This window comes from Budorcas taxicolor, chromosome X, assembly GCF_023091745.1.
Source record: "Budorcas taxicolor isolate Tak-1 chromosome X, Takin1.1, whole genome shotgun sequence".
Taxonomy (NCBI): Eukaryota; Metazoa; Chordata; class Mammalia; order Artiodactyla; family Bovidae; genus Budorcas; species Budorcas taxicolor.
The window spans coordinates 96,560,304-96,704,482 of record NC_068935.1 but is presented as its reverse complement, the minus strand read 5'-3'; the positions used below and the strand labels follow the sequence as shown (position 1 = coordinate 96,704,482).

The 144,179-nt window shown below is 41.0% G+C and overlaps 2 protein-coding genes and 1 long non-coding RNA gene across 3 annotated transcripts; 1 reads left to right on the top strand and 2 right to left on the bottom strand.

Annotated features, from left to right (window-relative positions):
* Nucleotides 1-65,870: 65,870 nt before the first annotated feature.
* AMER1 (APC membrane recruitment protein 1) lies at nucleotides 65,871-90,054 on the bottom strand. The gene is made up of 2 exons (XM_052663626.1): nucleotides 89,967-90,054; nucleotides 65,871-69,327 (listed from the first exon to the last, which is right to left on the bottom strand). The coding sequence occupies exon 2, from the start codon at nucleotides 69,225-69,227 to the stop codon at nucleotides 65,871-65,873; it is 3,357 nt and encodes a 1,118-aa protein (XP_052519586.1). The 5' UTR covers nucleotides 69,228-69,327; nucleotides 89,967-90,054.
* Nucleotides 90,055-91,391: 1,337 nt separating this feature from the next.
* Nucleotides 91,392-135,561, top strand: LOC128069772 (uncharacterized). The gene is made up of 3 exons (XR_008201574.1): nucleotides 91,392-91,434; nucleotides 93,860-93,909; nucleotides 135,504-135,561. It is a non-coding gene; the product is annotated as an uncharacterized LOC128069772 (long non-coding RNA).
* ASB12 (ankyrin repeat and SOCS box containing 12) lies at nucleotides 117,174-124,141 on the bottom strand. Its single transcript, XM_052662922.1, has 3 exons — nucleotides 124,019-124,141; nucleotides 117,868-118,716; nucleotides 117,174-117,437 (listed from the first exon to the last, which is right to left on the bottom strand). Exons 2-3 carry the CDS (start codon nucleotides 118,649-118,651, stop codon nucleotides 117,304-117,306), a joined length of 918 nt encoding a protein of 305 aa, XP_052518882.1. The 5' UTR covers nucleotides 118,652-118,716; nucleotides 124,019-124,141; the 3' UTR covers nucleotides 117,174-117,303.
* Nucleotides 135,562-144,179: the final 8,618 nt, after the last annotated feature.

The following is a 144,179-nucleotide window of genomic DNA, read 5'->3' as shown; positions in this document are numbered from 1 at the left end:
TCAACAAAGACCCAGCACAGCCAAAAAAAAAAGATGTAACAAAATGCAGGACACCCTAGACAATATCATAAATAGCAGGCACCCTCACTCTATCACAGGCATATTACTTTTTATGCTCAATCTCTCATCAAATGTTTCTTCAGTTAAGGTATAAACCACTGAGAATAGGTTAAAGTACATTAAAGTCTACTCTGGAAAACACTCCTTCTGTAGAATGCTGTTATGTTAAAAGAAAAAAATTCTCCTTTTCAAACAAGATTGAGCGTGTTCAGGATGGTAAAACTGTAGACAAAGTCTCATCTTCAAACAAGTTTAGAGAATGATGAGTTAAATAAAGGTCAATGCTTTGTCTGTCACAGAACTTCTTGGGGTTTTTAATATACATTGTGAAATTTCAAGGTCAAAGAACCCCTTAGTTTTTGCTTTTTTTTTTTTTTTTTTACTATTAACACCTAGTAACTTTACCCCATCCCAGATATCCAAAACAGGTTGCAGTATAAGAAATACTTATTTATGCTATTACCTTTCCTCCTTGAAGCTATATTTTAATGAGAAGAGTCCTAAGCTAGAAGGATGTTGCTTTAATGGAGGAATTTCAGGCATTGGTCAGTTGGAGTGGATAGAACAGATTTCTGAAATCACACCATGAGTGGTGCCAACACAGGTGCTATACCCCACACTAACTGAGCACTCTCTCTCCCATCTTTACATTAGCTCAATGAATGAATCAGGCTCAGTTTGTGGATGTGAATGTTGATGTGCTCAGCTTCATGAATAAACTGCCCTGGGATCATTGCCTCTCTGATATTACACAAATATATGTGGCTGCAAAATAAAGAGATGATTTTTTTTTTTCTTTTTCCTTCAACTTACATATCCTAGAAGGTTGTTTTGCAAAGTTCCAGGTGGCTCTAGTGGTAAAGACCTAGCCAGCCAATGCAGGAGACGTAAGAGATGCTGGTTCAATCTCCGGGTTGGGAAGATCCCCTGGAGGAGGGCATGGCAACCCACTCCAGTATTCTTGCCTAGAGAATCCCAAGTTCAGAGGAGACTGGCGGGCTACAATCCATAGGGTCACAAAGAGTTGGACATGACTGAAGCAACTTAGCAAGCATGCATGCTCCCTAAGAAGCTGTCCACTTTTTCCTATGATTCTGCTGTGGTTCAGAAGATGGGAAGTAGATAAACCTGCATTCAAATATCACTATGTCACCTATTATCTCAATGATATTGGATAAGCTGCTAAGTTTCTCTGAACTTTAGTTTCAGTTCAGTTCAGTTCAGTCGCTCAGTCGTGTCCTACTCTTTGCGACCCCATGAATCGCAGCACGCCAGGCCTCCCTGTCCATCACCATCTCCTGGAGTTCACTCAGACTCGCGTCCATCAAGTCCGTGAAAAACAGAGCTAATAGAGCTCTTCTAGCAGGTTGTTTGGAGAATGAATTAAGTTTAACGTCTGGCACAATTACTCTTCATCACTCTACTCTGGGGGAAGACATCTCTCAAAGCATTATAGCAGCCTCAGGAAAGCCCTAATTTTGCCCAAATAAGCAGCTCTCTTTGCTCATCATTTTATTTATCAAAAATTAAACTTTCTCTCAGAAGATCAGAATTTGCCAGTGGTTGTGAAGGCAGCTCAAGTCTAGATTCTTCAGCTTTTAACTAATATGCTGAACTGCCTCCCATAGAGGGTTATTCACTTAGGAGCCTCTCTTCTCAGAGTTTTAGCATCTATTTCTACAAAGCAGACTTTATATTCCCTGCCCTGATAGCTTCCCAGTGTTATGTACAATTTACATGGAAAATAGATGTGAAATAATTTTTAAACATTAAAGCACACACACACACACACACACACACACACACACATATAATTTAATAGGAAGATAAAGTCCTGTGGCCAGGAGCGATCCTCTGCCTTTGCCTTCTTTGCCCTCTATCAAGTCTAGTAATTTAAGAAGCCCCCAACTCCTGCCTCCAGCTTGCATTATGTAGAACTAACTTGTATTGTGCAGGTCAAATGAAAAACCTATGGTGAAACTCTGATCACAATATTTATATCATAACTAGAATACTCAGACATAAATCCATCCTTAAAGTTATCTTCTCTGTTGCCTCAATACTCTTACCTATAAAATAGCACTTACCTCATAGCAATGGTATAAAAGTATAATGAGATAACCCACAGGAGTCTAGAAGCATGTGGGCATATAGTAAATGCAAGATAAGTGTAAGCTCATCATTACCATTCATGGAATCCTACATCATAGCTTTCTAGCTCAACTTCTCACATTGTACAAAGAAGGAAACTGAGGCCTAGGGAGGGAAAGGGATTGATCCAATATCACACAGAGAGTGGCAGAATCTAAACAGAATGTATTTGTCTGTATAACTAAATATTGAAATGTGGAAATGCCAAGTAACATAAAGCAAAAGTCCCTGTCACAATTCACAGTTTAACACACACAAGCTTGCTGGCCAGATATGGTTCTATGTAACACACTGGTAGATTTGTGAAATTCTAACTTGACTGCAATTCAATGACACTTTTCCATTCAGTTGTTAATTATTAGTCAAAGAATATACTGCTTCCCAAGCAACCTTTATCCCTGGGGACAAAAGGCCAAAGAAAACATTAATTAGCAAAGCTGATACATTGTTTTGCTTAAAAACAGAAGCAATTTTTAAGTATTTTCTTATTTTTAAATAAATTTATTTATTTTAATTGGAGGTTAATTACTTTACAATATTGTATTGGTTTTGCCATACATCAACATGAATCTGCCACAGGTATACATGTGTTCCCCATCCTGAACCCCCATCCCTCCTCCCTCCTCGTACCATCCCTCTGAGCCGTCCCAGTGTACCAGCCCCAAGCATCCAGTATCATGCATTGAACCTGGGCTGGTGACTCGTTTCATATGTGATATTATACATGTTTCAATGCCATTCTCCCAAATCATCAAACCCTCTCCCTCTCCCACAGAGTCCAAAAGATTGTTCTATATTTCTGTGTCTCTTGCTGTCTTGCATACAGGGTTATCCTTACCATCTTTCTAAATTCCATATATATGCGTTAGTATACTGTATTGGTGTTTTTCTTTCTGGCTTACTTCACTCTGTATAATCGGCTCCAGTTTCATCCACCTCATTAGAACTGATTCAAATATATTCTTTTTAATGACTGAGTAATACTCCATTGTGTATATGTACCACAGCTTTCTTATCCATTCATCTGCTGATGGACATCTAGGTTGCTTCCATGTCCTGGCTATTGTAAACAGTGCTGTGATGAACATTGGGGTACATGTGTCTCTTTCAATTCTGGTTTCTTCAGTGTGTATGCCAAGCAGTGGGATTGCTGGGTCATAATGCAGTTCTATTTCCAGTTTTTCTATGGAATCTCCACACTGTTCCCCATAGTAGCTGTACTAGTTTGCATTCCCACCAACAGTGTAAGAGGGCTCCCTTTTCTCCACACCCTCTCCAGCATTTATTGCTTGTAGACTTTTGGATCGCAGCCATTCTGACTGGCATGAAATGGTATCTCATTGTGGTTTTGATTTGCATTTCTCTGATAATGAGTGATGTTGAGCATCTTTTCATGTGTTTGTTAGCCATCTGTATGTCTTCTTTGGAGAAATGTCTGTTTAGTTCTTTGGCCCATTTTTTGATTGGGTCGTTTATTTTTCTGGAATTGAGCTGCATGAGTTGCTTGTATATTTTTGAGATTAGTTGTTTTTCAGTTGCTTCATTTGCTATTATTTTCTCCCATTCTGAAGGCTGTCTTTTCACCTTGCTTAGAGTTTCCTTTGTTGTGCAGAAGCTTTTAATTTTAATTAGGTACCATTTGTTTATTTTTGCTTTTATTTCCAATATTCTGGGAGGTGGGTCATAGAGGATCCTGCTGTGATTTATGTCGGAGAGTGTTTTGCTTATGTTCTCTTCTAGGAGTTTTATAGTTTCTGGTCTTACATTTAGATCTTTAATCCATTTTGAGTTTATTTTTGTGTATGGTGTTAGAAACTGTTCTAGTTTCATTCTTTTACTAGTGGTTGACCAGTTTTCCCAGTACCACTTGTTAAAGAGATTGTCTTTTCTCCACTGTATATTCTTGCCTCCTTTGTCAAAGATAAGGTGTCCATAGGTGTGTGGATTTATCTCTGGGCTTTCTATTTTGTTCCATTGATCTATATTTCTATCTTTGTGCCAGTATCATACTGTCTTGATGACTGTGGCTTTCTAGTAGAGCCTGAAGTCAGGCAGGTTGATTCCTCCAGTTCCATCTTTCTTTCTCAAGATTGCTTTGGCTATTTGAGCTTTTTTGTATTTCTATACAAATTGTGAAATTATTTGTTCTAGCTCTGTGAAAAATACCGATGGTAGCTTGATCAGAATTGCATTGAATCTATAAATTGCTTTGGGTAGTATACTCATTTTCATTATATTTATTCTTCTGATCCATGAACGTGGTATATTTCTCCATCTACTGGTGTCCTCTTTGATTTCTTTCACTAGTGTTTTATAGTTTTCTATAGCCAAGGAATTTTGAGAATTTAAAACAGACCTGGAGGAATCAGGCACCCTGATTTCCATCTATACTACCAAGCTACAGTCATTGAAACAGTATGAAATTGGCACAAATACAGAAATATAGATCAGTGAAACTAGATAAAGTCCAGAGATAAACCCACCCACCTATGGTCAACAAATCTATGACAAAGTAGGCAAGAATACACAATGGAGAAAAGACAGCCTGTTTAATAAGTGATGCTGGGAAAACAGGGCAGCTACATGTAAAAAAAAAAATCAAATTAGAGCATTCCCTAACACCATTCATGAAAATAAGCTCAAAATGGATTAAAGATCTAAATATATGGCAAACACTATAAAATTCTTATAGGAAAACATACACAAAACATTCTGACATAAATCATAGCAAGATCATTTTTTATCCACTATGTAGAACAATGAAAATAAAAACAAAAATAGAAAAATGGAATCTAATTAAACTTAAAAGCTTTTACACAGCAAGAGAAACTATAACAAGATGAAAATACAATGCTCAGAATAGGAGAAAATATTTGGAAGCAAAGTAACTGACAAAGCATTAATCTGTAAAATATACAGATAGCTCATGCAGCTCAATATAGCAACAGTCAAAAATTAATGGTAGATCTAAATAGAAATTTCTCCCAAGAATACATATAGATGGCCAAAAAGCACATTAAAAGATATTCAACATCACTAATTACTAGAGAAATGCAAATCCAAATTACAATGTGATATCACCTCACACTGGCCAGAATGGCCATTATGAAAAATTTTACAAATGGTAAATGCTAGAGAGGGTGTGGAGAAAAAGGAACACTCCTACACTGTTAGTGGTAATGTCAATTGGTACAGCCACTATGTAGAACATTATGGAAGCTTCTTAAAAAACTAAAAACACAGCTACCACATGACCCAGAAATCCTACTCCTAGGCATACACATGGAGAAAATCATAATTTGAAAATATATGTGCATCCCAATGTTAACTGCATCAGTATTTACAATAGTGGAGAAGGAAAAGTGCAACCCACTCCAAGAGTATTGCCTGGAAAATCCCACAGACAGAGTAGCCTGACAGGTTACAGTCCATAGGGTCACAAAAGAGTCAAATATGAGTTAGCATCTAAATAGCAACAACAACAAAATTTACAATATCTAAGACATGGAAATGAGAGAGTTAATTCTTAGGCAGGTTGATAAGAAGTTCAGGGTCCCAGAGGAGGAGAGACGGGTCTAGGGATCCCAAGGAAGAGAAAGGGGTCTGGAGTTTTCAAGGAGGAGGAAAGGACAAACATCTTTTTTTCTCTACATTCCTTAGTCTTAGTCACATAAAACGTTTTTTTCTTTAAGCCCAGAACTGATGATTACACAATAAACAACTCAGTTTAAACTCTACTAAGGATTATATTCTTCAGTATTTTTGCCTTGAGAACCCCCTGAACAGTATGAAAAAGGAAAATTATAGGATACTGAAAGAGGAACTCCCAAGGTCAGCAGGTGCCCAATATTCTACTGGAGATCAGTGGAGAAATAACTCCAGAAAGAATGAAGGGTAGGAGCCAAAGCAAAAACAATAAGCAGCTGTAGATGTGACTGGTGATAGAAGCAAGGTTGGATGCTATAAGAACAATATTGCATAGGAACCTGGAATGTCAGGTCCATGAATCAAGGCAAATTGAAAATGGTCAAACAGGAGATGGCAAGAGTGAACGTCAACATTCTAGGAATCAGCGAACTAAGATGGACTGGAATGGGTGAATTTAACTCAGATGATCATTATATCTACTACTGTGGGCAGGAAACTCTTAGAAGAAATGGAAGAGCCAACATAGTCAACAAAACAGTCTGAAATGAAGCACTTGGATGCAATCTCAAAAATGACAGAATGATCTCTGTTTGTTTCCAAGGCAAACCATTCATTATCATGGTAATCCAAGCCTATGCCCCAACCAGTAATGCTGAAGAAGCTGAAGTTGAACGGTTCTATGAAGACCTACAAGAGCTTTTAGAACTAACACTTCCAAAAGATGTCCTTTTCACTATAAGGGACTGGAATGCAAAAGTAGGAAGTCAAGAAACACCTGGAGTAACAGGCAAATTTGGCCTTGGAATACAGAATGAATCAGGGCAAAGACTAATAGAGTTCTGCCAAGAGAAGGCACTGGTCATAGCAAACACCCTCTTCCAACAACACAAGAGAAGACTCTACACATGGACATCACCAGATGGTCAACACCGACATCAGATTGATCATATTCTTTAGAGCCAAAGATGGAGAAGCTCTATACTGTCAGTAAAAAAAAGACTGGGAGCTGACTATGGCACAGATCATGAACTGCTTATTGCCAAATTCAGACTTAAATTGAAGAAAGTAGGGGAAACCGTTAGACCATTCAGGTATGACCTAAATCAAATCCCTTATGATTATACAGTGGAAGTGAGAAATAGATTTAAGGGACTAGATCTGATAGACACAATGCCTGATGAACTATGGACGGAGGCTCCTGACATTGTACAGGAGACAGGGATCAAGACCATCCCCATGGAAAAGAAATGCAAAAAAGCAAAATGGCTGTCTGGGGAGGCCTTACAAATAGCTGTGAAAACAAGAGAAGTGAAAAGCAAAGGAGAAAGGAAAGATATAAGCATCGGAATGCAGAGTTCCAAAGAATAGCAAAGACAGATAAGAAAGCCTTCCTCAGTGATCAATGTAAAGAAATAGAGGAAAATAACAGAATGAGAAAGACTAGAGATCTCTTTAAGAAAATTAGAGATACCAAGGGAATATTTCATGCAAAAATGGGCTTGATAAAGGACAGAAATGGTATGGACCTAACAGAAGCAGAAGATATTAAGAAGAGGTGGCAAGAATACAAAGAAGAACTGTACAAAAAAGATCTTCTAGACCATAATAATCACAATGCTGTGATCACTCACCTAGAGCAAGACATCTTGGAATAGAAAGTCAAGTGGGCCTTAGAAAGTATCACTACAAAGAAAGCTAGTGTAGGTGATGGAATTCCAGTTGAGCTATTCCAAATCCTGAAAGATGATGCTGTGAAAGTGCTGCACTCCATATGCCAGCAAATTTGGAAAACTCAGCAGTGGCCACAGGACTGGAAAAGGTCAGTTTTCATTCCAATCCCAAAGAAAGGCAATGCCAAAGAATGCTCAAACTACTGCACAATTGCACTCATCTCACATGCTAGTAAAGTAATGCTCAAAATTCTCCAAGCCAGGCTTCAGCAATACGTGAACCATGAATTTCCAGATGTTAAAGCTGGTTTCAGAAAAGGCAGAGGAACCAGAGATCAAATTGCCAACATCCACTGGATCATGGAAAAAGCAAGAGAGTTCCAGAAAAACATCTATTTCTGCTTTATTGACTATGCCAAAGCTTTTGACTGTGTGGATCACAAAAAAATGTGGAAAATTCTGAAAGAGATGGGAATACCAGACCACTTGACCTGCCTCTTGAGAAACCTATATGCAGGTCAGGAAGCAACAGTTAGAACTGGACATGGAACAACAGACTGGTTCCAAATAGGAAAAGGAGTACATCAAGGCTGTATATTGACACCCTGCTTATTTAACTTCTATGCAGAGTACATCATGAGAAAAGCTGGGCTGGAAGAAGCACAAGCTGGAATCAAGATTGCCAGGAGAAATATCAATAACCTCAGATATGCAGATGACACCACCCTTATGGCAGAAAGTGAAGAGGAACTAAAAAGCCTCTTGATGAAAGTGAAAGAGGTTAATGAAAAAGTTGGCTTAAAGCTCAACATTCAGAAAACTAAGATCATGGTATCTGGTCCCATCACTTCATGGGAAATATATGGGGAAACAGTGGAAACAGTGTCAGACTTTATTTTGGAAGGGGCTCCAAAATCACTGCAGATGGTGATTGCAGCCATGAAATTAAAAGACACTTATTCCTTGGAAGGAAAGTTATGTCCAACCTAGATAGCATATTCAAATGCAGAGACATTACTTTGCCAACAAAGGTCCATCTTATCAAGGCTATGGTTTTTCCAGTAGTCATGTATGGATGTGAGAGTTGGACTGTGAAGAAAGCTGAGTGCCAAAGAATTGATGCTTTTGAACTGTGGTGTAGGAGAAGACTCTTGAGAGTCCCTTGGACTGCAAGGAGATCCAACCACTCCATTCTAAAGGAGATCAGTCCTGGGTACTCTTAGGAAGGACTGATGCTAAAGCTGAAACTCCAATACTTTGGCCACCTCATGCGATGTAGTGATTCATTGGAAAAGACTGTGATGCTGGGAGGAATTGGGGGCAGGAGGTGAAGGGGATGACAGAGGATGAGATGGCAGGATGGCATCACCGAGTCGATGGACACGAGTTTGCATGAACTCTGGGAGTTGGTGATGGCCAGGGAGGCTTGGCATGCTGTGATTCATGGGGTCGCAAAGTGTCGGACACTACTGAGTATGGAGTGACAGAACTGAACTGAACTGAACTGAATTTGCCTTGGTTCATGGACCTAACATTCTAGTTTTCTATGCAATATTGTTCCTTCCAGCATCAGACTTACTTCCATCACCAGTCACATCCATAGCTGGTTTTTTTTTTTTTTTTTTTTGTTTTGTTTTGTTTTGTTTTGTTTTCTGTGGCTCTGTCTCTTCATTCTTTCTGGAGTCATTACTCTGGACCACATTTTGTCAGGACTCCCCACCATGACCTGTCCATCTTGGGTGGCCCTGCATGGCATGGTTCATAGTCTCATTGAATTAGAAAAGGCTGTGGTGCATGTGATCAGATTGGTTAGTTTTCTGTGACTTTCATTTTCAGCCTGTCTGCCCTCTGATGGAGAAAAATAAGAGGCTGATGAGAGAGATTGATTGAAGTGGAAACTGCATCTTGTTCTGATGTGTGGGGCCATGCTCAGTGAATATTTAATCCAATTTTCTGTTGAAGGGCAGGGCTGTGTTCCCTTCCTGTTATGTGACCTCCACCTATGGTGGAGGTAATGAAGATAATGGTGACCTCCTTCAAAAGGTCCCATGCACACACTGCTACACTCAGTACCCTCAACCCCACAGCAGGCCACCGCTGACCCATGCCTCCCCAGGAGACTCCTGCACACTCAGGGGCAAATCTGGGTCAGTATCTTGTGGGGTAACTATTCCTTTCTCCTGGGTCCTGATGTGCACAAGGTTCTGTTTGTGCCCTCCAAGAGTCTTTTTCCCAGACCTGTGTAAGTTCTGGAGGTTCTATGCTGGGGCTAATGGTGACCTCCACTACTGGTAAAGAATCCATCTGCAATGTGGTTTGATCTTGGCTTGATCTTGACCTTGGTTTGATCCCTGGGTTGGGAAGGCCCCCTGGAGAAGGGAAAGGCTACCCACTCCAGTATTCTGGCCTGGAGAATTCTATACAGTCCATGGAGTCTCTCTCCCCCCAGCCCCACTTTTTGGCTTCCCTGACAGCTCAGTTGGTAAAGGGGAAAGGTAGGGGACAGGAAAATCTATGCTGAATCAGTCTTGTTTCCTACCCAAATCTACTTACTGATATATACTTTTTGTACTCAGCTGCCCCAAATATTCTTACAGGGTTTTCCATTTAAATCAACAGAAGAGACAGGGTGGAGCATACTTACTCCATCTTAACTGGAACCCAATCTTCAGAAACCTTTAAAAGGTATAATCTATAGGCTTTGGTGATGAATTAAAGGTAGGGTATGAAGGAGAAAAAAAAGAGTCTCATGTAGACATCCAGGCTTCTGTCATGGGTGACTGGATAGTGTTATCATTAGCCAGGATAAGGAAAGTTATAGGTGAAGTAGATTCAAGAAAGATGCTGCATATTAGCAAAATAGCAAACTCAGAAGTTCCAAGCTCTTGTTTCCCCACAGAAATAATAAAAAACAATAAAATAAAATAAAATAAAAAATAATAAAAATAAATTAAAAATAATAAATAATAATAAAAATAATAAAAATAAAAGCAATTAGAAACTGTCTGAACTGATTTTTTCAGAGCTCAGAGAAACAAAAGATTACAGAAACCAGGTGAATTCTGAATCAAGAAAAAGACACCTTCATAATGGCAAGAAAGTTTTGTGGCTTTTTGACTCAGTTTTACCCACACTCTCCTCCCCAGTGCAGCAGTGGTTTTGATCTTGAAGAATTGCAAGCCTGGTTCCTAGTTGCTTCTCATAAACCAGAGAGAGAAGAGAAGACGTTATTTGCAAAGTATTGTTATGTTTATTCTAACCTGCCTTGGGGAGAACCTGAAGGACTGGTGCAGAATATTTATCTTGGTTTCACATAATTTAGAACTCAGGTGGAAAAAGCAGTGGATACCATATATTAAGTGCTGCAAAGCAGACTAGAGACCTACACACACTAAAGTCAAGAGATTATGAGTGTACATATACAACAGAACATCTAAGGCCCAGTGGAGAAGTTAATGTGAGACTGTAGGTAATTAGCATATTCAAAATGAGTCTTATATAAGGGAAAAGCCATATAATTAAACAAATGGAACCTAATTAAACTTAAAAGCTTTTGCACAGCAAAGGTTTCCATAAACAAGACAAGAAGACATCTCACAGAATGGGAGAAAATATTTGCAAATGAAGCAACTGACAAGGGATTAATCTTCAAAATATACAAACAGCTCATGTAGCTCAATATTCTTAAAAAAGTCAAAAAATTGGGTGTATGATCTAAATAGATATTTCTCTCAAGAATACATCAGTTCAGTTCAGTTCAGTTGCTCAGTCATGTCCGACTCTTTGCGAACCCATGAATCACAGCACGCCAGGCCTCCCTGTCCATCACCAACTCCCGCAGTTCACTCAGACTCACGTCCATCAAGTCAGTGATGCCATTCAACCAGGTCATCCTCTGTCATCCCCTTCTCCTCCTGGCCCCACTCACTCCCAACATCAGAGTCTTTTCCCACGAGTCGACTATTCACATGAGGTGTCCAAAGTACTGGAGTTTCAGCTTTAGCATCATTCCTTCCAAAGAAATCCCCAGGGCTGATTTCCTTTAGAATGGGCTGGTTGGACTTCCTTGCAGTCCAAGGGACTCTCAAGAGTCTTCTCCAACACCACAGTTCAAAAGCATCAATTCTTTGGCACTCAGCTTTCTTTACAGTCCAAATCTCACATCCATACACGACCACAGGAAAAACCATAGCCTTGACTAGACAGACCTTAGTCGGCAAAGTAATGTCTCTGCTTTTGAATATACTATCTAGGTTGGTCATAACTTTTCTTCCAGTGAGTAAGCATCTTTTAATTTCATGGCTGCAATCACCATCTGCAGTGATTTTGGAGCACTCAAAAATAAAGTCTGACACTGTTTCCACTGTTTCCCCATATATTTCCCATGAAGTGATGGGACCGGATGCCATGATCTTAGTTTTCTGAATGTTGAGCTTTAAGCCAACTTTTTCATTAACCTCTTTCACTTTCATCAAGAGGCTTTTTAGTTCCTCTTCACTTCCTGCCATAAGGGTGGTGTCATCTGCATATCTGAGGTTATTGATATTTCTCCCGGCAATCTTGATTCCAGCTTGTGCTTCTTCCAGCCCAGCGTTTCTCATGATGTACTCTGCATAGAAGTTAAATAAGCAGGGTGTCAATATACAGCCTTGATGTACTCCTTTTCCTATTTGGAACCAGTCTGTTGTTCCATGTCCAGTTCTAACTGTTGCTTCCTGACCTGCATATAGGTTTCTCAAGAGGCAGGTCAAGTGGTCTGGTATTCCCATCTCTTTCAGAATTTTCCACATTTTTTTGTGATCCACACAGTCAAAAGCTTTGGCATAGTCAATAAAGCAGAAATAGATGTTTTTCTGGAACTCTCTTGCTTTTTCCATGATCCAGTGGATGTTGGCAATTTGATCTCTGGTTCCTCTGCCTTTTCTGAAACCAGCTTTAACATCTGGAAGTTCACAGTTCACGTATTGCTGAAGCCTGGCTTGGAGAATTTTGAGCATTACTTTACTAGCATGTGAGATGAGTGCAATTGTGCAGTAGTTTGAGCATTCTTTGGCATTGCCTTTCTTTGGGATTGGGCTTCCCTAGTGGTGCAGAGGTTAAAGCATCTGCCTGCAATGTGGGAGACCTGGGTTCAATCCCTGGGTCACGAAGATCCCCTGGAGAAGGAAATGGAAACCTACTCCAGTGTTCTTGCATGGAGAATCTCATGGATGGAGGAGCTTGGTGGGCTACAGTCCACGGGTCGCAAAGAGTCGGACATGACTGAGGGACTTCACTTTCACTTTCTTTGGGAATGGAATGAAAACTGACCTTTTCCAGTCCTATGGCCACTGCTGAGTTTTCCAAATTTGCTGGCATATTGAGTGCAGCACTTTCACAGCATCATTTTTCAGGATTTGAAATAGCTGAACTGGAATTCCATCACCTTCACTAGCTTTGTTTGTAGTGATGCTTTCTAAGGCCCACTTGACTTCACATTCTAAGATGCCTGGCTCTAGGTGAGTTATCACACTATCATGATTATCATGGCCTTGAAGATCTTTTTTGTACAGTTCTTCTGTGTATTCTTGCCACCTCTTCTTAATATCTTCTCCTTCTGTTAGGTCCATACCATTTCTGTCCTTTATTGAGCCCAGCTTTGCATGAAATATTCCCTTTGTATCTCTAATTTTCTTCAAGAGATCTCTAGTCTTTTCCATTCTGTTGTTTTCCTTTATTTCTTTGCATTGATTGCTGAGGAATGCTTTCTTATCTCTCCTTGCTATTCTTTGGAACTCTGCATTCAGATGCTTATATACAGCAAGAATACATACAGCTGGTCCAAAAAAAAAAAAAAAAACATGAAAAGATGTTCAGCATCACTAATCAGAGAAATACAAATCAAAACTACAATGAGGTATCACCTCACACCAGTCAGAATGGCCAAAGCTGGAAAGAGTATGGAGAAAAGGGAACCCTGCTACACAAAACAGTGTTCTAATGCAATTTGTCACATTATGGAGAGAACAGTATGGAGGGTCACTCCTGGGCATATATCAAGAGAAAACAATCATTTGAAAAGGTACATGCTCTTCCATGTTCATTGCAGCACTATTTACAAAACCCAAAACATGGAAGCAATTTAAATGCCCAGCAACAGAGGAATGGATAAAAGGGTGTGGTACATGTATATAAAATGGAATATTACTCACCCACACAAAAGAACAAAATAATGTCATTTACAACAACATAGATGGACCTAGAGATTGTCAAACTGAGTGAAGGAATTAGACATTGTCAAACTGAGTGAAGTAAGTCATACAGAAAAAGACAAATATCATATGTTATCACTTACCTGTGAAATCTTTAGGAAAAAGAAGCACACAAATAAACTTTTCTACAAAACAGAAATAGATTTAGAGGTGCAGAAAACAAACTTGTGGTTACTAGAGGGAAAAGGAGGAGAGATAAATTTGGAGATTGGAATTGACATATACACTCTATTATGTATAAAATAAATCACTAATAAGTTCCTAATGTATAGCAGAGGGAACTCTTCTTAATTCTCCGTAATGATGTATATAGGAAAATAATCTAAAAAAGAGTGGATATATGTGTATGTATAACCGATTCCCTTTGTTGCACAGCAGAAACTAATACAATATTTAAAATCAACCATAGCTCAATAAACATTAATTTCTAAATAAAGCCATGTTCATGTGTTGGCAAGACGCATGCTCAGAAGAGACATGATGAGATATTAAGCTATCACCATCAAAGCTGACTCAAGCCTAACTAAGAGTTATAGCAGTGACACAGCATAGGGACAATCTACAAAGTTTGAAAGGTTTGTGGATTGTTGTTTTTTTTTCCATGATTACTTCTTTTGTTTGTTTGAGCTCATGGCATTTCAGGAAATCTTTGTCAAAACATTAGTGGAACACAAGCTACAGGAACAAAGACTTTATTTATCACACACAAATTATAAGCTAAAAAGTATTTTGAAAAATTTAAAAAGAAGACTACTACAGCTTTTAATGATCAAGTTCAATTCAGTTCAGTCGCTCAGTCATGTCTGATTCTTTGCAAACCCATGAATCGCAGCACGCCAAGCCTCCCTGTCCATCACCATCTCCCAGAGTTCACTCAGACGCACGTTCATCGAGTCAGTGATGCCATCCAGCCATCTCATCATCGGTCGTCCCCTTCTTCTCCTGCCCACAATGCCTCCCAGCATCACAGTCTTTTCCAGTGAGTCAACTCTTCACATGAGGTGGCCAAAGTACTGGAGTTTCAGCTTTAGCATCATTCCTTCCAAAGAAATTCCAGGGCTGATCTCCTTCAGAATGGACTGGTTGGATCTCCTTGCAGTCCAAGGGACTCTCAAGAGTCTTCTCCAACACCACAGTTTAAAAGCATCAATTCTTCAGCGCTCAGCCTTCTTCACAGTCCAACTCTCACATCCATACGTGACTACTGGAAAAACCATAGCCTTGACTAGAAGGACCTTAGTCGGCAAAGTAATGTCTCTGCTTTTGAATATACTATCTAGGTTGGTCATAACTTTTCTTCCAAGGAGTAAGCATCTTTTAATGCAGTCACCATCTGCAGTGATTTTGGAGCACTCAAAAATAAAGTCTGACACTGTTTCCACTGTTTCCCCATATATTTCCCATGAAGTGATGGGACCAGATGCCATGATCTTAGTTTTCTGAATGTTGAGCTTTAAGCCAACTTTTTCACTAACCTCTCACTTTCATCAAGAGGCTTTTTAGTTCCTCTTCACTTTCTGCCATAAGGGTGGTGTCATCTGCATATCTGAGGTTATTGATATCTCTCCCAGCAATCTTGATTCCAGCTTGTGTTTCTTCCAGTCCAGCATTTCTCATGATGTACTCTGCATAGAAGTTAAATAAGCAGGGTGACAATATACAGCCTTGACGTACTCCTTTTCCTATTTGGAATTAGTCTGTTGTTCCATGTCCAGTTCTAACTGTTGCTTCCTGGCCTGCATACAGATTTCTCAAGAGGCAGGTCACGTGGTCTGGTATTCCCATCTCTTTCAGAATTTTCTACAGTTTATTGTAATCCACACAGTCAAAGGCTTTGCCATAGTCAATAAAGCAGAAATAGATGTTTTTCTGGAACTCTCTTGCTTTTTCCATGATCCAGCGGATGTTGGCAATTTGATCTCTGGTTCCTCTGCCTTTTCTAAAACCAGCTTGAACATCTGGAAGTTCACGGTTCATGTATTACTGAAGCCTGGCTTGGACAATTTTGAGCATTACTTTACTAGCGTGTGAGATGAGTGCAATTGTGTGGTAGTTTGAGCATTCTTTGGCATTGCCTTTCTTTGGGATTGGAATGAAAACTGACCTTTTCCAGTCCTGTGGCCACTGCTGAGTTTTCTAAATTTGCTGGCATATTGAGTGCAGCACTTTCACAGCATCATCTTTCAGGATTTGAATTAGCTCTACTGGAATTCCATCACCTCCACTAGCTTTGTTCATAGTGATGCTTTCTAAGGCCCACTTGACTTCACATTCCAGGAATCTGGCTCTATATGAGTGATCACACCATCGTGATTATCCAGGTCATGAAGATCCTTTTTGTACAGTTCTTCTGTGCATTCTTGCCACCTCTTCTTAATATCTTCTGCTTCTGTTAGGTCCATACCATTTCTGTCCTTTATCAAGCCCATTTTTGCATGAAATGTTCCCCTGGTATCTCTAATTTTCTTGGAGAGATCTCTAGTCTTTTCCATTCTGTTATTTTCCTCTATTTCTTTGCATTGATAACTGAAGAAGGCTTTCTTATCTCTTCTTGCTAAAAACCAGCAAACCCTGGGGGAGGTAGAGAATCTGATATTCAGAGTAATCATATTGAAATGGTCAAAATTTTGATAACAACAACAACAATCTAAAAAAAAAATGACAACCCTCAAAGCATACAAAGATATAGAAAAGCATGGCCCATTCAAAAGAACAAAATAAACTAATAGAGATCGTCATTGAGGAAACCGAAACATTGGATATACTAAACAAAGATCTAACATAGATGTTTTAAGTATGTTAAAAAGCTACATGAAAACATAAAGAACTATAGGAAATCAAGAAAATTTTATATAAACAAAACAAGAAAAACCTAGCAAGAAATAGAATTATTTAAAAAAAAAATTAAGATAAGCTTGGACCTGAAAAGTACAATAATGAAATTAAAATTTCACTATAGGAGATTTACAACAGACTTGAGAGGGAAAAAATAAGCAAACTTGAAGACAGATCAAATGACACAGAAAACAGAAAGGGGGAAAAAAGTGCAGCAGAAAGGAAAAAGAATAAAGAAAGGTAAACACAACCTAACAAATTTATAGGACTCAGTTAGTGGACTAATTTGTTTATGATAGAAGTTTCAGAGAAAAAGAAAGAATTGAACAGAAATATTATTTGAGGAAATAATGACTGACAACTTTCTAAATTTGAGGTAATATATGGAAATATAAATCAGTGGAGCTCAGTGGTGCAAGTTGGATACATTGAGGAGACCCATACTAAGATATAGTTTATAATCAAATGTTGAAAGTCAAAGATAAAGAGAGAAACTTGAAACCAACAAGAGATAATTGACCCTTATTTACTAAGTAGCCCCTAGAATATTATTAGCAGATTTCTCAGCAAAATGTTTACAGGCCAGAAGGCAGTGCTGAACAACAGCCACAACAAAAACTTATCAGTTGAGCATTCTATATACAATAAAACTAACTTTCAGAAATAAGGAAGAAATTAAGGTACTTACAGTAAGTGAAAGATGAGGGAATAGACTATCACTAGACCTGACCTACAAGAAATGCTAGTCTTTTGGGTTAAAATTAAAGGATGCTAGATAGTAAATCAAAAATGTATCAAGAAATAAAAATATCCAATAAAGGTAAATGAGTGGTCAAATATGAAAGAAAAAAGTACCATCATACTTTTATTTATAAATACACTTCTACTTTTCTTTAGGATTTTAAAGATAATAGCATGAAAATAATTATAAGCTTGTTATTAGGCATGTAATACATAGCAATGCAATTTGTGATATGAATAACATAAAGGGTGCTTACTTGCTTAGTCACTCAATCACGTCTGATTCTTTGCATCCCCATGGACTGTAGCTCACCAGGCTCCTCTGTCCATGGGATTTTCCAGGCAAGCATACTGAAGTGGGTTTCCATTTCCTCCTCCAGGGGATCTTCCTGACTCAGGGATCAAACCTGGATCTCATGTGTCCTACATTGCAGGAGGACTCTTTACCCACAGAGCCATCAGAGAACCCCAACATATAGAGGGACAGAGCTAAATAGAAATAAAGGTTTTGTATGTGATTGCAGTTAAATGGGTATCAATTCATATTAAAATTTAAAGTAAGAATATAGCCACTATACACAAAAATAATTTAAAATGTGTAATGACAAAAAAATTAACCAAGCACAAAAAAAGACACTAATGGGAGGAAATGAGTAATAAACAGCTATGACATACAGAAATTAAATAGATAATGGAGGAAGTAATTCATTCTTATTTAGTAGTTAATTTAAATATTAAACTCTAATCAAACGACAATTTTTAGAATAGATTAAAAACAATGGAATTTGAGGGGTGGTCAAAAGATGGAGAGGAATAGGATGGGGAGACCACTTTCTCCCCCACAAATTTATCAAAAGAACATTTGAACGCTGAGAAAATTCCACAAAACAACTTCTGAATGCTGGCAGAGGACATCAGGCCCCCAGAAAAGCAGCCATTGTCTTTGAAAGGAGGTAGGAAAAAATATAAAAGATAAAAAGAGAGACAAAAGAGGTAGGGACAGAGCTCTATCCTGGGAAGGGAGTCTTAAAAAAGAGAGGTTTCCAAACACCAGGAAACACTCTCACTGCCAAGTCTGTGGTGAGCCTTGGAAGCACAGAGGGCAACATAACCAGGAGGAAAAATAAATAAATAAAAACCCACAGAGTACTTGCCCAATGGTAACTCCCCCAGTGGAGAAGCAGCGCAGATGCCTGTACCCACCACTAGCAAGCGGGGGCTGGGCAGGGAGGTGCGGGCTGCATGGCTTAGAGTAAGGACCGGGCCTAAATGCCCCGAGGGCAGTGCGAGGAAACTAACTTGGGATAGCAAACCAGACTGTGGGATAACTACCACGTGAAAAGCCATAGCCTAAGAAATTGCCAGGCCCGCTCACAGAGCAAAGGACTGAGCAGAGCTAGCAGGCTGTAGGCCAGCCCATCCCCCTCTGGAGACAGGAAGGCGAGGGCAGCCAGAGCCGGAAGGAGGCAATTGCAGCCCCAGAGAGGCATTATCTACCAAACTGCAAGCAGGCTTTGTTGCAAACCAAGACTTCTTGGGATTCTGGATGGGCAACATCTGCCTGAGAAGGTGCGATGGTTGTACACCTAGAAAACCAAGTTGCAGTGACCACGCTCACCAAACACCTGGTCACCTGAGCTGCTCGGACATGGGAAGGGAACAAAATGCAGGCCCAACCGAGTCTGCACCTCTGAGGACTACCAGAGTACATGAACCTGAGCGGCTTAGACCTGGGAAGTGCATACAACCCAGGGCTGGCCTCAGACAGTTTCCGGCAGAACAACCTAGAGCCTAAGTGGGGTAGACAGGGAAAGCACACACGCCGTGAGTGGGGGCAAACCCAGTGTGGCCGAGACACTGCAAGCACATGCCAGTGTTATTTGTTTACAGCGTCCCTCTCTCCCCACAGCACAACTGAACAAGTGAGCCTAAAAAAGTGTCCACCACTGCCCCCTTGTGCCAGGGCAGAACTTAGACACTAAAGAGACCAGTAAACAGAAGATGCTAAAACAGAGGGACCCTCCTTGGAAGTAACAGGTGCAATAGATTAAAACCCTGTAGTTAGTACTGACTACATAGGAAGGGGCCTATAGATCTTGAGAAATATAAGCCAGATCAAGGAACTATCCGAAAACGAACTGACCCTACACTGCCCACAACACCACCAGAGAAAGTCCTAGATATATTTTTACTATGTTTACTATCATTCTTTAATTTTTAAATATTTTTTAAATTTTAAACTCCTCTATTACTCCTTTAATTTTAATTTTTATAACCTACTGTTAATTGGCAAAAAAAAAAAAAAGAGACCCTATTTTTTAAAGCAAACTTCATATATATATATATATATATATATATATATATATTATAATTTTTGTGACTGTTTTTTTTCTCTTTTTCTTTAATATTGTATTCTTGAAAATCCAACCTCTAGTCTAGATTTATAATCTTTGCTTTTTGGTATTTGTTATCAATTTTATACCTTTAAGAACCCAATCTTCAGTACCCACTTTTACTTCAGAGCAAGATTACTGGCTTGACCACTCTCTCCCACTTTGGACTCTCCTGTTTCTCCACCAGGTCACCTCTATCTCCTCCCTCCCTCCCCTTCGCTTCTTTACCCAACTCTGTGAATCACTTTGTGTGTTCTGGACGGTGGAGAACACTTAGGGAACTGATTACTGGCTAGATCTGTCTCTCTCCTTTTGATTCCCCCCTTTATCCTCCTGGCCACCTCTGTCTCCTTCTTCCCTCTTCTCTTCTCTGTATAACTCTGTGAACATCACTGAGCGGTTCAGACTGTGGAGCGAACATAAGGAAATGATTACTGGCTACCTTGCTCTCTCCTCTTTTGATTCCACCTCATCTCATCCTGGTCACCTCTATCTCCCTTCTCCCTCTTCTCTTCTCTATGTAACTCTGTGAACCTCTCAGGGTGTCCCTCAATGTGGAGAAACTTTTCATCTTTAACCTAGATGTTTTATCAACAATGCTGTATAGATGGAGAAGTCTTGAGGCTACTGTAAAAATAAGATTGAAAACGGCAGAAGCAGGAGGCTTAAGTCCAAATCCTGAGAACACCAAAGAGATCCTGACTCCAGGGAACATTAATCGACAGGACCTCATCAAACACCTCCATACCTACACTGAAACCAAGTACCACCCAAGGGCCAACAAGTTCCAGAGCAAGACATACCACACAAACTCTCCAGCAACACAGGAACATAGTCCTGAGCTTCAATACACAGGCTGCCCAGAGTCATTCCAAACCCATTGACATCTCATAACTCATTACTGGACACTTTATTACACTCTAGAGAGAAGTCAAGCTCCACCCACCAGAACACTGGCACAAGCTTCCCTAACCAGGAAACCTTGATAAGCCACCCATACAACCCCATCCACAGTGAGGAAACTCCACAATAAAGAGAACTCCACAAACTGCCAGAATACGGAAAGGCCACCCCAAACACTGCAATATAAACAAGATGAAGAGACAGAGGAATACCCAGCAGGTAAAGGAACAGGAGAAATGCCCACCAAACCAAACAAAAGAGGAAGAGATAGGGAATCTACCTGATAAAGAATTCCAAATAACGATAGTGAAAATGATCCAAAATCTTGAAATCAAAATGGAATCACAGCTAAATAGCCTGGAGACAAGGATTGAGAAGATTCAAGAAAGGTTTAACAAGGACCTAGAAGAAATAAAAAAGAGTCAATATATAATGAATAATGCAATAAATGAGACCAAAAACACTCTGGAGGGAATAAATAGTAGAATAACGGAGGCAGAAGGTAGGATTAGTGAGGTAGAAGATAGAATGGTACAAATAAAAGAAACAGAGAGGAAAAAAGAAAAATGAATGAAAAGAAATGAGGACAATCTCAGAGACCTCTGGGACAATGTTAAACGCCCCAACATTCGAATCATAGGAGTCCCAGAAGACAAAAAGAAATATCACGAGAAAATATTTGAGGAGATAATAGTTGAAAACTTCCCAAAATGGGGAAGGAAATTATCACCCAAGTCCAAGAAACCCAGAGAGTCCCAAACAGGATAAACCCAAGGTGAAACACCCCAAGACATGTATTAATCAAATTAACAAAGATCAAACACAAAGAACAAATATTAAAAGCAGCAAGGGAAAAACAACAAATAACACACAAGGGAATTCCCATAAGGATAACAGGTGACCTTTCAATGAAACTCTTCAGGCCAGGAGAGAATGGCAGGACATACTTAAAGTGATGAAAGAAAATAACCTACAGCCCAGATTACTGTACCCAGCAAGGATCTCATTCAAATATGAAGGAGAAATCAAAAGCTTTACAGACAAGCAAAAGCTGAGAGAATTCAGCACGACCAAACCAGCTCTCCAACAAATGCTAAAGGATCTTCTCTAGACAGGAAACACAAAAAGGGTGTATAACCTTGAAGCCAAAACAATAAATACTTATCAATAATTACCTTAACTGTAAATGGGTTGAATGCCCCACCCAAAAGACAAAGACTGGCTGAATGGATACAAAAACAAGACCCCTATATATGTTGTAGACAAGAGACCCACCTGAAAACAAGGGACACATACGGACTGAAAGTGAAGGGCTGGAAAAAGGTATTTCATGCAAATAGAGACCTAGAGAAAGCAGGCTAGCAATACTCATCAGATAAAATAGACTTTAAAACAAAGGCTGTGAAAAGAGACAAAGGACACTACATAATGATCAAAGGATCAATCCAAGAAGAAGATATACAGTTATAAATATATATGCATCCAACATAGGAGCACCACAATATGTAAGACAAATGCTAATATGTATGAAAGAGGAAATTAACAATAACACAATAATAGTGGGAGACTTTAATACCCCACTGACACCTATAGACAGATCGACTAAACAGAAAATTAACAAGGAAACACAAACTAAATGATACAATAGACCAGTAAGACCTAATTGATATCTATAGGACATTTCACCACAAAACAATGAATTTCACCTTTTTCTCAAGCACACATGGAACCTTCTCCAGGATAGATCACATCCTGGGCCATAAATCTAGCCTTGGTAAATTCAAACAAATTGAAATCATTCCAAGCATCTTTTCTGACCAAAATGCAGTAAGATTAGATCTCAATTACAGGAGAAAAACTATGAAAAATTCCAACATATGGAGGCTGAAAAACACGCTGCTGAATAATTAACAAATCACAGAAGAAATCAAAAAAGAAATCAAAATATGCATAGAAATGAATGAAAATGAAAACACAACAGCCCAAAACCTGTGGGATACTGTAAAAGCAGTGCTAAGGGGAAGATCCATAGCAATACAGTCATACCTCAAGAAACAAGAAAAAGTCAAATAAATAACCTAACTCTACACCTAAAGCAACTAGCAAAGGAAGAAATGAAAAACCCGAGTGTTAGTAGAAGGAAAGGAATCTTAAAAATTAGGGCAGAAATAAATGCAAAATAAATAAAAGAGACCATAGCAAAAAAAAAAAAAGACAAAGCCAAAAGCTGGTTCTTTGAAAGGATAAATGAAATTGACAAACCATTAGCCAGACTCATCAAGAAACAAAGAGAGAAAAATCAAATCAATAAAGTTAGAAATGAAAATGGAGAGATCACAACAGAAAACACAGAAATACAAAGGATCACAAGAGACTACTATCAGCAATTATATGCCAATAAAAAGGACAACGTGGAAGAAATGGACAAATTCTTAGAAAAGTACAACTTTCCAAAACTGAACCAGGAAGAAATAGAAAAATCTTAACAGACCCATCACAAGCACGGAAATTGAAACTATAATCAGAAATCTTCCAGCAAACAAAAGCCCAGGTCCAGACGGCTTCACAGCTGAATTCTACCAAAAATTTAGAGAAGAGCTAACACCTATCCTACTCAAACTCTTCCAGAAAATTGCAGAGGAAGGTAAATTTCCAAACTCATTCTATGAGGCCACCATCACCCTAATACGAAAACCTGACAAAGATGCCACGAAAAAAGAAAACTACAGGCCAATATCACTGATGAACATAGATGCAAAAATCCTCAACAAAATTCTAGCAATCAGAATCCAACAACACATTAAAAAGATCATACACCATGACCAAATGGGCTTTATCCCAGGGATGCAAGAATTCTTCAATATGCACAAATCAATGTAATATACCACACTACCAAATTGAAAAATAAAAGTCATATGATTATCTCAATAGATGCAGAGAAAGCCTTTGACAATGTTCAACATCCATTTATGATAAAATCTCCCCAGAAAGTAGGAATAGAAGGAACATACCTCAACATAATAAAAGCTATATATGACAAACCCACAGTAAACATTATCCTCAATGGTGAAAAATTGAAAGCATTTCCCCTAAAGTCAGGAACAAGACAAGGGTGCCCACTTTCACCACAACTATTCAACATAGTTTTGGAAGTTTTGGCCACAGCAATCAGAGCAGAAAAAGAAATAGAAGGAATCCAAATTGGAAAAGAAGAAATAAAACTCTCACTGCTTTCAAATGACATGATCTTCTACATAGAAAACCCTAAAGACTGCAACCAGAATATTACTAGCGCTAATCAATGAATATAGTAAAGTTGCAGGATATAAAATCAACACACAGAAATCCCTTGCATTCCACACTAATAATGAGAAAATACAAAAAGAAATTAAGGAAACAATTCCATTCACCTTCGCAATGAAAAGAATAAAATACTTAAGTATATCTACCTAAAGAAACAAAAGACCTGTATATAGAAAACTATAAAACACTGGTGAAAGAAATCAAAGAGGACACTAATAGATGGAGAAATATACCATGTTCGTGGATTGGCAGAATCAATATAGTGAAAATGAGTATACTACCCAAAGCAATCTATAGATTCAATGCAATCCCTATCGAGCTACCAACAATATTTTTCACAGAGTTAGAACAAATAATTTCACAATTTGTATGGCAATACAAAAAACCTCGAATAGCCAAAGCAATCTTGAGAAAGAAGAATGGAACTGGAGGAATCAACCTGCCTGACTTCAGGCTCTACTAGAAAGCCACAGTCATCAAGTCAGTATGGTACTGGCACAAAGACAGAAATATAGATCAATGGAACAAAATAGAAAGCCCAGAGATAAATCCACACACCTATGGACATCTTATCTTTCACAAAGGAGGCAAGAATATACAATAAATTAAAGACAATTTCTTTAGCAAGTGGTACTGGGAAAACTGGTCAACCACTAGTAAAAGAATGAAACTAGAACACTTTCTAACACTGTATACAAAAATAAACTCAAAATAAATTAAAGATCTAAATGTAAGACCAGAAACTATAAAACCCCTAGAGGAGAACATAGGCAAAACATTCTCCAACATAAATCTCAGCAGGGTCCTCTATGACTCACCTCCCAGAATATTGGAAATAAAAGCAAAAATAAACAAATGGGGCCTAATTAAAATTAAAAGCTTCCGCACAACAAAGGAAACTATAAGCAAGATGAAAAGACAGCCTTCAGAATGGGAGAAAATAATAGCAAATGAAGCAACTGACAAACAACTAATCTCAAAAATATACAAGCAACTCCTGCAGCTCAATTCCAGAAAAATAAATGACCCAATCAAAAAGTGGGCCAAAGAACTAAATAGACATTTCTTCCAAAGAAGACACACAGATGGCTAACAAACACATGAAAAGATGCTCAACATCACTCATTATCAGAGAAATGCAAATCAAAACCACAATGAGGTACCATTTCACGCCAGTCAGAATGGCTGCTTTCAAAAAGTCTACAAGCAATAAATGCTGGAGAGGGTGTGGAGAAAAGGGAACCCTCTTACACTGTTGGTGGGAATGCAAACTAGTTCAGCCACTATGGAGAACAGTGTGGAGATTCCTTAAAATACTGGAAATAGAACTGCCATACAACACAGCAATCCCACTGTTGGGCATACATACCAAGGAAACCAGAACTGAAAGAGACACGTGTACCCCAATGTTCATCGCAGCACTGTTTATAATAGCCAGAACATGGAAGCAACCTAGATGTCCATCAGCAGATGAATGGATAAGAAAGCTGTGGTTCATATACACAATGGAGTATTACTCAGGCATTAGAAAGAATACTTTTGAATCAGTTCTAATGAGGTGGATGAAACTGGAGCCGATTATACAGAGTGAAGTAAGCCAGAAAGAAAAACACCAATACAGTATACTAACACATATATATGGAATTTAGAAAAACGGTAACAATAACCCTGTATGCGAGACATCAAAAGAGACACAGATGTATAGAACTGTCTTATGGACTCTGTGGGAGAGGGAGAGGGTGAGATGATTTGGGAGAATGGCATTAAAACATGTATAATATCATATATGAAGAGAATTGCCAGTTCAGGTTCGATGCAGGATACAGGATGCTTGGGGCTGGTGCACTAGGATGATCCAGAGGGATGTTATGGAGAGGGACGTGGGAGGGGGGTTCAGGATGGGGAACACGTGTACACTTTTGGCAGATTCATGTTGATGTATGGCAGAACCAATACAATATTGTAAATTAATTAGCTTCCAATTAAAATAAATAAATTTATATTAAAAATAAAATAAAATATATTTAGAAAAGAAAAAAAACAGAATCCAACTATCTGCATTGTATGGGGTGCTCATTTTAGATTTAAGGCAACACATAGGTTGAAAATGAAAAACTGGAAAAAGATATTCTTAATAAAGACTAATCAAAAGAAACCTGGAGAGACAATGTTAAAAGCAAAAAAAAAAAAAAAAAGATTATTTTATTTTATTTTATTGATGTGTAGTTGATTTACAATGCTGTACAGTAAAGTGATTCAGTTATACATATATAAACATTCTTTTTCATGTTCTGTTTCATTATGGTTTATCACAGGATATTGAATGTAGTTCTCTGTGCTATACAGTGGGACCTTTTTGTTTATCCATTCTGTATATAATAGTTCACATCTACTAATCCCAGGCTCCCAATCCGTTCCTATGTCTGTGAGACATAGAAAACTTTCTGGTTTGAAAATAATTTAATTTGTGTCATATTTTATATTCTACATATAAGTGATATCTATTTGTTTTTTCTGTCTTGCTTACTTCATTTAGTGTGATAATCTTTAGGTCATTCCATGTTGCTGCAAATGGCATTATTGCATTTGTTTTTATGGCTGAGGAGCATTGCATTTTATATATGTACCACGTGTTCTTTATCCATTCATCTGACAATAGAAATTTTGGTTATTTTTTTATGTCTTGGCTATTGTGAATAGCTGCTATGAATATAGGGATATATTTATCTTTTTAAATTATGGTTTTGCCCAAATATATACCAAGGAGTGGGATTGATGGATCATATGGTAATTATTTTAGTTTTTTAAGCAACCTCCATACCATTTTACACAGCAGCTACACCAATTTAATTTTCCACCAACAATGTAGGAGGGTAGCTTTTTCACCACACCCTATCCAGGTTTTGTTATCTGTAGACTTTTTAATAATGGCCATCCTGACCAAAGCAAGGTAAATTAAAATAGCCAGTAGAACTTCTAAAGGAGTAAGAAGTGATGGGAATAAATTGATAAAACCACAAAAAATTAAAATGGTTGGAAGGAAAATTGAAGGACTTTGTATATTGACATAAAGATCAATTCATCAAGAAGATAAAGCAATCATAAATATATATGCTCTAAACTCCACAGAACACAAAAATATATAAAGCAACCATTGATTGATCTGAAGGAAGATTTAGTTACACAATAATAGTTGGAGACTTCAATACTTCATTTCAGCAAGTGGATAGAAAAATAACATTGAAGATCAAAAAGAAAATGGCAGACTTGAAAACCCTATAAACCAATTAGAATGAAAGGAAATATAAAGAAAATTCAAATCAACAGCAGCAGAATGTACATTGTTTTCTCAAGAGTATATAAAATATTTTTCAGGAAAGACCATATTCAGGCTGCAAAACAATTCTTAAAAGTTTTAAAAAAGTTTTAAAAGATTGAAATCATCCAAAATACCTCTTCCAATTACAATAGAATAAAGGTAGAAATCAATAAAGAAAGGAATAGTAGAAAAGTTAACATCCCTGCCAACATTAAAGTACACAGTCGTAAACACTCAATGGGTCAAAGAAGAAGTTAAAAGGGAAATTAAAAGTACTTAGAGACTAATAAAAATGAAAAGAAAACACAACAAAGGTATGGGATATAGGAAAAGTGGCACATGGAGAAAAATGTATAGCTGTAAATGCATACATTAAAAAAAGAATAACCTAATTTCACACTTTAAGAAAAAGAAAAGGAGCCTAAACTCAAAGCTAGAAGATGTAAAGAAATAATGAAGATTACAGCAGAGATAAATAAATGTGAGTAAATAAACAACAGGAAAAAAATCAGTTAAATCTAAAGTTTAAAAGTTCAAAAGATTAAGAAAATAGACACGCCTTCAACTAGATGGGTTAAGAAAAAAGGGAGAAGATTTTAGTTGATAAACTTATAAAAGAAAAAGGGACAATTACTATCAATTCTACAAAAATAAAAAGTATTTTAAAAATACTACAAACAATTATATGCCAACATTTTGGCTAACTCAGATGAAATGAACAGATGCCTAGGCACAAATCTTAGCAAGACTAATTCATGAAAAAAAAAAAAAACATACAATCTGAATCTGTTACAAGACACAAGGAAGCATGTTACATAATGATGCTGCTAAGTCACTTCAGTCGTGTCCGACTCTGTGCGACCCCAGAGACCACAGCCAACCAGGCTCTGCTGTCCCTGAGATTCCCCAGGCAAGAACACTGGAGTGGGTTGCCATTTCCCTCTCCAATGCATGAAAGTGAAAAGTGAAAGGGAAGTCGCTCAGTCATGTCTGACTCCTAGCGACCCCATGGACTGCAGCCTACCAGGCTTCTCCATCAATGGGATTTTTCAGGCAAGAGTACTGGAGTGGGTTGCCATTGCCTTCTCCTACATAATGATAAAGGGATCAATTCAAGGGGAAGATATAACAATTGTAAATAAACACGCATCCAACACAGAGTACTGTAATATATAAGAGAAATGCTAACAGCCATAAAAGGAGAAATCAATAGCAACACAAGAATGATTGGGGATTTTAACATCCTATTATCAACAAGGGACATGTCATTCAAACAAAAATCGATAAGTAAACACAGGCCTTATATGACACATTATACCAAGTGGACTGAATTGATACTTGCAGAACATTCCATTTGAAAGTAGCAGAATACACATTCTTCTCAAGTGCCATGATATATTTTCCAGAGTAGATCACATGATGGACCACAAAGTGAGCCCTGGTAAATTTAAGAAAATTGAAATCATATCAAGCATCTTTCCTGAGAACAATACTATGAGATTAGAAATTAATTACAAGAAAAAAATGTAAAACCCACAAATACATGGAAGCTAAGCAATATATTACTAAACAACCAATGGATTACTGAAGAAATCTAAGAGGAGATAAAAATTAAAAAAAAAAAAAAACTAGAGATAAATGACAAAAGAAAAACACAACCCAAAACCAATGGGATGCAGCAAAAGTAGTTCTAAGAAGGAGGTTTATAGCAATAGAATTTTACCTCAGGAAACAAGAAAAATCTCAAAAAAACAACACCCTAAACTTATACCTAAACCAACTAGAGAAAGGAAAACCAACACACAAAGTTAGTAGAAGGAAATAGAATCATAAATATCAGAGCAGAAATAAATAAAATGGAGATGAAGAAAATAATAGCAAAGATCAGTGAAAGTAAAAGCTGGTTCTTAGAAAAGATTAAAAAAAAAAAAAAGATTGACAAACTTCTAGCCAATTTTGCCAAGAAAAAAAGGGAGACTCAAATCCATGACATTAGAAATGAAAAAGGAGAAATTACAATGGACACAGCGTATATACAAAGGATCATAAGAGACTACTACAAGCAATTTTTGTTAACAAGATCTAGAAGAAATGGACAAATTCTTGGAAAGATACAAGCTTCCAAGACTGAACCAGGAAGAAAAAGAAAATAAGAGCAGACCAACCAAAAGTACTGAAATTGAAACTGTGATTTAAAAACTTCCAAAAAACAAAACTCCACGACTAAGTGACTTTATAATGTGAATTCTATCAAACATATAAAGAAGAGCTAACACCAATCCTTTTGATACTATTAAAAAAATTGCAGAAAAAGGAACACTCCCAAATTTGTTCTATGAGGCTACCATCACCCCAATACAAAAAACAAACAAAGATACCACAAAAAAGAAAATTAAAGGCCAATATCATTGGTGAAAATAGGGCAAAAATCCCCAACAGAATATGAGCAAACCAAACCAAATAATACATTAAAAGAATCATATACCATGATTAAGTGGGATTCATCCCAGGAATACAAGGAAATTTCAATATCTGCAAATCAATCAGTAGAATATAGTACATCAATAAATTGAAGAATAAAATCATGTCAATAGATCATGTCAATAGATGCAGGAAAATTTTTCATAAAATTCAACACCTATTTCTGATTTAAAAAAAATCTCCAGAAAGTGGGCATAGAAGGATTCTACTTTTTTTCCATTTTCTTTATTTTTTTAATATAAATTTATTTATTTTAATTGGAGGCTAATTACTTTACAATATTGTAGTGATTTTACCATACAGCAACATGAATCTGCTACAGGCATACACGTGTTCCCCATCCTGAACCCCTCTCCCACCTCCTTCCCCGTACCATCCCTCTGGGTCATCCCAGTGCACCAGCCCCAAGCATCCTGTATCCTGCATCGAACCTGGACTGGCTATTCATTTCATATATGATATTATACATGTTTCAATGTCATTCTACCAAATCATCCCACCCTCTCCCTCTCCCACAGAGTCCAAAAAAACTGTTCTATACATCTGTGTCTCTTTTGCTGTCTCACATACAGGGTTATTGTTACCATCTTTCTAAATTCCATATATATGCATTTGTATATTGTATTGGTGTTTTTCTTTCTGGCTTACTTCACTCTGTATAATAAGCACCAGTTTCATCTACCTTAACATAATAAAGGACATATATGCCAAACCCACAGCAAACATTATTGTTGATGGTTAAAAATCTGAGAGAATTCCCTTCAAGATCAGGAAGAAGAAAAGGATGTCTCCTCTCACTTTTATTCAATATAGTTATAGTTTTGATGTCCTAGCCAGAGCAATCAGAGAAAAAAAAGAAATAAAAGAAATGAAAATTAGAAAAGAAGTAAAACTGTCACTGTGTACAGATGACATGATAGTATACACAGAAAATCCTAAAGACACTACCAGAAAACTATTAGAGTGCATCAGCAAATTCAGTTAAGTTGCAGGATGCAAATCTAATAAAGAGAAATCTGTTGAATTTCTAAACACTAACAATGAAAGGTTAGAAAGAGAAGTTAAGGAAACAATCCCATTTGTCTTGCATCAAAAATAATAAAATATTTAGGAGCAAACCTATCTGATGAAGCACAATAACTGCACTATGAATACTATAACACACTGATAAAAGAAATCAAAGATGGCACAGATAGAAAGATATACCATGTTCTTGGACTGGAATAATCAATATTGTCAGAATGACTATACTACCCAAGGCAAGCTACAGATTCGATGCAATCCCAATCAAACTGCCAATGGTATTTTTCACAGAACTGGAACAAAAAGTTTTAAAATGTGTATTGAAAGAGAAGGGACCCTGAAGAGCCAAATTAATTCTAAAAAAGAATGATGAACCTAGATAAATCAGATTCCCTGACTTCACATTGGACTACAAAGATACAGAAATCAAAACAGTATTGTACTAGCACAAAAACAGAAACATAGATCAGTGGAACAGGATAAAAATCCAGAATTCAACCCATGCACCTGTGGTTAATTAATCTTCAATAAAGAATCAAGTATATACAATGAAGAAAAGACAGTTTCTTCAGTAAATGGCGATGGGGAAACTGAACAGCTACATGTCAAAGAATCAAATTTGAACATTCTCTCAAATTATACACAAAAATAGACTCAAATATATTAAATACTTAAAAAAGTTATGGAACATATATACAATGGAATATTACTCAGCCACAAAAAAGAACAATATAATGCTATTTGCAGCAACATCAGTGGACTTAGAGATTATCACACTGAATGAGGTGAGACAAAGAAAGATGCGTATCATATATCACTTGTATGTGAACTCTTTTTAAGAAGGGGTACAAATGAACCTATTTACAAAATAGTGGTAGAATTATGGATGTAGAAAACAAACTTAACCAGTGGATAATCCAGGGGAGGGATAAATTAGGAGATTGGGATCAACACATACACACTTTTATATATAAAATAGACAACTAATAAGAACCAGGTATATAGCACTGGGAATGCTACTCAATATTCTGAAATGGGCTATGTGGCAAAATAATCTAGAGAAAAGACTGAAAATATATTAAAAACCTAAATGTTAGACCAGATACTGTGAAACTCTTAGAAGGAAATATAGGCATGATACTCCTTGATCTTCTAAAGAAAATTAAAACAAACAAAAAACCCCAAATGGGTCCTAATTACAAGTAAAAGCTTTTGCAGTGCAAAGCAGATCATAAACAACAACCAAAAAAGCAACAACCATAATGAAAAAAAAAAGCAAACAAATTGACTGACAAGGAAATTATCTCCAAAATATACGAACAGATCAAGCACTTCAACAAAAAAATTAAACAAGCCAATCAAAAAATGGACAGAAGACCTAAACAGACATTTACCAAAAGAAGACACACAGATGTCCAAAATCACAAGAAAAGATTCTCAACATCACTAGTAACCAGAGAAATGCAAATCAAAATGACATTAGCCATATCATCTCACATCAGTCAGAATGGTTATCATCAAAAAATCTACAAACAACTAATGCTGGAGACAGTATAAAGAAAAGGATATCCACCCACACTGCTCATGGAATGTAGATTGGTAAAACCATTATAGAGAACAGTATGCAGATTCCTTAAAAAAGTACATATAGAAGTAGTATATATGATCCAGCAATCCCACTCCAGGGTATGTATCTGGAGAAATTCATACTTCAAAAAGAGACCATATTACAAAGCACAATAACAAAAACATTATGGTATCAGCACAAAAGCAGAAATATAGATCAATGAAATAGGATAGAAATCTTAGAGACAAACTTACTCACATATGGTTACCTAACCAAGAATACACAGAAGAACTGTATAAAAAAGATCTTCACAACCAAGAAAATCATGATGGTGTGATCACTCACCTAGAGCCAGACATCCTGGAATGAGAAGTCAAGTGGGCCTTAGAAAGCATCACTACAAACAAAGCTAATGGAGGTGATGGAGTTCCAGTTGAGCTATTTCAAAATCTGAAAGATGATGCTGTGAAAGTGCTGCACTCAATATGCCAGCAAATTTGGAAAACTCAGCAGTGGCCATAAGACTGGAAAAGGTCAGTTTTCATTCCAATCCCAAAGAAAGGCAATGCCAAAGAATGCTCAAACTACCACACAATTGCACTCATCTCACGTGCTAGTAAAATAATGCTCAAAAATCTCCAAGCCAGGCTTCAGCAATACGTGAACTGTGAACTTCCAGATGTTCAAGCTGGTTCTGGAAAAGGCAGAGGAATCAGAGATCAAATTGCCAACATCCGCTGGATCATGGAAAAAGCAAGAGAGTTCCAGAAAAACATTTATTTCTGCTTTATTGACTATGCCAAAGCCTTTGACTATGGATCACAATCAACTGTGGAAAATTCTGAAAGAGATGAGAATACCAAACCACCTGACTTGCCTCTTGAGAAACCTATATGCAGGTCAGGAAGCAACAGTTAGAACTGGACATGGAACAACAGACTGGTTCCAAATAGGAAAAGGAGTACGTGAAGGCTGTATATTGTCACCCTGCTTATTTAACTTATATGCAAAGTACTTCATGAGAAACGCCGGACTGGAAGAAGCACAAGCTGGAATCAAGACTGCTGGGAGAAATATCAATAACCTCAGATATGCAGATGACACCACCCTTATGGCAGAAAGTGAAGAGGAACTAAAAAGCCTCTTGATGAAAGTGAAAGAGGAGAGTGAAAAGTTGGCTTAAAGCTCAACATTCAGAAAATGAAGATCATGGCATCTGGTCCCATCACTTCATGGGATATAGATGGGGAAACAGTGGCAACAGTGTCAGATTTTATTTTCGGGGGCTCCAAAATCACTGAAGATGGTGACTGCAGCCATGAAATTAAAAGATGCTTACTCCTTGGAAGAAAAGTTATGACCAAACTAAACAGCGTATTGAAAAGCAGAGACATTACTTTGCCAACAAAGGTCCGTCTAGTCAAGGCTATGGTTTTTCCAGTAGTCACGTATGGATGTGAGAGTTGGACTGTGAAGAAAGCTGAGTGCCGAAGAATTAATGCTTTTGAACTGTGGCGTTGGAGAAGACTCTTGCATGTCCCCTGGCCTGCAAGGAGATCCAACCAGTCCATTCTAAAGGAGATCCGTCCCGGGTGTTCTTTGGAAGGAATGATGCTAAAGCTGAAACTCCAGTACTTTGGCCACATCATTTGAAGAGTTGACTCATTGGAAAAGACTCTGATGCTGGGAGGGATTGGGGGCAGGAGGAGAAGGGGACAACAGAGGATGAGATAGCTGGATGGCATCACCAACTCGATGGATGTGAGTTTGAGTGAACTCCGGGAGTTGGTGATGGACAGGGAGGCCGGGCATGCTGCGATTCATGGGGTCGCAAAGAGTTGGACATGACTGAGCAACTGAACTGAACTGACTGAACCTATGGCAAAGGAGGCAAGAACATACAATGGAGGAAAGACAACCTCTTCAATAAGTGATGCTGGGAAAACTGGACTGCTACTTGTAAAAGAATAAAATTACAACACTCCTTAATACCACACACAAAAAAAACTCAAAATGGATTAAAGAACTAAATGTACAGTCAGATACTATAAAGCTCTTAGAGGAAAACATAGGCAGAACACACTTTTATGTAAATCATAGCAAGATCATTTTCAATCCACCACCTAGAGTAATGAAAAAAAAAAACACAATAAAATGGGATCTAATTAAACTTAAAAACTTTTGCACAACTAAAGAAACCATAAACAAAAAGAAAACACAACTCACAGACTGGAAAAAAAAATTGCAAAAGAAGCAACTGACAAGAGATTAATCTTCAAAATATCCAAATGGCTCATGCAGCTCAGTATCAAAAACAACAATAACAAGTGAGTGAATTCGCTCAGTCGTGTCCAACTCTTTGCGACCCCATGGACTGTAGCCCTCCAGGCTCCTCCGTCCATGGGATTCTCCAGGCAAGAATACTGGAGTGGGTTGCCATTTCCTTCTCCAGGGTATCTTCCCAATCCAGGGATCGAACCCAGGTCTCCTGCATTGCAGGCAGATGCTTCAACCTCTGAGCCACCAGGGAAGCCCATCAAAAACAACAATAACAAAAACCTAATTAAAAAATGGACAGAAGATCAGGACAGACAAAATGGCGGAGGAGTAGGTGGACATGGAGTACATCTTTTTCCATGGATACATCAGGAATACATCTTCAGACACAGAGGTACACGCAGAACACCAGCTGAGAGCATACAGGAGTACCTGACAGTGGTAAAGAATATCAAGAACCACACAAAACTTGTTGGGACAAAGGAACTAGGGGTAAAAACAGGAGTGTTACTAGGACTATATCTGCCTTCAGGGGGTGGGGGAACTGAAGCAGGGGTCTGATCCCCACACCAGGGCAACTGTCTGAGTCAGAGGAGAAACATTTAAGGCCTAGAGTGAAACAGCTGATCTGTGGCAGCCTAAATGGAATGAGAATCAGACAGTCCTTGACACAGACATACACACTCTGGACAGAGAGACAGGTCCCCTAGAAGGCACAGCAGCTGGGAGCAGGACTTTGGGGGTTATGGAGCAATCCCAGGGTGAAGGCTGCTGATGACTGTGAGGAGATGGATTGAGGGGTTGTGTGGGAGGAGACTGTAGTGGACAATGCCTGTGGGGAAAGGCCAGGCAGCCATGGAGGTAAAGCAATGCTGCTGAGTCATGCATAGGGGCTGGAGCCATCACCATAGCCTTTATTGTTCATCGGCAGCTGAACAATAAAGAGGCTGGCCCATCAAACACCTGACTCACTGAACTACAGAGTAAGACTGCACCCAGGGTGCCTCTTTAAGTGCCTGATGCACTGATCTACAGAGTAAGACCCCAGCCAGGGGGGCCACTCTATGTGCTTCACGTGAGGAACAACAGAGAAGGACCCCAGGCAAGGGAGCCTACTAAGTGCCTGAACTGGTGGAGCTATTGAGAAAGACTGGCCAAAGAGGCCTTCTGATTGCCGGCTACAAGAGACTCGAAAAAAGACTGTGATAGGGCCATAACTCCTGTGATGGAGGCAGTCCATGTCCTTGCACACTTGGCACTGCAAGGGTCCCCACAAGCCAAGCAGCTGCACCACCTTCATGCTCAATTCTCACTGGGTCAGAGCTTCCTCAGGCAAAAACGTCTTGCGTCTATACACACAGGGTCACTTCAGTCATGTCTGACCTCTGCAACCCTGTGGACTGTGGCCTGCCAGGCATCTCTGTCAGGGAGGTTCTCCAGGCTAGAATACTGGAGTATATTGGCCAACATTGGTTGCCATACCATTTTAGAGCACTATAATTCCTACTACCCTAGCCGCCAACTCCCCTGAGTACCTGGTGCTGCCAGACCCCTGCGAACCAAGCAGCTGCACCACCTCTGCACCTGGCCTTGACTGGGACTCACTGAAGTCCTCTAGGGCAGCCTCAGGAGCAAATCCCAGTGGATAGAGCTTAAAATTCAACATTCAGGAAACTAAGATCATGGCATCCAGTCCCATCTCTTCATGACAAATAGATGGGGAAACAATGGAAACAGTGAGAGACTTTATTTTTTTGGATTCCAAAATCACTGCAGATGGTGACTGCAGCCATGAAATTAAAAGACCCTTGCTCCTTGGAAGAAAAGTTAGGACCAACTTAGTCAGCACACTAAAATGCAGAGACATTACTTTGCCAACAAAGGTCTAGCTACTCAAAGCTATGGCTTTTCCAGTCATCATGTATGGATGTGAGAGTTGGACTATAAAGAAAGCTGAGCACTGAAGAACTGATATTTTTGAACTGTGGTGTTGGGGAAGACTCTTGAGAGCCACTTGGACTGCAAGGAGATCCAACCAGTCAATCCTAAAGGAAAGCAGTCCTAAATATTCATTGGAAGGACTGATGCTGAACCTGAAGCTCAATACTTTGGCCACCTGATGCAAAAAACTGACTCATTTGAAAAGGCCCTGATGCTGGGAAAGATTGAAGGCAAGAGGAGAAGGGGATGACAGAGGATGAGATGGTTGGAAAGCCTCACTAACTCGATGGACATGAGTTTGAATAAGCTCCAGGAGTTGGTGATGGACAGGGAAGCCTGGTGTGCTGCAGTCCACGGGGTTGCAAAGAGTTGGACACAACTGAGAGACTGAACTGAACTGATAGCTGAGTTGGCCTTGTAATGGTGATCTTGCAGTAAACCAACAAACAGATAACAATTTTTTGATAATAATTCTTTGAGAGAGTTGTTTCATTCTACTTCCTCTAGTGGCTGTCAAGATGCTTTGGAATATGGGCTGGTATTTTTTTAAGTTTATGGCATAATTGGAGAGAAGTTACAGCCTGGATGCATCTGCCTGCAATGTAGGAGACCTGGGTTCGATCCTGAGGTCAGAAAGATCCCCTGAAGAAGGAAATGGCACCCACTCCAGTACTTTTGCCTGGAAAATTCCATGGATGGAGGAGCCTGGCAAGTTACAGTCCATGGGATCGCAAAGAGTTGCACACAAATGAGCAACTTCACTTCTAGAGCCTGGAACTTATAATACCATACAGAAAATTATAATACCATACAGCTCACTCTTCTTACTGAGATTCAACTGTGTTTCTTGAATAAACACTACTCAGGTTTCTAAAAGTCTTTTGTTAACTTCTGTGTTTTGGAAATGTTGATTTTAACAAAATTTACCAGGTTTTACCTTGCTTTTATAACAGGGAAATTTTTTGGAGGCCTACTGCCTATCCTTTTCACTGACATCATCCTATAAAATTACTTTTTAATTGGTTAAGAAAAAAAGTAAACAAGTATACAAATCTGCTTTGTATTATTACCTACATAATTACATGTATTGGAGTTGTTATTATTTTCATGGGGATTCAAATTAGAATCTGATTTCACTTCCTTTCAAGCTAAAGAATTTCCTTTAGTATTTCTTGTAAGGCATATCTTCAAGCAACAAATTCTTTGTTTTAATTTGTGAATGTCTTAATTTCTCCTTTATTCTTAAGGATAACTTTGCCATATATATAGTTCTTGTTTCATAGTTTATTTTCTTTCTCTCTGCACTTTGGCTATGCTGTCCAACTAATTCCATTGTTTCTGATAACAGGTCATCTGTTATTTTTGTGATTTTCTTGTGTATGACAGTCATTTTTCCATTTTCAAGAGTCCTTGTTTTTGGCAGTTTAATTGTGGTTAGATGTGGATATTTTTGAATTTATCTTACATGAAGTTCACTGAGAATTTTGGATGTGTGGATTACTGTTTTTCAATAAAATTAGGATGATCCCAGCTAATATTTGTTCAGATATTCTTTATTTCTCTTTCTCTGGTTGACTTATGGACTCCCACTATGCATACCCTTGATGTTGTCCCACAGGTCTCTTTATTCTTTCTCATTGTTTTTTCTTTCTGTCCTTCAGACTGGACAATACCAAGTGATATATCCTTCAAGTTTATTGATTCTTTCTTCTACCAGGTTAAATCTTCCATTGAGCACCTTTAATGATTTTTTTTAAAATTTCAGTTATTTAACTTTTCAGCTTTAGAAGTTTTAGTTGGTTCTTTTTTAAACTTTCATTATTTTTCTCTTTGTGCTTAGTTATCCAGTCATGTCCTACACTTTGCGACCCCATGGACTGTAGCTTGCCAGGATCCTTTGTCCATGGAGATTCTCCAGGCAACAACACTGGAATGGGTTGCCATGCTCTCTTCCAGGAGATCTTCCCAACCCAAGTATCATACCCAGGTTTCCCACACTGCAGGCAGATTCTTTACCATCTGAGCCACCAGGGAAGCATCTTTCTCTTTAGTAAATCCATATTTAGTGAGTCATTGTTTTAATGCTTTTCTTTAATTCTTTAAATAATTAAATAATTCTTTAATGTGCCATAATTTTTGGTAAAAAAAAAAAACCAAAAAACTAATGTGGCAACTCAGGAAATTAGTTGCTCTCTTCCACAAGATTTGTCTTCATGGCTTTTATTTTTGTTACTGTTTGTTTAGTGGCTTTCCTCATCTAACTCTGTGAAGTCTGTATTTGACATATGTGGTGACTGAAGTTCCTGCTCAGATAGCTTAATGACCAATTAATAAATGAATAAAAATATCCTTGAATGCCTGAAACTAGTACATTTTCTAGCTGTTACAAAGGAGTTCAGTGTATATGTTGGAGCAAGCCTTAAACATTCAGTTAGCCTGTTTTCAACTCTGCTTAGCTTTCATGATCATAGAAAAGCATCACAAAGTCAGACAGAAGTGATAGATGAAGGCCTTTTCATGTCTTTCCATTCAAATAAGGAAAAGAACATCAATAAATGAAATAGAGACTATAAAAACAACAAAGAAAATCTGCAAACAAAGCAAAAAAACCCCTTTGTTCTTCAGAAAGGTAAAAAAGTGGCAAACTTTTACTTCAAGTGACCAAGAAAAAAAATAAATTTCAAATTACTAAAATCAGAGATGGACATTAACATAATTTTGCATAATAAAAACTATTATAATGTAATGCTATGAACAATTGCATGCCAATAGTTACCCTAGATGAAATGGATAAATTCCCATGAAAACACAAATTATTTTAAATGATTCAAGAAAAAATAGGAAACATGAATAGACATATTAGATAAAAGAGAGTGATTTAGTCATCTAAAATCTTACAAAAAGAAGCCAAGGATGATTTCTTACTGAATTCTACTGGACCACTTTCCAACTCATCTTATGAGGTCATTACCTTGTGCTCATTCACCAAGTCATGTCTGACGCTTGGTGACTCCGTGGACTGCAGCCCATCTGCTTCCCCTGTCCATTGGATTTTCCAAGCAAGAATACTGGAGAGGGTTGCCATTTCCTCCTCCAGGGGATCTTCCTGAGCCAGGGATCAAACCCGCACCTCTTGCAACTCTAGATTTGTAGGGGGATTCTTAACCCCAGGGACTGTAGCCTGCCAGGCTAATCTGTCCATGAGATTTCCCAGACAATAATACTGGAGTGGGTAGCCAGTCCCTTCTACAGTGACAACTGGATATCCACACAAAAGAGTGAATTTGGATGTTTACTTCCCACCATACACAAAGTGAATTTGGATGTTTACTTCCCACCATACACAAAGATTAACTCAAAATGGAAGAGATATCTGCACGTAAGACCAAAACTAATTTTGAATTATTAAATTTTTAGATAAAAACTGTAATGTGTTGAATTGCATTGCTCCCCTTCAATTGTTGCATTTATAAACTTTAGCATGTGACCACATTTGAAGACAGGGTCTTTACAGAGGTAGTAAAGAGTCCATTTACAATGAGTTCATTAGTCCATCTAATCCAACATGATTTGTTTCCTTATAGAAAGGGAAAATATGCACAGAGACACACATACACATAGTGATGATACCACATGAAGATGATGACTAAATGGCACCTCTACAAGTTGAAGAACTCCAACTATTGCCAGCAAACCACCAGAAGTTTGGCAAGGGTCATGGAACATAATTTTTCTCATAGATCTCAGAGTGAACCAATTCAACTGACACCTTGACCATGGACTTCTAGCTTCCAGAACTATGGGACAATACATTTCTGCTGTTACTAATATATAACCATAGGAGTAAATCTTCATGATCTTAGGTTAAGCAATGGTTTTTATATTCATCCCTGGGTCATAAAGATCCCCAGTGTAGGGCATGACAACCAACTCCAATATTCTTGCCTGCAGAATCCCATGGACAGAGGAGCCTGGTGGGATATGGCCCATAGGGCCTCAAAGAGTCAGACACGACTGAAGCAACTTACCATGCATGCACACTTATATATTAAAGCAAAATAACTAGTGACAAAAGAAAAAAAATCAATTAGACTTCATCAAGATTTTAAAATTTTGTGAGTCAAAAGACTATCAAGAAAGTTAAGAAATAACCTACAGATGGGAGAAAATATTTGGAATTCATATATCTGATGAGATTGGGTGCATTCAAGGTAGTATGGCTGTAGACTGGAATTCATAGATCTGACACATGCTCAGTCGCTTCAGCTGTGAAGTGACTCTGTGACACATGCTCATGCTTCAGCTGTGATTCCAACTCTTTGTGACCTTATGGACTGTAACCTGCCAGGATGCTCTGTCAATGGGATTTTCCCAGCAAGAATACTAGAGTGGGTTGCCATGCCCTCCACCAGGGGATCTTCCCAGGGATCAAAACTGCATCTTCTATATTGCAGGTGGATTCTTTACTGCTGAGCCACCAGGGAAGGCCTTCATATATCTGAAAAGAGCCTAGTATTTAGAATATATACATAACTTACAACCAGAAAAAGGCAGATAATCTAATTTTAAATGGACAGAGGATTTGAATAGATGTTGATTCAAAGAAGATTTACAGTGGTAAATAAACACAAGAAAAATGCTCAACATCATTCTTTATTCAGTAGGAAAACACAATTCCAAAGTGCAATGTAATGCCACTTCACATTTACAGTTATGACCATAACAACAAAAAAAAGTTTCTCCCTTTATGTAACTTATCATTTTATCCTCTTGTATTTTGCAAAGCAAAAGTTTTTAATTTTCTAAAGATCCAGTTTAACAGTTTTTCCTTTTATACATCACACATTTGTTATCAAGTCTATGAACTCATGGTGTAGCCCTAGATCTCCCGAAATTTTCTTCTATTTTTTACATTATAGCTTTACATTTCACTTTTAAGTCTCTGTTCTGCTTTAAGTTGTAAATGCTGTTATTGAGTTTTTAATTTTGCTTTACACAGGTTCATTGTCATTACACAGAGTTAAGAATAACTTTTGTATATTGATCTTATATTTTTAACCTTGCTAAACATTTTAGTCTTGGTTTTCCAAGGATGCTTTTATTTCCCTATTCACAGGACACTTAATTCACAATTTACTCTTCTTTTCTTTCAGCATTTGAAAAATGTTCTGCCACTTCCCTTTGTCCTTCATGGTTTTGGATGAGAAATCTGCTGCCATTCAAATTCTAGCTCTCCTGTGGAATAGATCAAGATGGCAGCATAGGAGGATGGGGAACTCACTTCCCTCCAAGCACACATCAAAATTATACCTACATGTGGAATAATTCTCAGTAAAAACTAACTGAAAACTGGCAGAAACTTCTGTACAACCAAGACTGTAAGAAAGATCCACGGGTAATTGGGTAGGAAGGGAAGAAAAGTGATCAGGTCAGGACCTATACACCTGGGAGGAGACTCACAGGAAAAGAGAGAATATATGGGTGGAAATCTACCTGGGGAATGAGTGCTTTGAGCCACAGATTGGGTGCTGCAGTTCTAGAGTCCTACACAGAGGAGATGAGACCCCTTGGCTGGTTGGAAGAGGGCTGGGACTAACAAGAAGCTGAAGGAAGCCTGGACTTTGCTCTTGAGGAGCATGTGAACCATGCTTTTCCCTCAAGGCAGGGCAGAAAGCGCAGATTGAAATCACGTGGCTGGCTGACTCATTTCCCACAACCACCTAGCTCTGTGCCCCAGCCTGAGCCAGGCAAAGCCCCAGCTCCACTTACTCTATATCATTGGTAATAAGAACATTAATTGAATTAGGAAAAAATAATATATGAACACAGTGAGAATTTTGATAATGAACTGGAAAACTTTTTAAAAACCCAATCAGAAATGAATAATTCAATAACTGATATATAGAAGGAATGAAGAACAGATTAAGTGACACAGAAGAACATCTAAGTGATCTGGAAGATAGAATAATGGAAATCAATGGTTAGAACAGGAAATTAAATTTTTTTTCATGAGAACAGTTTCACACAGCTATATTTAAAATGGATAACCAACAAGGACCTACTGTATAGCAAAAAAACATCTTATTTTAAATGAGTGATTATAAAAAAATAATAAATGTCTGTAAAGTGAGTAAGTAAAAACATGAGAACAGTTTAAGAGTTCTCTGTGATAACAATAAGCAGATCAACATTACAGGGGTCACAGAAGGAGAAGAGAGAGAGGTCAAAATTGTATTTGATGAAATTACAGCTGAAAACATCCCAAATCTTAAGAAGAAGACAGATATCCAGGTACAGAAGCATAGAGGGTCCCAAACAAGATGAACTCAGAAAGACCTATGCCAAGACATTTAATAATTAAAATGGTAAATTAAAGGTGAGAAAGAATTCTAAAGGCAGTAAGAAAAAGAAAAAGTCATATACAAGGGAATACTGATTTTTCTGCACACAATTTGTAGACCAGAGGTAGTGTGGCATGGTATTTTGGAAGTGATGAGGGGGAAAAACCTGCAACCTAGGATACTCTACCCAGCAAGACTATCATGTTGAATTGAAGGAGAAATAAAAGATCTTCTCAGACAAGCAAAAATGTAAAATTCCATTAATACTAAAACTGCATTAAAATAAATGCTGAATGGTCTTCTTTAAATGGAAAATAAGTAAGAATCTATTCAAAAGGGAAAAATCATATAAACTGTAAAAGGAACTACAACTACAAAAATCAGTACTGGATAAACATGAAGGTTTAAGATATGACATCAAAAACACAAAATATGAGGAAGGGAAGAAAAACATAGATATTTTAGAATGTGCCTGAATTTAAATAACAGCCAGTTTGAACTTAAAAAAACCACCACCAGGTCAATATATATGAAACACATGGTAACAAAAAATCAAAAACCTACAATAAATACAAAAAACTAAAAATAAAGGAACACAAGCATAAAACTAGTGAAGTAAAAGTCACTCTGTCATGTCTGACTCTTCACAACTCCATGGACTATACAGTCCATGGAATTCTCCAGGCCAGAACACTGGAGTGGATAGCCTTTCCCTTCTCCAGGGGATCTTTCCAACCCAGGGATGGAACCCAGGTCTCCCACATTGCAGGCAGATTCTTTACCAGTTGAGCAACAAGTGAAGTCTAAGAATACTGGAGTGGGTAGCATATCCCTTCTTCAGAGGATCTTCCTGACCCAGGAATCGAACCAGGGTCTCCTGCATTGCAGGCAGATTCTTTACCAACGGAGCTATCAGGGGAAAACAGTGTCAAATTACAAGGAAAGAAACAAAAAGAAGTAATGATCAAAAAACAACAACAACAACAAAATAAAACCAGAAAAGAATAACTTGGCAATAAGTACATACCTATGAATATTTACTTTAAATATCAATGGAATAAATACTTCAGTCAATGATGTATGGCAAAACCAATACAATATTGTAAAGTAATTAACCTCCAATTAAAATAAATAAATTTATTTTTTTAAAAGACATAGGGTGATGGGATAAAAAAACAAGACCCATCTATATGCTGCCTACAACAGACTCACCTCAGACATAAAGACACACACAGACCGAAAGTGAGGGGATGGGAAAAGACACTTCACATAAACAGAAAGAACAAGACAGCAGAGGTAGCAATACTCATATGAGACAAAATAGACTTTAGAACAAGGGCTATAACAAAAGATAAAGAAGGGCATATAATGATGAAGGGATAAATATAAGAAGAGAATATTATACTCATGAAGATATATGAACCAAAAAAAAAAAAAAATGAACGTAATACAGAAGCACCTAAATATATAAAGCTATTAATTATACTAATAGATGTAAAGGGAGAAATTTACAATAATACAATAGTAGGGGACTGTAACACAACTGGAATCAATGGACAGATCATCCAGACAGAAAATCAGTAAGGTAACAGTGATATTAAATGACACAATAGGCCAGCTGGAATTAATAGATACCTATTCTGAAAGATGATGCTGTGAAAGTGCTGCACTCAATATGCCAGCAAATTTGGAAAACTCAGCAGTGGCCACAGGACTGGAAAAGGCCAGTTTTCATTCCAATTCCAAAGAAAGGCAATGCCAAGAATGCTCAAACTACCGCACAATTGCACTCATCTCACATGCTAGTAAAGTAATGCTCAAAATTCTCCAAGCCAGGCTTCAGCAATACATGAACCGTGAACTTCCAGATGTTCAAGCTGGTTTTGTAAAAGGCAGAGGAACCAGAGATCAAATTGTCAACATCCGCTGGATCATTTAAAAAGCAAGAGAGTTCCAGAAAAACATCTATTTCTGTTTTATTGACTATGCCAAAGCCTTTGACTGTGTGGATCACAATCAACTGTGGAAAATTGTGAAAGAGATGGGAATACCAGACCACCTGACCTGCCTCTTGAGAAACCTATATGCAGGTCAGGAAGTAACAGTTAGAACTGGACATGGAACAACAGACTGGTTCCAAATAGGAAAAGGAGTACATCAAGGCTGTATATTGTCACCCTGCTTATTTAACTTATATGCAGAGTACATCATGAGAAAAGCTGGGCTGAAAGAAGCACAAGCTAGAATCAAGATTGCCGGGAGAAATATCAGTAACTTCAGATATGCAGATGACACCACCCTTATGGCAGAAAGTGAAGAGGAACTAGAAAGCCTCTTGATGAAAGTGAAAGAGGAGAGTGAAAAAGTTGGCTTAAAGCTCAACATTCAGAAAACGAAGGTCATGGCATTCAATCCCATCACTTCATGGGAAATAGATGGGGAAACAGTAGAAACAGTGTCAGACTTTATTTTGGGGGGCTCCAAAATCACTGCAGAATGTGATTGCAGCCATGAAATTAAAAGATGCTTACTCCTTGGAAGAAAAGTTATGACCAAACTAGATAGCATATTGAAAAGCAGAGACATTACTTTGCCAACAAATGTCCATCTAGTCAAGGCTATGGTTTTTCCAGTAGTCATGTATGGATGTGAGAGTTGGACTGTGAAGAAAGCTGAGTGCCAAAGAACTGATGCTTTTGAACTGTGGTGTTGGAGAAGACTCTAGAGAGTCCCTTGGACTGCAAGGAGATCCAACCAGTCCATTCTGAACGAGATCAGCCCTGGGTGTTCTTTGGAAGGAATGATGCTAAAGCTGAATCTCCAGTACTTTGACCACCTCATGCGAAGAGTTGACTCACTGGAAAAGACTCTGATGCTGGGAGGGATTGGAGGCAGGAGGAGAAGGGGACGACAGAGGATGAAATGGCTGGATGGCATCACTGACTCGATGGACGTGAGTCTGAGTAAACTCCGGGAGTTGGTGATGGACAGGGAGGCCTGGCATGCTGCGATTCATGGGGTCGCGAAGAGTCGAACACGATTGAGTGACTGAACTGAACTGATAGGACATTCCATCCCAAAACAGTGGAAATACACGTTCTTTCCTAGTGCACATGGAACACTCTCCAGTTTATGTCACATGTTAGGCCACAAAACAAGGCTTAACAAATATAAGAGGATAGAAAATATTTTAAGCAGTTTCTCTGATCACAATGTTATAAACCTAGAACTCAGTTACAGTAAGAAATATGGAAAAAGAACAAACACATGGAGACAAGACAACATGTTGCTAAAAAGCAAAGGGCTAAATGAGGAAATCAAAGAGAGAATCAGAAAATACCTCAAGACAGGAAAAAAATGGAATCAGAACTCTCCAAAATCTACAAGATCAAAAAAAAAAAAAAAAGCATCCCTAAGAGGAAATGTTATAATGTTACAGGGCTTCTTAAAGAAACAAGAAAAGTCTCAAATAAACAACCTAATGTACCACCCTAAACAATCAGAAAAAGAAGAAAAGAGTCTGAATAGGCAAAAAAATGAAATATTAAAGATCAGAAAGAAAATAAATGAAATAGAAACCAAATAACAATAAAAAAATCAATGAAGCCAAGTGCTGTTTTTTAAAAGATATAACAAAAGATAAATAAAACTGATAAACTTTTAGCTAGATTTACCAAGAAGGAAAAAGGGTGGAGATATAAACAAAATGAGAAATAAAAGAGAAAAAGTAACAACCAATACCACAAAGATGCAAGAAATTATAAGAGAATACTGTGAACTATATGACAACAAATTGGATAACCTAGAAGAAATGGACACATTTCTAGGAACATACACCTGGCAAGAAGAAACAGATAATTTTAAAAGATCGAACACTAGAAGTGAAATTGAGTTTGTAATTAAAAAAAAAAAATCCCAGCAACCAAACTCCAGGACCAGATGGCTTCACAGGGGAATACTACCAAACATAGAATGTAGAAATAATACTATCCTTCTAAAGCTATTTTAAACAATTGAAGAGGATGGACCAATCCTACGTTCATTCTATGAGATCACCACTACTCTGATAACAAAATCAGAAAAAGATACAATTAAAAAAACAAAGAAAATTTCAGGCCAATATCTTTGATGAATATACAAACAAAATTCCCTCCAAAATATTAACCAAATGAATCCAACAATATACAAAGTAGTCATACATCATGATCAAGTGGGATTTATTCCAGGGACTGAAGGATGATTCAATATTCATTAGTCAATGTAACACATCACCACAATAAAAGGAAGAATACAAATTACATGATCATCTCAACAGATGCAGAAAAAGCATTTGAGAAAATTCAATATTCATTCATGATTTTAAAAAAAAACTCTTATCAAAGTTAATATAGAGGGAACATATCTCAAACATTAGCTAGGCCATTTATGACAAATCCACAGTTAACATCATACTCAAAGGTGAAAATTTGAAAGTCTTTCCTCTAAATTGAGGAAAGAGAAACAAGGATGGCCACTCTCACCACTTCTATTTAACATAGTATCAGAAGTCTTAGCCATTGCATTCAGACAATAAAAGGAAATAGATGGCATCCAAATTGGGAGAGAAGAAGTAAAAGTGTCACTACTGTCATCTACATGATACTTTATATAGAAAACCCTAAAGTTTCTACCAGGTAACTATTAGAACCAGTAAATGAATTCAGCAAAGTTTCAGGAGACAAGATTAATATACAGAAATCTCTTACTTTTCTATACACTAATAATAAACTATCAGAATAAGAAAGTGAAAAAAAAAATCCTGTTTAAAAATTACATCAAACAGAATAAAATTCCTTGGAATAAACTTAACCAACGAGTTGAAAGACTTATACTCTGAAAACTATAAAACACTGAGGAAGGAAGTTAAAGATTATACAAAGAAATGGAAAGGTATCCAGTGTTCTTGGATTGGAATGATTAACTTTGCTAAAATGCCCAAATTTCTCGAAGCAATCTATAAATTTAATGTAATTTTCTCAAAACACCCATGACATTTTTCACAGAACTGGAACAAATAATTCTAAAATTTATATTTTAAGTCTTTACTTGAAAGACCGCAAATTGCCAAAGCAATTTTGAGAAAAAAGTAAAAAAGTACAAAGCTGTAGGTATCACCTTCCCTGAATTACAAAGCTACAGTAATCAAAACAGTGTGGTACTGGCACAAAAACAGACACATAGAACAAAAGGACAGAATAGAGAGCCCAGAAATAAATACACACAACTATGGTCAATTAATCCATAACAAAGTTTGGAAGAATATACAACAAGGAAAATACAATCTCTTTAGTAAGTGGTACCAGGAAAACTGGACAACTATATGTAAAAGAATGAAATTAGCATAGTTCCTTATACCACATAGAAATAAACTCAAATGAATTAAAGATTGAAGATAAAACTTAAAATTCTTAGCAGAAAACATAGGCAGAACATTCTTTGACATAAATCATAGCATTTTTCCAAAATCTGCCTCAGACAAAAGAAATAAAAGCAAAATTAAACAAATGGGACCTAATTAAACTTAAAGGCTTTTGCACAGCAAGGGAAACCATTGGCAAAATGAAAAGACAACATATAGAATGGAAGAAATATTTGCAATTGATATCACTACCAAACGGCTAATATAAAAAATATATAAATGGTTCATACAACTGAAGGCCCAAAAAATCCAATCAAAAAATGAGAAGACTTGAGTAGACATTTTTCCAAAGGTGACGGATGGCTAACATGGACATGAAAAGTTGTTCAACATAATTAACCATTAAAGAAATTCAAATTAAAGCCACAATGAAATATCACCTCACACCTGATAGAATGGCTATCATCAAAGTTTGGCATTAAAAAAAAAAAAGCAGATATGTCATATATATACAATGGGCTTCCCTGGTGGGTCAGATGGTAAAGAATCTGCCTGCAATATGGGAGACATGGGTTCAATCCCTTGGTCAGGAAGATCCCCTGAAGAAGGGAATGGCAACCCACTCCAGTATTTTTACCTGGATAATTTCATGTACAGAGGAGCTGATGGGTTGCAATCCACAGAGCAGCAAATGAGTTGGAAACGACTGAGCAACTAACACACATATGATGGACTATTACTCAGCCATATTAAAGAATGTAATTCTGCCATTTTCAACAACATGAATGGACCTAGAGAATATAATGCTTACTGATTAAATCAGAGATATCACTTATATGTGGAATCTAAGAAAATAAAGAAAACTGATATAAATGGTAAAATAGAAACAGACTCACTGATATAGAAAAGAAACTAATGATTCCCAGTGGGGAGAGTAAAGAGCAAAGAGGCATAATAGTGGTACAGGGTTATGAGAAAATAGAAAAGCAACAAGGATATATTGTACAGCACAGGGAGACATAGGGGCTTACATTATTTTGTAACTTCTTTTAATGGAGCATAATCTAAAAATACTAAAGCAATATGCTATATACCCAAAACATAAATAATTCAATCATATTTCAATATGAAAATAATTATTTTTGAACCACTGAATTTTTATTTACTAAAATGAGAAAAAATAAATTGAATATACTTCTGATTTTCTTTAATAATTTTTAAAATAAAATCAAATTCTTCTTCCCCTACAGCAATATATTATTTCTCTATGGCTGCTTTCAAGGTTTTTTTCTTTTATTTAGTTTCCAGCTTTTAATTATATTGCTTGGATTTATCTTATTTGGGGTTCATTCAGTTTCTTGAATATGTAAGTTTATGCCTTTCACCAAAATTTGGAAGTTTTCATCTATCATTTCTTCATATACTCTTTCACTTCCACTCTCTTTTCTCTCCTTCTGTGACTCAAATGATAATATCTTTTATTTAGTCCCACCAGTATTGTGGTTTTGTTCATTGTTTTCTACCTATTTTGTCTCTGTTGTTCAGATTGCATAAATGCCACTAAACTGTCAAGTTCACTGATTCTGTTATCTTCTTCAATTTTGAGCCTACCCACATTTTAATTTGTTTGTTTTTAAATTTCTATTTGGTTCTTTCTGATAACTTCTAATTCATTCTTGAGACTTTCTGATTTTTCATTTGCTTCAGGAGAATTTATTATTGGCTACTGAAGCATTTTTTTTTTAATTTTTAATTTTTTTTTATTTTTTTACTTTACAATACTGTATTGGTTTTGCCATACATTGACATGAATCCACTACAGGTGTACATGAGTTCCCAACCCTGATGGCTGCTTTAAAATCCTTTTCATATAATTCCCAAGATCTATCTCAGTGTTGGCATCTGTTGATTGTCATTTCTCTTTAAAGTTTGATTTTCCTGGCTCGTGTATGACAGGTGATTTTTTTATTTTATCATGGATATTTTGTATAGTGTGTTAGGAGACTCTAAGTGCTATATAAATGTTTTATGTTGGAAGGAAGTCATCCTGTTTAGGTTTAACAGTAGCCTGGACTACCTCTGTTAGCTGTGGCTTTGATGGTAGTTTTCTTTGGGTCTTTACTATACTATTTTAGTCTTCTTGGTCTATCTGGTCCTGATGGAATTCCCATTTATTTCTGATGCTGCTGCTTGGGGGTTAGAGAGAATCCCCCAGGCCAGGCTACCTGGTGAACCTAGATTGGGTGAAAATAGTCACTGTCCTGCAAGAAGGAGGAGCATATCCCAGGCTGGGCCATTTGTTTTGCTAGGATACCCCTTGCTGGTATCACCTAGTTACTTGATGTCTCTTAACAGTAGACTCTGAGGCCTGGCAGAGAAGGAAAATGATTCTTTTTACTGCTTTTTATCATCCAGACTCCCTGTCAATCTTCTTTGCTGGTGTCATTGGAACCACATGATGTTGTCCAGGGATATCTGTTCTTTTTGGGAGAAGTTTAAACCTTCCTTGGCAACCTTCTGTTGTTAGGTTTGGGGTCAGGAAATGCCAGGTCTATGTCACCTTTTTTTCATGAGTTGGAGGATGTATGATGTTCTGCTGTTGTGCTACATTCCTCTAATTCTATGATCCCTAACCAGTTCACCTCTTCTTACCACTTTTCACATTCTCCTCTGGTATGTTTTATGTTATTTCCAGAATTTATCATTGTACTTTAAATGAAGCACATCTGGACCAGTGTGTGTTAGTTGATCAGTCGTGTTCAACTCTGCAACCCCATGGACTGTAGCCCACCAGGCTCCTTTGCCCAGAAGACACCCGTAAAACATTTTAAAAAATCATTACTACCTGTCATGCTGCTGCTGCTGCTGCTGCTGCTAAGTTTCTTCAGTCATGTCCAACTCTGTGCAACCCCATAGATGGCAGCCCACCAGGCTCCCCAGTCCCTGGGATTCTCCAGGCAAGAACACTGGAGTGGGTTGCCATTTCCTTCTCCAGTGGATGAAAGTGAAAAATGAAAGTGAAGTCTCTCAGTCGTGTCCGACTCTTAGCAACCCCATGGACTGCAGCCCACCAGGCTCCTCCGTCCATGGGATTTTCCAGGCATGAATACTGGAGTGGAGTGCCATTGCCTTCTCCAACTACCTGTCATAAAGAAGAGTAATATATTACTTTTGCCCTTAAGGAACAATAGGCTAGTCAGAGAGATGAGACAAGAATATAAACATAACAATAGCATTTACTATTTATTATGTTTCAGTTTATAGTTAGTAAGCATTCAGTTTCCAAATTTGCTGGCATATTGAGTGCAGCACTTTCATAGCATCATGAATTTAAGTTAATAAGTGTTTAAAATTGTATAACACCTTCTGAAAGAGGTACTAATGAGTTGCCCATTTTAAATATGTGCAAGAAAATTTAAGCAACTTGCTCAGTGTCACACGGCTGTGTCAGTCGCTCAGTCGTGTCTGACTCTTTGTGATCCCATGGACTATAGCTCACCAGGCTCCTCTGTCCATGGAATTCACCAGGCAAGGATACTAGAGTAGACTGCCATTCCTTTCTCCAGAAGATCTTCCCAACCCAGGGATCAAGCCTGGGCCGTCCACATTGCAGGCAGATTCTTTACCATCTGAGCCACCAAGGAAGTCACATGACTAGTAATTAGCAAAGTCAGGACTGGAACCTAAGCAGTCCTACTTAAAAGCTGCTACTCTACTATACTAAGTTGGATAACAATACAAAGAGGCAAATGAATAGGGTTCAGAACAGTAAATGAACCTCCTATGATGTGGAAATCAGGATGAGGTGACATTTAGGAGTTGTCATGAGGGATAAGAAGGATTTCAATGAGTAAAGGTGGTGAAAGTCTAGTATGAAAGAAGAGCATGTATAAAGACCCTGTGGTGGTAAAAATGGGGCCTATTGAGGAAACCACTCTAGTATATAGAGTGGTGAGAGTTAGGACTATAAAAAATTTGGAGCCATAAGATAGAAGTCTTTGAATGTCAAGTGAGGAAGTCAGTATTAATTTCATAGGCAATAGTGACTTCACAAGAGGCATGACCTGAGTAGTTTGGTGATTTCTAAAGAACATTCTAGTGGCAGTAGCTGAGAGTAAAATGGAGTTCATGGAGACTAGGGGTGAAAGCCTGACCTAGGACCATGGCAGCCAAGATGGAAAGGAGGTAATTGATTCAGGAGATATTTAGGGGGTAGAATCAAGAGAATTTAGTGACTTATTAGATATGGTGACTGAGCAAAAGAAAGGAGTCAATAATGACTCTTTTTAGGAGTCTGGCTGGCTGATAATGCCATTAAGTTATATGTTGAATTCTTCTGCCTTTGGGAAATGTAAAACACCAGTATAGCATCACCTGTGTATCAGTCTTTTGATATGTGAAGACTATTATTCTGTTGACAGGCACATTTCTTTTCTCAAGGAACACTTCCTTTCACCTTTCCTCACAGATCCTATTTCCAACTGTTATAATAACTTCCCTTTGCTCTCTTTTGGACATACTCAAAATCTGGCACTCTTAGGGTATAAGACACAGGCAGACTGGTGAGGGTGGAGCGAAGAGAAAGAATGAGGAAGAGAGAAAGTGTGTGGTGGAATAATGAGGCTATGACATAAGGATATATGGACCTGGATTCTGACCTTTAACTTAGTGGAGACAATGAGGCAAAAGACCTGTGGATATCTTAGCCCATCAGTGCTGTGTTTCTCACGTCAGAGCCTTTTGATAAGGAATCAGAGGAAAATAAAGTGGTAATGGAGCCTTTGGTAAGGAATCAGAGGAAAATAAAGTGGTAATGGAGTCTTTAGGGTTAAGACAAGGAACTAAGAGCCCTGGGGCCTAACTCCAGCTCAGCCTCAGGCCATCTGAGGGGTTTCAGGGGGCCTTTTCCATTCCGAGTACTCCCCTCTGCTAAAGATGACATTCTGTTAGGTTGAACTACATGAAACTGCCAATACTCACCTAGTTTTGACTAGCACAAACAGCAGTATTACATGGTTCAACTTAGTATTTTCATCTATTGTAATCATGTGCCTGCTTACCCTACCACTTTCACACAAAATGTATGCATGTGCAGTCAGACATACATGGAAACACACACACCACTGCTAAATTGGCAGATCCTTTATGATTGAAACAATTCTAGATTTTTGAAAAAAAAATTCGTATTTGTAGTGTTTGCCCATTTCCATAGAGGGAATTACTTTCATCATTGCTAATTTCATCTACCAATGTGATGTTTTCCCTCGTAGCTCTGTCGGTAAAGAATCTGCCTGCAATGCAAGAGACCCAGGTTTGATTCCTGGGTTGGAAAGATTCCCTGGAGAAGGAAATGGCAATCCCCTCCAGTATTCTTGCCTGGAGAATCCCACAAACAGAGGAGCCTGGCAGGCTACAGTCCATGGGGTTGCAAGAGTCGGACATGACTTAGCAACTAAAGCACCACTACCATGTGATGTCACTGAATGTGGAGTTGGGAAGAGATGTGCATGCACAATTTGTTCTTAAGAGTTGGTACAAGTTGGCTGTAACATACCACTGCTCATCTCTACATCCCTTTATAACATTTAGTAAAGGATCTCAGGATGAGGGTAGTAATGGTCAATTTGAACATGAAGCCTTCTCCTGAAGAATCCAAATTGCACAGAAAATGCCAGTAATAATGACAACCATTTTGGCACTTTGCTTTACAGTTTTCCAAATAATTTGCATATCTATTTTAGGAGAAAGGCAGGAGGAAGACAGGATAGGAATTCATATTCTTATCTGATTGAATGAGGAAGTTGGGGATAAACTGAGATTGAGAGGTTGGGAGCATTAAGAAAGTGAATTCCTTTAGCTACGGCAATTAAAAAAAAATACGCCCCACACATACAAGTCAAAAATAAAACTCTTAAGTCACTGTATCCAATGACTGGATAATTCATGTACTTCAACCCAATAGAATGTCATTTTTAGCAGAGGGGATCTGGCTACTGGTAGGTACAAATGCCTTTTCACAGGGCCCTGACTTTGTGAGAAAAATGAGCTCATAGAGGGCAGACAACCAGTACCAAAGCATTTGAATACTACTATAATTTTGCTTTTCTGTAGCCTTTTACAACTTTTAAAAAAGTACCTTCACATTTACTATCTACTGCATTCCCAGGTGGCCCTAGTGGTAAAGAAAACGCCTGCCAATGTAGGAGACATAAGAGAGGCTAGTTCAATCCCTGGGTAGAGAAGATCCCCTGGAGAAGGGCATGGCAACCCACTCCAGTATTCTTGCCTGGAGAATCCCCACAGACAGAGGAGCCTGGTGAGCTACAGTTCATAGGGTCGCAAAGAGTCAGACATGACTGAAGCGACTTAGCATGCACACATTTTCCAGTAGGAAAAATGAAGGTAGTCTCTGCTGAAGCACAGGATTGGTTGGAGAGAGAGGCTGAGTAGACATTAATGACTCCATTTAGCAGGGGAGAAAACATGCTCAGGTCTGTTGACAGACCTATTCAGAATCTCAAGGACTTGCCTGTTACACACTCTGGCTGCTCTCTACACATGCCTGTCCCAAGCTATTATTTTTTCAACTTCAGGTGAGTAGGGTACTTCAGACTGGCATACCTCTAAGTCCAGCCCCAGAAGTGGCATTATAAATATCCTACAAATACTTGTCTTTAAGGCCTGAAAGCAGCCCTCAAGGGAGGGACCCTGAGGAAAGTATTTTTGGTTAGTCCTTTGTTTGCACCCTGTATGTAGATACAGTTCACATGCCTACACAAACAGTTGTTGGCAACTCATAAAAGCTCAGCCTTGACACCAAGCACCATCCATTGTTATCTCCTTCCTGCTGACCTGTTTGGTCCCACTGTTCCTCACTTTCTTCCTCCCTTTGCACCTGAGCTTCTCATGCCTACCTTAAGCTCCTTACTTAGATGATGGTCTTAATTATACGGCTCAGACCTTAGCATGCTCTTCCAGGTACAGCCTGCTATAGGTTTCCTGGCACCAGGCATTTCCAATTTCTGATAAAAGAAACAAACTTGTCACTTATCCTCCTTGAAGTCTCCAGTTCTACCTTCCCTTGGGGTGGGACATGGGACCTTGATCCTGGATGCTGACAGCTCTGGCTTTTCTGGGATGCTTAAGTCTAGCCACCAACAGGCACTCACAAAACTCAGTGAGAGAAATATTAAGGGCCCATACTCATATTTCTTGAGCAGTTTAGGTATTCATAGAGGGTGACCAGGTTGACTAGATTCTCAACCACTATAGGGTCCATACCTACTAAGGATCCAAATTGAGGTTGCCTATGTGCCAAGGGTACAGGCCACAATGACAACTGAGATTGACCATCATCTGGGTAGGGCCCACATGGGCCAGGCACTGGATAGAGAAGTTTTATACCCATCATTGCTAATCCCCACAAGGTATAGATTATTTCTTCCATTTTATAGATGAAGATGTTGAGGCTTAGCGAAGGTCTCACTTATCCAAGCTCACATAAGTAGGTTGTGGAACCAAAAAGAGAATCAAGGTCTGTTTGACTGAAAACTCATACCACTTAGCCTCTTGCAGGTGTTCAGGAGTAATAAAAAAGGACCTAGATGAATTTGTCTAAAGAGTCTTGTTCTGAGACTCACACTTGAAGAGGGCCACTAATAGTGGAGTGCATTCAGCATGGATTGAGAAGGCTGGGGAAGGGACTTAGACCAAGGACATATGAGGAAAGACTGGAAGGATGTAACACTGTTTTGCCTGGAAAAGATACAACACCAGATAACAAGAATCAGGCCATGTCATTCTCTGCTGCTGCTGCTGCTAAGTCGCTTCAGTTGTGTCCCATTCTGTGTGACCCCATAGACGGCAGCCCACCAGGCTCCCCTGTCCCTGGGATTCTCCAGGCAAGAACACTGGAGTGGGTTGCCATTTCCTTCTCCATGTCATTCTCTGCTCCCCTCTAACTCAGGACAGGAGTCAAAGTCTTTTCAACAGTCTTCTCATCTCTCTCACTCCAACATTACCTCTGTGACCTCCCCTTCACTGACTCCACTTCAGGTACACTGGACTCATGGTTGTTCCTGGTATTTATTATCTTCTCTTACCTTGAGGTTTCAGTTCTCTCAAATGTGACCTGCACAGTGAGTCTTCTCTTGACCACTCTATTTTAAATTGGAACCTCCTGTCTTTCATTTATTTCCCTCCATTGTACCTATCACCATCTGACATACAATAACTTTATTTATTTTGCTTCATTATCTGCCCGCCTGCAGAAAAAAGTAAGTCCCATAAGCGGGGGGGATGGGGAGAGGGATTTTTTTTTAAATTGTGCTTATTCACTGCTGGACCCTCAGCACCTAGAATAGGTACTTAACATTTGTTGAACCAAAGAATACCATCTCTGCCTTCAGATCTGGAAGGACTGTTATGGGGCAAAGAGAGTAGCTAGCAAAAAGGATCTATGTGACTCCCAGGGACTAAGCTAGGCCTATTCCAGCTCAACACAAATAGGGACAGCTTAGGCATTAAAACTGCCCCAGGAATCTATGCCAGTGAAGGTGAGCAGGAGCAAGACAGATAATATAGGAAGAATTTAAGCATCAAAAAGGAAAGGGTGAGGAGACTCTGTGTTCCTCAACTCATTTAAGGATGAAGAACCTGAGGTTCTGAGATATGAATTTTCCATCAATTGCAGGTAGAACAGGGACTAAAATCTTGGTGTCCTAAATTGTAGGACCGTGAAATAATTTTCTCCTTCAATAAAGCAGTATTTTGTGGCAGGGTAATTTCTGGAAATATTCATGTTTATTTGTTTGCTTCCCCTCTATAACCCATATCCCGGCTACATGGAGGTAAAGCGAAAGTGAAGTCACTCGGTCGTGTCCGACTCTTGGGTCTCCCTGGTGGCTCAGAGGATAAAGCGTCTGCCTGCAATGCAGGAGACCCGGCTTCGAACCCTGGGTCGGGAAGATCCCCTGGAGAAGGAAATGGCAACCCACTCCACTATTCTTGCATGGAGAATCCCATGGACAGAGGAGCCTGGTGGGCTACAGTCCACGGGGTCGCAAAGAGTTGGACACAACCGAGCGACTTCACTTTCACTTTATTTCCATGTAGCGGGGATATGGGGATATAGAGGGGAAGCAAACAAATAAACATGAATATTTCCAGAAATTACCCTGCCACAAAATACTGCTTTATTAAAGGAGAAATGTAACCAGGCCCTTAAAAGACCTCTTGCAAGATGGATTTCACAGTGTAGGAAGCCAAAGCAGGCTGACATCACTGAATCCATCACTCTTTTATAAAAGTATGAAAACACCATTGATATATAATCATAAAGGACAAGGAGAAGTCCTGAAAGAAAAAAAAAAAATGAAGAAGGACCCCTCCCACTCCCAGCCCCACGTGGGAATGGAGAGCTCCTAAGTCTGGGTCAGTAGAGAAGCACAAAAACGGCTTAGGGCAGTGCCTCAGAGATGAGGAGGAGATGGTTTTAAGGTACCCAGAGGGAGGTAGGACCTAGGACCCTGGGGCTCTCAGCTTCTCTTCCATCACTGCAGGCATGGAAAATAAGGATATCAGTGGTGACTGGAATAGATTAGAGATTAGTTGCCCTTGCCTTAATTTCTGGGTAATACAAGTACCCCTTGGATTCCAGTGCCAACCTTAAGTCGGTCCCCAGTCAAAAACATGGAGTTTTCTGCTTCTCTGCTAGAATGGGAGGTTTGGAGTCAGAATTCAGTTACTTTAAATAAAACAAACAAGGACTATTTTCTTGCCTGCCCATATCTGAGTTTGTGGATGGACACGGATGTCCATTCCATTTTCTGCCTCTTGAAGGACATAAATATTAATTTTAATCATAGCATTTGTGGACAGACAGAGCATGCACTTCATGTTGGCACTGGGTTCTACATAGGAGCCCATTGGAAATCTCATGAGGTTCTCCATGGGCTGAGAGAAAATATGTTCAGGCATCCAGAGGGAGGAAGTGGAAAAGCAGGAGAGAAACTGAAGGAATTGAGGAGAGTAGCTTTCAAGAGCCCATCAGACAGCAATTATTCTTCCAGAAAATGAGACTGTTTCTCATTGTGACTGTTAAGTGATTTGCAATTAACTCTTCATGAGGAAATGCTCCAATTGATGGTGAAGGTCTGAGTGGCCAGATGCCAGTTCTCCAAGCTCACATCTATTGATTCACTCTGCTAGTCATCTTTTTTTCCCCAGGCTGCTTATTAGCAGATTTAAATGGGAGAAGGGATAGGCCCACCTGGCTGGGAACAATTCTCAGAGATCCAAGGCTAGAGGTGGGAATGGGGAAAAGTAGTTGCTCCCTGGGCTCACAAGGGCCTCCAACCTGGGCTTGGAGCTGGGAAGCTTGGCTGGGCTCAATGGGATAAAGAGACAGCCAGAGGTCTAGTTTAGCTTTAGGATGCTCTGACTTTGGGCCTGCTGCTGAGATTCAACTCCTAGAACCCCAACGTACATCAAAACAGCAGCTTCACTACAAATGCAACAGAAAAAGCAGATTTGAAGTCTAATGACCTGGTTGTGTGAATTTTGGCAAGGGTCTTAACCTTTCTGAGGCTGTTATCTGAAAATGCAGATACAATAATGTCAACCTCATACAGTTAAGGTAAACATTACACAAGGTAATGCAATTAAAGTGTCTAGTGCATGGCACATATCAATTATATTATTTATTTTGTGCTTGGAAAATTATTAGCAGTATTCTCTTACACCACATCTTTCACCCCAGCCTGCCCATCCTCTTACCCATCCTGACTTGCAGTCAATGTTCTAGATCATCATGAGCAAGTCATTTCATTTCTCACTGCCTCCATGTCCTTATCTGTAAAGTTGGGATAAAGTCATCCATTCTGCCCAAATGCTCCAGGGGCCTTTTAGAAAATAATGGAGATAGAAGGAATTTGCAGGCCACTTGTTCCTATTGGCTAGGTCTGCCCCCCAAAAGTCATACAGAACAAAGTCTAGAAATTATCCAGAGAGAAGAGGAACACAGTCACTGGGGCCCAGAATCCAGTCAGGGTAGAGGCAGTAGAGAGGTAGCAGCTTGTCTACAGTATCCTCCAAAAGACTTGCACAGATGTCTCTTGTCTATCAGATTTCCATCTGCTCTAAACAGAAATGAGGAACAATGAAGGGCCATTCACTACGCACAACCCCAGTGCCCAAGCAGACCACAGAATAGCACTAGAGCTGACCAAGGCAGTTTTCTTGATGATCTAAGAAAGGTCTTTAGAGGTTCCCTCCACCAATAGCTCTCTCCAGTATTGCTAAGGACTCCCCAGGAGGTCACAGAGAAGGTAGCCAGTAGTCACAGTAGAACAGGAAGAGGTCTAATGCATCAGTCATGCTGGGAACCACAACAGAACTTCCCCCAAGTCCAACTGAATTAGAATAGGGTGGGGCATGCTGGACTTAGGTAGTTGACAAAATTCCATAGGTCACTTGGGGGTAGCCCAGTCTTCTGTCTTACATATGGAAACTAGTCAAATTTATGCCCATGTGCTGTGTGTGTATGCTTAGTCACTCAGTCATGTCCAACTCCTTGCAATACTTTGGACTGTAGCCTACCAGATTCCTCTGTCCATGGGGATTCTCCAGGCAAGAACACTGGAGCGGGTTACCATTTCCTCCCCCAGGAGATCTTTCCGACCCAGGGATCGAACTCTCATCTCCTGCATTGCAGGAAGATTCTTTACCTGCTGAGCCATCAGGAAAGCCTAATGTATGCCCATTCCACCCATATATTATTATTGGGGAAACTGAGACTCACAAGGAGAATGGATTTGCCCAAGTCCTCACTGATTAATGAGGGGCAAAAATTACAAGAAATCTAAGCCTCCCTGACCCCCATGAATTTCCCATGGATGTAATAAGTCCTTTCCAGAAGGCGTTGCCCCAAAAGTCCCCTGAGCAACTATGCTTCCTTTCATGAGAGCCCAGGACAGAGAATTCCATTTCTATACATCATTATCAACTTCCCTCCCAGAATATTCCTTTTTCTCTTTTACTAATATGTGCCTATTTTGGCTTTGCTTGATTCATGAGGTCCTGGGGGCCAATAAGCATCTTAGTCTGAAAAGGGGCCCCAAGGAGCCTAGAAGCACTATCCACAGCACATTCAAGCAGCTATTTTAGTCCTCCTGGCTTGGACATGACAATTGGGCAGAACTCAAGGAAGCCCACCAAGAGATGCCAGACACCTTTGCTTACCAGGGACAAATGGTAAGAGTTTAGATTAGAGAAATTTGAGCCATTAACACAGTCACCTTCTCCTAGTTGATGGCACAGGTAATAGAAAGGGGGAGAGTGATTACTGCTTAGGCTAGAAAAGGCCTGGAAATTAGGATATGACCTAGGTGACTGAGTTATTGCTGTGGTACACCTCTGGTGCCAACAGATGAGATGACTTGCAATAGGGCAGAAGCCACATGCTCCCCACTCAGCCCCACAATTAAATAGGTGGGGCAGCCTGGCCAGCATCTCTGCCCATAGGCCTGAGCATCTCTGGGGCAGCCTGGCCAGCAGCTCTGTCCATAGGCCTGAGTAAAGGCTGCTATTCTTTTCAGGTTGGCCTGAGTCATTAAGTGTATCCTTTTGCTGGAGCCATGGGTAAGAGGTTCACACCTCTGCCTCCCAGATGGTGGGGAGGCTAACACATTTACATGAACTGAGATTAGTTTCAGAAGTGCTAGCCAGCTCCCTGGCAGGTTTCAGGCCACGGACAATATGATGGAGTGTGCTACATCATCAGATTGAGATGCAGGGCATGGTTTGGATGAACTGAAGCTAAAGTTTCCTTTACTTTCAGCTCTGTCTTCTTTCCCCCTTGCTAGTTGACCGGCTCATATCCCTTTGCTTTCTTCATTTCCCTTCAAGGGCAAACCCAGCAACCATGGGTCACAGGCATACTAATGTGGAACAAACCACAAGAATGCGCTTTAGTGACCGGGGGTCCCTCTTGAACCCAGTTTATTAACATTCAGTAAAAGAAATATTTGTTGTTACAAACAGGCAGTGCATCAAGATATCTAGACATCAATGAGAACTAGGATTGGAGAGATCACAATCCAGGCAATTCTATGATGTCTCAGGGATAGGGAAGGGGAAGCTAGGGCACATCCAGGGGCCATGCTTCCCATTTTTCACCAGGAGAGAAAGAACTCTTATACCTGGGGTAAGGATGTACTGCAGTTTCCAACTTCTTCCCTTTGTCCCCCAGCCATTTTATTTAACATGACCTAAGTATACATTCTTGGTTCCCCCCGTACCCCACCCCACCCCACCCTGCCCCTGTATACATCAGGGAAAATAAGCACCAATAGTAACAAGAATAATAATTAAAGCCCCGCCTCTCAGTAGGTCCAGTCCTCACACACACACATGCGATGTGAATTTTCTTCTTTGGAGTGACTATATAATGGAAAAGTAGGGAATCAGGCCAGCAAGCCATCACCCTAATAGTCACTGTTCCCCCAAAGTTCCATCCACGTGTGAGCTGGAGCACAGCAGGGGAGTGGGAATGGTGGTAGAGGAAGAGATTCCCCCAAAGCAGCAAGAGGGATCAAGGAATTCCCCAACGTCTCTTCTGGGTGAATGTCACAATCAACTGAGCTCCTGGAAAGTCCCATGTAAGGGTTTCCTCAATGAGATGGCCAATTCCTGATGGTTCAAGCATCACTTTCATTTGTTTCCCCCAGCTTCTTGGGGAAAGGTGGAATAGTTGAGAAATTTCCTGCCCTCCTTACTGGGTGGAGAATACCCCCAAAATGCTCTTTGGAGAAACCCAACATGACAAATAGCAAAACATGGGCATTCTGGTTTCAAAACTAGAGCGGAAAACATAAAGAGGAAACAGAGAGACACAGACATGAGTACTAGAAGATCTACACACAGGGAAGGGTGAGTCTGAAAGAAAAAAAAAATAAAACCATAAAAAGACATGCTATCTACCAGGTTCCACATGCCTGAGTCACCTGGCATTTATCTTAATACCTGGGCATCTTATGCTGTCCCTATCATGGAGGGAGGGGATGGACAGTGCGATACATCAGGGATGGGGAGAGGGGAAAGAGCGAGGGTCCTGGGCAATTGAAATGCCAGCCCTCTGCACAAGCAGCAGCAATTTTTGTGTCATCTTCGTTTTGTCTAAAACTGTAAACAGCACCGCTTAAAAATAAAATATATCAGAAAAAAACAATTGATACATTGTTTTCCATGAATATAAAATGCAAACAATACAAAAATAGATAATTGACTTTTGATATATATATATATATATATATATATTAAAAACAACTTGGATGCAACATACACATGGGTAAACTTGAAGTCTCCCTGCTAAACCCCGTCTCCCTCTAGCAATTGGGCCTGAGGGCCGAGGGCAGGTGGAGTGGTAGCACTGGCAAGGGTAGGAAAGTCACTGGCAGCAGGATGAGGGGAATGCACCCTGGGTGTGGGAAGCTACTTCCCTCCTTGGTACAGTATTGAGGGAGAAAAACTGGTGTTGACCAAAGCCTTTGGCCCAGAAGGCTCGTGGACTGGTGCCTAAGTTGAATCCAGATGATTGGGGCAGGCCCTAAAAGAGCCCCAAGGCAGGGCTTCCTTGAAGGCGTTAAAACAGAGAAACTGACAGCCCTGGGAGTGACATTCTAGGTGGTCTTCTCTATCCACAGTCATTGGTCCCCTAAGGATCAGTCTCATTTGAGAATTCTCAGGATCAGAGCTATCTGACACTATATATAAGCCTGCTTGCTGGGCAAGATAAGAGCAGTCACCTTCTCTCAAGTGGTACCTTCTTGTGAAGTCACATCCAAAAACATTGACCTTGCAATGCTGAAATGGTGTTCATTTGTGGACTTAACATCTACACATTTAGTAGTCTGGGACATATTCGGTGTTAGCCAAGCAAACACTGGTGTATGTTTGGTGAGAGGCCTAGAGCTTGGCTGGCTCTCCCAGTGTCACCCTGTGCTGTCACACGAGTCTTCAGCTGGTCCTCCTTCCTCTTCTAGGCCACAGCTGGGATTCAGAAATGAACTGCTTGGATCTAGAGTAGACTCAAAGGAGTCTGCTTCTGCAGCCATGCACCCTGACTGCCTTATTTCTGGTGGTGAGGATCCTATCTCTGGGCTAGCCAGGACAGTGAAAGGACTTGCAGGCAACAGTGTTCAAACCATGAGCTGATGCTGAGTCCTAAAACTTACTGTGATATGAGACCTTCCAAAGCCCAGCAATGTGTGTCAGGGCTATGACTGCCCTCTTCAGAGGTGGCACCTCTTACTGCCCTCTTGTTAGAGATGGCAGCTCTCTGCCCTTGGCCAAAGGCTGACCACCTACTTTTTCTCTTCTCAGACAGGTTGGTGATCCAGCAGGCTCTGGTGGTTGGTGATGGTTCTACTACCTGCTGTGGTTGGCACAGTCTACATACAAACAGGAGCTTGTGCTGCCCTGAAGGACAAGCAGAGACAGAAGAGGCAAGTGGTGAGCGTTCCTCTGTTGTAAAGGCATTTGGTGAGTGTCTCCTTCCTGCCAAACAGCCAGGCCAATTTTAGCCCCACCCTCCCAGGGCAACTTTGGTGAGAAGCCAGAATTGGGGCACTTCTCTCTTGGAATGCTATGCTAGGGTTGAGGAGGGCCTTTCTCACCTTCTTTGATTCTCCAGCTTCATGACTGACAGATTTCTTCACAATGCAGACAAAGTCAGCCTGGAGAGCTGGTCTGCATCCCTTGAGTGTTGGTGTCGGTGCCATGCAAATTCATGTGGTACTTCCAGGGGTACACCTTCTACCATCCAGGTTTACTTTTTGTGGGGAGGAGCACTGGGCCAACCCCAATCCGAAAAATGGTGACAAAGACCAGCACACACATCCCATGGCCAAGGGGCAGTTTTCCCACAAAGTCATCTTGACTTGGGGTGGCAGGCAACAGCATCTCTTCTGGAATAGCAAGAGCCCTGTTTAACTTTTAATAAGCATGGAGATGGGTAGAAGAAGGGGACAGGATCAAGGAAGCAAGGATAATAATTTGGGTCAACATACCTAGGTAAAAAGTTTCATATACCATTTCCAATGGTGAAATTTAAAAGGACCCCTCCATACTAGTGATTAATGAGAGATAGAGCCTGGTAAGATTAGCCTGTTGCAATGTCTTCCTGACAGCAACTCTTCCTCACCAATATTTCCAAGCTAGTTTAACATGAAAACTGTGTGAATGCAGAAATAAGGGTGCCATTCTTTCCATAAGGAGCTGTAATTACCACACAAATCAGAGTCCTTCAGCTTGGCAGAGTGAGGGCAGATCACAGTCTTTCCTCTCAAGACGCCCAGTCCTATGATGATACTAAGAACTTGGCTAATTGGAAAACGAAGGCTCTTTAGAAAAACTGGAACAGCAACCTAAATACCCTTGGTGTCCTGTCTCTTGGGAATGCTAGCATGAAGCCTCTTTAAAGCATCCAGTGAAAGGGTGGGCAAGGCTTAAGGAACTTTTTGTCTTTGGGGGAAAGCAATTTTCCCTTTTAAGAAGCTGAGTTGACATGAGTTCTGCAATGTATAAAATCCTCTCTCCTGATGAAAAGAATGAATGAGTTCCTTTTCCTATCCTTCCCCCGCAACCTGTAAAAATCCCATCCCCTACAGCCGAGCCTAGTTTAGGCCACTTCTCTTCCCGTATCTCAATTAAAAGAATGTGTTCCTTGTAATGAGATAACGAAAATTTCCTTTGGAGAAAAAAAGAACCAAAATTCAAAAGCATCTGCAATTCAGGCTGTCACAAGCTTAAAGAAACGAAGAAGGAAAAAAAAAAATCCTATCATTCCGGAGCTCAAGACCTATGGTAGTGTCTACAATATAACCCTATTTTGTCTTGTTTGCAACTAGATGAATTTGGTCATTACATTAAGGAAATTAGCATTTTTGTCTTCAACCCAAGCTATAGCAGGTCAGGTTAAAAGACCCTCACTGGTTATGATGCCTAAGTCCATAGCAACAGGCAGTGAGACACATGCTACTTGATCCTCTCTGAAGACAGCTAGCTGGGGCTACTAGATTATGCTATCTGATGTGATGGTGGCAGCTATGCCAAGACCAAAGGAAGTGGGAGTGGGGAGGATCTGTACCATAATTTTACACTGCTAATAGCAAACAAGCTCCTTGTCCCCAAGTAGGAGGCAGTGTAGACCTGGCTGCTCATCTACTGGATGGAAAAATTGCAGAGATTTTATACATATATAAAATCACCACCTTGGCAATTGGGATAGACACAAAATTAGAGCATCTCAAACCCTGCATGGGTCACAAGGTAAAAACCCAAAAGCAAAAATTGGAGCATAGAAGCAGCAATCTCCCAGGGCACATGTACTTGAGCTGAATGTGGCCACAGAAGGGAAGTGGGAAAACAAAGGTGAAAACTCATAGGAGCTTTCCTTGGCCAAAAGGATTTTCAAGTTAAACAGTAACCCCCACCCCCACCCCTCTGCCCAACCCTGATCCCCATTCACATGCTCAGGCCCCATGCCCCTCACTCCAGAATTGATGATGACTACTCAGCTAATTTCCCATTCATAGCAGTGGAGGAGCAGCTGGTGGGGAGAGAGGCACCTTGCTCAGCCTTCTCCTTTGACAGGTCAAGGCTGGAAGCCCCATAGTGAATGGGCTGGGGCTCTGGGGGCTCAGGCCGGATCCTGGGCAGCTGAGGGATGCCATGAGTAATGCCCACAGGCTTGGCCTGGGGCACAGGGCTGGGGCTGAAGCCTCCAGAAATGGAGGAACGACTGGGCTCATCAACAGGGAGCAGCACATCTTGAGGCCTGGCCTTCACACTCTGGGAGGCCTTTGGCTGGAGGTTATAACAAGGGCCCATGGGCAGGGGTAGGTGTGAAGGCCGAGCTAGCTGAGACTTGGATTCCCCAGGTGCCCTTGGCTCTGGCCCTGATACTGAGAGCAACATTGACATGGTGAGAGGAGATATGCAACGGACTGCCTGCCCAAATGGATGGCTAGAAGGCCCATCCAACTGGCTAGGACTTATCCAGGCATGGCCAGGCCCCACTGGGAGAGGACAGGGAGCCCAGGCAGACCAGTCGTAGGTTACTGGAGGTTCAGTATAGAGAGATAGGGGACTGTCTCGGCCCCATTCTTCCTCCTCCTCTTCTTCATCTGAATCTTCTTGCTGGGCCTGAAGCTCATCAGACTCCATATAGCCTTGGGTCAGGTGAGAATTGGAGAGCTCCAGCTCCAGGGTCTCAGTAGTGTCAAGGGAGCGGCTCCTCCTGCTGAGGGCCATGGCAGCAGGTGGAGGACGAGGGTGCATGCCAGGTAGTCCCAAGTATCGAGGGAGACTGCTCACACCCCAGGGTAGGCCTTGGTAGAATCGGCTGTGGCAGTTGTTGAAGGCATGTTTCTGGTAGTAGCCCAGTTCAAAAGCTTCCAAGGAGGCTGCAAGGTCTTCATCATTGTGGAACTCAGGATTTTCTTCACACTTGCCTTCCCCATCCCGTTCCACATCAGCGATATCAAAGGTCACCATGGGAGGCAGCTCAGGAAGGTTTTGAGTGAAGGATGAATCAGAGTCAGAGCTGCAAGACATGCTGGAGAAGAGGTTCCCATTGCTGGTGAACTCCACGAGGGCCTGAGAGAAACTCACAGTAGCATTCCCTTCCTTCTCAACATCCTCTTCCTCTGGCTCCTCAGGGGGTGAATAAGTAGGGTAGGCCCTCCTGGGAGATCCTCCAAAATTTGCTTCTTGCATGTCTGGCTCAAACATAGCGTCACTCTGGAAGAGTTGCATCAGGCAAGTACTTTGATCTTTCTTGGAGCAGGTTCCCTCAAAACGCTTCTCCAAAGGACGGAAGTCCCTCCAGTCTGGCTCGCTGCTTGCAGTGGCAGGGAAAGCTGATGTGGTTCCTCTGTGGGAAGTCTGAGAGGTCCCTGATGCCCCTTCCACCAGACCCATCACTGATGGGCCTAAAGGCCTCATTTGATACTCTATGATGGGCTTCTCCTGCCGCACCTGGGTCTCTCGGACTTGAGCCTCTCGACCACAGACCTCTTGGCCACAGGCCTCCCTGGCATAGGCCTCTCGAGGTCGGGCCTCTCTGACATAAGCTTCCCGGGTGTGGGCCTCTCGAGCATGGGCCTCTCTGGTGTGAGCCTCTTGGGCACATGCTTCCCGGGCCTCTCGCTGCTCCCGCTGTAGCTCCCAATATAGCAACTGTTTCTGGATGGCCACTAGCCGTTCTTCCTCTGTCTCCATTGCTCCAGGTGGCCGAGGGGAAGAAAAGGGCTCAAAGTTCAAGAAGGGGTCAAACATCTCAGAGCTGTGACCATGGAGGTCATAAAGGCAGTCATCCCCAGGTGGGGAGTTCTCAAGACTATCATCTGGCTCATAGAACTCATAGAGGGCATCACCACTATAGCTGTCTCGGGGCAAGCAATCCCTACGGACAAGCCCCAGGGCCTCACCTGAATCATCCTCAAGTCCTGGTGTAGTGGAGTCATAATAACCCTCATCACTATTGGGGGCGGACTCTTGCTGATCACTCTGAGGAGTCAAAAGTTCCCCAGGGGCTGAGCCAGGATAAGACCTAACTGGGTCAAGAAGCATGTAGCCAAGACGGCCTGGGGATGTGGTGGGATGGTAGCCTGGATTTAGTATGGGCCTTGGGTACATCTGGGAACTTGCCCACAGATACTCTAAATCATCATCTTCTTCCTCCTTGACTTCTCCCTCCTCTAATTCCACCTCCTCTTCCTCTTCTTCCTCATCATCATCATCAGGCAAGGCCATCTCTTCGCCCCCTCCTTGGTAGGTTACCAAGCAGGAACTTCGTTTGGTTCCATCTCGGTTGGCCCTCTGGCCTCCAGAGGCCATGCTATCTGTCATACTATCCATATCCTGTTCTGCTATTATGTCACCACAACCTGTCAGTGAGTCAAAACTCTTCAGAGATGTGACATCCCCAAAGAGGAGGCTCAGCTGGTCCCCTAAAGGGCCATTGGGTGGATTTACCTCTCCTGCCACAAGCTTCTCCCCTGTTTCTGGACTATGCAGCTCCTCTGGGCCACTGGCTTCAGGGGCAGGTTTGGGCTGCAAGAGTGCTGAGACAAAGGTCTCCAAGGTTTTTTCTGGATCTTTAAAGGCTGCTTTCTCAGTGGCTGCCAGAGAAGTCTCTGATATTGAAGAAACTTTTGGCCCAGGGACATCTTGGGATTTGGCATTTTCTTTTCTTGGGGCTTGGAAGACCTCATCAGTGTGTGACAGAAGGGCTGAGCTCACATACTCATGAGGCCTGGCCCTGGCCCCCTCAGACTCCTTGGCTCCTGGATTGCTTTGTTCAGGCCCAGAGACCTTGCTCTTCCGGTGACGCCGGATACTACTGAAAAAACCTTTCAGGCCTTTTTTTGGCTTGGGCACAAAGTGAGCCTTCTCAGCCCCAGCTTTCTCTGTGGCTCCAGCCACAGACCTCTTGCATCTGGAGTCTGTCTCCAAAGACCCATGGACACTCTGAGAGCTGGGAAGTCGGAATGATGACTCAGGCAAAGGTAAGGAGAGGCTGGTTCCTTCACTGACAATGTCTTCAGGGTCATGGACTGCTTCACTCAGGCCATCGTGGGTCTTGCTCTTGCTAAGACCCTTCTTAGAACTGCCTTTCCCAGAACCTTTGCTTCGTCCCCCTCCAAAGAAACTAGGCAGGGTACAGATGCCCTTCTTGCCACCAAAGAGTTTCATGGCAGTTTTCTTCAGCCTACCTGGACCAGATGAGGGTGGCTCTGATGTGGGCCTTTCTGTTGTCTCAGAGGCCTTGTTTTTGGCCCCTTTCTCTGTCCCTTGATCCTGGGTATCCATAGAGACTCTTGTTCCCTTGGCCTGAGCAGCTTCATCCTTTTGGGTCTCCATGATGATGGGGAAAACTCAGGTGTATTCAGCTAAAAAATGCAGCCTTTTGGCTTCTTGGCACTGTTATAACATCATCAGTCAGGAAGCATCACAGCTGGGGCTGAAGATAAGAGAGACAAAGAGAGATAGTACTGGTGAGCAAGCATCCAGGCTGGGTTTGTTTTCACAGGTGTCTGTGGTTTCAGGCTTGAATTGAACCACAAAGAAAGAAAATGTAGGGAAAACCTTAATGCACTCCATATGCTGGCTTTCTGGGTCAGACCCCTCTGGGCCACAAAGCAGCAAAACCATATACTGAGCAACAGGCAGCCATGATCCCTACCCCGTTTACTGGGTCTACTCACTTCAGGTCACCTTAAGTTCAGGGGAGCACACTGGGCATGGAGAATTGCAGATATGAAAAAGGCCCAGGTGCTATTGGCCACAGGAGGGGTGGTGTAGGAAGTGGAGGGGAAGTCAGCTCTAATGACACAGAAGTTTTGAAAAGCAGCTGGCAAAAACAGCCCATTAAGTATTCACTGGGTTCTGTAAGAACCAGTCCTCAATTTCATATTAGCCAGAGCTCTCACTGACATTTTGCCTGGAACTGGGTAGAAAAGTAGACCTGAAGTTTCACTTTCTTCCTTCAGGCTACCTAAATTGCCTGTAGGACCATGCTCAGACCTTCAAAAGCCCAGAACAGGAGCCTTGCAGACCCACATTCCAGAGCTGCAGTACAGAATCAGCTAAGATGGCATGATAGCCTTGGGGCAAGGCACTCTCTGGGATTCAGTATACTCTGTCCAAGAGGCCTAGAAATACCTCCCTCTCATAGAGGTTATGTGAGGGACAGGTCTAACCTAGACTCTCTAGTGACTGTTCTGCTGGTAACAGATTTTAATGTGGTCCACAGGGGCTTCCCTGATGGCTCAGAGAATAAAGAATCTGCCTGCAATGCAGGAGACCCAAGTTCATATCCCTGGGTTGGGAAAATACCCTGGAGAAGGGAATGGCTACCCACTCTAGTATTCTTGCCTGGAGAATTCCATGGACAGAGGAGCCTGGCAGGCTACAGTCCATGGGGTTGCAAAGAGTTAGACATGACTGAGCAACTAACACTTTCACTTTCTGCAACTGAAACCACCATGAGAACCATGAGACAGATTGTTTCTTCTCTGGTCCTTTCATTATTTTGACACCCATCTAACTTCCTATCTAGAAAGGGAACTCCTTGAAGTCACAACTCAACACGACTCATGTCCCTGGTCAGTTAGGCTCTGAACAGCTATTTCAATGAACAAACCTGATGCAAGACACACCCTTCTGGTCTAGGCTCCCAGTCCTCTAAATAGCCAAATGTCACAGAGATAGTAAAAAAAGAAAGGCTAGCCACCACCTATCCCAACATATCCCCCTCCCCACCCCCATCCCCATGGTCTGATGTATCCATTCCAGTGACTATAGCTGATTAACAGCTGGATCAGTGACCAGCCTGCTAAAGCCTAGTGACCCCTCCCTGGAAAGCCCCTCACCACTGTCTTCTCTTTGCAGGGTGGCCACCAGCACCTAAGGAGCTTGGGTAGGGAAGGGAGACAGAATAGCTGCTGGGAGCCAGAGAGAGGGAAAGAAAGAGGGGCAAGCAACACTGTTGTCCTAAGAGTAGCTGGCCAGCACATCAGCCTTGTGACTGGCTGCCACAGTAAAAACACTCTCACATTCACCTACAGTGGGAAACTAAGAACTAGCACTCTGGGGGTGGAGAGAGCCTAGCAGCTACACTCTATCCTCTGACCACATTAGCAGAATCTTCCTGGAGCCCTGATCTTGTTTTGCAAATAGTAATTTTGTGCCTTGTGACATGCTTGCCTGACACTTGACTCATCAATGTGATCTAAGCTTCCCTCAGAAGCACTCTGCAGAACTGAATATTAAACTTGTAGCATGATAATGTTTGTTTACCACCAAAATAAGAGAAAAAAATACCATTATCTGATCTCTTCTCTGCAGAAATCTGTATTGCAATTTGCTCAGGTTAGGTTTTTGTGTTTTGATTCTGTGTGACATAGTTTAACATGGCATTGTTCCAGCTCAGCCCTGCAACTGATAGCACCACAATAAACAGTGCTACCCCTCAAATACACAATGATATACACACACACACTCCGAGTCCTCTGCCCTGGGGTCTAAAGGGAATAGGGACCCTATCATCTATCTGAGTCCTTCACTTTCCAAAGCACAGATGTTTTTATCTCAGCCCTGAAATTACTGACAATGTTGTCATTATGGTTTGGGTATTGAGGAGATGGGGTGGCAATAAGTGGAGTTGTTAGTGAAATTCTATTCCCCTCTGTGGAATTACTGAAAGGAACCTCACTAGAACACTTGGTTAAATGATAATTATTAAGCTCAGTGCTGCCAGAAGGGTTCAAAACCCCAGTCCTTGCTTTTGGGAAGCTTCTAGGCTAACAGATAGAGAATCTTCTATATAACAGTCTGAAGGCACAATATGATGCAGACCTTAGAGAAGAGCCCTCCTTACTGGTTAAGCTGAGTGCTGAAATATCACTCTTCATAACTTATGATCATATCCCAGGATAAACTTGAAAGGCAAAAAGATAATCTCTGGGCTCAGAAAAGAGAATGCCTTGAAAAGGAGGCATTCAATCTGGGCCTTTTTAGACAGGAGTGAGTGAAACTGTCAATTATTTAGAGGAAAGGATGGGCAAGACTAGTAAGTGTGGCTGGACATCAAGGAAAACCAAAGGCTAAGTCAAAAACCTTATAGGCTTACCCATCCTTGTGAATTGAAGGCTTAACTGTCCTATGGGTTTTCGAGCTAGAATTCCTGCAAACAGAAGAATTAGGCAAACTGAATCTCAAACAGGGCTGCTTTATAGAACTGTAATGCCTTGGCTAGAGGGTAGTCCCTTTGGGCTTTCTCTTACCCTTGCTTCTTTGCTCTGTTGGAGCAGAGGCCAGCCCATAGCTCTCTATATTGTCCCCTTCTCTGTAATAGGGATCAGCAGTATGCTGTGGAAGGAGCCATGGCCCACAGAGTTGGGTTCCAGATCATGCCAACGCATCCATCTAAGCCTTGAGCACTTGTGAAATGGAGATCAAAATAGCTTATCTATCTGTGGTCGACTGCAGTGATGTGAGGTTAGATGGGACAATGAATGCCAAAAGCATTTTGTAAGCTGTAAAGTGCAAAGCAAATGAGAAAGACTGGCATTTCTGTTATATAAGTGAGATCTCAGTTTCCTAGGAAGTAGCTGTTTGTTGTTGTTTAGTCACTAAGTCGAGACCATGTGTAAAAGGCCACTCATTTGAGAAAGCCATTCAACTACAGGAAGTCCAAGGAACCAGCTGCCTTGGCCCATGCTGAGGAAGAGCCAAGTGTTAAGGGATTTTAAAGACGTTTGTGGATTTATACAAAGTCTTCTGTTAAGGGCAATTTAAAAAGCCTTCTGTATATGTGGTGGGAGTGGGTGAACTAGGCAGGGTTGTATCCCTGGGAATCAAATTCTCTTCCCCCAGGTTCAGGTCCTCCTCCTAACTAGGCCCAGGGCCATCTTTGCTGGTAAAGGTCAGAGTTGAAATTATGCTGTCTCCTACCTCCCTGCTTTGTCCCTTCCAGAGCCAGGTACCCCACCCATAGTGTCTCTGCCCTCTGTCTCCCACAAGGTAGTAGGACAGAAGCTGGCAGGAATCACCTGTAGCTAGTGCCCCTTAAGCCCAGCCCCATCTAGCCATCTGACTCAGGCCTCTTTTTCATACTCCTTACTACCTCACCAGGTCCCAATGCTGTCCTTTCCCAGTGGGCTATGCTACCCTTGCTCGGGACCACAATTCAGGAGAGTGAGGTGGGGCAGAAGGCAAAGGGGACTGCAAAGGGGACTGCAAAGGGACAGATTCTGCAGCTCCCTCAGGCTGAGGCTGGCTCCCTTCCTAGTTTCGGCCAAGAAAGTAGTCCTGCTAAGTGCAGAGCCTCTCCACCCTAAGGTTTCTCAAACTGCATGCCTATCTAAGTTTCAGTTGGACTGGTGGGTGAGGGAATACTCTAAGGCTACTCTGTGATCCCTGGCAGGGGCCACTTGCTGAAGCTATTGCTAGCATGGCAGGAATTGGACTGTGTTCATCCCTGCTCCAGAGAGGCCAGCCTCAGGCCATTCTTAGACCAGTGGAAGGCTAGGTCAGAGCTACTTCCTCCTCCTCTCCTCTCAAAATACAGCAAGAGACCAGTCACAAATTTGCCCCAGGAATCCATCTCAGTAATGGGGAAACAGCTGCAGTGAGTCTTGCACATTTTGCTCCCAGCCCTATTTCCTGGGGCCAGCTCAGCCAAGTTTAGAGAAGGCTGAGTTCAGGGAAGAAGTGTGTGGATTTATGCAGTAGCTCCAGAGGCATGGCCTCAACCAGTTGTAGTTTCCCAGACCTCCTCCAAGAAGTTTTCCTGGGAGCAAGCCCACTCTGGGTGCATCCTGCACTTGTATATGCAGTGGAAGGTGGTCTAAGGAAGGAGTAATAAGGACAGGAAGTCCAGCCAACCTCCCCCCACTTCCTGAGAGTCAGCCAATTCTGCACTGTAATCAGCTCTCCCTACCTGGGGGAAATCCAGCAAGTTCTTTCGGTTTCAACTGGAAAATGAGGCTATTAAAAATGCCTACCTTTTAAAGCTATTTTAAGGAATTAAAATCTGATATATATAAAGTAACAAATAAAATCCATTATATAACAGAGGCTCAAAAACATAGCAACTAGTTTTATATATATTTTATTCAAACTGCTGCTGCTAAGTCACTTCAGTTGTGTCCAACTCTGTGCGACCCCATAGACGGCAGCCCACCAGGCTCCCCCATCCCTGGGATTCCCAGGCGAGAACACTGGAGTGGGTTGACATTTCCTTCTCCAATGGATGAAAGTGAAAAGTGAAAGTGAAGTCGCTCAGCTGTATCTGACTCTTAGCGACCCCATGGACTGCAGCCTACCAGGCCTCTCTGTCCATGGGATTTTCCAGGCAAGATTACTGGAGTGGGGTGCCACTGCCTTCTCCGTTTTATTCAAACTATAGTTGGACAATTTTTAGCAGCAAAACTACCTCAGTCAGGGTTGACGAAAGTGCTTCCCAGGCTCTAAGGGTATGTCACCAAACCTTCTTGGACCTCAATTTTCACAAATGGTAAATTAAGGAGCCTTCATTTCTTCTCACAGGAGGCTTCAGTTGTTCTTTTAGTCAATATTTGATTTTGGAGGCCCAAAATGTTTCCTCAAATCAGCGACTGGTTAACAGCTCTGGTTTGTCTGCGAATCTCCACTAGCCAGGTTCTCTAGCCCAAGCCAGAAAGGTCAACAATCCAAACTTAGCTAAAGTACCAATGCAAAGGAAATTCAAATCAACAAATGTCCTTCATCCACTCCTGGTACTTGTTGTTTAATCACTAAGTCATGTTCTACTCTTTTGTGATCCCCATAGACTGTAGCTTGCCTGGCTCCTCTGCCCATGGGATTCCCCTGGCATAAATACTGCAGTATGTTGTCATTTCCTTCTTTAGGAGATCGTTCCAACCCAGGGATAGAACCCACATCTCCTGCATTGGCAGGCAGATTCTTTACCACTGAGCCACAAGGGAAGCACTCATGGTACTTACCAGCTTACAAAATATTTCCCACTTCCTCACTCACCCCCATTTCTCCTTCCCAGTGATCCATTAATCAGGCCTGGTTGCTGTTGCTGTTTAGTCACTAAGTCATGTCTATTTGCAACATTATAGACTGTACCCCACCAGGCTCCTCTGTCCATGGGATTTTCCTGGCATGAATACTGGAGTGGAGAATACTTTCTTCTCAAATGCACATGGAACATTCCCAGGATAGACCACATCCTGGTTCACAAATCAAGAATCAGTAAATTTAAGAAAACTGAAATCATATCAAGCATCTTTTCTGACCACAACATTGAGACCAGGTATCAATTACAGGAGAAAAAAAAAAAAAACACTGTATAAAACACAAACGCATGGATATTGAACAATACACTTCTAAACAACAAATAGGTTATTGAAAAAGTGAAAAGAGAAATCAAAAACTTCCTAGAAAAACATGACAGTGAAATAATGATGACCCGAAACCTATGGGATGCAGCAAAAGCAGTTCTAAGAGGGAAGTTTCTACACAATCCTACCTCAAAAAACAAACAAACAAAAACATCTAATAGACAGCCTAACTTTACACCTAAAACAACTGGAAAAAGAAGAACAAAAGAAAAAAACCCAAAGTTAGCAGAAGGAAAGACATCAAACATCAGAGCATAAGTAAATGAAAAGGAAATGAAGAGACAATACTAAAGATTAATAAAACTAAAAGCAGATTCTTTGAGAAGATAAATAAAATTGACAAACCTTTAGCCAGACTCATAAAGAAAAAAAGGGAGAAGAATCAAATCAACAAAATTAGAAATGAAAAAGGAGAGGTTACAACAGACAATGCAGAAATACAAAGCATTATAGGAGACTATTATGAACAACAATATGGCAATAAAATAGATAACCTGGAAGAAATGGACAGATTCTTAGAAAAGTTCAGTCTTCCAAGACTGAACCAGGAAGAAATAGAAATAATGAACAACTCAATTACAAGCACTGAAATTAAAGCTGTGATCAAAAATCTCCCAAAAAACAAAAGCCCAGGACCAGATGGCTTCACAGGAGAATTCTATCAAACATTTAGAGAAGAGCTAATGCCTATCCTCCTAAAACTCTTTCAAAACATTGCAGAGGAAGGGACACTTCCAATCATTCTATGAGGCCACCATCACCCTGATACCAAAACCTGACAAAGACAACACAGAAAAAGAAAACTACAGGCCAATATCACTGATGAATATAGATGCAAAAATTCTCAACAAAATTTTAGCAAACAGAATTCAGCAACACATCTAAAAGCTCACATATCATGAACAAGTGGGCTTTATCCCACAGATGCAAGGATTCTTCAATATTTGCAAATCAATCAATGTGATATACCATATTAACAAATTGAAGGATAAAAACCACATAGTTATCTCAATAGATGCAGAAAAAGCCTTTGACAAAATTCAGCACCCATTTGTGATAAAAACTCTCCAGAAAGCAGGCATAGAAGGAATATACCTCAACATAATAAAAGCCATATGTGATAAACCCACAGCAAACATTATCCTCAAAGGCAAAAAACTGAAAGCATTTCCCCTAAAGTCAGGAACAAGACAAAGGTGCACACTCTCACCATTACTATTCACCATAGGTTTGGAAGTTTCAGCCACGACAATCAGAGAAGAAAAAGGAAAAAAAAGGAATCCAGATCAGAAAAGAAGAAGTAAAACTCTCACTGCTTGCAGATGACATGATCCTCTACATAGAATACCCTAAAGACACTACCAGAAAATTGCTAATCAATGAATATAGCAAGGATGCAGGATATAAAATTAACACACAGAAATCCCTTGCATTCCCATTCACTAACAATGAGAAAACAGAAAGAGAAATTAAAGAAAAAAATCTCATTCACCATTGTGATGAAAATAAAATACTTAAGAAAAAATTTACCTAAAGCAACAAAGAAGACCTATATATAGAAAACTATAAAACACTGATGAAAGAAATCAAAGATGACACAAATAGATGGAAAAATATACCATGTTCATGGATCAGAAGAATCAATATAGTGAAAGTGAGTATACTACCCAAAGCAATCTACAGATTCAATATAATCCCTATCAAGCCACCAATGGTATTTTTCACAGAACTAGAACAAACAATTTGACAATTTGTATGGACATACAAAAAACCTCAGATAGCCAAAGCCATCTTGGGAAAGAAGAATGGAACTGGAGGAATCAACCTGCCTGACTTCAGACTATACTGCAAAGGTACAGTCATCAAGACTGTATAGTACTGACACAAAGACAGAAATATAGATCAATGGAACCAAATAGAAAGTCCAGAGATAAATCCATGCACCTATGGACACCTTATCTTTAACAAAGGAGGCAAGAATATACAATGGAGAAAAGACAATTTCTTTAACAAGTGGTGCTGGGAAAACTGTTCAATCACTTGTAAAAAAATGAAACTAGAACACTTTCTAACACCATACACAAAAATAAACTCAAAATGGATTAAAGATCTAAACATAAGACCAGAAACTATGAAATTCCTAAAGGAGAACATAGGCAAAATACTCTCCGACATAAACCACAGCAGGATCCTCTATGATCCACCTCCCAGAATTCTGGAAATAAAAGCAAAAATAAACAAATGGGACCCAATTAAACTTAAAAACTTTTGCACAATAAGGGAAACTATAAGCAAGATGAAAAGACAGGCTTCACAGTGGGAGGAAATAACAACAAATGAAACAACTGACAAAGAATTAATCTCAAAAAGATACAAACAGCACATGCAGCTCAATACCAGAAAAATAAAGGACCCAATCAAAAAATGCGCCAATGACCTAAACAGACATTTCTCCAAAGAAGACATAGAGATGGCTAACAAACACATGAAAAAATGCTCAACATTACTCATTATCAGAGAAATACAAAGCAAAACCACAATGAGGTACCATCTCACACCTGTTAGAATGGGTGCTGTCAAAAAGTCTACAAACAATAAATGCTAGAGAAGGGGTGTAGAGAAAAGGGAACCCTCTTACACTGTTGGTGGGTATGCAAACTACTACAGCCACATGGAGAACAGTGTGGAGATTCCTTAAAAAACTGAAAATACAACTTCCATATGACTGAGCAAATCCACTGCTGGGCATACACACTGAGGAAACCAGAATTGAAAGAGACATGTACACCCCAGTGTTCACTGCAGCACTATTTACAATAGCTAGGACATGGAAGCAACCTAGATGTCCATCGGCAGACAAATGGATAAGAAAGTTGTGGTACATATACACAATGGAATTATTACTCAGCTATTAAAAAGAATGCATTTGAATCAGTTCTAATGAGGTGGATGAAACTGTAGCCTATTAAACAGAGTGAAGTAAGTCAGGAAGAAAAACACCAATACAGTATATTAACGCATATATATGGAATATAGAAAGATGGTAATGATGACCCTATATGTGAGACAGCGAAAGAGACAGATATAAAGAAAAGACTTTTGGACTCTGTGGGAGAAGGCAAGGGTGGGATGATTTGAGAGACTAACATTGAAACATGTATATTACCATATGTGAAATAGATCATCAGTCCAAGTTTGATGCATGAAACAGGGCACTCAAAGCCAGTGCACTGGAAGAACCCAGAGGGATGGGATGGGGAGGAAGTGGGAGGGGAGTTCTGGATGAGGACACATGTACATCCATGGGTGATTCATGTCAATGTATGGCAAAAACCACCACAATATTGTAAAGTAATTAGCCTCCAATTAAAATAAATACATTTAAAAAATAAAAGAAAAAAATTGAAAGATAAAAACCATATGATAATCTCAATAGATACAAAGAAAGCTTTTGACAAAATTCAATACCCATTTATGATATAAACTCTTCAAAAAATGGGCATAGAAGGAATCTACCTCAACATAATAAAGGCCATATAAACCCACTTCAAATATTACTCTCAATGGTGAAAAACTGAGAGCATTCCCTCTATGATGAGGAATAAGACAACAGTGCCCACTCCTGTCACTATTATTCAACACAGTTTTGGAAGTCCTAGCTATGGCAATCAGAGAAGAAAATGAAATAAAAGGAATCCAGGTTTGAAAAGAAGTAAAACTCTCACTGTTTGCAGACATTATACTATATATAGAAAATCCTAAAGATACTATCAGAAACTTACTAGAACCAATCAGTGAATTTAGTAAAGTCACAGGATACAAAATCAATACACAGAAATCCCTTGCATTCCTATATAATAACAATGAAAAATAAGAAAGAGAAATTAAGGAAATGATCCTAGGAATAAATTTACCTAAAGAAACAAAAGACCTGTATAGAGAAAAGTATAAAATACTGATGAAAGAAATCAAAGATGACACAATTAGATGGAGAAATATACCATGTTCTTGGATTGGAAGAATCAATATAGTGAAAATGAGTATATTACCCAAAGCAATCTATAGATTCAACACAATCTCTATCAAACTACCAATGGTATTTTTCACAGAACTAGAACAAATAATTTCACAATTTGCATGGAAACACAAAAGACTCTGAATAGCCAAAGCCATCTTGAGAAAGAATGGAACTGGAGGAATCAACCTTCCTGACTTCAGACTATATACTACAAAGCTATAGTCATCAAGACAGTATGGTATGTGTGTTCAGTCGCTCAACCATGTCCAAATCTTTGTGACCCCATGGGCTGTAGGCTTCTCTGTCCATGGGATTTCCAGGCAACAATACTAGAAGATGGGTTGCCATCTTCTCAACCCCAAGACAGTATGGTACTGGCACAAAAACAGAAATATAAACCAATGGAACAAGATCTAAAGCCCAGAGATAAACCCACACACCTGTGAGCAACTTATCTTTGACAAAGGAGGCAAGAATATACAATGGGGCAAAGACAGTCTCTTCAATAAGTGCTGCTGGGAAAACTTGACAGCTATCTATAAAAGAATGAAATTATAACACTTCCTAACACCTTGCTGCTGCTGCTGCTGCTAAGTTGCCTCAGTCATGTCCAACTCTGTACAACCCCATAGATGGCAGCCCACCACAGTCCCCCATCCCTGGGATTCTCCAGGAAAGAACACTGGAGTGGGTTACCATTTCCTTCTCCAATGCATGAAAGTGAAAAGTGAAAGTGAAGTCACACAGTCATGTCCAACTCTCAGCGACTCCATGGACTGCAGCCTACCAGGCCTCTCCATCCATGGGATTTTCCAGGCAAGAGTACTGGAGTGGGTTGCCATTGCCTACTCTGTCCTAACACCATACACAAAGATAAATTCAAAATGGATTAAAGACCTAAATGTAAGACCAGAAACTATAAAACTCTTAGAGGAAAACATAGGCAAAATATTCTCTGATGTAAATTACAAGATCCTCTATGACCCACCCCCCACTGCTGCTGCTGCTTTGTCACTTCAGTCTTGTCTGACTCTGTGTGACCCTAATGGATTGCAGCCTGCTGTGCTCCTCTGTCCATGGGATTCTCTAGGCAAGAATACTACAGTGGGTTGCCACGCACTCCTCCAGGGGATCTTCCCAACTCCCAACTCATCGAACCTGGGTCTCCTGTATTGCAGGCAGATTCTTTACCACTGAGCCACCAGGGAAGTCCCATGACCCACCTCCTAGAGTAATGGAAATAAAAACAAAAATAAACAAGTGGGACCTAGTTAAACTTAAAAGGTTTTTGCACAGCAAAGGAAACTATAAACAAGGTGAAAAGACAACCCTCAGAATGGGAGCAAATATCAGCAAATGAAACACCTGACAAAGAATTAATTTCCAAAATATACAAGCAGTTTATGCAGCTCAATACCAGAAAAAAATGAGCAATCCAATCAAAAAGTGGGCAGAAGACCTAAACAGACATTTATCCAAAGAAGACATAAAGATGACTAATAAAACACATGAAAAGATGGTCAAGATTGCTCATAATTAGAGAAATGCAAATCAAAACTACAATGAAACATCACCTCACACCTCTCAGAATGGCCATCATCAAAAAATCTACAAACAATAAATTCTGGAGAGAGTGTGGAGAAAAGGCAACCCTTTTGCACTGTTGATGGAAATGTAAATTGATACAGCCACTATGGAAGACAGTATGGAGATTCCTTAAAAAATAGGAATAAAATTACCATATGACCCAACAATCCCAGTACTGGGCCTATACCCTGAGAGAACCATAATTAAAAAAGACACATGTACCCCAGTGTTCACTGCAGCACTATTTATAGTAGCTAGGACATGGAAGCAACCTAGATGTCCAACAGATGTATGGATATAAAAGATGTGGTACATATATATACAATGGAATATTACTCAGCCATAAAAAGGAACACATTTGAGTCAGTGCTAAGGAGGTGGATGAACCTAGAACCTATTATACAGAGTGAATTAAACCAGAAAGAGAAAAACAAATATATATTAACACACATATATGAAATCTAGAAAGATAGTTCTGATGAACCTATTTGCACAACAGCAATGGAGATGCAGACATAGAGAACAGACTTATGGACACAGCGTGGTAGGAAGGAGAGGGTGGGACAAATGGATCAAGTGGCATGGAAACACACACTAACATATGTAAAATAGACATCCAGCTGGAATCTGCTGTATGACTCAGGGAACTCTAACTGGGGCTCTGTGACAACCTAGAGGGGTGGGATGAGGTGTGAGGGAGGCTTAAGAGTGAAGGGACATAGTATACCTATGGCTGATCCATGTTGATATAGGGCAAAAAACAATACAATATTATAATTATCCTTCAATTATAAATTAATACATTAAAAAAGAATACTGGAGAGGGTTGCCATTGCCTTAGGAGATGTTAAGTCCTTGTCATGGAGAAGGAAATTGTTTAGGCTTGGGAGAAGACTTGCCTAAGGTCACACAGTGGGATGATGACAGAGCCACACTAACTTCCAGGCCTCTCAGTCCCAATTCTATGCCATTCTGCTGCACTGTGCTGGCCCATAATCAAGGAAGATGACTTAAGAGTGAGGACTGTGCAGGTTGCCCTCACACCTGCAAGAGCCATCCTCTTCCTCTCCCATCACACTCTTGTACCAATACAGCTGAGCCTTCTCTTCAGCATTTCCAGTCCTCACTGGCTACCACTATTTTGGACCCACCTAGAACATTCCAGAAAGCTTTCTGTGGCTATTATTCTTATCCAGAAACCCCACTATCACCACTCCCAAACCATGGAACATGTTCCTCTACTCTTCTCCTTGAGAGATAAGTTTGAGGGGCCAAAACAAAGGTCCAAACAGAAACCTGCCATTGGGGACAAACATAAAGGTAAAGACAAAATGAAAATAATTTGAGCTATTGTTTAAGGAAAATGACCTACAAGATCTGGAATTTGAATTAACATTTCTAAAGCCCACAGACCAAGTCTACTCTCAAAACCATTTTTTTTTAGGACCTGAAGGAAGGGCTGTCTAGCTTGGTACTCTTTGGCAGAGCTGTAAATGCTGCTGGTAGAGCCCCAATCAAGCTATCCCTGCAACCACTCCTCCCCTAATTTGCAGCCTTCCTGAGAGGCACCTCTTCTTAAGGGGGGCATCTCACCAACTCTAGATGCAGCATAGACCCCAAAATGAGCCCTCTAGCCCCTGTTCCCATTTCCTCAACACCAGCCCCTCAAATGAATGATCATATTCAGCCATGAGTAATTCATTCTGGCCAGCCTCAGCCTGTCTGTTCTTTTCTCTTGAATGCAGCCTCCTTCATCTTATACGGCAGTCACCACATCTAGCACAGAGCAGCAGCTCAAACAATGTTGGTTCAACTGAATTCTAATTCAGCTAGAGCTTATCAGCCCAAAACTAAAATGCCAGCTTCATTCTTTTCAGGCTGGAGATTTGAGAAAGAGACCTAACCTTTTTGAAGAGAATGCTACCTACCATATGGAGACAGTAAGGATTAGAGATGATAAATATAAAAGATAGATTACTTGCTAGGTACCAAGTAGATGTTCAATAAAGGGCCCTTGTGATAGGGCCTCTTGCAGCTACCTTCTCCACTCTAGTTCCTCAGATTTCCCCTTACTGCGATGAGGATGACAAAAGTCTCTTAGCGTTCCCTCTGGTCCCTCCTGCTGCAGCACTGAAATCCCACCCCCTTGCCTCCCCACTTCCATCTCATACATCCTGCACACCCTTGCCAGATTCATCTTCTTACAACTCTGATTTCAGTGCATCACACCTTGACTTAACAAATTATTCAGCACTGCCTACAAGATTAAGGCCAACTCCCTTTGCCTGACCTTCAAGACTTGCTCTCTTCATGTCGCTTGCAGCTTTCCTAGGCTCACTTCTCTGCCCCTTAGCCTCAGCCCCAAATATACAGGGCTTATCCAGTCTAGGAGGTATGGTCACTCAGACTCTGCCTCTACGTGGAAATGGGCTTACCTGGTGAAACTTCATGATGCAGCATCTTTCTCCTCAGGCTACTGAGGCTGCCTCTCCAGCTTGCCTGGAATGGTGGAGGCTCTGGGAACCACCTACTTGCCACTCTCCTCTAAGGCTCCCAAACCGCCTTAGAAAGGAATGTATTCAAAGGTGTCATGCCTGCATCATAAGGCTTCCATTATTTCAGTACTAACTCAGCAAGCGTGAGATCAAAGGCAACATACCTTCTTCTTCCTCTGTTCAGATGAAGAACAGGAGAGGAGCTAACTCCAGGGAAAGAGACATGATAAGGCAGTCAAGAAAGCCTGCAGAGGAGCAGCTGGATCAAGTGAACAATGGAGACTCCTGACTTTCCTAGGTATCCTCTATATGTACCATATCCTGTATATGCACCATACCCCAAGTGAGAGACCTCAGTAAAGAAACTGAGGTTTGGGAGGGGATCAGATCAGTGTGCTTAGAGGAAGAAGCATTAAACTGAGGGCCAGGAACTTTGTGTTCTTATGAAACCTTTGGCAAACAAATCACTTCCCTGTTCTGGGCCTCAGTTTTCCCATTTAGAAATGGGAGACTGGACTGGGAATCTGCTTCCTCCAGGCTGCATGAAGCTGGGGAAAGGACAGTATTTAGTTTTCCAGTGGCTGCTGAATCAGGAGTCATGTTGAGGAAATGTCATTTTGGGGGTTCTAGGCTTCATTGGGAGGCCTGGATGCCTATCTTGGTGGGCCCACTACAGAACAGAGGTGAACTGCAGCCCTCCCTCAATCCATATGCCTCTCACTTCTACCCTCCCCCCGCAAGCCCACCCAGCATTCTACTTTTCTGAATGTGTTAGGCCTAGCCTATGAATATATGAAATGTACAGATTCTTGAGGGACCACAGCTGGCCAGGCCCAGCCCTCTCTCTCTGGAGAAGAACTGCAGCCCCCAGTTGAGGGGCACTGTCTAGAGAAGAGGTGTTAGTATCTGCTTAAAAACCCAGCAGGGGAAAAAAAAAAAACTGTAGATGAAAGCAGTGAAGTCTCTGCAATAAGAAATGCAGATCAAAAGGTTGCAAAGCTCCCCATCCCCACCGCCTGCAGCACCATTATGCCTGCCTCTGACTCCACCAAACTCCCTCAGGCCATTTTGTTCATTGTACTTATTATCCTCTAATTCCAAAAGGGGAGGTGTAGGGGAGCAATGTACCCTCACTCAGCTAGCACCTGCACTTCTGCAGTGGTTCTGGTTTCCCTGCCTGCCTTGCTAGCGACATGAACAGGTTTAAAAAATAAGACCAAGGAGACATGAAAGACTCTGATTATTTAACTCAGAGAAGTTGAAGGTGGAAGAGATGGTTTAATGCCCATGAAATCGCCATGAATTGTCAAGCAGTAGAGCTATGGTGGCCAGCTGTTCTCAACCCCACTGCGCACACGCACGTGCACACACGCACACACACACACACACACACACACACACACACACACACGGTTTAAGTATAGCATGAGAGGCTCAGATTACATCTGAGAAAGAACTTCCTGGCCATGAGATGGGTAAACCAAGAATGAGTGACACAGGATGTCTATGAAATGCCTCTTCCAAGGGCTTTACTTTTACCACCCAGTCTATCTGCCTGGACAGGATCTGAGGCAGGGGAACTGAAGAAATAACACTAGGCAGCTCTCTTCTAGCCCCTTCTTCCTCTTTGGTTCTTCAAAGCCAGACTTGTTGCTATTTCTCTCATTCCCTTCATCCTCTGGTTCAGAGAGTGTAAATGTAACAGTTCTTGAGGAATTTTTAACACCTCCACTATACTATGAGAGAAACACTGGATTGCCAGCTTTTTTCAACTACTTCTCTTCTGAAACTTTCAGCCCCTGACAGGTTGTAGAACAAGACTGAAAAAGCAAGAGACGTGAAAGGGGAGGAGTTCCTAGAAAGCTAACCAAGCTTCTTTTTTTTCACTCTCGATGAATGGGTGAGGTAAGAAGAGGGTTGATTCATGTGATTTTTACTGATTTATGCTGAATGGATATAGTGGATAAGAGGAGCTGCACAGGAGGCAGCTGTTGGTGGTGGTGTTTAGTTGCTAAGTCTCTCCCTAAATTCTATGTGAACTTAAGCAAGTCTCTGCTGCTTTCTGAGGCCTCAGGATTCCCGTCTGTAGGAAAAGGAGATCAAACTGGTGCTTCCTGAAGGCCTGTCCAGCTGGGAGAAAAATGATCAGCAAAGGACTAAGGGGCACTCAGCCTTTACCACATTGGTATATAGAATCCTGGCTCTGTCCTTCCCCTCTGCCCCAACAAGATCCCCTGCAAAACCAGAGAGGCTGACAACATACAGTTTCCCTCTAGAGACAGCCTGCTCCCCTAGTTCTTCCAGATCCAAAGATGACTTTTTACACGCCCAACTTATGGCACTCTTCCAATCCCTTTCTAAGAACCCATTCTAAAACCCTTTCTAAAATCCTGTTTTATTGTGACATATCTGCACACACAAAAAAATCAGAACTTCCCAATTCCCCAATCTTTGATGGCCCCTTCCTTCATTCCTTCAAGATAAGACCCCATTTCACAACCTGGCATTTGGGAAACTCAACACCACTGGGCCTCAGCTTCCTTTTTACCTTGCTGTTGCTGTTGTTCAGTTGCTAAGTCATGTCTGATTCTTTAAGACCCCAGGAACTGCAGCATGCCAGGCTTCCCTGTCCTTCACTATCTCCCAGAGTGTGCTCAAATCCATGTTCATTGCATCAGTGATGCCATTTAACCATCTCATCCTCTGTTGCCCCCTTCTCCTTCTGCCCTCAATCTTTCCCACCATCATGGTCTTTCTCAGCGAGTCAGCTCTTTGCACCAGGTGGTTAAAGTATTGGAGCTCCAGTTTCAGCATCAGTCCTTCCAATGAATATTCAGGACTTATATCCTTTATGATTGACTGGTTGAATCTCCTTGCAGTCCAAAAAGACTCAAGAATCTTCTCCAATAACACAGTTCAAAAGCATCAATTCTTCGGCACTCAGCCTTCTTTTGGTCCAACTCTCACATCCATACATGACTACTGGAAAAACCACAGCTTTGACTATACAGATCTTTATGGCAAAGTGATGTCTCTGCTTTGTAATATGCTATGTAGATTTGTCATAGCTTTCCTTCTAAGGAGCAAGCGTCTTTTAATTTCATGGCTGCAATAGCTGTCTCCAGTGATTTAGGGCCCAAGTAAATACAATCTGTCACTGCTTCCACTTTTTCCCCCTTCTATTTGTCATGAAGTGATGGGAACGAATGCCATAATCTCAGTTTTTTGAATGTTGAGTGTTAAGCCAGTTTTTTTCACTCTTTTCTTTCACTTTCATCAAGAGAGTCTTTATTTCCTCTTCACTTTCTGCCATTAGAGTGGTTATCATCTGCATAACTGAGGCTGTTGGTATTTCTCCCGACAATCTTGATTCCGGCTTGTGACTCATCCAGCTCAGCATTTCACACGATGTACTCTGCATACAAGTTAAATAAGCAGGGTGATAATATACAGCCTTGATGTACTTCTTTCCCAATTTTGAACCACTCCATTGTTCCATGTCCAGTTCTAAGTGTTGCTTCTTGACTTGCATATAGGTTTCTCAGGAGGCAGGTAAGGTTGTCTGGTATTCCCATCATGTGAAGAATTTTTCACAATTTGTTGCGATCCACACAGTCAAAGGCTTTAGCAGAGTCAATGAAGCAGATTTTTTTTCTGGAATTCCCTTGCTTTCTCTATGATCCAACGGATGTTGGCAATTTGATCTCTGGTTCCTCTGCCTTTTCTAAATCCAGCTTGAACATCTGGAAGTTCTGGGTCTTTTCTGGTTGAGATTGTAAGGGGCCTTTCTACCTTGGAGCCATACAATCTCAACCAGAAAAGACTGTCACTTCACTCATCCTGCTTGCCAGCCACTCCCTCTCATTCCTAATTTTGCTTATACAACTATCCTTTGCCTAACCAAAACCCCTCTAATTTCTGGAGGCTTCCCAGGACAATACCCCATGTACACACAGATCTCTCATCTCTCTCCATGGCAGGTGTCTCTAGATACATGAATTAGCTGGGGACTGGGCAATGCAGGTCCTGAGCTTATAGACATTGTGCTTTATTTTTTTTAAATTGTAGATGAAACCCATTCCCCTTCTCAATCTTCATTATGTATACTCAATAAATACATGAGACTTGAGTATCATTTTTCTAATCATTTTCATGTGAATCAGGACAAGTGCCAGTTGGGAACATAAAGGTCTTCTCCAAAGCTTGACAGACATTAAGTCCTTCCTGAGCATTCATTACGGCTATGCATTGCTAGGGTTTCATGGAACTTTGGCTGAGATTCAGGTTTCATTTACCCCTGTAAGAAGTTCGGGCAGAACCCAGACATCCATGGTATCAGGGAAACAAAGTAGAGGCAGAGAAATTTAATTATAGTTTGTTTCCTAAGCCAGAAAATCCCAAGGGATGCAGGTAGCCTGGAGGAGTTCAGAGTTCTGAGAAAGAAGAGGTCATCATGGATTGCAAGAAATGGAAAGACACTAAGGAGATAGGCCCAGAGCTGGGAGGGAAGAGAATTTGAACATTGTAGGGTGAGTGAGTCTGAGTGTGGGGAGGGGAGTCATATAGGGCAGGTATGTTGGGTGGCTGCTGGTTTGAGACAGTGCAGAGGACATGTCTAGCTCTGAACCACAGATGCCCAGATGTAAGTAGGGGATTGTATTGGTGCGTGGTCAAAGTGAGAGGAGGTGACTGTAGTGTCCTATCTGCAGTTCTTGCTAGTGTCACAAAAGTCCCCAGCTAGCCTTCCATTAAAATGAGGGATTTACTGGGTCTCATTTTCTCCTCTCATAGGTACCTAGGCTTTGCCAGGGACCTGTAGTGTTCAGAGTTTCCCACCCTCAGAGGTGTGTTAAAGGTCCAAGAAGAGCCTTTCAAGTCCCTAGATAGCTCCTGGGCTTCCCTGGTGGCTCAGATGGTAAAGAATCCACCTACAATGCAGGAGACCTGGGTTCGATCCTACGGTTGAGAAGATCCTCTGAGGAGGGCATGGCAACCCACTCCAGTATTCTTGCCTGGAGAATCCCCATGGACAGAGATGTCTGGTGGGCTATGTCCATGGCATGGCAAAGAGTCAGACACGACTAAGCAACTAAGCACAGCACAGATAGCTCCCTCCCTCTTGTTCCTCAGAAAGGCCTAGAGTCCACAGAAAGGGGCACACTTCCGTTCAGACTGAGCAGTGGGTGGGGCCAAATGAGGGGAGCTGAACTGAGGGAGGGGGCTCTGCTGGACTCCCCAAGGGGTGGGTGGGGAGTCCAACAAAGCAGGACCCTCCATCAAGCCCATGTGAATGCAGCAGGCAGGTAAAGCTGCAGGAGATATTTGTGTGAGGGCCAAAGGTTCACCTTGACTCCCGTGGCCCATGCCAAGGCAAGCTTGGCCCATGGAGGCTGGCTCTGCAGGGCCTGTCCTGAGCTGTGGCACGCCTAGCACAGCCCCTCACCGCCAGGAGAGCCTAGGCCAAGTCTGATGGTCACCAGTCAGAGGTGTCTGCAGCAGACAATGACAGCGGCCCATAAGGCTTGGTATTTTCAGTAAATTTGAAGTTGGAGGATTTGGCTGCTTCTCTAGCTCTTTCACACACACCCAAATGGCTGTTTCTCTACTACAATAATTGCTCCCCCGACCTATGGCACAGAACCGCGCGCCCCCCCACCCCGCCCCCCGCCACACACACACACCACACCACATCACACCATGGTTATCGCTATTTTTAAACCAGAGGTTGGAGAGAAAAGCGCGGCCAGTACCCTCCAAGGGGACAGGAGGCGAGGCTAGGCGGGGGAGGGGGAGCAGGGACAGGAGAGAGGCGCGGGGGCGAGGGGGAGTTTGACAAAGCGGCCTTGCAGCTCTAACCCAAGGACTAGCTTGAGCTGCTGCCCTAACCCAAGGTACTGCGAGAGATGGGTTGCCAGCCTCTCTGTCCGCGGGGGCGGGCGCCAGATGCGCCCGGAAGCCTAGGAGCAGGGGGCGCGGCTGGTTGGGGCCTCAAGGCCGAGGTTCCAAAGGGAAGTGAGCAGCCCACAGGCCCAACTGAGCTCCTCGAGGGAGGAGACAAAGTAGATACCCCAACCCACGCCAAAGCAACTACCCGTCGGGCCCAGGCCAGCGCGTAGGCTTCGTCCCTAGAGGAGAGGGAAAGGCAGGAGATGCGCCGGGAAGGGGAGGGTCGGCAGCCGGGTCGCTGTGATGAGCGATACTCGTCTAACACAGCTGTTCCAGCTAATGTGCTACAACAAAGCTGTAGAGCTCCGGGCCTACAAAAGCACCGCTGGGGGTGCTGGTTGGCTTCTCCCCTCCTGAGACCACAGGGCAGCACGTGCGGGTTGCGTCCCCTGCCTCCCCCGAGAGCCCCAAGGCATGGCCCAGGATAGTCCGCTGGCCTGCCTTCCTTTTTCCACCTCTAGCCGCGGTCTCTAGCGCTCAGAGGATATGGCTCTGACCCTCACCAGAAAGTCCTTAAAGCTGGTTCCAAAGGGGAGCGCAGAGCGGTCCGGACGCCAACCGGCCCAGCCCTTAGAGCTCCTTTCCAGGCGGCCAGAGTGGAGCACGCGAGACTGCACCGTAGGGCGGGCAGGCGGAGGCTCCTGCTGCGCGCAATGCTTACCCGGCCCGGTCCGGTTTCCAGCCCGGTTTTTGTCTCTTGCGCCGCCCTGGCTGGAGCTGGAGCCTTGGCTGCTACGGTTGAGAGCGTCGCCACCGCCGCCCCTGCCGCCGCCGTGGCTCCAGTCACCTCCAGCACCAGCTCCCCTTCCCCAGGCTCTGGACTGCTCCCCCATACCCCTCCCCCGCCCCGGACTTCACAGCCACAGGGTGGGGCATTGGCTTCCTGATTGGCAGGCGTGTGGTCCAATCACCACGGTGAGAAGGCGTTTCCTGACTCGCCCACTGTTTTCCTTGGTGAGTTTCTCTTTAAATGCAAATAAGCGCGGGCGTGGTGTTGGCAGGGGGCGGAGAGGCTCCAGAACCCCTAGCGGGGACTCCTCAGTTCCCCACCCTCTCACGCCCGGTGGGTAGCTGCTTGGCGACGCCGTAAGCTCCAGGGGCTGGTCCCGTCAGTATGGAGCTCTCTGGAGCCCGGTTTCGCTTTTGCAGGCGCTTTTATTTCCGTGGCCGAGGTGCAATCGGGCCGCGGCGCGCTGGCCGCCACCGGTTGTTTATTCCAGAGAGGCCAGCTGGGACAGGCGGGGTGGAGAGGTTGGGGTTCCTGGGGGACTACAACGCACCCTCTGCACCTTGCTGCCCCACCCTTAGGCATAGAATCAGGGCCCTGGGCGCCTGCCCCGGAGCCGCTCAGAGGGACCCACCTGCCAGGAAAGTCAATTGCAGCTCCAGCGTCCCAGCTTCCTCCACCTTTTCGGCACACTGGAGCCTTAACATAGAGTCCAGCTTCTACCAGTTACTGAAAAGTCTGTTGCTGCCCAGAGAAGAGAAAGTGCTTCCCCAAGGTCACCTATCCTGCTAGTAACTGGGGCAAATTTGGAATTCAGGACCCGGGCTCCCAGTCCAGGGCTGCTTTCACTTTTCTTCTTTGTAAAGACCTGTTTCCGTGATTGACTCTCACCCTAATTTCCCACTTTTTATGGAACTTGAGGGGATCCCCAAAGTCTCTAGTGGCCCTCTCAGCCCTTTGATGTTCAGCTAGGCTTTGTGCAGTTCCCTATCCCTGAAAAACCTGGGTATTGAGAGAAAAATCTTGTCTGGGCTCAGACTGGAGGTCAAAGTTGAAGGTGGAATGAGGAGGCCTGTAGTAGTCCTGCTGCTGATGTGTCTGGGATGTGGTAGGGGGCCAGCCTGAACTTGGGTCTCTAGCCTGAGGGCATTAAATGGCATTGGTGGCTGTCAGGGCCAGGTGACCTGAGGCAGCAAAGAATCCAGTTCTACCACTAGCTCAAGAGTATCCAGAAGGCCCAGCCCTAAAACTCTGTGAATGTCTAAAAAGCAGGGGAGGGGGGCGGGGTGGGGGGGGAAGTAATACAGTTGAGGAGGGGGGAGGGATTAGAGAACGATGCCTGCCATTTTTTGCATTGCAGGAGGAGTGCTCTCTGCCTTGAAAAGATCCAGCTGCTAAACTGGTAAGAGGAGGACTACTGCCCCTGTGTGTGTGGACCAAAGGAAGTTACACGGTTGCTAGGGCTGGAATCTGCTCCATCTCTGCCTCAGACTTGCTGTATGACCTTAGTCAGTCCGTTTTCTCTTGTGGGCCAGACCATCACACCATCTCCACAAGGAGGGTGTAAAACTGGTCAAGCATATAGAGTCTTCCAACTCTGACAGTTCAACTCAATTTTTTTATAATATTACATGACTTTCCATGACATTCTATACTTTGTCAACAAACATCAGTATTTTAACATCATAGCTCCTCTCCTCATCTTAGGTCCAAATAAATGTCAGAGAGAATGGGACTGCGGCTGGCTCATTGTGCAACTTTGTTGGGCGAGTGCCTTCTTCTCCCTAGCCTCAGTTTCCCCATTTAGATGGCTGGACTGTAATGTTTCCCTGGAGCTGTGATTTCCTGTTTTGTAAAGCCCTGATTCTCATTTATTGGACCTGATTTGGAGGTGTCTTTTTTCCCAGTACCTCCTTCATAAACTTCTTCACTGCCTCATGCCTTTGGTTGCCTGCCACCTGTTCCCATTTCACCCAGAACCTTGATTCTCTGGAGTAGACCAAAGATTACAATTTGGAGGAGACAGTTTCTAAATCTAGAGTGCAGGGAAACATGAGGCCAGGATAGTTTCAGCTGTGGGAGCAGGAAGATGAGATGTACAGAGTAGTAAAGTGGTAGGCTTGAAATAACACTGAGGTGAGGGGCACTGATGCACTCCTCCTGTCAGAGGAGCTAGTCCTCAATATCCTGTACCCAGCTACCAACAATATTCCACAGCAGTCAGATTTGGGACTGATAAATATTTGACATTGGGCTGGGCCCAAAAGAAATAGGGATTGCAGAAAATGAAAATAATTTTTGACGTGATAAAGAGGTCCCAGATGGGTGGACTTCTTCTTGGTGCTGATATTTCTAATCTTCAGGTGAAGATTGTATATATGCATGTTAAGGTAGAAGGGATGTTGTGGGGGATGGCACAGCTCCTTGTTTGTATAGCCCACTTCTCCCCAGGAACAATGTATGGTACAAACTTATACCTCAAACTGCTTTCTCGAAGAGAGTGCCCTCCAGGCCCCCATTATACATGCTGACACACAATCAACTTGTTCGGTCACTACAGGGGCTGGTGGTGGAGAGCAAGAATATGTCCTTAAGTTTCTTCACCTACAAAGTGGAGATAATCTCTCTGCTACTCAATACCTTGTTTCTGTGATGAAAAACCCATGAGAACAGATGTGCAGGCTGTTTAGAGGCAACTCTATAAACATAGACTGATTCACATGACTACAGTGCTCATTTCTTTCTTCCCCAAATGTTCCATGGGCACCTCCTCTATGACAGGCCTGGTCATAAGCTTTGGGAGAAGTGGGTACAGTGATAACATTCTGGGAGAAGGGGGAAATTGGGGATAGAGTTCTGAGAGGAGCTGAAGGGCAGACTAGAGGTCTAGCAAAGGTGGTCTGGAGCACTGCAGATGAAAAGATTCCTTCTCTCCAGGGGGAGAGGGAGGGTCATCAAAGACTCGTGGAGGATGGCCTTGATGGTTATGTCAAGTTAAACAAGTTAGAAAAGTAGGTGTGGGGAAATTAGCAAGATGGTGCCAGTCAGGCTCTCTCACCCCATGCTCTCATGCCCTCTTGCCCCATGTTCTGTAAACAATGACTTTGCACAGTTATGTAACAGCTGAGATCACTTAGAGCACTGCACATGTGCATAACAAGGTACTCATTTGGTTACAGCTACTTTGTGCAGTACCCCTGTACGAGCTTCACCATGAAAGCCCTGGCTGCTACTTCTTTGGGGTTACACTGGAGCAACATCATGGTTATGTTATATGAGGTTATGTTATGGCTCTGTTATAGCTACGTTATGGTTATGTTGTGGCTGCTGCTATGGCTGCTGCATCAGCCAGGAGAGAGACTGTGTTATGGCTGCCATGCCAGCCAGGAAAGAATAAAAGAAAATGAAGTCACTCAGTCGTGTCCGACTCTCTGCGACCCCATGGACTGTAGCCTACCAGGTTCCTCCGTCCAAGGGATTTTCCAGGCAAGAATACTGGAGTGGGTTGCCATTTCCTTCTCCAGGAGATCTTCCGAACCCAGGGATTAAAGCCAGGTCTCCTGCATTGTAGGCAGGCGCCTTACCGTCTGAGCCACCAGGGAAGTCAGGAAAGAGTAAATGTGTCTGCAATTCCTACAGTTCCTTGGGTCTCTTTCCAGCCTCTTAACTCGAGCCTTGCTTACCCTGGGTTCAGCAAACAGCACACACAGTGTGAACAGTGAGACAGTTGGTGCCATGAGCAGGATTGGCTCATGGGTGATTTCCAGGATAATTCATGCTGATGAATATTCTTAAGTACCTCTGCCTCCAATTTCCTTATCCCACAGTGAGCCACAGCTTACCCCTGCCTCAGCTGGATACTCTCCAAGACACACAGGTAAGTCTGGTCCAGGCTCCCATGATGTCACTGATTTTGCCCTGGGTCCTGGTGAGCACTAGATCTTGTGTACACTCTCCAAGAGTAGAATTTCTATTTCCCCCAGTTCTGTGGAGCTCCTGCACTCAACCTCTCCTGGCCTTCAAAGCCAAATGCTCTAGGGGCCCCTCCCCTCAATGCCAAACCCCCAGGGTGGGGAGCCTGATATGAGGCTCTGAACTCTCACTCCAGTGGGAGAACTTCTGTGATACAATTGTTATCTAGTTTATGGGTTGCCCACCTGGGGAATTAATTATATTGCAAGTGTTCTCCCCACCGCCTGCCACCCCCCCATCTCATTGGGTTTCTTCTTTATGTCTTTGGATGTAGAATGTCTTTTCTAGTAGGTTCCAGTCTTTTTATAGATGGTTGTTCAGCAGTTAGTTGTGATTTGGTGTGCTCATTAGAGGGTGTGAACTTAAGGTCCTTTTCCACCATTTTATCTCTCCCACCCAGAGATTCTTTTTGATTGAGCACAGACACACCAAATTTCCCAGAGAAGGGGGTCTCTTTCATACTTATACCCTCTGTGGCCAAAAGAGAGTTTAGCACAGACTTAGTGCTAATCATGTGTTTGCTGAACATAGTCAAACAAGGCATCTTTAGGTCTATTATTGAGCTTAATGGCCAATACCCACCATTAAAATATGATGTTGTCACTCTCATCTGCACCAGACCATGTGTTTGGTGCCACATCCATGGTGATAAACTATACACAGTTTATGGCCTCAGGGCAGCCAGTGTAGTGGAGGAGGCACACAGCCAATCTGACTAATGCCCTGTAGTATCTGACTTGGGCAAGGCACTTGATGAGGTTACCATCTGCTAAACTGAGGAATATAGGAATAGGATTAGAGGATGTAATGATTCTGTTTAGGACAGCCTGAGTTTGATTTGTTTTAAAGTTTTCCTTCTGGGAACTTTGCACTTGCTGTTTGGAGTGCCCCTAATGTTTGTCCTCTAAATACTGACATAGTTTGTGCCTCATTTTCTTCAGGTATCTTTCAAGTGTCACCTTATTAGTGAAACTTTCCCTGGATACTTGAAATATAAAATAGAAAATCCCCATTCCTACCTCCTTCATTCTCTAATCCGTTAATTGTCCTTTTATTCTTACCCACAGAATTTATCACTTCCTGGTATATTATTTTTATAGTCATTTGAAATTATTTATTTTTATTTGGAGGATCATTACTTTACAATATTTTGTTGACTTCTGCCATATACCAACATGAATCAGCCATAGGTATATGTATGTCCTTTCCCTCTTGAATCTCCCCTCCACCTCCCACCCCATCCTACCGCTCTAAGTTATTGTCTATTTCTCATCATGCTAATGAAAGCTCCGTGAGGGCTGACAGACAAGTAACAAAATACATAAGTAAAGTATATTGTATGTGAGGTGGCAATAAATGACATGAAGAAAAATAGAGCAGGAAAGGGGTACAAGGAGTATTGGTGGGATAATACTGCTTTAAAAAGGGCAGTTCAGGTAGCACTTATTGAAAAGGTGAAAGTCAAGCAAGATCCAAGGAAACTGAGGGAGCAAACTATGAGAATATGTGGAAGAGAAGCGGTGCAGGCAGAAGGAACAACAACTAAAAAGATCCTAAGGTGGGAACATGTTGGAATGTTAGAGGAACAACAAGGAAGCCAGTATAGCTAGAGCAGAGTGAGTATGGGGAAAAGTGGTAGAAGAGGGTGTCAGAGAGGACATGGGAGGTAGATGGCATATGACTTTGTACATTATTTAAAGACTAAACTTTGCAGATTTTTAAAATAATTTATTTTATTTTATTTTTTACTTTACGATACTGTATTGGTTTTGCCATACATTGACATGAATCCGCCATGGGTGTACATGAGTTCCATCGCAGCACTGTTTATAATAGCCAGAACATGGAAGCAACCTAGATGTCCATCAGCAGATGAATGGATAAGAAAGCTGTGGTCCATATGCACAATGGAGTATTATTCAGCCACTACAAAGAATACAATTGAATCAGTTCTAATGAGGTGGATGAAATTGGAGCTTTGCAGATTTTGAGCTGAGAAGGTGACATGGTCTTAGTAAAGTGGCTAGGGAGTTGTAGCATCAAGGAAGGAAGCATTGAGACCAAATGGAGGCCCCTACAGGGATCCAGCTGAGAGGTAACGGTGGCTCAGACCAGAGGAAAAGCAGTAGACATGCTGAGAAGTAACTGAGTTCTAGATGTATTTGGAATATAGAACTGGCCAGACTTGATGATGAAGGGAGTGAGAGAAGAATAAGGAATAGGAGCTTACAAAACTATGAGAGGAGGGGACTGGCAAAGTGAGACCAGAGCCAGGAGATCTGATTCTCCCAGAAATCATATAAAAGATGGTATTCAGTTCAGTACAGTTCAGTCGCTCAGTCGTGTCCAACTCTTTGCGACCCCATGAACTGCAGCATGTCAGGCCTCCCTGTCCATCACCAACTCCCAGAGTTCACTCAAACTCACATCCATTGAGTCGGTGGTGCCATCCAGCCATCTGGTCCTCTGTCGTCCCCTTCTCCTCCTGCCCCCAATCCCTCCCAGCATCAAAGTCTTTTCCAATGAGTCAACTCTTCACATGAGGTGGCCAAAGTACTGGAGTTTCAGCTTTAGCATCATTCCTTCCAAAGAACACCCGGGACGGATCTCCTTCAGAATGGACTGGTTTGATCTCCTTGCAGTCCAAGGGACTCTCAAGAGTCTTCTCCAACACCACAGTTCAAAAGCAGCAATTCTTTGGTGCTCAGCCTTCTTCACTGTCCAACTCTCATATCCATACATGACTACTGGAAAAACCATAGCCTTGACTAGACGGACCTTAGTCGGCAAACTAATGTCTCTGCTTTCCAATATGCTATCTAGGTTGGTCATAACTTTACTTCCAAGGAGTAAGCGTCTTTTAATTTCATGGCTGCAGTCACCATCTGCAGTGATTTTGGAGCCCCCAAAATAAATTCTGACACTGTTTCCACTGTTTCCCCATCTATTTCCCATGAAGTGATGGGACCAGATGCCATGATCTTCGTTTTCTGAATGTTGAGCTTTAAGCCAACTTTTTCACTCTCCTCTTTCATTTTCATCAACAGGCTTTTTAGTTCCTCTTCACTTTCTGCCATAAGGGTGGTGTCATCTGCATATCTGAGGTTATTGATATTTCTCCCAGCAATCTTGTTTCCAGCTTGTGTTCTTCTAGCCCAGTGTTTCTCATGATGTACTCTGCATATAAGTTAAATAAGCAGGGTGACAATATACAGCTTTGACGTACTCCTTTTCCTATTTGGAACCAGTCTGTTGTTCCATGTCCAGTTCAAACTGTTGCTTCCTGACCTGCATATAGGTTTCTCAAGAGGCAGGTCAAGTGGTCTGGTATTCCCATCCCTTTCAGAATTTTCCACAGTTTATTGTGATCCACAGAGTCAAAGGCTTTGGCATAGTCAATAAAGCAGAAATAGATGTTTTTCTGGAACTCTCTCCTTTTTTCAGTGATCCAGCAGATGTTGGCAATTTGATCTCTGGTTCCTCTGCCTTTTCTAAAACCAGCTTGAACATCAGTAAGTTCATTCTTCATGTATTGCTGAAGCCTGGCTTGGAGAATTTTGAGCATTACTTTACTAGCATGTGAGATGAGTGCAATTGTGCAGTAGTTTGAGCATTCTTTGGCATTGCCTTTCTTTGGGATTGGAATGAAAACTGACCTTTTCCAGTCCTGTGGCGACTGCTGAGTATTCCAAGTTTGCTGGCATATTGAGTGCAGCAATTTCACAGCCTCATCTTTCAGGATTTGGAATAGCTCAACTGGAATTCCATCACCTCTATTAGCTTTGTTCATAGTGATGCTTTCTAAGGCCCACTTGACTTCTCATTCCAGGATGTCTGGCTCTAGGTGAGCGATCACAGCATCTTGATTATCTTGGACATGAAGATCTTTTTTGTACAGTTCTCCTGTATATTCTTGCCACCTCTTAATATCTTCTGCTTCTGTTAAGTCCATACCATTTCTGTCCTTTATTGAGCCCATCTTTGCATGAAATGTTCCCCTGGTATCTCTAATTTTCTTGAAGAGATCTCTAGTCTTTCCCACTCTGTTGTTTTCCTCTATTTCTTTACATTGATCACTGAGGAAGGCTTTCTTATTTCTTCTTGCTATTCTTTGAAACTCTGCATTCAGATGCTTATATCTTTCCTTTTCTCCTTTGCTTTTTGCTTCTCTTCTTTTCACAGCTATTTGTAAGGCCTCCCCAGACAGCCATTTTACTTTTTTGCATTTCTTTTCCATGGGGATGGTCTTGATCCCTGTCTCCTGTACAATGTCATGGAACTCCGTCCATAGTTCATCAAGCACTCTATCAGATCTAGTCCCTTAAATCTATTTCTACCAAGAATGTATTTGTCAGATGCCCAGAGGCACAGAAAGATAAAAGTAGTAAAGAAGTCATTGGGTATGGATCTGAATAGTCACTGGTGATGTGGGCAAGGCCAGTTTGGAGCAGGTGTAAGGGCGTATGCCAGACTGCAATGGAATGTCAAGAGTTTGGTCTGAAATAAAAGGGAGAATATATGCAGTTTCCTTGCCCTAGAAGTGTGACTGCAAAGAGATGGTAGCTAAAGGGGGCCCTGAGTTTCAGGTTTCTTTTTATAAAAGAGTATGAGCTTGCTTATAAGCTGAGGAAGAAAAAACAATCAAGGTGAAGATATAGGAAACAGGATAATTGATGAGTGGGAGGCCCTGGATGAGGTTGGGGATGGGATCCAGAGCCCCTGGAGATACACCTGGCTTGGAAAAAGACTAAGACAAGAGGGAAGGATATGTAGATGCAATAGAATGTGTTGTTATGGAAAGTTGATGATAGCACATCTATGACCTCTACCTGTTCTGGTAAGTGGGAGGCAAAGTCCCTCAAGTGAGAGGTAGCTGGGGAGATGCGAGGAAACCTGCTATTACTGGACAAAGTTTGAAATAGTTACTGCAGAGAATGTGAAAGCAGATAAAGACCTTTTAAAATTTCTTCTATAGTGTACATCAAACCAGGCTTAGAAGAAGACAATGGCTTGATCCAAAGTTAGTGTGTTATTAGGTGAGAGATTGAAATTATTGAATGAACACAGGGTAAAATATAGTCAAGGAAGGAAGTGAAGACAGGAGAGAGGAGCAAATAGAGAGAAGGTAGGGGATAATATGATGTCTGAAACACAGAAACTTCTGAAGTGAACAATGCAAAGAAATAGAGGAAAACAACAGAAAGGAAAAGATGAGAAATCTCTTCAAGAAAACTAGAGATACCAAAGGAACATTTCATGCAAAGATGGACTCAATAAAGGAGAGAAATGGTATGGACATAACAGAAGCAGAAGATATTAAGAAGAAGTGGGAAGAATACACAGAAAAACTACAAAAAAAGATCTTAATGACTCAGATAACCACAGTGATGTTATTACTGCTGTTGCCCCTACCATAGTTTGGCCTCAGGCCAAACTACAGAAAGGGAACACTGCCATTCAGTTCAGTTCAGTCGCTCAGTCATGTCCGACTCTTCACGACCCCATGAATCGCAGCACGCCAGGCCTCCCTGTCCATCACCAACTCCTGGAGTTCACTCAGACTCACGTCCATCAAGTCTGTGATGCCATCCAGCCATCTCATCCTTGGTCGTCCCCTTCTCCTCCTGCCCCCAATCCCTCCCAGCATCAAAGTCTTTTCCAATGAGTCAACTCTTCGCATGAGGTGGCCAAAGTACTGGAGTTTCAGCTTTAGCATCATTCCTTCCAAAGAAATCCCAGGGCTGGTCTTCTTCAGAATGGACTGGTTGGATCTCCTTGCAGTCCAAGGGACTCTCAAGAGTCTTCTCCAACACCACAGTTCAAAAGCAACAATTCTTCGGCGCTCAGACTTCTTCACAGTCCAACTCTCACGTTCATACATGACTACTGGAAAAATTATAGCCTTGACTAGATGGACCTTAGTCAGCAAAGTAATGTCTCTGCTTTTGAATATTCTATTTAGGTTGATCATAACTTTTCTTCCAAGGAGTAAGCGTCTTTTAATGTCATGGCTGCAGTCACCATCTGCAGTGATTTTGGAGCCCCCCAAAATAAATTCTGACACTGTTTCCACTGTTTCCCCATCTATTTCCCATGAAGTGATGGGACCAGATGCCATGATCTTCGGTTTCTGAATGTTGACCTTTAAGCCAACTTTTTCACTCTCCTCTTTCACTTTCATCAAGAGGATTTTTAGTTTCTCTTCACTTTTTGCCATAAGGGTGGTGTCATCTGCATATCTGAGGTTATTGATATTTCTCCCGGCAATCTTGATTCCGGCTTGTGCTTCTTCCAGTCCAGCATTTCCCATGATGTACTCTGCATATAAGTTAAATAAGCAGGGTGACAATATACAGCCTGATGTACACCTTTTCCTATTTGGAACTAGTCTATTGTTCCATGTCCAGTTCAAACTGTTGCTTCCTGACCTGCATACAGATTTCTCAAGAGGCAGGTCAGGTGGTCTGGTATTCCCATCTCTTTCAGAATTTTCCACAGTTTATTGTGATCCACAGTCAAAGGCTTTGGCATAGTCAATAAAGCAGAAATAGATGTTTTTCTGGAACTCTCTTGCTTTCTCCATGATCCAGCAGATGTTGGCAATTTGATCTCTGGTTCCTCTGCCTTTTCTAAAACCAGCTTGTACATCAGAACTTCACGGTTCACGTATTGCTGAAGCCTGGCTTGGAGAATTTTGAGCATTACTTTACTAGCATGTGAGATGAGTCCAATTGTGTGGTAGTTTGAGCATTCTTTGGCATTGCCTTTCTTTGGGATTGGAATGAAAACTGACCTTTTACAGTCCTGTGACCAATGCTGAGTTTTCCAAATTTGCTGGCATATTTAGCGCAGCACTTCATAGCATCATCTTTCAGGATTTGAAATAGCTCAACTGGAATTCCATCACCTCCACTAGCTTTGCTTCTAGTGATGCTTTCTAAGGCCCACTTGACTTCTCATTCCAGGATGTCTGGCTCTAGATGAGTGATCACACCATCGTGATTATCCGGGTAGTGAAGATCATTTTTGTACAGTTCTCCTGTGTATTCTTGCCACCTCTTCTTAATATCTTCTGCTTCTGTTAGGTCCATACCATTTCTGTCCTTTATTGAGCCCATCTTTGCATGAAATGTTCCCTTGGTATCTCTAATTTTCTTGAAGAGATCTCTAGTCTTTCCCATTCTATTGTTTTACTCTATTTCTTTGCATTGATCGCTGAAGAAGGCTTTCTTATCTCTTCTTGCTATTCTTTGGAACTCTGCATTCTGATGCTTATATCTTTCCTTTTCTCCTTTGCTTTTTGCTTCTCTTCTTTTCACAGCTATTTGTAAGGCCTCCCCAGCCAGCCATTTTGCTTTTTTGCATTTCTTTTCCATGGGGATGGTCTTGATCCCTGTCTCCTGTACAATGTCACGAACTTCATTCCATAGTTCATCAGGCACACTATCTATCAGATCTAGTCCCTTAAATCTATTTCTTGCTTCCACTGTATAATCATAAGGGATTTGATTTAGGTCATACCTGAATGGTCTAGCGGTTTTCCCTACTTTCTTCAGTTTGAGTCTGAATTTGGCAATGAGGAGTTCATGATCTGAGCCACAGTCAGCTCCCAGTCTTGTTTTTGTTGACTGTATAGAGCTTCTCCATCTTTGGCTGCAAAGAATATAATAAATCTGATTTCAGTGTTGACCATCTGGTGATGTCCATGTGTAGAGTCTTCTCTTGTGTTGTTGGAAGAGGGTGTTTGCTATGACCAGTGCATTTTCTTGGCAAAACTCTAGTAGTCTTTGCCCTGCTTCATTCCACATTCCAAGGCCAAATTTGTCTATTTCTCCAGGTGTTTCTTGACTTCTTACTTTTGCATTCCAGTCCCCTATAATGAAAAGGACATCTTTTTTAGGTGTAGGTTCTAAAAGGTCTTGTAAGTCTTCATAGAACTGTTCAACTTCAGCTTCTTCAGCGTTACTGGTTGGGGCATAGACTTGGATTACTGTGATATTGAATGGTTTGCCTTGGAGATGAACAGAGATCATTCTGTCATTTTTGAGATTGCATCCAAGTACTGCATTTCAGACTCTTTTGTTGACCATGATGGCTACTCCATTTCTTCTGAGGGATTCCTGCCCGCAGTAGTAGATATAATGGTCATCTGAGTTAAATTCACCCATTCCAGTCCATTTTAGTTCACTTATTCCTAGAATGTCGATGTTCACTCTTGCCATCTCTTGTTTGACCACTTCCAATTTGCCTTGATTCAGGGACCTGACATTCCATGTTCCTATGCAATATTGCTCTTTACAGCATCAGACCTTGCTTCTATCACCAGTCACATCCACAGCTAGGTATTGTTTTTGCTTTGGCTCCATCCCTTCATTCTTTCTGGAGTTATTTCTCCACTGATCTCCAGTAGCATATTGGGCCCCTACTGACCTGGGGAGTTCCTCTTTCAGTATCCTATCATTTTGCCTTTTCATACTGTTCATGGGGTTCTCAAGGCAAGAATACTGAAGTGGTTTGCCATTCCCTTCTCCAGTGGACCACATTCTGTCAGACCTCTCCACCATGACCCACCTGTCTTGGGTTGACCTGCGGGCATGGCTTAGTTTCATTGAGTTAGACAAGGCTGTGGTCCTAGTGTTATTAGATTGACTCGTTTTCTGTGAGTATGGTTTCAGTGTGTCTGCCCTCTGATGCCCTCTTGCAACACCTACCATCTTATTTGGGTTTCTCTTACCTTGGGCGTGGGATGTCTCTTCATGGCTGCTCCAGCAAAGCGCAGCTGCTGCTCCTAACCTTGGATGAGGGGTGTCTCCTCACCGCTGCCCTTCCTGACCTTCAACGTGGGATGGCTCCTCTAGGCCCACCTGCCCCTGCGCAGCCACCACTCCTTGGACGTGGGGTTTCTTCTCCTGGCTGTTGCCCCTGGCCTCCGGCGTGGGCTTGCTCCTCCTGGCCGCCACCCCTGGCCTTGGGTGCTGCCCCTGGCCTCGAACGCGGGGTGCCTCCTCTCAGCTGCCACTCCTGACTCGGATATGGGGTAGCTCCTCTCAGCCATTCCTGCACCATCATAGCCTGGTGCTCTAGGCCGCTGCCCCTGACCTCGGACTTGGGGTAGCTCCTCTTGGCTGTGCTTAGTGCACCGGCCGCAGCCGCCTGCGCTTAGTGTGCACTGCCATCAGTTCAGTTTAGTCGCGCAGTCGTGTCCAGCTCTTTGCGACCCCATGAATCGCAGCATGCCAGGCCTCCCTGTCCATCACCAACTCCCAGAGTTCACTCAGACTCACGTCCATCGAGTCAGTGATGCCATCCAGCCATCTCATCCTTGGTTGTCCCCTTCTCCTCCTGCCCCCAATCCCTCCCAGCATCAAAGTCTTTTCCAATGAGTCAACTCTTCGCATGAGGTGGCCAAAGTACTGGAGTTTCAGCTTTAGCATCATTCCTTCCAAAGAAATCCCAGGGCTGGTCTTCTTCAGAATGGACTGGTTGGATCTCCTTGCAGTCCAAGGGACTCTCAAGAGTCTTCTCCAACACCACAGTTCAAAAGCATCAATTCTTAGGTGCTCAGCCTTCTTCACAGGCCAACTCTCACATCCATCCATGACCACAGGAAAAACCATAGCCTTGACTAGACGGACCTTAGTCGGCAAAGTAATGTCTCTGCTTTTGAATATACTATCTAGGTTGGTCGTAACTTTCCTTCCAAGAAGTAAGCATCTTTTAATTTCATGGCTGCAGTCACCATCTGCAGTGATTTTGGAGCCCCCCAAAATAAAGTCTGACACTGTTTCCACTGTTTCCCCATCTATTTCCCATGAAGTGATGGGACCAGATGCCATGATCTTCGTTTTCTGAATGTTGAGCTTTAGGCCAACTTTTTCACTCTCCACTTTCACTTTCATCAAGAGACTTTTTAGTTTCTCTTCACTTTCTGCCATAAGGGTGGTGTCATACCCATCAGCAAAAAATGGATTAGAGATTTACTGAGCATAGCTTTGTCACCAGAGAAAGACCCAGTTTCCCCCACAACCAGTCCCTCCCAGCAGGAAGCTTCCAAAAGCTTCTTATCATCATCCATCAGAGGGCTGACAGAATGAAAAATGCAATCACAGAAAAGTAACCAAACAGATCACATGGATCACAGCCTTGTGTAACTCAGTGAAACCATGAGTCATGCCATGAAGGGCCACCCAAAACAGATTGGTCATGGTGGAGAGTTCTGAGAAACATGGTTCCCTGGAGGAGGGAATAACAAACCACTTCAGCATTCTTGCCTAGAGAACCCCATGAACAGTATGAAAATGCAAAAAGATGTGAGCAAAGGCATAGAAGTGGGGGAAAGCAGGGTAGTTTGGGTAACCAATTGATTCTGGTTTGAATTCAGTATGTTTCAACAAGAGCTAGGCAGAGGACTAGATTGGAGAGGGCCCTGAAAATCCTGGGTCTTTTCATGTTGAAGATTTTGGTCCTTAGAATGGGGCATGCATACTCATGGGAATGACTTATTGAATGTATAGAGAGCATATTTCCTGATTTCCCAGGGAAAATCTGGAATAATTATATTTTTTATTAAAATAAAATTGACATACAAAACTGTACTAATTCCAAGTATTTAGCATAATGATTTGATATTTGTATATATTTTGAAATAATCATCACAAATCTAGTTAACATCTGTCACCATACATAGTTACAATTTTCTTTCTTGTGATGAGAAATTTTAAGATCTACTCTCTTACAGCTTTCAGACAAGCAATACAGTATTGAGCATATTCACCATGTTGTATATCTCAATGAATTATTTATTTTATAACTGGAAGTTTGTACTTTTTGACATCCTTCACTCATTTTGTCCACTTCCAACCCCTGCCTCTGGCAACCACCAATCTCTTCTCTTTGCCTATAAGCTCATTTTTAAAAAAATTAGATTTCATATATAAGTGAAATCATATATAAGTGAAATCATATACTATTTGTCTTTCTCTATCTGACTTGTTCACTTGGCATAATGCCCTCCGGGTCCATCCATGTTGTTGCAAATGAAAAGATTTCACAATTTTCTATGTCAAAATTATATGCCAGTATGTGTGTGTTTGTGTGTGTATATCACATTTTCTTTACCCATTCATTCACTGATGAACACTTCGGTTGCTTCCATATCTTGGGTAATTGTAAATAATGCTGCAGTGAACATGAGTTTGCACATATTTAGTATCTTTGTTTTCTTTGGCTAAATACACATAAGCAGGATTGCTGGATCATATGGTAGTTCTATTTTTAATTTTGAGGCACCTCCATACTGTTTTACATAGTGGCTTTTACATTTACATTCCCAACTGTTCATAAGGGTTCCATTTTTTCCACATCCTTGCTAGCACTTGTTATTTCTTATCTTTTTGATAATAGCCATTTTAACAGGGGTGAGGTCATATCTCATTGTAGTTTTAATTTGCATTTCCCTGATGATTAGTGATATTGAAGACTTTTTCATGTACCTGTTGGACATCTGTATCTTCTTCAAAACAAAGGTTGATTCAGGTACTCTACCCATTTTTTAATCAGGTTATTTGTTTCTTTTGATGTTGAGTTGTATGGGTTCTCTTTATATGTTGTATTAACTCTTTATAGTATATATTGTTTGCAAGTATCTCCTCCCATTTGGTAAGTTACTTTTTCATTTTGTTGATAGTTTCCTTTGCTGTGCAGACGCTTTTCAGTTTGGTGTAATCCCACTTGTTTATTTTTGCTTTTGTTGCCCTTGTTTTATTGTCAAATTCCAAACTAAGACTGATGTCAAGGAGCTTATCACCTCTGTTTTCTTCTAGGAGTTTTGGTTTCAGGTCTTATGTTCAAGGCTTTAATCCATTGTGAGTTAATTTTTTTGAATGGTATAAAATAGTGGTCCAGTTTAATTTTTTGTTGCATGTGCCTATCCAGTTTTCCCAACATCATCTGTTAAAGAAAGACTGTCCTTTCCTAATTGTATATTTTGGGTGTTTTGTCATAAGTTAATTGACCATATATGCTTGGGATTTTTCTGGAAGCATTAATTTATATACTATCTTATGGGTCCAGAGCATTTGACTGCTTATAAAACATTTGCACATTTATCATTTCATTTACTTCTAGAATAGCTCTGAGGTAGGCAGAACAATTTTTCTACAGATGTGGAAACTAAGCCCCAGAGAAGGGAAGAAACGTGCCCAAGGCCATACAGTGAGCCAGAAGTAGAACTCATGAGGTTTCTCGTTGCCCAAGACAGGGATTTTCATATGATACCATGTTCTGCCTCATGAATGAGTAAGAGCATTGGGGAAGAGGTGGTCAAGCCCTGATTTCATATCATAGGCCTGGGCAGTGTGTGTACAGGGCTCTCTCTTACTGAGAATGGTGGCAAACCATTAGTTGTCAGAGGCCTCAGCCCTGGCCCTCATGATACAGTTGGCACTCAGGAGTGATGCAGCAAAGGCAGGGAAAGGTGGCTGGGCCTATAGGAGGAACAGAGCTCTTCTCACTTCTCTATTTTTGCTGGTATTTTCCAAACCCTAAAGGGGCTTCATTGTTCTAGCCACAGGTAAACACTGCTCTTCCATGTATAAGCCATCTTCTTATTTTTAAAGACATCTTCTTGATGAGATGCAAGATGAACAACCATCTGTTTCATCCTGGTACCATCTGAGCTAGTCACAGATGACATTAGCTTCCAGACACTAGTCTACTTGCTAGCTCCTACTTAGCCAGTCTACTGCCAGCACAAGATGCCTCCTCCCAGTAGAAAAGTGGAGCATGGGCTGATGGCAGTATCTGTTCAAGTGACCCCTCCAGTGCCTTCAGCTGCAGTACCTTCACTTCCTTGAACCTCACAACACCATCTTCCCTCCATTTTACCACCTGTTACTAGGCTTCACCTAGAAATGCAGAACCTCCATTCTAGCCATATTGTGTGCTTGCAGATGTGATATTCCTAGAACATTATGGTTTGACCCCAGAGAATCTCCCATTCTTTCATGCAAAAAAATATTCATTCAGATCTACTCCGTGGCAGAAACTTCAAGGACCTGAGAGAAGCAAAAGAGATTAAGACAAGATGCCAAGAATACACACAAAAAATTATACAAGAAAGTTCTTAATGACCGGGATAACCATGATGGTGTGGTCACTCACCTAGAGACAGACATCCTGGAGTGTGAAGTCAAGTGGGCCTTAGGAAGCATCACTACAAAGCTACTGAAGGTGGTGAAATTCCAGCTAAGCTATTTCAAATCCTTAAAGATGATGCTGTTAAAGTGCTGCACTCAATATGCCAGAAAATTTGGGAAACTCAGCAGTGGCCACAGGACTGGAAAGGTCAGTTTACATTCCAATCCAAAGAAGGGCAATGCCAAAGAATGTTCAAACTGCATTTGTTGCTTACTAGTAAGTAACTATAGTTACTAGCAACTAAACAACAACAAATTCTATGGCTGGCTCTGTGTTTTCAGTTCAGTTGCTCAGTCATGTCTGACTCTTTGCAAGCCCATGGGTTACAGAACGCCATGATTCCCTGTCCCTCACCATCTCCTAGAGCTTGCTCAAACTCATGTCCATTGAGTCAGTAATGCATCCAACCATCTCATCCTCTGTTGTCCCCATCTCCTCCTGCCTTCAATCTTTCCCAGTATCAGGGTCTTTTCCAATGAGTCGGCTCTTCCCATTGTTTCATGTGTGGTTCTAAGTATTGCTTACTGACTTGCATACAGGTTTCTCAGGAGGCAGGTAAGGTGGTCTGATATCCCCATCACTAAGAATTTTCCACAGTTTATTGTGATCCACATAGTCAAAGGCTTTGGCATAGTTAATAAAGCAAAAATAGATGTTTTTCTGGAACTCTCTTGCTTTTTCTATGATCTAACCGATGTTGGCAATTTGGTCTCTGGTTTCTCTGCCTTTTCCAAATACAGCTTATATATCTGGAAGTTCTTGGTTCATGTATTGTTGAAACCTAGCTTGCAGGATTTTGAGCATGACCTTTCTAGCAATTGAAATGAGTGCAATTATGCCAGTGTTTGAACATTCTTTGGCATTGTCCTTCTTTGGATTAGAAAATGATTTATGCCAGCATGCTACGGCTCTGAGGACTGTTGTAGTCAGTGTCCTTGACCTCTCAGCAGGCTACTGTCGACCCATGTCTCCGCCAGAGACTCCTGGACATTCACAGGGAAGTCTGGTTCAGTTTCTTGTGGAGTCATGGCTCCTTTCTCCTGGGTCCTGGTGCACACAAGGTTTCGTTTGTTCCCTCCAAGAATCTGGTTCCCAGGCCTGTGGAATTTCTGTAATCAAGTGCCACTGGCCTTCAAATTCCCTGGGGGTTCTTAGGCCCTCTGCCGAATCCCCAGGTTGGGAAATCTGTTGTAGAACTTTCGCAACTGTGCGAGAACTTCTTTGGTATAATTGTTCTCCAGTTTGTGGGTCATCTGTTCAGCAGCTCTAGTTCAGTTCCGTTCGATCGCTCTGTCATGTCCGATTCTTTGCGACCCCATGAATCGCAGCATGCCAGGCCTCCCTGTCCATCACCAACTCCCGGAGTTCACTCAAATTCACATCCATCGAGTTGGTGATGCCATCCAGTCATCTTATCCTCTGTTGTCCCCTTCTCCTCCTGCCCCCAATCCCTCCCAGCATCAGAATCTTTTCCAATGAGTTAACTCTTCGCATGAGGTGGCCAAAATATTGGTTTTAGCTTTAGCATCAGTCCTTCCAATGAAAACCCAGGACTGATTTCCTTTAGAATGGACTGGTTGGATCTCCTTGCAGTCCAAGGGACTCTCAAGACTCTTCTCCAACACCACAGTTCAAAAGGATCAATTCTTTGGTGCTCAGCTTTCTTCACAGTCCAACTCTTGATTCCAGCCTGTGCTTCCTCCAGCCCAGCGTTTCTCATGATGTACTCTGCATATAAGTTAAATAAGCAGGGTGACAATATACAGCCTTGATGTACTCCTTTTCCTATGTGGAACCAGTCTGTTGTTCCATGTCCAGTTCTAACTGTTGCTTCTTGACCTGCATATAGGTTTCTCAAGAGGCAGGTCAGGTGGTCTGGTATTCCCATTTCTTTCAGAATTTTCTACAGTTTATTGTGATCCACACAGTCAAAGGCTTTGGCAACATCTGGAAGTTCACAGTTCATGTATTGCTGAAGCCTGGCTTGGAGAATTTTGAGCATTACTTTACTAGCATGTGAGATGAGTCAGTTGTGCAGTAGTTTGGGCATTCTTTGGCCTTGCCTTTCTTTGGGATTGGAATGAAACCTGACCTTTTCCAGTCCTGTGGCCACTGCTAAGTTTTCCAAATTTGCTGGCATATTGAGTGCAGCACTTTCACAGCATCATCTTTCAGGATTTGAAATAGCTCAACTGGAATTCCATCACCTCCACTAGCTTTGTTCGTAGTGATGCTTTCGAAGGCCCACTTGACTTCACATTCCAGGATGTCTAGCTTTAGGTGAGTGATCACACCATCGTGATCATCTTGGTCATGAAGATCTTTTTTTGTACAGTTCTTCTGTGTATTCTTGCCACCTCTTCTTAATATCTTCTGCTTCTGTTAGGTCCATACCATTTCTGTCCTTTATCAAGCCCATCTTTGCATGAAATGGCAACCTTCTCCAAGAGGACTTACACCACACACTGTGCCTCCCAGGACTATTGCTGCCAGAGCCCCTGTCCCCATGGCAGGCCACTGCTGGCCCATGCCTCCACAGGAGACAGTCAAACACTCAAAGGCAGGTCTGGCTCAGTCTCTTGTGGAGGTCACTGCTCCTTTCTCTGGGTCCTGGTGTGCATGAGGTTTTGTTTGTGCCTTCCAAGCATCTCTGGTGGGTATGAGATTTGATTTTAAACATGTTGCACCCCTTCTACCAACTTGTAGGGCTTCTCCTTTGTCTTTGGATATGGAATATCTTTCTTTTGTGGGGTCCAACATTCTCCTGTCAATAGTTGTTCAGGAGCTAGTTGTGATTTTGGTGAACGGTATGAAAAGGTAAAAATATGTGACACTGAAAAATGAACTTCCCAGGTTGTTAGGTGACCAATATGCGACTGCAGAAGAGCAGAGAATAGCTCCAGAAGGAATGAAGAGGCTGAACCAAAGCAGAAACAATGCCCAATTGTGGATGTGTCTGGTGGTGAATGTAAATTCCAATGCTGTAAGAACAATATTGCATAGGAACCTGGAATGTTAGGTTCATGAATCAAGGTAAATTGGAAGTGGCCAAACAGTAGGTGGCAAGAATGAACATCGGCATTTTAGGAATCAGTGAACTAAAATGGACTGGAATGGGTGAGTTTAATTCAGATCACCATTATATCTACAACTGTGGTCAAGAATCCCTTAGAAGAAATGGAGTAGCCCTCATAGTCAACAAAAAATCCAAAATGCAGTACTTGAATGCAATCTCAAAATGACAAAATGATCTCAGTTTGATTCCAAGGCAAACCACTCAATATCACAGTAATCCAAATCTATGCCCCAACAACTAATGCCAAAGAAACTTAAGTTGAACAGTTCTATGAAGACCTACAATACCTTCTAGAACCAGTGCCAAAAAAAGATGCCCTTTTCATCATAGGGGTCTGGAATGCAGGAAGTGAAGAGATACCTGGAGTAACAGGTAAGTTGGCTTTGGAGTACAAAATGAAACAGGGCAAAGTCTAACAGAGTTTTGCTAAGAGAAGGCACTGGTCATAGAAAACACCCTCTTCCAACAACACAAGAGATGACTCTACACATGGACATTATCAGATGGTCAATATAAAAATCAGATTCTATTCTTTGCAGCCAAAGATGGAGAAGCTCTATACAGTCAGCAAAAATAAGACTGGGAGCTGACTGTGGCTCAGATCATGAACTCCTTATTGCCAAAATCAGACTTAAATTGAAAAAAGTAGGGAAAACCACTAGGCCATTCAGGTATGATATAAATCAAATCCCTTACAATTACACAGTGGAAGTCACAAATAGATTCAAGGGATAAGATCTGACAGAGTGCCTGAAGAACTATGGATGGAGGTTTGTAACATTGTACAGGAGGTGGTGATCAAAACCATCCCCAAGAAAAAGAAATGCAAAAAGGAAAACTGGTTGTCTGACAAGGGCTTACAGAGAGCTGAGAGAAGAAGAGAGGCTAAAGGCAAAGGAGAAAAGGAAAGATATACCCATCTGAATGCAGAGTTCCAAAGAATAGCAAGGATAGATAAGAAAACCTTCCTAAGTGAACAGTGCAAAGAAACAGTAGAAAGACTAGAGATCTCTTCAGGACAACTAGATATACCAAGGAAATATTTCTTGCAAAGATGGGCACAATAAAGGAGAGAAATGGTATGAACCTAACAGAACCAGAGGATACTAAGATGTGACAAGACTACACAGAAGAGCTATACAATAAAGATCTTAATGACCCAGATAACCACAATGGTGTGATCATTCACCTAGAATCAGACATGTTGGAGTGGGAAGTCAAGTGAGCCTTAGGAAGCATCACTACAAACATCTAGCAGAGGTGATGAAACTCCAGCTGAGCTACTTCAAGTCCTAAAAGGTAATGCTATTAAAGTGCTACACTCAATATGCCAGTAAACATGGAAAACTCAGCAGTGACCACAGGACTGAAAAAGGTCAGTTTTTATTCCAACCCCAAAGAAGGGTAATGTCAAAGAATGTTCAAATATCCACATCATTGCACTCATTTCAGTTCAGTTCAGTTGCTCAGTCGTGTCTGACTCTTTGTGACCCCATGAACCGCAGCACGCCAGGCCTCCCTGTCCATCACCAACTCCCAGAGTCCACCCAAACCCATGTCCATTGTGTCGGTGATGCCATCCAACCATCTCATCCTCTGTCATCCCCGTCTCCTCCTGCCCTCAATCTTTCCCAGCATCAGGGTCTTTTCAAATGAGTCAGTGCTCCAGATCAGGTGGCCAAAGTATTGGAGTTTCAGCTTCAACATCAGTCCTTCCAATGAACACCCAGGACTGATCTCCTTTAGGATGGATTGGTTGGATCCCCTTGCAGTCCAAGGGAATCTCAAGGGTCCTCTCCAATGCCACAGTTCAAAAGCATCAATTCTTTGGCACTCAGCTTTCTTTATAGTCCAACTCTCACATCCATTCATGACTACTGGAAAAACCATAGCCTTGACTAGATTGACCTTTGTTGGCAAAGTGATGTCTCTGCTTTTTAATATGCTGTCTAGCTTGGTCATAACTTTCCTTCCAAGGAGAAAGTGTCTTTTAATTTCATGGCTGCAATCACCATCTGCAGTGATTTTGGAGCCCAGAAAAATAAAGTCAGCCGCTGCTTCCACTGTTTCCCCATCTATTTGCCATGAAGTGATGGGACCGGATGCCATGATCTTAGTTTTCTGAATGTTGAGCACTCATTTCACATGCTAGCAAAATAATGCTCAAAATTCTCCAAGCTAGGCTTCACAGTATGTGAACCATGAACTTCCAGATGTTCAAGCTGGATTTAGGAAAGGCAGAGGAACAAGAGATCAAATTGCCAACATCCATTGGAACATAGAACAAGCAAGGGAATTTCAGAAAACAACATTTAGTTCAGCTCCATTGACTATGCTAAGGCCTTTGAGTGTGTGGATCCCAACAAACGGTGGAAAAATCTTAGCGATGGGAATATGAGACCACCTTACCTGCCTCCTGCAAAACCTGTATGCAGGTCAAGAAGCAACAGTTAGAACCAAACATGGAACAACAGATTGGTTCCAAATTGGGAATGGAGTAGTAAAGGCTGTATATTGTCACCCTGTTTATTTAACTTACATGCAGAGTATATCATGTGAAATGTTTGGCTGAATGAAGCACAAGCTGGAATCAAGATTGCCAGGAGAAATATATAAATAACTTCAGATATGCAGATGACACCACCCTTATGACAGATAGTGAGGAGGAACTAATGAGGCTCTGGATAAATATGAAAGAGTAAAAAAGCTGGCTTAAATCTCAACATTCAAACAACTAAGATTATGGCATCCAGTCCCATCACTTCATGCAAACAGATGGGGAAACAATGGAAATGCTGACAGACTTTATTTTCTTGGGCTCTAAAAATCACTGCCAGTGGTGACTGAAGCCAGGAAATTAAAAGACACTTGCTCCTTGGATGAAAAGCTATGACAAACTTAGATAGCATATTAAAAAGCACAGATATTTCTTTTCTGACAATGGTTCATCTAGTCAAAGCTATGTAGCTTTTTCAATAGTCTTGTATGGATGTAAGAGTTGGTTTATAAAGAAAGCTGAGCACCAAAGAATTGATGCTTTTGAACTGTGGTGTTGGAGAAGACTCTTGAGAGTCCCTTGGAATGAATGAAGATCAAACCAGTCAATCCTATAGGAAATCAATCCTGAGTTTTCATTGGAGGAACTGATGCTGAGGCTGAAGCTCCAATACTTTGGCCACCTGATGCAAAGAGCCAACTCTTTGGAAAAGACCCTGATGATGAGAAAGATTGAAGACAGGAGGAAAAGTGAATGACAGAGGACAAGATGGTTAGATGGCATCACTGATTCAATGGACATGAGTTTGAGCACACTCCTGGAGATGGTGAAAGCCAGGGAAGCCTGGCTTGCTATAGTCCATTGTGTCATAAAGACACAACTGAGTGACTGAACAGCAACAATGTCTTTGCTCACTGATTTTCGCCCACTAATACCTCTTTTTTTTTTTGCTCTCTACCAATTACATTTTTCACCATTCAAGGCCAAGATCAAACACCACCTATTCCACTATCCTTTGCCTCAAATTAGTAGCTGAAGGAGAACTCTCTGGTTTCTGCAGACAGTGGACCATTTGCAATTTGGATCTTGTCTTTGGTATCCACCTTTCTGAATAAAGGAAAATAATTTTCCTACTGCAGGAAAGAATGCAGACTTGTTAGTGTCATGTGCACAGTAGAGCCAGCCCTAGGCTCATGGCAATTCCAGTATAGAAGGGAGGGTAGGACATAGGGAGAAAAGAAAGGAAAATAAATGTTAGAAGGAGAGAGGGAGAGAAGGGTTAAAGTTTGGCTTTCTTGGAAGCTGTATTCCCACTAGTCTAGCTTATAGTCAAGATCTAACTGGGAAAACAAAGTACCTGGAAACTGGTGATTGTAATGGGGGATAGGAAGGAAGCTAGATTATCATCTAGGGGCAGTGCCAACAAGAGACTAAAGGCCAAGAGTGAGTTTTCATTCCAGGCACCTCCTCCTCATATCTCCTAGGGAAAGTTGCCTCAGAAGATTCATCATCAGAATTTGAGATGACCCATTTTAACTCCTGGTCTCTTGTCTGGATGGGAAAGAGACCAAGGTACCAGGCCTTAAAGTTGTTTCTGTCCATAGAAGCACAGGCAAGTAGAGGAACAATAGCTCAGGGATCTGGAGAGCTGAGCTACCAATAACATGGGCACTTAATTTTGAAAGGTTCTCAATCTGCTTATCTTGGAAATAGGGCATAGTTTCAGCCTTTCCTCTCTGTCAAGGATTTGATGTGCTCCTACATTCTCATCAAGTGCAAGTCTTCTGGCATGCCAAGAGTATCCACACGTTTTCAAAGGTCAACCAGAGAATCTGTATTCTAGGTGGCACAGGAGAGGCTACTCTGGGCAGGCCCCATTTGAAGGGTGTATTTTCCCAGGGTCCTAAAGTATTGGGCTGGCCAAAAAATTCATTCAGGTTTTTCCATAATATCTTATAGAAAAACCCAAATGAATTTTGTGGCCAACCCAATATATGGGGCTGCTGAACTTGACTCCAAATCTCCTAAACCTTGACTAAGCGGATGGGAAACAGAGCAAGGAGTGAGGTCCCAGATAACTCACCCATCAGGAACCCAGATTGAAAGAAAGGTAAAAGATACCTGTGGCTCTCTGCCCTGAAGTCTGTGTTTATAGTATATTCCAGTCCTTTACTTCTCGTTTCTTGGACATAAACAGTTGCACTGCTGTCCAAAATGCCTTATGCATTTGAAAGTCTGGAAGCTGTGTCAGGCAGGACCTTGGGGATAGATGGCCAGTTTTCATGCCTTCCTTTCTAAAGGCTCTCAAGCACTAGGAGCTAAGGAGTGTGCAGGTGATAAGAAGGAGAGGCAACTAATTTTCGAACCCATTCCTTGCCTCCCATCCTGCATGATAGGAGATACTTATGTAGGGGTGTGGGGGGGTGGGTCTGTCAAGGCAGCTCTCAGGAAAAGCTCTAAACATCAAAAGTACTTCCCACATAGCTATTATCTGGGCTTGCATCCTCTATGCCTTCACCTTGTATCTCTTTAACTGCTCATCCATATCCTCACCCACAGTTGTGCAGGAGACATAAAAGAGGGAACTGTGAAAGGATGAAGATTTAGCAAAATTGAAGGTGTCTAGATCTGGATTTGGGTGGCTATCTGTGCTCGTTCAGGTTCCATTTGCCTCCTTCCCCTGTTTTTCTCCACACCATAGGTTGACTGACCACTGCAGGCTGTATTTCCCAGGCTTCCTTGTCAATCATCTTCTGGTTGGGTTCAACCAGTGGAAGGCACTATGATGGGAGGGTAAGAAAAATGGGGAAGCCAGGGTACTTAGGCTCTACCTTTTGTGCCTTTGGTGGCATCTCTGCTGTGTCTCTTCTATGGCTTCTGCTGTCAGTATACTTCCAATTCTGCTGTGTGATCCAATTCCTGGCTCAGGTCATACCACCTCCTTCCACTGTCCATTTTTCACCTTGCCCTGCTCTGCCAGATGTTGCAAGAGGGGCTGACCCCTCTAGGTTGTGTTTCCCAAGCTCTCATATTATTTGACCTCTAGTTTTCTCCAGTGAGATACTGGAAGCAGACTGATGGGCAAGAATGACATAAAGGAGAGGGTGTTTATTCCTTTCCTCTTGTTTGGATAATCCATGATAGACCTATGATTTCACTTTCCATCAGGTGACCCAAGTCCCTAGACTCTGGACATACTTCTTCCCTTACCCATTCAGCCTAAGGATGGTGTTAGACTCCTGCTATCACTAATCTATAACTTCCTGTCCTTCTTAGATTCTCTGCCTATCACCTATGTAACCATTTTCCATGTTAAATCTGTTGTCATAAATATTTGTTAATTTGTGTTCCTAGCTAGATCTTGACTATAAAATAGACTAGTGATAATGCAGCCTATGATTCAAGGTGAGTGAATGGGAGACTCCTTGGTCATTTGACTCAAATAAGGTGTTTGGCAACTGTAGGAGACAGGAAGAATAAAAGAAAAGCAGGCCCTGGCAAGGGCTGCAAAAGAAATGTATAATTATTGATAAACTGGATGCTATAAGGAATGAGGCTCTTGGAACAAGTCCAGAGGGAATAGTTTATAATCTTGAAAACAAGATATGATCCTGGGGTTGGAAAACCAACTCCAGACTATTTCTCAACTGGTGTCTGAGAGTCACATGTTTTATGTATCTGATGGAAAATCTATAGATAAGAATATTAGTCTTAGTTACTGATTTGTTATTGATTACTGTTTCTTAATTAATTAATGGCTAATGATCATTTTGTTCTTTGGCCCTGAATGCCACATATGTTATAATTTAACTCCCCGCATATTCTTTCATTTCACAGCTGAAAGTATAATAAAGCTGGCTTAGATTCAGTTTTGGCACCTTCACCTTGGAGTGGTGTTGGTCCCCTGGTCCTCACTTTTCTCTGAATTCTTGTGCCTTGTTTCTTATTTTCTTGCCATATCACACTTTCGGAAACCCTGCTTGTCGAGCCTGTATCAACAGGCAACAGCCCCTGAAAAGATGGCTTTCATTCACCACAACCTGGTGTCAATAGATTGGTTGTGGACCCATGTTTGGTTCAGTAACAATAGCAGCCAGAGATTCAGTGGAGACACAGGGCTGAACAAGATGATGCTACCTTTATACTTACCTGATTTCTTCAGGACCTTGCTCTTAGGACATTACTGTGCCAATTGTTTCAAGGATCTTGGTGGGGAGGTATAGGCTACTGGGTTAGTTTTATCTTTCAGTAGTGAGGCTCCTATGCCTGTTGAATGCCAGATCAGTATAGTTCTTTCCCATGACCAACCAGACACCTTCCCCCAGTGAACTCTGTGCCCCCCCCCCCCCCCCACAACCTAACGCACACCAGACAAAACAGCCCCCAGGATTTATTTTCTGAGGATTTTATTGTGGAGGATAATACAGGAGAGCAGCTTTGGGTGAGTGTAGAGCTGTAGTTCCCTCCAGATACCTGGGTCCCCAGGTGATTTCTTGGAGGCATTGTAGGTTTCTGGGCAGGCTGTAAGATTACAGTTGGTGTTTGAGGTAGCTAATCAACATGGGGGGAATATCCAGCTGGTCGATGGCCTGTGGCTGGCTGGTGTGGCACAGGGATCTGCGGATAACTAAACGAGCCTGTGATAGTAGTGACCGTGGAGTGGCTACAGTAAGGAAAAACAGGTTTTGAGAAGCAATTCTCAGGATGGTTCTCCCACTCAAGCCTACATCCATCCTACCCTGGCTACTGCAGCCCTAACTGATATTTCCCTTCTAAGAAATGCCCCCCTCCCTGCCCTAAAATGCATGGTACCAATGGGGACACATTGAAGCCTAGAGAGGGCACATTCAAGGCCACAGAACTGTCATTGGCAGAGCCAGAAACACAAATTGGGATTGTGCAAACCTTACCTCATCTTAGTAAACCTTTCCCTAAAAAGGAATCTGTAACCTCTTTTCTACTGGGGCCCCAAGAAAGGGAAGACAATGGTGCTTTCTCCAATTCACCCCAGAAATATTAACTTAGGGGGTTATTTGTGTCCCTGGGACATCCAAGCCAGGAGACCTATTAGAGCTGGTCTGCTTGACACTCACCTCGGGCCTGTACCAGCAATGCAGTGCCTTTATCATATTGCGAGTTCAGGTCCAGGGAGAGAGATGGAAGGTAGATGTTAGCACCAAAATCAATTAACAGCCGGATGTACTCTGGCTCACAATTATGGTGGAGGCAGATTTCAAGGAGGGTGCGGGGCCGTGAGACTCGAGCCAACAGGTGCTGGTCAGTACAGTTGTAGTCAGGGTCTGCCCCATGGAGCAAAAGCAGGCGGAAACAATCAAGGTGACCATAGACTGCAGCCAAATAGAGGGGGCCAGAACATGAAGCTATGTTTGATGCCCAGACTGGTAGTTTTGCCTTGACATTGACCTCTGCACCATGACGCAGGAGCTCCTGCAGGATGGTAACAGCACCATCACGGGCAGCTGTGAGCACAGGAGAGCAGTTGTTGTAGATGCTACCACCAGGACAGGCACCAGCTTCCAAAAGCACACGCACGCAGTCCAGATGGCCATGACTGACAGCGGTAAAAAGTGGTGTCTGTGCCTTGACATCTAAGCTATCAACATCAGCACCATGTGCCAGGAGGACCTGCAGGCAGCTAAGGTGGCCATAAGAAGCAGCCAAGCGCAAGGGTGTCCCAGGGACACCCCAGCCACTCCTACTGTTGATAAATCTTTTGTAACGCTCCTGGCACAAAAGCTGGTCCAAAGTATAGGAATCATTGTTGTACACTGCTTGATTGAGAGCTTGTATCTCTCCTGTGTTGGTGTCCTCCTTCTCATCAGGTTGCAGGATGGAGAAGATCTTGGTGATGTCCATGAGGTTTTCACCTTGGCTGACTGGAGCAGAACTATTCTCATTATGAGCAGGAGGATATGCCAGATCTGTGGGTGACAAAAACAGGAGACTGAGGGCTGCCATCAAAAGCCTGGATGCTTGGTCCCCTATCCTGCACTATCAGGCTCTACACTCATTGGCTCTCTGCTTCTAACTCCTACTCCATCTTATTTCAGACCCTAGAGATGGCTGCCAAAATAGATCAGGTCATTTCACAGCCTGGTACCTTTGCATATGTTGTTCTGCCTACCCTTCAAACTCCTACTTCTGGGAAGCCTTCCCTAATCTCTGCCCCTTCTCAGGGTTTCTAAAGGATTACAACTAGGCTTTAGCTATGAACTTTCACATCTTATTTCCACTTATCTGTGCTTCATCAATGTGTAAACTCCAAGGTGAGGACTCCTGTATCCATCTTATTATTCCTCCACTCCCAGCAGAGCCTACATCATGGCTAGGGAGCTGGTAGATGCATCTTAGTTCAGAATGTGTGGGCTAAAGAGGTGGTTCTGGTCTGACAGTTGCTAGGCCAACAGAATGGTGCTTTGTGGTGTCAAGTGGTCATCCCTGAGCATTCTGACAGCAGTCTTATGGGGGCAGGCCCTCAACTCTACCCCTCAGCCTTTTAGATGAGATTCAACAACTTCATGGGCTTCCCTAGTGGCTCAGATGGTAAAGATCTGCCTGCAATGAAGGAGACCTGGGTTTGATCCCTGGGTCAGGAGATCCGCTGGAGAAGGAAATGACAACCCACTCCAGTATTCTCGCCTGGAGAATTCCACGGACAGAGGAACCTGGCAGACTACGATCCACGGGATCACAAAGAGTCTGGCACAACTGTGCAACTAACTTTCACTTTTACTTTTCAATCTCTTTATAGCCCCTCATATGTGATGTCCACTCAGACTCAGGCCCCATGCTTCAGGCAACAGAGTTGCTCAGGAAATGGATGCTGAATGGCATTCACTGATTAAATAAAGAAATAGCATTATAAGAAATACACTTCAAGTAAAACAAACTTAAAGAGATAGTAAGAAATAGTTGAGGTTTCCAGGGCAAGTCCTCCTCTCTGTTGACAACTAGATTTTCCACCAGGACCACTTCAATCTAGGAGTCCCTTTGATTGCCAGCAACTCTTTGGAAACATTGGCTTCTCCATCTCTCTGCTGTTGTTGTTCATGTCCAACTCTTTGTAACGCCATAGACTATAGCATGCCAGGTTTCCCTGTCTTTCACTATCTCCCAAGGTTTGCTCAAACTCATGTCCATTGAGTTGGTGATGCCACCCAACCATCTCATCCTCTGCTGTCCCCTTCTCCTCCTGCCTTCAATCTTTTCCATCTCTCTGAGTCAAGAATTTTCCCATCCTCTCTGCTCTACCCAGCCTGGAGCCTTGCCTCAACCCTCAGCTCTTGTCTCCTCATTACCCCCAGGCTCTACAAAATCACTCATTGCCCAGTGACTGTCTCAACCTAATGCTTTGACCTTTCTTGTCCTGTTTGTAATGCTCCAAAGTCAAAGTCACCCATCTCTGTAATGTCATCAGGATTAGCTGGTAGCTTTTTCAGAAGTCAAGTCTTCATCCTCTCCCATACCCTGCAGCCCTGGGCTCAAGGCCACACACCTCCTTTTATTCACTGTCGACCTCGACCCCTCTTTGTTAGCCTGGGACCTCGAATATACACTTCACAGAATAAATTGTGAGGTGGGTGGATGGGTCTCCCTCAACTTTAGCTCCCCCTGCAAGTCAGCATCAACTCCATATATTTATTATTTATCCATTGGGGGGGTGCAATTATAACAAGAGGATTTTAGAGATCAGGCAGATCTAAGTTTGCAACTCAGGACCCCTATTTTCTATCTGAGTAACCTTTGGGCAAGTCTCTTCCCTTCTTTGGGATTCAGTTTCCTCATTTATAAGACAGAAATAGTCGTTCCTGCCTCATGGAACTGTTGAGAGAAAGAGTGTGTGTGTGCATGTATGCTTAGTCATTCAGTCATGTCTGATTCTTTGTGACCTCATGGACTGTAGCCCACTAGGCTTCTCTGTCCACAGGATTCTCCAGGAAAGAATATTGGCATGGGTAGCCATTTCCTTCTCCAGGGGATCTTCCTGACTCAGGGATCAAATCCAAGTCTCCTGCATTGCAGGCAAATTCTTTATTGGGTGAGCGACCAGGGAAGCCCCAAGAGAAACAGAGATACCACATGTTAGATCTTCAAAGGTGAGCTTCCTCTGTGTCTTCAGTCTCTCCACTGGTTCCTCTCCCTCAGACATCTTTGGAAACAAAACACTTCTATGGTCCTTTGTCCTACTCTAGCTACCTTTCTTTTCTTCTTCACCTCCAAGTCACTTTTCCACCCTCTGCGGTGGCTCCATCCACCCTTAATCACACACTGAATAGTTCTTTAAAAGTCATCCTTGTGGTTAAATCTACTGGCTATTTCTCAGATCTTTCCTTTTCTGACTCTTCTGGAACATCTGACCACTTCTTCCTTTGTGGTCTTCTCTTGGCTTCCTGGCCAGCACACTCTTCTGATTTCCCCCCCCTCTGTTCTCCCCTGAAATAGTTTTGTCTTCCATGTTCTCTCCTTCTTCTAGAGCTATAGCTTTCACCTTTATCAGGATGAGTTCAAGCCCACTGCTCCAAGTACCCCAGCTCTCTCTTCAGCAAAGGTATGTATTCATTGAATTCTTTCAGGTACTTCAAAATCAGCAGTATCACACCATCACCACTACCATCACCATAACCAAACTAGATCCACATCTCAGTTCCTCATCATCCAACTGGTCAACCAAACCAAATACCCAGACTAATGTCAGGTCTCTTTATCTCTTTCTTCCACCCCCATCTAACTGATTACCAAATCATATGGATTTTACTTCCTAGAGACCTCTATAGGCTACCCCTCTCAGGCTCATACTCATTGCCTGTACTTTATCTAGGCCTCTACCATCTATTGCATCAACTCTTACAGTAGTCTCCTAGCTAGTTTACTTTTTCAATAATTTCTTCTTCTTATGGCTAAAGTGATCACTTAAAAATATAAATCTTGTCTGTGCCAATCGTCTATTTTAAATCCTTTAATGACTCCCCTTTCTTTCAGAGTATAGCCCAGATGCCTTGCCAAACTTACAGGTCCTTCATGAGAAAACCTTGGCCAAAATCTCCAGCCTCACTTTCTACCACTCCTCTACTTATACTCCAAAATCTGTCAATAAGGGAGGAGAAGTTATATATATAACTTGACATATATCATGATATATATCTTGCTATATCATGCTTCCTTCTTTCACATGCAACTTCCTCTGATGGATTACTTCCTTGAGTCTTTGCTCTTATAGCACTATAGCAGTCATCACACTGTATCATAACTCCTGTATGGATCTGTTTTTTTCCCCACTGCAGATTGGGAGTCCCTATATGGAAGTAGTAAAACATGGTCTAGGATTCTGTTTCAATCTCATCTCTACCACTTAGTAGCTGTGTGACCTAGGGCAGATCATTTAATCTCTCTGTGTCTATTCCTTTATCTGTAAAGATAGAGTAATAGTAGTATCTATCTCAGAGGACTATTGTTAGGATTAAATGAGTTAATACATCTTAAGTATTTATAATACCACTTGAATGTAGTACTCAGTAACTATTTTCACTATGATTATTATTATTACTTAGGTCTTCAATTTCTATGACTGCTGCTCCCTCCTGAGGTTAAAGCTCCATAACTTCAATTTAGAGATGGAATAGAAACCAAGTTTCCCTACTCCCCATCCTGTTCTATTACCACCTGAAAAGCAAACACACATCCCTCCTCCTTGCCTCAAGCAGTTGTATTGTAGCTCCCAGAATCCTCAGGTTTGAGGGTCATGCTGGATTCCAGGACCTTAATCATATGATTTGTAAAGAAATGATTTCTTTATGAAATCATTAAATAAAATAAATCTTACTATTTTACAATATTACTATCTTACTCTTGGGAGAGTGATGTTCAGGGAAATGAAGAGGAAAGGGAGTGTGAAAGGAAATGCTGAAGATCTTACCAAGGTCATATTATGAGCCTACAGCAGGGCCAATATAATGAGCCTCCAGAGGGAGTACAAGACATAAACCCCAGCAGCCTTGGATACTTGAGTGAATTGTACCTCATTTCATTAGACAGGGTAAGAAAATCTAAGTCATCTATTGTCTAACCTCACCGTACTATTGTTTATTAATCAGCGTTATTATGTGTGGCCATTCTGGGCAAGGATCCTTCTCCTGATCCCTAAAGTGCAGGGGTTTTAAACTCTTTTTTGGTGACATCAGCCCCTGTGACAATCTTGTTAAGTCTCTGGCCCCATCTCAGAATGATTTTTAATTTTTTCTTTCGTTTTTAGATTAATTATTCTATTTTAATTGGAGGATACTTACTTTACAATATTGTGATGGTTTTTTGCCATACATTAACATGAATCAGCCACAGGCATATGTGTCCCTCCATCCATAAGATATATATAATTAAAGGAAACCAATTATATTGAAAAATAGCTATCAAAATATTTTTAAAATTGCATGATATAGTAATAAAAGTTCTTTATTAACACATTAAATAACAACTTCTACTAATAATTTCTAAGTTATAATGAGCACAAATGACATTTCTAGATCTCTGTCACAACTGTAATATGAAAGGAAATATCTATGATTTCTTCTGGTGACCAAGTTACAGGAACTAGTAATATGATTGCTATTTGCTGCCTGCATTCATCCTTGAAGGAAGTAGTAAATTTCAGTTAGATTAGGGGGAAATAAAAGTGTTTGTTCATATCATCTGTATTTTTGGACTCTTTGGATTCTATCTAAGGCCCTCTTGTGGGGGTGTCTCTGAATCTAGGTTAAGAACTCCTTTGGGAGAGTGGCTGGTTTCAGTGGGCCCCAGAATAGTCTGCCAAGCATTAATAGACTATTTTTAATGCTCATTTTCCCCTCCTCCCCACATCGAGGAGCTCTGCCTTTCTGTCCTTGAGTCTATCCTTCTGCATCCACACATACTCACAAATACTAAATAAGGACACAAAGACAAACAAACCTTCTCCCTTCCTGTATTGCATAACTGCAGCAATTTCCCTGAAGAAGTAGGACCATTTGAATCCCAGAGCCCAGGCAGACATACTTTCCTGGGACAAACGCAGCAGGAACCCGTCCTTCTCTCTGTGGGGAGGTTTCCTCACTGACCTCCCAAGCACCGACAGAAATCAGACACAGTGGAAACAGACTACAAAGGGTGGTGATCATAGGTTCACCAGCCGGCAGCCCTAAGAGTTCACTTGTTCCTGATAGCATTGTCATATTCTGGGCTCCAGGTACTTACCAGGCTGCCCCTACACCTCTGCGAAGCACTGGGCCTTGGTGGCCCCTCCAAGGGGAGCCCCCTACTTGCCCCAGGGGCTGGAGCAGGTAGAGCCCCCAGTTTCCACTATTAATAACACTGCCTGCAGTCTGGCTGAATAGATCCAGAGGGCTAATTTTAGGCTACCCTCCACCCCGCCTCCACCTTGCTCTGAAGGCCGTGTTATCTTACTAATGCCATTCTGGGAGAGATCCCTTTGAGAACAGGGCCATCCATGGGGAAGTCTTGGAAGGACTGACTGACAGGTGTCTGGCTGTGCTGAGACTTAGGCTCCTAGTGTGTCCCAGGGTACCCCTCCCCACCATTAAAATAGGCTACAAGGCCAGACTCCTGGCTGTGGGTGTTCCTATCCTTTTACCAAGGGTCCAGAGAAGGCCCAGTCTTCCTTAGCACACCTTCCTCTGGTCCCAGGCCTCTTCTTTTTCCTCTTCCTAACTTAGCCTCTTTGGATTTCCTATTTCCTTTTTTGAACAACCAACAACACATTGCCCTCTACTTCCCTCACCCAAATACCCCTACTCCCAAGAGTGAGGAGGATGGTGGGAAGCAGAAAATGCCATACTGGAACATATATGAACAAGGTTTTCCAAAGTTTAGAAGGCCCTATGTGTACTAAGTCATTAAGTTGGCTCCGATCATTTATAAATGCCTCCCCCATCCACCAACCCACCAGACTCAGCTTAAAGAAAATATCCACAGCCTTCCCACCCTTTTCACACCTAATACATCAAACTAGATTCATGTGTCCAGCACTAGGAACTCTGTCAAAAGCTCAGATCTGTAAAGTGTTTTAGCTCTCTGGTTGCCATTAAATGAAGGAAATGGTAGAGAGATATCTTTAGAAATAGTCACATTATCTACCTTAGATGTCACCCAAAAAAGCAAGTGGAAGTGAGCACCTTCTTCCTCCTAGGAAGAAATGCCAGCCTAGCATTTGTTATACAAACTACACCACAAACCATTTGATCATGCCTGAGAAACATTTTATGGAGAAACTATTAAGAAGCCACTATGTGTAGCGTTCTAGATGTAGGAAGAATTTAAAAAAAAAAAAACAAAAACTGTAAAATATCCTTGAAAGAGTTCACAGTTTATTAGGAAAAACAGACATGAAAACAATTGGTATTTTTCATAATGCAACAATGGTTATCTTGTGTCCATATCAATCTCTCAGATTAGTCCAAGGGGTAAATGCAGGGTTCTGTGTCCCTACATGCCACAAAAAACAATAAAACTTGATTTTTCCTGAAGAGATTACAGTCTATATAGAACATTGATCCCAAGACCTCAAAGTACTTTTTTTCCCTTCCAATTATCACAGAAGAGAAGGTTGCAGTCAGGAAAAAAAGAAAAGTCAGTGAGGGAACGAGAGATGTGTTGCAATTAAATACCAGCAGCTGTCTTTTACATGATTACTTTGGTATTAGAATCTGCATATTGAAAGGAATGTCCACGTTTCTGAGATGTTCAATGACTTCTACTTAAATGATTCCAAAAATAGGACACTCTACATCCCAAAGTAGTACATCTCATTATTGGACAGTTCAGTTGGTCCTTCTTTCTGCCAAGCCTCTATCTGCATCTATAAAGCAATCCTGACGTCAACTGTTGATCCAATCTTCACTTACCATTAGAACCTCAGACAACACAGTCACTTTGTTTGTCCCAAAACAGCCCTCTGGGGATCTGATCCCAGATATCACCCCATTATCTTATCTCAGTGGAAACAGCTCAGTTTCATCAACTGCTTATTTCAGATCAGTTCAGTTCAGCTCAGTCACTCAGTCATGTCCCACTCTTTGTGACCCCATGACTCGCAGCACGCCAGGCCTCCCTGTCCATCACCATCTCCCGGAGTTCACTCAAACTCACGTCGATTGAGTTGGTGATGTCATCTAGCCATGTCATCCTCTGTCTTCCCCTTTTCCTCCTGCCCCCAATCCCTCCCAGCATCAAAGTCTTTTCCAATGAGTCAACTCTTCGCATGAGGTGGCCAAAGTACTGGAGTTTCAGCTTTAGCATCATTCCTTCCAAAGAACACCCAGGGCTGATCTTGTTCAGAATGGACTGGTTGGATCTCCTTGCAGTCCAAGGGACTCTCTAGAGTCTTCTCCAACACCACAGTTCAAAAGCATCAATTCTTTGGCACTCAGCTTTCTTCACAGTCCAGATCTCACATCCATACATGACTACTGGAAAAACCATAGCCTTGACTAGATGGACCTTTGTTGGCAAAGTAATGTCTCTGCTTTTCAATATGCTATCTAGGTTGGTCATAACTTTTCTTCCAAGGAGTAAGAATCTTTTAATTTCATGGCTGCAATCACCATCTGCAGTGATTTTGGAGCACTCAGAAATAAAGTCTGACACTGTTTCCACTGTTTCCCCATCTATTTCCCATGAAGTGATGGGACCGGATGCCATGATCTTCGTTTTCTGAATGTTGAGCTTTAGGCCAACTTTTTCACTCTCCACTTTCACTTTCAACAAGAGGCTTTTTAGTTCCTCTTCACTTTCTGCCATAAGGGTGGTGGCATTTGCATATCTGAGGTTATTGATATTTCTCCCAGAAATCTTGATTCCAGCTTGTGCTTCTTTCAGCCCAGCATTTCTCATGATGTACTCTGCATATAAGTTAAATAAGCAGGGTGACTAGATACAGCCTTGATGTACTCCTTTTCCTATTTGGAACCAGTCTGTTGTTCCATGTCCAGTTCTAACTGTTGCTTCCTGACCTGCATATAGGTTTCTCAAGAGGCAGGTCAAGTGGTCTGGTATTCCCATCTCTTTCAGAATATTCCACAGTTGACTGTCATCCACACAGTCAAAGCCTTTGGCATAGTCAACAAAACACAAATAGATGTTTTTCTGGAACTCTCTTGCTTTTTCAATGATCCAGCAGATGTTGGCAATTTGATCTCTGGTTCCTCTGCCTTTTCTAAAACCAGCTTGAACATCTGGAAGTTCATGGTTCACGTATTGCTGAAGCCCGGCTTGGAGAATTTTAAGCATTACTTTACTAGCATGTGAGATGAGTGCAATTGTGCCGTAGTTTGAGCATTCTTTGGCATTGCCTTTCTTTGGGATTGGAATGAAAACTGACCTTTTCCAGTCCTGTGGCCACTGCTGAGTTTTCCAAATTTGCTGGCATATTGAGTGAAGCACTTTCACAGCATGATCTTCCAGGATTTGAAATAGCTCAACTGGAATGCCATCACCACCACTAGCTTTGTTCGTAGTGATGCTTTCTAAGGCCCACTTGACTTCTCATTCCAGGATGTCTGGCTCTTGGTGAGTGTGAGTGTTCACATCATCGTGATTATCTGGGTTGTGAAGATCTTTTTTGTACAGTACTTCTGTGTATTCTTGCCATCTCTTCTTAATATCTTCTGCTTCTGTTAGGTCCATACCATTTCTGTCCTTTATCGAGCCCATCTTTGCATGAAATGTTCCCTTGGTATCTCTAATTTTCTTGAAGAGATCTCTAGTCTTTCCCACCCTGCTGTTTTCCTCTATTTCTTTGCATTGACCGCTGAGGAAGACTTTCTTATCTCTTCTTGCTATTCTTTGGAAGTCTGCATTCAGATGTTTATATCTTTCCTTTTCTCCTTTGCTTTTCACTTCTCTTCTCACAGTTATTTGTAAGGCCTCCCCAGACAACCATTTTGCTTTTTTGCATTTCTTTTCCATGGGGATGGTCTTGATCCCTGTCTCCTGAACATCACGAATCTCAGTCCATAGTTCATCAGGCACTCTATCTATCAGATCTAGTCCCTTAAATCTATTTCTCACTTCCACTGTATAATCATAAGGGATTTGATTTATGTCATACCTGAATGGTCTAGTGGTTTTCCCTACTCTCTTCAATTTAGATCTGAATTTGGCAATAAGGAGCTCATGATCTGAGCCACAGTCAGCTCCTGGTCTTGTTTTTACTCACTGTATAGAGCGTCTCCATCTTCGGCTGCAAAGAATATAAACAGTCTGATTTTGGTGTTGACCATCTGGTGATGTCCATGTGTAGTGTTTTCTCTTGTGTTGTTGGAATAGGGTGTTTGCTATGACCAATGTGTTCTCTTGGCAAAACTCTATTAACCTTTGCCCTGCTTCATTGCATATTCCAACGCCAAATTTGCCTGTTACTCCAGGTGTTTCTTGACTTCCTACTTTTTCATTCCAGTCTACTGACAGAATGTGGTCCACTGGAGAAGGGAATGGGAAACCACTTCAGTATTTTTGCCCTGAGAATCCCATGAACAGTATGGAAAGGCAAAATGATAGGATATTGAAAGAGGAACTCCCCAGGTCAGTAGGTGCCCAATATGCTACTGGAGATCAGTGGAGAAATAACTCCAGAAAGAATGAAGGGATGGAGCCAAAGCAAAAACAGTACCCAGCTGTGGATGTGACTGGTGATATAAGCAAGGTCCGGTGCTGTAAAGAGCAATATTGAATAGGAACCTGGTCCTATTCAGGTCCCTGGATCAAGGTAAAGTGGAAGTGGTCAAACAGGAGATGGCAAGAGTGAACGTTGGCATTCTAGGAATCAGCGAACTAAAATGGACTGGAATGGGTGAATTTAACTCAGATGACCATTATATCTACTACTGCAGGCAGGAATCCCTTAGAAGAAATGTAGTAACCATCATGGTCAACAAGAGAGCCCGAAATGCAGTACTTGGATGCAATCTCAAAAATGACAGAATGATCTCTGTTTGTTTCTAAGGCAAACCATTCAATATCACAGTAATCCAAGTCTATTCCCCAACCAGTAACTGTGAAGAAGCTGAAGTTGAACGGTTCTATGAAGACCTAAAAGACCTTTTAGAACTAACACCCAAAAAAGATGTCCTTTTCATTTATTTCAAATCTATCCAATCCCTTCCCAAGTCTTGTCTGCCAATTCATGAAGTGGTAGTGCAGCCTGTTTACACATTAACAGCATCAGGGAGTTCACTGGAGGTCAGATAACTCCTTAGGAAAGTGTCAAGTGTGTCCCAGTGTGATCAATGACTGACCATTGGAAACATCAAAAAGCCTATCTCCTTCAGCTTGGTTTGAGGCAGTGGCCTGTAGCTGTTTATTACCTGAGGTTTCATGCAAACCTGATTAGTAGCCAACAAACAAGTTATTTATGATTCAGTATTATTCTTGGAAAAAAATAGTAGGATTTTTTTAATAGAAAATTTTGGAGATAATTGCATATTAACATACAGAGATCCCCTATAGACTTTACTATTTCCTCCAATGGTAGAATTTTGTAAGACAATGCAGTGTCTTATGTAGAATGTTGACATTGATTCACCTATCTTATTCAGATTTCCCAAGTTTACCTGTAGTCATGTGTGTCTCAGTGTTTGTTTACTTCTGTACAGTTTATCACATAGTAGGTTCTGGTGTATACCACCCCAATATACAGAATATACAGACAGTATACAGAATAGTTCTAGCACAATAAGGATACCTCAGATTTCCTTTTTAAAGCTGTATCTATTTCTTTCCCACTCTCTCTCCTTGGTCCTTAACCCAGCAATCTCTAATCTCTTTTCCATTTCTATAATTTTGACATTTTGAAATTATATAAATGAAACCATACCCTTTGCAAGTAGCTTTTTTTCCACCCAGCATGCCCATGGGACTCATCCAAGTTGTTTCCTGGATCATTTGTTTCTGTGGTATGTATGTACCATGATTTGTTTAACTATTGACCCAATGAAAGATATCTAGATTGCATGTAGTTATTTGGCTATTAAGGAAAAACATTCTATGAACATCTGTGCACAGGTCTTTATCACTCCAGTTATATCATAGGATTTATGAGTAAAGTGATTGCCCTAACCCTAACCCTAAAGTGATTACTCCCATTTACTCTTCCATGTCAGGATTGTTTTAGCTATACTAGGACCTGTAGCTTTTCATTATCAATACCATTTAGAATTAGCTTGCCTTTGTCTACAAAAAATTGCTGAGACTTTGGTAGAAACTGTGTTAAGTCTATATAATAATTTCAGGAGAATTGACTGCTTTACTGTGTTGAACCCATGGTATTTTTTTTTTTTTTTTTACTTATTGGAGTATAGTTGACTTACACTGTTGTGGTAGTTTCAGGTGTATAGCAAAGTGAATCAGTTATACTTATACATATATCCACTCTTTTTTAGATTCTTTTCCCATATAGGCCATTACAGAGTATTGGGTAGACTTCCCTGTGCTACAGAGTAGGTCCTTATTGTTATTTATTTTTATATATAGTATTGTGTATTTGTCAATCCCATTCTCCCAATTTATCCCCATCCCTCCTTCCTCCCTGGTAACCATACACTAGTTTTCTACATCAGTAACTGTTTTGTAGATAAGTTCCTTTGTATCCTTTCTTTAGATTCACATATAAGTGATATTTTATGATATTTGTCTTTTCTACACATGGTATGTTTTTACAGTTATTTAAGTCCTTAATTTCTTTCATCACATTTTGTAGTTTTTAGCATATGTATCATGTACATATTTTATTAAGTGTATATCTAAGTATTTGAATTTCTTTGGATACATTGTAAACTACATTGGGTTTTGATTTTGGTTTCTATGTATTCATGTAGAAATATGATGTGTGTGTGTGTGTGTGTGTTTTGATTTTATATCTTGCCACAGTGCTGAATTTACTAGTTGCAGTGTTTTTGCTTTTTGTATATTCCTTTGGATTTTCTATGTAGTCAATCATCTCATCTGCAAATAGGGACAACTTTATTTCTTCCTTTCCAATCTGTGTGCCTTATTTCCTCTTCTTGTTTTATAGTAGTGATTAGAACTTCCAGAATTATATTGATTAAGAGTGGTGAGAGTGGACATCTTTGCTTTTTCCCAGTCTTGTGGGGAAACATTTAGTCTTTCATCACTAGGTATGATGTTAACTATAGGTTTTTTATTTTTATTTTATTTTTTAATTTAAATGTATTTATTTTAATTGGAGGCTAATTACTTTACAATATTTTATTGGTTTATTAAATAGATGCCCTTAGTCTAGGTTTAGGAACTTCCCTTCTATTCATAGAATTTTTTTTTTTTTTGAAGTTGCTCAGTCATGTCCGACTCTTTGTGACCCCATGAACTATAGCCTACCAGGCTTCTCCGTCCATAGGATTCCAGGCAAGAATACTGGAGTGGGTTACCATTTCCTTCTCCAGGGGATCTTCGTGACCCAGGGATAGAACCCAGGTCTCTCGCATTGGAGGCAGATGCTTTAACCTCTGAGCCACCAGGGAAGCCTATAGCTTACTGAGTGTTTACATCAGGAATGTACTTTGGATTTTGTTAAATACTTTTTCTACATCAATTGATGTGGCCATGTAAGTTTTCTTCTTTAACCTGTTCATATGGTGGATTAACATCATTGATTTTGAAATGCTGAATCACTTTCATCCTTGAAATAAATTCCACTTGGAAATGGTGAATAATTTTTAGTGCCTCATGGGCTTAGGTTCCTGGAGGAGGGCATGGCGACCCACTCCAGTATTCTTGTCTGGAGAATCCCATGGACAGAGGAGCCTGGTGGGCTACAGTTCATAGGGTTGCAAAGAGCTGGACACAACTGAAGCAACTTAGCATGCACAGGGTTACGTTTGCCAATATTTTGGTAAGGGATTTTATGTTTAGGTTGATGAAAAATAATGGTTTGTAGATTTCTTTTTTCTTTCTCTCTTTGATTTTGGTATCAGGGTAACACTGACCTCATAAAATGAGTTTAGAAATCTCTTTTCTTCCATTTCTGGAAGAAATTGTGTAAATTCATAAGATTGGTGTTAATTCCTTAAATGTTTGGTAGAATTCTCCAGTGAAACCATCTGGACCCAGAGATTTTTTGGAGAGGGGAGTTTTTACATAATGAATTGCACTTCTTTAATGGATACAGAACTATTCATATCAGTTATTTAATTTTATTAAAGTTTTGGTAGTTGGTGGATTTTGAAGGTGAATTTTCTCTAAATTGTCGTGATTATAAGTGTGAAGTTGTTTGTAGCATTTCCTTTTAAAACTAATCAATCATTTTAAAATTGATATTTATTTACCATCTTACTCACTTAAAAAAAAAAAACTTTATATTTTGAGAAGTCTTATGTTCACAGCAAAATCGAGAGGATGGTACATAGATTTCCCCAATATTCTGTCCCTATGCACAAATAGTCTTCCCCATTATCAACATTCCCTACCAGAGTGGGCTATTTATAACAACTGATGACCTTACATTGACACATCATAATGAGCCTAAGTTCATAGTTTGCATGAGAGTTCATCCTCTGTGTTGTATGTTCTATGGATTTGGTCAAATATTGATATCTAATGATATGTAACCATCATTATAGTATCATTCAGAGTATTCTCATTGCCTCAAAAATCCTGTGCTCCACCTATTCATCCTACCCCTACCCAAGCTCAGGAACACTGATATTTTTATTGTCTCCATAGTTTTGCCTTTTTTAGAATGCAGCATTTTCAGATTGGCTTCTTGCACTTAGTAATGTTCATTTAAGATTCTGTTGACCTAAAACAAGTAGACTGTCAGATATCTCTCAAGCAAAAATGAGCTTATTCAATATCAGCAGAGAATTGCAATTTGGAGTCAGTAACCATGGAGAGTTATGTGGAAGTCCTCCAAGGAAGGAGAACACTTTTATAGAGAGGAAAAGAAAGTTGGGAGAGCTATAGTAAACAGAATTCATGACTTTTCTTTGTCAGAGTTTTTGCCAGGAAAGAGTCCTTCTTTTCTTTCCGTTGGGCTCTGCTATCCTCACAGGGCATGAGAGCTCCTCCTTCTAGTCTCCCAACTCTATTTAATTGAGGGTTCTGTGGTTTTGTTTTTGTTTTTACAGTTCCTGTATGTCTTTATATTACTTAACATCTCATTTCTTTTCAGTGCTGAAGAATTTTCCAATGTCTGCATCTTCCAAAGTTTATTTGTAAGTTCAGCTATTGAAGAATATTTTGGTGACTTTTAAGTTTGGGAGATTATAAATAAAGCTGCTAGAAACATCTCTATGCAGGTTTTGTACAAAATAAAAGTACTGAAAAGTGTTAGTCACTCACTTGTGTCAGACTCTTTGTGACCCAGACTGTAGCCCACCAGGCTCCTCTGTCCATGGAATTCTCCAGGCAAGAATACTGGAGTGGGGAGCCACTCCCTTCTCCAGAGGATCTTCCTGACCCAGGGATTGAACCCATGTCTCCTGCATTGCAGATGGATACTTTACTGTCTGAGCAACCAGGGAACCCCATCTGAGGGAATATAAATTATCAATTCCTTTGGGTAAACTCAGAGTTTGATTGATATAATTGTATGGTAAAATTATATTTAGCTTTGTAAGAAACTTCCAAAGTGTCTGTACCATTTTGCATTCCCACTAGCAGTGAACAAGAGTTCCTATTATTCCAGATACTTCTCAGCATTTGGTGTTGTCAATATTCAGGGTTTTGGCCATTCTAATAGGTGTGCAGTAGTATCTTATTGTTTAATTTTGCATTTCCCTGATGAATAAGATATAAGCATTTTTTATATGCATATTTGCCATTTTTATACCTTCTTTGGTGAGGTGAGGTGTCTGTTATGATGTTTGTCACATTTTTTAATTAGGTTGTTTGTTTTCTTATTGTTGACTTTTAAGAGTTATTTTTGTAATTTCTATGTAAGTCTTTTATCATAGGTATCTCTTAAAATTTTTATTTGAGTATAGTTGCTTTACAGTGTTGTATTACTTTCTGTTGTACAGATGTCTCTTTTGTAAAAATTTTCTCCAAGTCTTTGGCTTCTCATTCTTTTACCAGTGTCTTTCGCCTATCAGACTTAAAAAAATTAAGTTAGCTTATCAATAATTTTTTTCATGGATCCTGCCTTTGGTGTTGTACCTAAAAAGTCATTGCCATACCCAAGGTCATCGAGGTTTTCTTCTAGGTTATCTTCCAGGAATTTTATAGTTTTCCATTTTACACATAGGTCTGTGATCCATCTTTAGTTAATTTTTGTCAAAGTGTGAGGTCTTTATCTAGATTTATTTATTTATTTTACATGTGGATATCCAGTTGTTTCAGCACCATTTGTTGAAAAGACTATCTTTGCTCCATAGTATTGCCTTTACTACTTTGTCAAAGATCAGTTGATTATATTTACGTGGATATACTTCTAAGCTTTCCATTAATCTATTTGTCTATTATTTGCCAATAATACACTTTCTTGGTTACTATAGCTTTATAGTAAGTCTTGAAGTTGAATAGTGTCAGCCCTCCATTGTTCTTCTCTTTCAATATTGTGTCAGTTATTATGGATCTTTCGCTCCTCTATATGAACTTTATAATAACTTTATAATCAGTTTGTTGATATTCACAAAATAACTTCATGAGATTTTGATTGAGATTGCATTGAATCTATAGATCAAGTTGGATAGAACTGAAAACTTGACATTTTGTCTTCTATCCATTAACAAGCACTTTCTCTCCATTTATTTCCTTCTTCGATTTCATACATCAGGGTTTTGTAGTTTTACTCAAGTAGATCTTGTATATGTTTTGATAAACCTGTCTCTATGTATTTTTTGGTGCTAATGTAAATGGTATTGTGTTTTGAATTTCTAAATTCTTCTTATTCATTGCTGATATATAGGAAAATGGTTGGCTTTTGTAGATTAACCTTGTGTCCTGAAAGCTTGCTATAATTGCTTATTAGTTCCCGGAGTTGTTTCATCCATTATTTTGGATTTTCTATATGCAATAATGTCATCTAGTACATAGACAGTTTTATATCTCCCTTCTGAATCTTTATAACTTTTATTTTCTTTTCTTAGCTAGGACTTCCAGTATGATGTAGAAAAGTAGTAAGAGACATCCTTGCCTTCTTGCTAATCAATATCTATGGTATTGATATCTATCTATCAATATCTATTGATATTGATTCCTTCATAGAAATGCTTTGAGGTTCTTACCATTAGGTTCTTACCATTTCAATGTTTTTTTTTTTTTAATCATAAATGAGTGTTTGATATCACAAATGTTTTTTTCTGCATCTATTGATATGATGATGTGATTTTTATTTATCAGTGTGTTGCTATGATGAATTACATTAATTGATTTTCAAATGTTGAACCAAACTTGTGGTCATTTCACATGTTTTATTCTTTTTAAACATTGTTTGATTTAATTTGCTAATATTTTGTTGAGGGGTTTTACAGCTATGTTCATGATAGATATTGATTTGTAGTTTTCCTATGAAGCTTTTTTGTCTAGATTTGGTATTAGTATAATGCTGGCCTCATTGTGTGTGTGTGTGTGTGTGTGTGTGTGTGTGTGTGCACAATTAGCCGTGTCCAACTCTTTGCGACCCCATAGTCTATAGACTGCCAGGCTCCTCTGTACACAGAATTTTCTAGAAAAGAATACTGAAATGGGTTGTCATTTCCTACTCCAGGGGATCTTCCTGACTCAGGGATCAAATCCATGTCTCCTGCATGGCAGGCAGATTCTTTACCACTGGTGCCACCTATAGTAAACCCTTCATAGAATGAAGTAAGTATTCCCTCTGCTTCAATTTTTGGAAGAAACTGTAGATAATTGGTATATTTTGTTTTTCCCTTATTGTCCAATAGAATCCATCAGTGAACCCATCTAAGACTAGTGATTTGCTTTGTAAGATTATTAATTTTTTTAGAAATTATAATTGATATACAATGTTATATGAGTTTCAAGTATAGTGATTCACAATATTGTAAAGTAATTAACCTCCAATTAAAATAAATAAAATTATATTAAAAAAAGAATAGTGATTCACTATTTTTATAAATTATAAAATGATGACCATGATAGATCTAGTTACCATCTGTCACCAGAGTCATTACAATATCATTAACTATATTCCCTATACTGTACTTTACATTCTCATGACTTATTTATTTTATAGCTGGAAGTTTGTATCTTTTGATCCCCTTTATCTTTTTGCCCGTCCCCCAACACACCTCCCCTCTGGCAACCACCAATGTGTTCTTCATACCTATGAGTCTGTTTGTTTTACTTTGTTCATTTGTTCTCTTTTATAGATTACAAAATGTATAAGTGAAATCATATAATATTCATCTTTCTCTGACATTTCTCTCCATCCACATTGTTGCAAATGGCAAGATTTCATTCTTTTTTATGGATGAATATTCCATTATTTATATATACTACCTTTTCTTTATCTATTTGTCGATCAGTGGACACTTAGATGGTTTCCATATCTTGGCTCTTGTAAATAGTATTGCAATGAATATAGGGGTTCAGTTCAGTTCAGCCGCTCAGTCGTGTCCGACTCTTTGCGACCCAATGAACTGCAGCACGCCAGGCCTCCCTGTCCATCACCAACTCCCGGAGTTCTCCCAAACTCATGTCCATCGAGTCGGTGATGCCATCCAGCCATCTCATCCTCTATTGTCCCCTTCTCCTCCTGCCCTCAATCCCTCCCAGCATCAGAGTCTTTTCCAATGAGTCAACTCTTCGCATGAGGTGACCAAAGTATTGGAGTTTCCGCTTTAGCATCAGTCCTTCCAAAGTCTATTTGAATTAGTTTTGGTTCTTCAAATAAGTGCTCAGAAGTAGAATTGTGGATTAGATAGTAGTTCTATTTTTAGTTTCTTGAGGATTATCCATACTGTTTTCCATACTTGGTGTTCCAATTTACATTCCCACCAACAGTGTATGAGTGTTCTCTTTTTTCTACATGCTCGCCAACAACTGTTTCTTGTTTTTTTGGTAATAGCCATTCTGAAAGGTGTGAGGTGTGGTGTTTTTTGTGGTTTTGATTTGCATTTCCCTGATGGTTAGTGATGTTGAGCATATTTTCATGTGCCTGTTGGCCATTTTTATGCTTTCCCAGGGGCAAAAAAGAGTCTATTCATCACTACTGCAATTTTTAATAGGGTTGTTGATATTTTGATATTGAGTTGTATAAATTTTCTATATAGTTTTGATATCAACCCCTTATTGGTTATATTGTTTACAAATGTCTTCTCCCATTCAGTAGATTGCCTTTTTGCTTTGTTGATAGTTTTTTTCACTGTAAAAGGCATTTTACCTTTCTCTCCTGGTGTGCATCTCTGCCTTGCTTCTATCTTAACTAAACAAAGCATTAATCTTTGTGCCCTCCCACTTGTTGTTGTGCTGTGTCTTTAATAATAAACTTTGTACCTGCAAAAAAAAATAGGCATTTTAGTTTTTATTCTCATTTACTTTTTCTTTTGTTGCCCTTGGCTGAAAACACATGTCAAAAAATATTGCTAAAACCAATGTCAAAGAGCATACTGCCTGTTTTATTGTAGGAGGTTTATAGTTTCAGGTTTTACATTTAAGTCTTTAATCCATTTTTAGTTTATTTCTGTATATGGTGTAATGAAGTGGTCCTGTTTCATTCTTTTGCATGTAGCAGTCTAGTTTTTTCAGTACCATTATTGAAGAGACTGTCTTTTCCCCATTGTCTCCTTTCTTGTAGATTAATTGAACATATAATTATGCTTTATTTAATTATGGTTTATTTCTAGGCTCTCTATTCTGTTTTATTATTTCTTGATTTAATAGGTATAGGCCCATTCAGATTGTCTATTTCTTTTCGTGTGAATTTTTGTTGATTTTGTCTTTCAAGAAATTGGTCTGTTTCATCTAGGTTATCAAATCTGTGAACATAGAGTTGTTCATAATATTCTTTTATTACCCTTTTATTGTCCAAATAATAATTTATATCTTCTCTCTTCTTCACATAGTTAACTTGGCTAGAGGGTTAGCAATTTTAGTAATCTTTGCAAAGAACAAGCTTTGGGTTTTGTTATTTTCTTTATTGAGTTTCTGTCTTATTTTATCTTTACAATTTTATTCAATGTCTGCTCTATTTTTTTTCCTCCTCCTTTTGGTTTAATTTGCTCTTTTTTTCCCTAGTTTCCTAATGTGGAATCATATTATTTACTTTAGTTCTTTCTTCTTTTCTAATTTAATACTATAATTTCTCTCAATGCATTACTTTTCCTGGATTTTGATAACTTGTATTTTTAATTTTCACTTACAAACATTTAAAATTTCTTTTCAAGCTTCTTCTCTGCCTCATGTGTTATTTAGAAATGTGTTGTTTAATCTCCTTATATATTAGACTTTTTTGGCTACATTTTGATGATCAATTGGTAGTATAATTCTATTGTGGTCTTACAGTATACTTTTTTAACTTCTATTTTTCAATTTATTTTTTCAGCTTTTTTGTGATGTAATTGACATAAAATTATGTAAATTAAGGTATACAATGTGATGATTTGATACACATATATAATGTAGAATATCTATGAAAATAAGGTTAGTTAAAACTCCTTTCAGCTCCCATACTCATCATTTGTTATGGTGAGAAAAATAAAACTATTCTCATAGAAACTTTCAAGTATAGACTATAGTATTAACTGTATTTACCATTCTGTACCTTAGATCCCCTGAACTTATTAATCTTGTAATTGAAAGTTTGTACACTTTGACCAATCTCTCTCAATTTCCCCTATCCCTTAGGCAACCACAATTCTACTATTTCTATGAGTTGAATGTTTTTAGATTCCACATGTATGTGAGATCATTCAATATGTCTCTCTGACATTTCACTTAGGATAATGCCCTCAAGGTCCATCTGTGTTGTCACAGTTGGCAGGATTTCTTTCTTTTTAATGGCTGCATACTATTATGTGTCTATATCTAAAATTTTTGTTTATCTATTTATCTGTTGGCAGAGATGGAAAAAGAGTCTGCCTGCAATGTGAGAGACCTGGGTTCGATCCCTGGTTTGGGAAGATCCCCTGGAGGAGGGCATGGCAACCCATTCTGGTATTCTTGCCTGGAGAATCCCCATGGACAGAGGAGCATGGTGGGCTATAGTCCCTGGGGTCTCAAAAGAGTCAGACAGGACTGTGCGACTAAGCACAACATAGAACACTCAGGTTGCCTCCATGTCTTGGCTATTATGAATAATGCTGCTGTGAACATGACAGTACAGAGGCCTCTTTGAGGCAATGATTTAGTATCCTTTGGCTATACACTTAAAAGTGAAATTATTGGATCATATGGTAGTTTTGCTTTTAATCTTTTGAGTAACCATACTTTTTTTTTTTAAACCAAGGACCTTTTATGGATAGAAATGATACTGTTTTTATCAGTGGCTCTACTAATTTATATTCCCACCAGCTGTGCACCAGGGTTCCCTTTCTCCACATCCTTGCCAGCATTTATTACTTCTTGTCTTTTTGGTAATAGTCCTTTTGACAGGTGTGAAATGGTGTCTCATTGTGGTTTTGATTTGCATTTCCCTCATGATTAGTGACACTGAACACCTTTCATGTACTTATTATCATTTGTCTATCTTCTTTAGAGTCATGTCTGTTTAAGTTCTTTGCCCATTTTTAATCAGGTTCATTTTGTTGTTTTTGTGTTTACGTACGAATCCCTTATCAGATATATGGTTCACAAATATTTTCTCTAATTTCATGTTTTGCCTTTTCATTCTCAGTAATAGTTTTTTTATAGACCAAGTTTTTTATTTCGGTGAAATCCATTTATACATTTTTTTCCTTTTGTTGTCTCTACTTCTGATGACATATACAAGAAACAATCGCTATATCAAATATCATGAAACTTTCCACTATAATTTCCAATTCGATTCTTTGGTATGTGGATATAATTTTACCAACACCATTTGTTGAAAAGACATCTTTTCATCCTTTCTCTGTTGAATGATCTTAGTGCTTCTATTGAGAATCATTTGATCATATGTATGAGAGTTCCTGCTTTGGCCCAGCTGAGAACCAAGAACTTCTAGATGTACAAGCTGGGTTTAGAAAGGGCAGAGGAACCAGAGATCAAAATGTCAACCTCATTGGATCATAGAGTAAGCAAGGGAATGCCAGAAAAAAAAAATCTGCTTCTCCTTTATTGATCACACTGAAGCCTTTGACTGTGGATCAGAGCAAATTGTGGAAAATTCTAAAAGAGATGGGAATATCAGACTACCTTACCTATCTTCTGAGAAACCTGCATGCAGGTCAAGAAACTATTAGAACCAAACCTGGAACAACTGACTGGTTCAAAACTGGGAAAGGAGTACGTCAAGGCCATATATTGTCACCTTGTTTATTTAACTTATATGCAGAGTACATCATGCAAAATGCTGGGCTGGATGAATCATGAGCTGGAATCAAGATGGCTGGGAGAAATAACAAAAACCTCACATATGCAGATGATATCATTTTAATGGCAGAAAAGTGAAGAGGAACTAAAGAGCCTCTTGATGTGGGTGAAAGAGGAGAGTGAAAAAGCTGACTTAAAACTCAACATTAAAAATTTAAAAAAAGAAACACATATGTACACCCGTGGCTGATTCATGTTGATGTATGGCAAAAACCATCACAATATTGTAAAGTAATTATCCTCCAATTAAATAATTAAAAATACGATCATGGCATCCAGTCCCATCACTTTGTGGCAAATAGATAGGAAAAAAATAAAAACAGTGGCAGATGTTATTTTCTTGAGATCCAAAATCACTGCAGATGGTGACTGCAGTCATGAAATTAAAAGATACTTGTTCTTTGGAAGAAAATCGATGGCAAATCTAGACAGTGTATTAAAAAGCAGAAATATCACTTTGCTGAAAAAGGTCCATATAATCAAAGCATCCAGTAGTCATGTACGGATGTGAGAGCTGGATCATGAAAAAGGTTGAGCGCCAAAGAATTGATGCTTTTGAACTGTGGTGCTGGAGAAGACTCTTGAGAGTCTGTTGGACAGCAAGATCAAACTAATCAATCCTAAAGGAAATCAACCCTGAATATTCATTGGAAAGACTAATGCTGCAGCTGAAGCTCCAATGTGTTAGCCACATTATGTAGAGGTGACTCACTGGAAAAGACCCTGATGCTGGGAAAGATCGAGGGCAAAAGGAGAAGAGGGTGGCAGAGGATGAGATGGTTAGATAGCATCACCAAGTCAATGGACACGAATTTGAGCAAACTACAGGAGATAGTGAAGGACAGGGAAACCTGGCATGCTGCAGTCCATGGGGTCACAAAGAGTCAGACATGATTTAGCAACTGAACAACAACATGAGAGTTTATTTCTTGACATTCTATTCCATTAGTGTATTTCCCTATACAAGTACCACATTGTTTTGATTATTGTAGCTTTCTATATATAATGAAATCAGGAAGTGTGAGGTTTTGAGCTTTGTTTTTATTTTTCAAGATATTTTTGTCTCTCTGGGAATACTCAAAATTCCATATGAATTTTTGGATGGAATTTTCTCTTTCTGCCAAGAAAATGCCTCTACAATTTTGATAGGGATTGCATTGAACTTGTGGATTACTTTGGGTAGTACTGACACTTAACAAAATTAGTTCTTCCAGTCCATGAATAGGAATGTCTTTCTATTTGTGTCTTATTTCTTTCAGCATCCTTTTGTGGTTTCAGTGTACATTTCTTTGACGTCCTTCATTAAATTTACTCCCAAGTATTTTATTATTATATATGGCTTTGTAAATGGAATTGATTTCTTAATTTCCTTTTCAAATTGTTCATTATTAGCACATAGAAGTGCAAATGATTTTTTGCATGTTGATTTTGTATCCTGCAATCTTGTTAGACTCACTTATCAGTCCTAACACAATATTATCCATTTTATTTATTTTAAATATTTACATCTTCAAACATATTTTGCCTCTTCCTTTCCAGTTTGTATCCCTTTCATATATATATTTTCTTGCCAATTGCTGTGGTTAAAATTTCCAGTACAATGCTGAGTAGGAAATGGTGCAAGCAGTCACTACCCTCTGGTTGCTCACTTTAGAGAAAAAGATTTTACCATTGAGTATGATGTCAGCTCTGGATTTTTTGTATGTGGCCTTTATTGTGTTGAGATAGTTTCCTTCTATTCCCAGTTTAGTGAGTTTTTTATATATATATATATATCATGAAATAGTGTTGATTTTTTTAAATGTTTTTTTCTTCATGAATTGAAAAGATCATATGATTTTCTCCTTCATTTTATTAATGTAACAGGGAAGAGCAAATCTGACTACTTATTAGACCTGTTCCTTTTACTTTGTGTGAGAGTTGCTCAATCGTGTCTTCCTCTTTGCAACCCCATGGACTATACAGTCCATGTAATTCTCCACTCCAGAATACTGGAATGGGTAGCCTTTCCTTTCTCCAGGGGATATTCCTAACCCAGGGATTGAACCCAGGTCTACCCGCATTGCAGGTGGATTCTTTACCAGCTTAGCCACAAGGGAAGCCCTAGAATTCTGGAGTGAGTAGCCTATTCTTTCTGCAGTGGATCTTCCTGGCCAAGGAATCGAACTGGGGTCTCCTGCTTTGCAGGCAGATTCTTTACCAACTGAGCCATCAGGGAAGCCCTGATACTTTACTTTTACTTTTAACCCTGATACTTTCCTTTTACTTTAACCTTACTTTAATTTTTTAAATTTATTTATTTTAATTGGAGGCTAATTACTTTATAATATTGTAGTGGTTTTTGCCATACATTTACTTTAATCTTTATACTCTGTTGCCTGTGCTTAGTCATGCTGGCTCTGCACCTTTTCTAAAGAATGTTGCCTATAGCTAGAAAAATACAAAATAGCCTGATCATGACCTGACTTGAACAGAGAATAGTTTGTCTTGTTGGAGGTTTACAGGAACCTTGTGACCTGACCTTGGGTTGACCTACCTGGACAGCTGCAAGAACAAAGGAGCCTACACCAAGGAGTTTGCAACAACTAACTACACTGTTCCCTCACCTTGCCTCTAAAAGTGCTTTGCTAGAATATCTTTTTCCAGCCCTCCACTTTTGGTCTGTATGTGTTCCTTGTTTTGAGGTGGGTCTCTTGTAGACAACATATATAGGGGTCTTGTTTTTGTATCCATTCAGCCAGTCTTTGTTTTGGTTGGGGCATTCAACCCATTTACGTTTAAGGTAATTATTGATAAGTATGATCCCTTTGCCATTTACTTTACTGTTTTGGGTTCTGGTTTATACACCCTTTTTGCAACTCTTGCAGCTCAATTCCAGAAAAATAAAGGACTCAATCAAAAAATGAACACATGTAAGAATTAAAGATTTTAAAATTAAAAAAATAAAAAAACTATTAAAAAAAAAGGGCCAAAGAACTAAATAGACATTTCTCCCAAGAAGACATACAGATGGCTAACAAACACATGAAAAGATGCTCAACATCACTCATTATCAGAGAAATGCAAATCAAAACCACAATGAGGTACCATGTCACACCAGTAAGAAAGGCTGCTATCCAAAAGTCTACAAGCAACAAATGCTGGAGAGGGTGTGGAGAAAAGGGAAGCCTCTTACACTGTTGGTGAGAATGCAAACTAGTTCAGCCACTTTGGAGAACAGTGTGGAGATTCCTTAAAAAACTGGAAATAGAACTGCCTTGTGACCCAGCAATCTCACTGCTGGGCATACACACTGAGGAAACCAGAATTGAAAGAGACACGTGTACCCCAATGTTCATTGCAGCACTGTTTATAATAGCCAGGACATGGAAGCAACCTAGATGTCCATCAGCAGATGAATGGATAAGAAAGCTGTGGTTCATATACACAATGGAGTATTACTCAGGCATTAGAAAGAATACTTTTGAATCAGTTCTAATGAGGTGGATGAAACTGGAGCCGATTATACAGAGTGAAGTAAGCCAGAAAGAAAAACACCAATACAGTATACTAATGCATATATATGGAATTTAGAAAGATGGTAACGATAACCCTGTATGCGAGACAGCAAAAGAGACACAGATGTATAGAACAGTCTTATGGACTCTGTGGGAGAGGGAGAGGGTGGGATGATTTGGGAGAATGGCATTGAAACATGTATAATATCATATAAGAAACGAATCACCAGTCTATGTTTGATGCAGGATACAGGATGCTTGGGGCTGGTGCACTGGGATGACCCAAAGAGATGGTATGGGGAGGGAGGTGTGAGGAGGGTTCAGGATTGGGAACACGTGTACACCTGTGGTGGATTCATTTTGATGTATGGCAAAACCAATACAGTATTGTAAAGTAAAATAAAACAATAAAT

Bases quoted from the DNA above. Each gene is read 5' to 3' on its own strand.
- AMER1 (XM_052663626.1), bottom strand. From the start codon at position 69,227: ATGGAGACCCAAAAGGATGAAGCTGCTCAGGCCAAGGGAACAAGAGTC.
- ASB12 (XM_052662922.1), bottom strand. From the start codon at position 118,651: ATGGACATCACCAAGATCTTCTCCATCCTGCAACCTGATGAGAAGGAG. The intron at 117,438-117,867 runs GTGAGTGTCAAG...TCCTTACTGTAG, and splicing joins ATTGCTGGTACAGGCCCGAG to CCACTCCACGGTCACTACTA.